This window comes from Pongo abelii, chromosome 19 (genome assembly GCF_028885655.2).
Source record: "Pongo abelii isolate AG06213 chromosome 19, NHGRI_mPonAbe1-v2.0_pri, whole genome shotgun sequence".
Lineage (NCBI taxonomy): Eukaryota > Metazoa > Chordata > Mammalia > Primates > Hominidae > Pongo > Pongo abelii.
Window position 1 is genome coordinate 96,686,859 of NC_072004.2, and position 126,579 is coordinate 96,813,437.

Below are 126,579 nucleotides of genomic sequence, written 5' to 3' on the forward strand. Positions count from 1 at the left end.
TGGGCGAGTGGAGCGAGGCAGATGTGGGCGGGGCAAGGCAGGTGTAGGCGGGGCACGCAGGGCCTAGGGAGGAGACACCAGGGAGGGCGCGAGGAGCACGGGGCCTCGGCTCCGCTCTCCGACACCCCCAGGCCGCCGCACTCCCGCGGCCCCGGGCTCCCCCGCTGTCCTAGGCCGCTCTGTGCCCACCCGCGTGCGCGCCTCCCCTCGTTACTCAGTACGACTGCGAGGGCGTGTGGGCGCCTTGCTAACCTCCCTGACCTCCTTCCCTTCGCGCTGCTTTGTTGTTTTTTTTCCTTCTCCAAAGTTTTAACGCTGCGCCCAGTACGTAGCCGCTTTGTGACTCCCCCTCTCTCCAGGAGCCCTGGGGATCCCGCCCAGGTCCCCTCCAGGGAAGCCATCATTCCCCTAAAAGTCACTGCACACTGGTCTCCCCTCCCCGCTTTTCAAAAAATCCAGTGCTCTGTGAAATAAAAGGTTTGGTTTATATACAGTAAAATCCACATTTTTTGGTGTGCAGTGGAGTTGTGTAACTTTAGTTACAGAACATTCTCCCTCCGGATCCCGCACCTGCTGACTGCTGGTGGCGGCTGCTCAGTTCTGTCTGTTCTCCATCCCTAGAGGCGGCCTTTTCCAGAATGTCACACAAAAGGGATGTGGCGCAGCGCGTAGCCTGTGGATCTGGCTTCTACCACTTCGCATTTTGAGATTCATGCTGGTTCCTCTTTATTGCTGAGTGGTATCCTGTAACCGGCGTGAACCACATTTGCTTATTTTATTCATCAAATGAAGGACGCAGAGATTGTTCCTGGTGCTTGGTAATTATGAATGACGCTGCCATAAACATTCACTCACCGGCTTCTGTGTGGACACAACTTTTCATTTCTCCTGTGTAAATATCCAGGAGTGGGGTTGCTGGATCATATGATTGTTTATAAGAAACTGCCGGCCGGGCGCGGTGGGTCACGCCTGTAATTTTAGAACTTTGGGACGCCGAGGTGGGCGGATCACCTGAGGTCAGGAGTTCGAGACCAGCCTGGCCAACATGGCAAAACCCCGTCTCTAGTAAAAATACAAAAAAAATTACCCGTGCCTGGTGGCGTCCGCCTGTAATCCCAGCTACTCAGGAGGCTGAGTCAGGAGAATCGCTTGAACCCGGGAGGCAGAGATTGCGGTGAGCGGAGATCACCACTGCACTCCAGCCTGAGCAACAGAGCAAGACTCCGTATCAAAAAAAAGAAAAAGAAAAAAAAATAAAGGAAACTGCCAAGCTATTTTCTTTTTTTTGTTTTGTTTTGTTTTGTTTTCCGAGATGGAGTCTCCCTCTGTCGCCCAGGCTGGAGTGCAATGGCATGATCTTGGCTCACTGCAACCTCCACTTCCTGGGCTCAAGCGATTCTCCCGCCTCAGCCTCCTGAGTAGCTGGTATTACAGGCACATGTCACCACGCCAGGCTAATTTTTGTATTTTTAGTAGAGACAGGGTTTCATCATATTGGCCAGACTGGTCTTGAACTGCTGACTTCAGGTGATCCACCCACCTCGGCCTCCCAAAGTGCTGGGATTACAGGCGTGGGCCACCACACCGGCCTACTAAGCTATTTTCCAATGAAGTTGTACAGCTCTACGCTCCCACCAGCGCCACAGGTGTTGCAGTTGCTCCCCATCCTCCTCAGCTCTTGGTATTGTCAGGGTTTGGTTTTATTTGTTTACTTATTTATTTATTTTTTTGTTTCATTATTATTATTTTTTTGAGACCGAGTCTCGCATTTTCGCCCAGGCTGGAGCACAGTGGCACGATCTTGGCTCACTGCAAGCTCCGCCTCCCGGGTTCACGCCATTCTCCTACCTCAGCCTCCTGAGTAGCTGGGACTACAGGCGCCCGCCACCACGCCCAGCTAATTTTTTGTATTTTTAGTAGAGATGGGGTTTCACTGTGTTAGCCAGGATGGTCTCGATCTCCTGACCTCATGATCCACCTGCCTCGGCCTCCCAGAGTGCTAGGATTACAGACATGAGCCACTGCACCTGGCCTGGTTTTATTTTTTTAAGTCATATTAATAGGTGTGTAATGGGATCCCATATGTTATAAATTGCATTTCCCTGAAGACTGACGATGTTGAGAATCTATCTATTCATGTACTTCTGTGTCGGGTATTCATATATCTTCTTCAGTGAAGTATCTGTTCAAATCATTTGCCTTCTTTGAAATTTGGGGTGGTTGGCCGGGCGCGGTGGCTCACGCCTGTAATCCCAGCACTTTGGGAGGCCGAGGCGGGCGGATCACAAGGTCAGGAGATCGAGACCATCCTGGAAAACATGGTGAAACCCCATGTCTACTAAATATACAAAAAATTAGCCGGGTGAGGTGGCGGGCACCTGTAGTCCCAGCTACCCAGGAGGCTGAGGCAGGAGAATGGCGTGAACCCAGGAGGTGGACCTTGCAGTGAGACGAGATTGTGCCACTACACTCCAGCCTGGGCGACAGAGCAAGACTCCGTCTCAAAAAAAAAAAAAAAAATTGGGGGTGGTTTATTTTTTAGTTTTCAGTGTTCTTTAAATGGTCTTTGTATGTCTTTCATGAGATGTGTGATTTGCAAATCTATTCCCCCAGTCTGTGTCTTGTCTTTCCATTTTCTTAACTGTGTCATTCAAAGAGAAGTTTGTTTTATTTTGTTTTGTTTTTGAGATGGAGTCTCCCTCTGTTGCCCAGGCTGGAGTGCAGTGGCACGATCTTGGCTCACTGCAACCTCTGCCTCCTGGGTTCAATCGACTCTCTTGCCTCAGCCTCTGAAGTAGAGGGGACTACAGGCTTGCACCACCACACTCGGCTAATTTTTGTATTTTTAGTAGAGACAGGGTTTTGCCATGTTGGCCAGGCTGGTCTTGAATTCTTTCTTTTTTTTTTTTTTTTTGAGATGGAGTCTCTCTCTGTCGCCCAGGCTGGAGTGCAACGGCATGATCTCGGCTCACTGCAAGCTCCGTCTCCCGGGTTCACACCATTCTCCTGCCTCAGCCTCCCGAGTAGCTGGAACTACCGGCGCCCACCACCACGCCTGGCTAATTTTTTGTATTTTTAGTAGAGACGGGGTTTCACCGTGTTAGCCAGGATGGTCTCGATCTCCTAACCTCGTGATCTGCCAGCCTCGGCCTCCCAAAGTGCTGGGATTACAGGCGTGAGCCACCGCGCCCGGCCTACCACACTGTCTTGATTAGTGCTTTTGTTGTTGTTGTTGTTGTTGTTGTTGTTGTTGCAGAGATGGGGGTCTCACATGTTGCCCAGGCTAGTCTCAAATTCCTAGGCTCAAGCAATTCTCCCACGTTCACCTCCCAAAGTGCTGGGATTACAGGCACGAGCCACTGCACCTGGCCTAGAGTCAATCCTGAAATCAGGTTTTGAGTCCTTTGTTCTTCTTTTTCCAAATTACCTTGGCTATTCAAATTCTTTTGACTTTTCCTATAAATTTGAGTTTCAGCTTGTCACTATCTTAAAAAAAAATCCAGCTGTGATTTTGATGGGGATTACATTGTCTGTAGACCTGTAATCTGGGAAGAATTGACACCATAATTTATGAACATGGTATATCTCTCCACTTATTTAGATCTTCACTGATTTCTTTCATCAGTATTTTGAAGTTTTCAGCATACACATCCTATGTATATCTTTCTAATTTATACCTAATCATTTCATTGTTGGAGTGCCATTACAGATGGTAGTTTTTTATGCTTTAATTTCCAATTGTTTATTGCTATTACAAAAGTGTGACTGATGTTAGTATATTTACCCTGGAGCCTGTGTCTTTGCTAAACTCACTTCTTAGTCTTAGGAAGGTTTTGGAAGATTTCACGGGATTTTCTACAATCCTGTTTTCTGTGAATAGTATGTTTTATTTCTTCCTTTGTAATGTGTCTGGTTTTCTAGTTTTTTCTTGCTTTATCGAACTGGCCAGGGCTTCAGTATAATGCTGAACAGAAATGGTTAGCGTGCACACCATGGGCTTCTTTCCAGTTGTAGGGGAAAGCATTCAGTCCTTCAGCATTAAGTGTGATGTCAGCTGAGGGGTTTTTGCAGCAACCCCTTGCCACCCAAAAGATCTCTTTCATTTCTAGTTTGTCAAATTTGGGAGGGTTTTTGGGTCATGAGTGAATGCTGAATTTATTTTGTTTGTTTTTTTCTGCATAAAATGATCGTTTGATTTTTGTTTACTGTTAATATGATGGATTGAATTACACTGATTTTCATAGGTTGAAACAGCCTTGCATTCCTGGGATATATTCCACTTACAGTGATGTATTACACTTTTTATATATTATATATTATTGGATTCATTTTGTTGTTTTCTTGAGGAATTTTGCATCTATATTCCAGAAGGATATTGATCTCTAGTTTTCTAGACCAAGTGTACATGGAACATCCACGAAGATAAACTATATTCTTGGCCATAAAACAAACTTTAACGAAAGTTTGAAATCCTTAACAAAAGTGTGAGGCCAGGCACAGCAGCTCATGCCTGTCATTCTACTACTTTGGGAGACTGAGGTGGGAGAATTGCATGAGGCCAGGAGTTGGAGACCAGCATGGGCAACATAGCAAGAGCCCCATCTCTACCAAAAAAATAAAAGGCCACGTGTGGTGACTGAGGCATGAGGATTGCTTAGGATTGCTTGAACTCAGGAGGTTGAGACTGCAGTGAGCTGTGACTGCACCACCGCACTAGGTGACAGAGCTAGAGTGCAGTGGCACAATCATGGCTCACTGCAGCCTTGACCTCTGGAGTTCAAGCAATCCTCCTGCCTCAGCCACCTGGGTAGCTGAGACCATGCCTGGCTAATTTAAATTTTTTTTTTTTTTTTTGTAGAAACAGGGTCTTGCTATGTTGCCTGGGCTTGAAATCTTTAAACAATATAACAGAAATCAAACAAAGTATGTTCTCTGACTATATCAGAATTAAATCATAACATAATATGCTTTAAAATAACCCATCAGACAAAAAGGAAGTCTCAAGATAAATTTGAAAATATTTTGAGCTCAATAAAAATGTAAATGTACCAAAATTCATAGGATGCAGCCAAAGCAGTGTTCATAGGAATATTTATAGCATTACAAGGCTCACATTAGAAAATAAAGGTCACGATGCATTACAAGGCTCACATTAGAAAATAAAGATCACGATATATTACAAGACTCACATTAGAAAATAAAGATCACGATAAATAATCTAAGCTTCCACCTTAAGAAACTGAAAAAGGCTGGGCACTGTGGCTCATGCCTGTAATCCCAGCACTTTGGGAGGCCAAGGAGGGTGGATCACGAGGTCAGGAGATCGAGACCATCCTGGCTAACATGGTGAAACCCAATCTCTATCAAAATACAAAAAATTAGCCGGGCGTGGTGGCATGAGCCTGTAATCCCAGCTACTCAGGAGGCTGAGGCAGGAGAATCACTTGAACCCAGGAGGCAGAGGTTGCACTGAGCCCATATTGCGCCACTGCACTCCAGCCTGGGCGACAGAGTGAGACTCTGTCTCAAAAAAAAAAAAGAAGAAATAAACTGAAAAAATAAAAATAAGCCCAAAGCAGAGGAAAGGAAATAATAAACAACAGAAATTAGTGAACTAGGAAACTGAAAAACATAAATTAGTGAAGTACAAAAAAATAAAACCAAAAGTTTGTTCTTTGAAGTAACTAATAACATTAATAAACTGCCTGACCAAGGAAAAGGGAAAACAAGTGACCAATATTAGGCATGAGAGGAAGAGTGTGATAGTGTGACTACAGCCCCACAGGCATGAGCGGAGGAGGAGTGTGATAGTGTGACTACAGCCCCACAGGCATGAACGGAAGAATAAAGGAATACTACAAAAAATGGAATAAAAAATTCAGCAGCTGATATAAAATGGACCAATCCCCTGAAGACACAAACTGCTGAAATTAGAAATAGATAACCCAAATAGTCTATTATTTATTGAAGAAACTGAATTTCATAGTTTAAAACCTTGCCAGTCAGAAGGTTAACTGCAAGGATAGTGCCACTGGGGAGTTCTACCAAACGTTTTAGGAAGAAATAACACCTGTCCCTCCTTTGAGGAAAGCAGTCCTCTGTGTGTGCCCCTTATTGATGGTATTTTTATTAAAATGCACATACACAAAAGAAGAAAAATAAGCGGGCCAGCTTCATGTCAACAGTAGTGTTTATTCAGAAAGCATAAACCCCAGCGCTCTCGGAAGGTTTTTCTGAGATGGACCAGAGGCTCCAATCAGAGGCTTCGTGTGTAGGAAGCAATTACAGCATAGAGGAGCAGGCGAGAGCCAGGGAAGGATCACGTGGGGATCTGAAACTTGAAACGGCCTCAGGCCAGACAGCACAAGGCAGCCCGGACAAGACACCCTCAACCCATGTGCACCAAACCCAGCCTCAGCACGTAGCCCACCCTGATGGGACGGTGAGGCAGTGGCTTGTTGCTGCTCATGACCTCCTGGGGAAGGAGGGAGCTGAGATCAAAATGAAATAAAGAACCTGGTAGTCACTTCTGCATTCACACAAGAAACCTCATGTCTGAGGGCAAGACAGGCAGGGGCTGCCCCCTGGGAGCCCTGAGATCAACATTTCTGAAGCCCTGCCACCTGCCTATCCCTTGTAGGGATTCAAGTCCAAATAGCCAGAGCCTCTGGCAGAGGACATGGGGGAAACTGAGGTAGCCCTAGGGTCCTCCTCTCAAGTCAAGTTGCCTGGAGACTGCAGCAGCTACGGTTGAGGCTGCACAGGAAGCACAGACCGCCCCAGGCAGCAGCTGAAGCTGAAGACTCCAGGGCCAGGCCATCGGGTCAGGCGTTCAGGAACGCGAAAGCTGACGGCTCTGAGCCAGGAGGCTCTTTGGCTGCTGTCCTCTGGGACGATGTTCGGGGGGCACGGGGAGCATCGGGACAGGACTCTCCTGCAGGAGCCCCAGCCCCCACCAGGCGGGGACAGGCCACCAGCTCCATGCCAGCAAACAAGGAGTCGCGGCTCCACGCACAGCTGCTGGGGCCTCTCTTTGGGCTGTCCGTGCCCCCTGGGACCCGTTCAGGTCTCCACCCCCTGCTTTCTGCCAGTCTGGCCTCGGCCTCGCTGGGGTCTCCAGGGGCTGGAATAGGGGAGGCATCTGGGGGTGGGGTGGGCACAGGGCTGGACGGCATCCCAGATGAGGGAGCAGGGCTCCGGGGCGAGACTGTGGTTGAACTCAGAGGCTGGAGGAAGACCTGGCTCCCAGCAAGAGGCACAGCGTCGGTCAGCAGGTCAGATGGGCCTGGGAGGGCAGCTGTGGGGCCAGGCTCGGCTGAGGTGCCCCAGGCAGGGGACAGCTGCCCACAGGAGGCCTCGAAGTGCCTCAGGATCTGAAAGAGGAAGGAGGAACCAGGAAGGTTCCTATGCAACCCTGGGAAATGTGGGGACCAGGGCCCGCCTCTCCCTAGGACCTCCTCAGTCCCTCCACCCAGAGGGCAGGGCCACCTCTGGGCAGGACACCGGCTGCTGGGAGGGGGCTGGGGCAGTGCACCCAGTTGTCATCCCATCAAGAGCAGCTGCTGGGCTGGTGCTGGCGACACGGGGCAGGTGTCACATACACACCTTGAATCTTGCTCCTTCACTCACTACTATACAAATGAACACCCTCCCCGTCATAACCTGCCAGGCACTGCTGGAGGGAGTGAACACGTGGCCTGGCACATCTGGGCATTTCCAACTGTTGGAAGCAGGGTTCTTCCAGCATGCCCGTTTTAGAAACCCCACTACGAGGTTCGCCTGTGGTGGTGCGAACCCCAGGCTCACTCGTCGCTCTGACTGAAAGGTGAGCTAGCAGATGGCCAATGACAGATAAGGATGACTTGGGGATGGGTGACTGAGGACCTGTGTTTCCAGCAGCCAGGGAGAAAATAGGAAGAAAGAAGCTGGGGGTGCCCATAGGCAGAGGGAAGGTGCCAGGGCCTGGTGGCTGGGAGAGGCCTCCCACTGTGATTCTAGTGGCCTCCAGGCAGTTCAGAGCATTCAAGTGCACAGAGATGAATGGAACCATTTCTGCCCTCCGGAGCTTGGGAGCTGAGCATGAGTTGTGTCATAGGTGGCAAACTGCATGTGCAGTCAGGGAGGGCTTCCTGGAAGAGGTAAGTGTGAGCCAAGACACAAGGGCAGGAACATTAAGGCAGAGGAGTTTGGGGGCTTCCAGGAACAGGTAGAGGCCAGTGTACTGTGAGTGCTGCAGAGTTGGGGTGGAAGGCAGGAAGGCAGTGGGGAGGTGAGGACCCTGACTTGCTGCTGCTCCCTCTGCCAGTGGGACAGGGACTCGAGAGGGGGGTCCAGGAAGGGCTGACCAAGCACCGGGCAGGGACAGGATGGCCGTGGACTGCAGTGTATCTCCTGCTGTACCCTTGGACCCCAGTGTGCGTGTGGCCTCCGCAGCTGCCCACCTTGGTGGCTTTGTTGGTCACAGGTCCCGGGCTGCCCATGCTGAGCTCCTGCAGCCACGGTCGGGTGCGGAGGAGGATGTGCTCTTGGGGAAGGAGGTCGGTGCTCCCCAGGGAGGCGATGGCACACAGCGCCCTCTGCGGGTGAAGGGAGGGGACATCAGCACCCATAGGGGCAGCAGGTCCACGCCAGGGAGGCCTATCTGGCCATCTCTCTCCCTCTTCTTCCTCCTCATCAATGACCGGGGTGCCAGGAGGCCCCAGGGACAGCTCCACCAGAGCCCCGTCATCACCACCTCACACCCCAGCTCCCGGACACCAGAGCCCCATCCTCATTGCCTTACACCCCGGCTCCCAGACACCAGAGCCCTGTCCTCACCGCCTCACACCCCGGCTCCCAGACACCAGAGCCCTGTCCTCATCGCCTCACACCCCAGCTCCCGGACACCAGAGCCCTGTCCTCATCACCTTATACCCCGGCTCCCAGACACCAGAGCCCTGTCCTCCCCGGCTCCTGGACAGACCCCAGCAAGAAGCACGTGACCTGCTGCCCCGACTGCCTTACCTTCATTCCTCCGCACGCCCCCCGACATATGCACACGCATGTCCATGCTTTCATGTGCATGCACACACATACAGACACATACATACACAACCACACACATGCAGTCATGTACACACACACACACTGTGTGCACACCACACACATGCACAAGTGTGTACACACACAGACATACACACCCAGGCATACACACCCACACGCACACACACAGGCACACACACACACACAGGCATGCACACACACACAGCCACACAGAGGAATGTTCACATACAGGTGTGCACACACAGGCACACACACGCACACACAGGAATGTCCGCACACAGGCACATGCACACAGTCACACCCTCCTGCCCGCGTGTGCAGCTCACCAGCTGCGTGCATTCACTGGTCCCACGCAGGTGGCAGGTCAGCAGCTGCAGCACGGCCTCACAGTTGAGCAGTCCACACCTGCACAGAGGGGACACCTAGGTGGCGGGTGCGGCCCGTCCCCACCTCCCTCGCCCAGGGTTGGGGCTGAGGCAGAGCCAGGCGGGTCCAGGCACACTCACGCTTTGATGAAGTGCTGTGCCTCCTCGCGGCTCAGGAAGGCGCGTGGTCCCCGAGTCACAGTCCTCACCAAGCTCAACTCCTGCTGACAGTCACTCAGGGCCACCAGCTCGACCCTGCCAGGGGGAATGGCCGGGTCAAGGGTGAGTGGAGGCCGTGCCCCCACTCCCGCCTCGTGTGGGGGAGAACCTGGAGAGCAGGAGCCGCGCTGGGAGGGGGACCGTGTGGTGGCTCCGAGACCTCTTCCGCATATCCGGCAGCTCCCGCTCACCTTTCTGCCAGGTCACCTGGCTCCCGGCTGGCCCCTGAATGGCTGTCGCTGCCGGAATGACTGCCTGAGTCCGAGACCCTGCTCAGGTCGCTGCTCTGGGAGGAATTCTGAGAGCTGGGGCCGCTGTCCAGCTCATCCCAGCCCCCTCCGGCCTGCCCAGGCTGATGCCTCACAGCTGGAGGAAACAGGACAGCCGGTGAGATCTCTGGGGCTTCAGGCCAGCCCCATGCCCACCTCCCAGGGCCCTGGACCAGGAGGCCTCAGGGGCTGAGTCCTGAGCTGAGGATGGGTGGCCACCTTGGCTCCAGCTTCAGCAAACACCAGCCCCCATGGGCATCTGCTTCCGCCTCGGGTCCCACCCCCTCCTGCTGTGTGGGAGGCCCTTGGATCTGCCTCCAGGGCCGCAAAGCCCTGGCGCTGACAGGAAGGAGGGACCAGACCCCAAGGGGAGGAGCCCTCGCTTCGATACCTCGGGGACCTGGAATGGCCCCGGGGAGTAGGTTCCCCAGGGTTGGGGGACCGTGGTTGGCTGAAGGCATCATGGCAGGCTGGTAGGTGTCACCCCGCGGCAGGAGCCTCTGGGTACTGGGACTCTCGGGCCCGGGGCGCATGGCGCTGGCCACCACCTCTGCGGCCTTCTGGATGGTGGAGAGGAAGGCTTCGCCTGCCGAGCCTGCACCCGAGGAGAGGGAGATGGGACGGCCGCCCAGTGCGGCCCCCACCCTCGTTCTCTGGGAGCAGGGTGCCCGCATTGGCTCCCTGCTCAAGCTTGGGGAGGTCGGGGTACACGCTGCAGGTAGGGAGGCCTCCTGGTGGGCCCCAGGCCCTCTGGAAGCTCCCAGTGGACTCCGCTTTGGCATTCCCACTCCCAGTGGGCCTGGACACCCCAGCTCACTGCAGTTATGCCTCCGTCCCTCTGTCCTCTGGGGGTGAAGGTGTCCTAAGGGGCTTGGGTTTGGCCTTGGCTCAGGGAGGGTGTGTCCAGGGCTCGGGGAGGGGCCGGTCTTTCCCCTGTGAGCTCCCTGTAGAAGTTGTCCCGACATCGAAGTGTCGGCAGGAGCCCCGGGCTGCGCGCAGGACGGTGTGACACAGTCTAACGGTGAGCGGCTAGACACCACCCAGGGCCCGGCAGCAGGGCACAGCTGGGCCGGGGGCTGGGTCCCAGCAGCAGGCAGTGGTGCCACCTGTGGCTCTCCTGGCGCTGATGAGCAGTTGTCCACTGGTACTGCCCCATCTCATAACAGCTCCACACAGGACTGCCTGAGTCACTCGCACCACAGCCAGGGGCCCAGCCCTCGGTCCCTCTCAGAGTGGGACTCACCCCTGCCACCGGGCCCAGCCCTGACTTCTTGCTCGGCCTGGTTTCTCTCGTCTGTCCATAAAGCGGCCCTGGCCACACCTGCACCACCCCCACATCGGCAGCCAGAGCGAGACAGCAGGGACAGCCCCAGGAAGGGCTGAGGCCATGCAGGGGAGGGGACGGGGGACAGCAGCTACCAGATGGGGTGGCATGGTCCGGCCCCCACCACCTCCTCATCCCCGCACCGAGATGCCGGGGCCCATGCAGGCCCTCCCCACTCACCCGTGCGGCCGTGTTCCTTGCTGTAGCCGAAACCCTGGAGGGTGCTGTGCGGCCTGGCCTGGGAGCCCATGCCTGCAGAGGGTCCTCCGTCAGCGGCAAGCCGGCCCCCACCCTAGGCCCTGCCCACCGATGGCACAGACGCCCAGGACCCTCAGGGAGGCAGAAACCACGTGCCAGAGCTGGACACGGTCCCCTCAGTCACTTACCTGTGGCAGGCGGGGTCCCCAGAGGCTGGGAGGGAGCCAGTGGCAACACGGTGTCCGAGAACAGGGTGCTCCCCAAGTCCTACATGGGGAGGCAGAGGCCCTCAGCGTCCTCACACCGGGGCCTGCTGTACTCACCCTGCCACCCATATCAGCTCCGTTCTGTCCCCTGGACACTTCTCCTGAGCCACTCAGCTGGACACAGGCTCTGTGTCCACTGGCAAGGAGCAGAGGCAGGGGTCCCGGGCGGGAGAACTGCAAACCCCCCAGCTGACATCCTGGCCCCAGTCCTGCCCCTCTACAGAAGGACGGGCACCCGCAGAGCGACACTGCTCCTGGGCTCACCTGCGCGGCCGCCCGAACCTTCTGGTACAAACTGTTCCCATGCAGAGGATCTGGGGGCCCCGCAAAAGCTGCAGAACAGAAAAGGCAAGTGGGGGGCAGGGCTGAGCCTGACACCGCTGCTCCCTGTGGAGCACAGTGCACTGGGTCCACTCCAGGGTGGCAAGTTCCTGTCACCAGGGCCCTTCTGTCACAGCCAATGGGATGCCCTCCTCCAGGACCCTGCAGAGGCCACACCTGAGCAGACCCTCGGCTTCCCCTCACCCATGCCCCACAGAGGTGAGACTCTCTCCACAGCAACCACCTTGTCTCCCCCAGGGTCGGCAACCCCTAGTGCCTGAGCGGGTGCGGCCTCCCCGAAGCCCACTCTCCCTGCCCCAGGTGCACCAGAGACCCCTCAGAGGCTTCCGGGGCCTGGAGGGAGAAACCAGCGTTCTTATCACAGGCTGAAAGCTCCACCTGGCCCCACCCAACCCCAGTCTCAGCCACCTCGGGCTCCCCTGCTCTGAGAGTTCCTGTCATGATAAACTGGGGCTTCTTTCCTTAAATCTTCCGGGCCCAGGGACCCCTGAGCCTGCACCTGGGGCCGTGGCATCCTTTCAGGGCTCATGCTGAGAGCCGTGCCTCTGAGAACCCCTCGAGAGCCTCTGTCACAGGCGAATCCACTCGCACCCCTTGGCAGTCTATGTCCACCCTGGCAGGCTGGTCTCGTGATTCGGAGGCGATGCTCCAGCTATCCCTGGGCCCAGGTTGGCCACAAGCTGAGTCAGTGGCTGGATGAACTGACACCCTGCGGCTGCCATCTTCCCTGCAGGAGCTCAGGGCACCCGCCTGCCACCCCACGCTGCCCCTGCTCTGTGACAGAGCAGGAGCATCACCATCTTGGACAAGCCCCTCATTCTAAAGTTCACCTTAACCAAAAACTGCCTCAATCCATAGGGCATCAGCCTAATGGCTAAGGTCAGCACAACCATAAACCACAAATAACATCTCCAACCAGAAACATTCCAAACTCCTCCCCAACCAGAAACGTGCTAGCCCCAAGATAACCCTCCTCCAGCCAGGAAGATGCCAGCTTCGAGAAAACCCACCTCCAGGCTGGAAAGATGTCTGCCCCAAGATAACCTCCCCTCCTTCCAACCCTGCCATAAACTTCTCCACGCACATAAACATTCCGAGCTTCTGATAAGCTCTCTCACCCTAAAACCAATGTATACTCTCAGTCTGTAAGACTCCTGACCACAATCGGCTGGGGGCGCCTCTCAGGTTTTAACTAAAAAAATCTGTCTTTAACTGCCAGCCGCGTTTTGTTTCTTTCCTCTTTCTGATGCTCTGCACGCGTGGGGCGGGCCATCCTCACTGCACACCCGCCGCCTGGAGCAGGGTGTCCCGTCTCTCACGTGCGGCATCTGGCACCCACTTTTCTCACAGGGCCTGTCCTGACACCTCCCACAGCCTGCGTGTCACCCAGGGCCAGTGCCCAGGCACGGCAGGCGACAGCCATCATCCACAGCTGCCTCCGCACGGGAGAGACTCTGGTGCCGACAAGAACCCAGGGTCTGAAGAAGGGCCTTTCCCATCCTCGGGGCCCGCTGTGCCCCATCTCCCCACCTGCTGCAGCCCCCACCCCAGGGCGTGTCCCCGAGACCACTGAGGCCACGACGTACATGCACCAATCACGGCCACAGGAGTGGCCTGGGAGACCGGGGCCCTCTGGCCAGCTGAATGGTGAGGATAAATGGCTGGTGCTGCCTTGGCCCCAAAGCTGTGAGGAGCTCTGTTAGGATGGCGAGAGCACCCCCGCACTGCCGTCCCCTCAGGGGCATCGACCGCCTAAGTCATGTGTCACAACTGTCTATGGTGGCCCAGGGCACTGACCCCTGCGGGACACCTAGAGCTGCATGCCCACTTGCCATAAAGTGGGACGACACTGGTTTCGACACCGGTTTTGGGGTGAGCCCAGTGGATGCAACACGCTGAGGTCTCCACAAGCAAGCAGAGGCACGAGAGAGACTCAGTCTCCCTCCCCAGAATTCCCCTCTCAGGTGCTGGGGTGGGGTCCAGACATGGTGCGCCCAGTGACCACCTGGAGCCAGGCCTCCCTGTACCCCATGGAAGATCTCAGGCCAAGCCCCAACAAGTCCTCATTAGGCAGAGGCACACGGGACTGCCCCCAAGACTGCGGGGACGGCTCCCCAAGACCCACCGTCTGCCTGGACAGACCGACTGGCCGGGGCCCCGCCTCTCCTGCCTCCCTCTGTCTTCGGCTCTGAGGAGCAGCCCCAGAACGGGAACCCATGGCCTGGGAAGGATGTACGAACAGGCACTGAGTCTGCTATGTGTGGGCACTGGGATGGAGGGGCAAGACCCATGGGGCACACAGAGAAACAAACTGGCACCCAGGGCAGCAAGCACAGGGACAGACGCAGCCGAAGGCCCAGGGACGCATGGGAGGCACGGAGGACACAGCGGAGGGAGGAGGCAGGGCGCATCGGGGGAGGCCGAGCCGGCCAGCTGGGGTGAGCATGGGCAGCAGGTGGAGAGGCCAGGGATGGGCCAGAATCAGCAAGGCAGGGCTTTGATCGGGACCTGGCCCAGGTGAGGGCTCTGGCGGAAGTCTTCCTTCTCAAGCCCGGGGGATTCGCCACCCTCCCCCATTGTCCGAAGCCCTGGCTCTTCCTGAGCGCGTGCGCGGCCCCTGTACCTGCAGCTTCCTGGATGAAGGCAGAGTTGCGTTTGAGGAGGAGCAGGAACGAGGAGGAGCCGTGGCTGCACAGATAGAGCAGGATCTTCAGCACCTGGGGAGTGGGGTGGGCAGCAGTGCTGGGCAGGCCAGACACGGGACACCCAGGGCAGGGCCCGGGGGCACCCCAAGGGCACAGAGCTGCCTGCCACCCTGGGCCGCTGGTCTGCTCCTCCAGCCTCACCACCGTGGGCCGGGCCTCGGGCCTGACCCTTGACCACCCAGGGGCTCACCTTGAGCTTCCCGTGGCCAGAGCTGCTATGCAGGCGACTCAGGAGGTACTCCAGCAGGCACTGGCTGCTGCCCGGAGACTCGTGGGAGATTTCTGCGGCACGCTCGGGTTAGGGAAGGGCGAGATGATGAAGGCTGTGCCGGGCCGCAGGGAGACCGGGCCATGAGGCCTCTCAGTTCACGTTCCCTGGAGGCGCCTACTGTAGGCTCCGCCATCAGGAGCGCCGGGGCTTCTAGGGTCCCCTGTGTCATCAGTATTGCAGCCTTCAGACCCCACCCACGCCTGGTTACAATGATAAAGGAGCCGTGGATCCCCCTAGGGACAGCAGGATCCCCAGGAACCCTTCGCACCACTCTGGGACCCTGCCATCCGCTCTTTCCACTACACGGGGACGTCGAGGAAGGATACTAGCAATCTCTTCAAACAGGTAGCCCGGACACGGAACATCATCATCCGATGTCCCCTTCAGGAGAATCGGGAGCTGAAAGGGAACAAGCGCCCCCGCCGTGATGAGATGCCGTTTCCCATAGGGATGAATCCGCAGCCCCCCAAAGGGGATGGAAACGACCCACCTCTCACTGTTGACATGGCCGGAGAGAGGACTGGGAAGGGATGAAAACTGTGCTACTGGCCACATGGAGGCTGCAGCAGGGTCCTCTCTCAACAGTCAGGGATGAATAGCCTCGGAGAAGAGGCAAATCAATGGTGGTTCTCCAAGGAGGAGCTGCGCCACTTGGGTTAAGAAGGGACACAGGACCCAGCATCCCTGCACTTACCAGCACATAAGGCTATTTGAAGGTACCTCTCCTGTACCTACCTACTGACTAGCAAAGCCAAACAAGGCCCAGGCAAGCCCCTTTCCACGCAGGGGACTATGAATGGTTCCACCTCCCCAGAGCCCGGACTGGCAGAGTGACAGCCGCTCAGCCTGACTGGCTCCATCACTCCCCGAGAACCGACTGATGTCGTGTGTTTTACGTTCGCTTAGCGCAGACGTACTTATTTGTTTCATGCTTACTTACTGGCACAAAGATGTACGGTTTATAGGGATGAAAACTGGAACCACCCATTCTTGCATTATTCAGTATCAGGACAGAATAGAGTTCAAGAGTATTTAAGAGGACAAGCATGGGACCGACCGCGCGAGGTGCCGAAGCCTTTCAGTTGGAAGGGCCGAAATCTAGTGACAACATACGAAAACGTGGACCTGAAGTGTTTCCCGAGGCTGTGGACACACATCACTGACACTATTTGCCCACCAAGCCCTAAGGGGAGCTAGTGAGGTTTGCAGGTGACAGCTGACAACTGCAGAACGCAGCACAGAACGACTCTGTCCAAACCTTGCACTGAGAGCCTTGACCAACCCTAGCGTGGCTTCTGGCAGCCCAGGGTCACGCCCTGGGACCACCCAGCCCCCTCTGAAGTCCAGCCTAGAAAAGCTCAGGGCTGACAAAAGAGGGCCGTTTGCTCAGGACGACACCTGGGAACTCGCCCTGGCCTCTACTTCTCAGAGAGTTTACTAAGAGGGGCTTACAATGGTGCGTCCTTCTCTGTCCCTTCGAGATGTCTGTGTTCTCTGCAACCCAGAGGTGCCTCTCCAGGACCGGAGTCCTCTGAAATGACACCGTCAGGGAGGACAGCGGGCTGCCAGCCCACCTGGGCGCCAGCAGCACGGACACAGCGGCTCCACGTCCACCGGGTCCGCCGCTCCTTCCCTCCCGTCGGAGGCCACTGAATGCTGGCCAAGGCCTGTTCGTTCCCCCAGGGTCTGGCTGTGCCCATCGCCCTTGCGCTCGGCGGGCCCGGCTTGGAAGGCCCCGGGACGGCGGGGCGGGCGGGCAGCTCAGGGGCGTCGGCGCGGGCTAAGGGGCCAGGAGCAGCTACCCGGCACGGAGACGCAAGGTCAACGGCTCCGGCCCGGGGCGAGTCCGGGGACTGCGGCGCTCGAGAGGAGCCGTGGGACCGGGGCCCGGGCGGACCGCCCTCACTCACCCGGTGTAGAAAGCTCAGGCGGTCCCGTAGCGGCGGCGCGGCAGCCATGATCCAGGTCCCCTCCCGGTCTGCCCCGCTTCCGCCAGGCCCGGGCCCTCCAATCACTGCGCGGGTCTGGGTCCGCCGGCCAATCCCTCACGGTGGGGCGGGCCCTGAGGTTGGCTTCGTAAACAATTTGAGCCTAGACCAATCCGAAGTCCCAGGGCACAGACAGACTAGGACAAGAGCCAATTGCAGGGGCTCGAGGCCAGGCGAAGCCTGGCCAATTAAGAACTCAGGAACGGTTATGGGCGGATGCGCCGACCTATCAAGCTGTTTGACACCGGAAGAGGACGGACCTAAGATGGCGGCCTCTGGGGGCGCTGGGAATAGCTGCTCATGTCGGCCAACGGAGCGGTGTGGGGCCGCGTGCGAAGCCGCCTCCGCGCCTTCCCCGAGCGGCTGGCCGTCTGCGGGGCCGAGGTGAGGAGCCGCGGGCGGGCCAGTGCTGCGGGGCAGGAGGAGCCGCGAGGGGAGGTGACTGGGAGGGAGGGCGGTGACGGGGTCAGGGGACCCCACGACCCACGCCCTTCCCTTCCGCAGGCCGCGGCGTACGGCAGGTGCGTGCAGGCCTCCACGGCCCCGGGCGGCCGCCTGAGTAAGGACTTCTGCGCGCGGGAGTTCGAGGCCCTGCGAAGCTGCTTTGCCGCCGCGGTAGGTGGGCGCGGGCCCCTCCCAGCCCTTCTCCTCCAAGAGCCAGCGGGCCCCGGCTTTCCTTTGCTTTCCCGTTGGTTCAAGGTTTAATCGCCTGCCGCGTGCTTTAGACGCCGGCTGACAAAACCACCGAGCCACCGACGAGCCCGCGAAACCTCGGCCGTCCTGGGCTTGTCCCTGCATGTTTGTAAAGCGGGACTGGCACCAACCTCAGAAAGGATGGGAGATGTGTGCAAAAAAGCGCCCTGTAAAACCCATAAGCTTTCGTGTTAGCACTGCCGCCGAGGGGTGTCATGCCAGGATCGACCCAACACAGGACTCCCGGAAAGTGCCCATCACCTTCCGGGTCTTCACCTCCCCGGCACTTGCAGCCCCTGCGCAGCTGCAGTGGTGGATTCCTTCAGCACGTGTCCTGCCGGGCACCCCTAGCCACCCTCACAACTGGCACGATAGGGCTTCTTGCCCGTGGGGCTTTAAGTCATTCTGAGGCTGGTTCCCTAAGTGTCAGCCTCACCGGGTACCACCTCAGTGTATTTGGGTAGGCCGTGATGCCAGTGCTGACTCTGTTTACTGGGAGCTGTTAATCTGGAGATTTGGACCAGAGAAAGGGTATTTGAACAAGAGTCCACGATCTTCATCCCTACCCGGCCCCAGCAGCCTTGGATCCAGGGGTGGGTGACTCATCAGAAGTTGCACTTTTTGCCGGGGATGGTGAAGCGTGCCTGTAATCCTACCACTTTGGGAGGCTGAGGCGGGTGGATTGCTTAGGCCTAGAAGTTTGAGACCAGCCTGGGCAACGTATGGAGACCCCGTCTCTACAAAAAAAAAAAAAAAAAAGAAAGAAAGAAATTAGCCAGGCATGGTGGTGTAGTCCCAGTTACTTGGGAGGCTGAGGTGGGAAGATCACTTGAACCTTGGAGGTGGAGGTTGCAGTGAGCCGAGATCAGGCCACTGTACTCCAGCGTGGGCGACAAAGTGAGACTGCATCTCAAAAAAAAAAAAAAAAAAAAAGGTTGGGGGGCTTCTGCTTTCCCTTTATGAGAGCTTGGGACCAAATGTGGCATCTGGTGGGGGCTCAGAGGAGGGGGCAGCAGTGAGTTCTGTGACGGTGTCATGAGGCCCTTGTCCCGTGGACAAGTGACCCAGAGAACCTGCCCATGGGGCCCCAGGCTCCGACCAGTCGAGCGCCCACCACATGCCAGTACCCAAGTTCTCTGCAAGGTATTTGGTAGAACACAATATGTGGTGTGGTAGCTTGCTTTTGAGGCATAGCTAACTTGGAAGCAAAAGCCATTCAGACAAAACACTTTATCTTGCAGGCCAAGAAGACGCTGGAGGGAGGCTGTTAGGAGGGACGCTGAGCTTCACACCTGTCTGCTGCCGTGGGTGCAGAGCCCTAGTCCTGATGGCCCCTGGTGGCACACATTGAATGCCTAGGGCAGAAAGGAAGTGGGAATGGCGAAGATGTGACGTTCCTCGGTGTTAGATCCTGTTTCTTCTTAAGTTGAGGCGTGGATAGAGCAGGAATTGGTTTTCCAACATTGTGTCCGTAAACCTGAGTTAGAATAAGATGTAACTGAAGCCATGATAAAGATTCCATCAAATCCTGCAGCCTGGGGCTTACTGTGTGCAGACTGCAACATGTGGGTCTTGGCCTCTCTGAGATGGAATGGGGCCCAGAGCCTTTCCCCCAAAACTGGCAGGGCTGGGACTTGGGGACACCCTGCCTCAAGGTCCCCGTTTTAAAACATTCTCACTAAGGTATTTAATGTGAATCTGGTGAAGCCTGCAGACCTTGCTGTGGGTATACAGCACACACCAAAGACAAGGACGTCAGCACCACGAGGTGACACTCCATGGGGCAGGGTCCTCGCAGGTAGCTTTCCTGGACACGGGGCAGGGCGGGGGCTCTTCACAAAAGGGCCTGAGTCTCCGAGAGGGGCCTGTGTAGAGCACCAGCAGCGAGTGCCCCTCTTGTGTGGGGTTGGCCGCCCCCTCGGCAGCCCAGGTGCTTCACTGATGGCACCTGCCCTCTCGTTCCCCCTCCCTATCACATCACTTGACCTAAAACTAAGGTGAGAAGGGCCACATCCTGATGCCGCCCGGGGAACTTGTTGATAGTGAGACCCCAGAGTCCATGGGGCCTGAGCGCCACCTGCAGGGTGTGGCAGGGAGTGCTTTGAGAGCCCCCCTGCCCCGGGGTACGGAGGCTGCACTGTCCTGGGGCTGCAGCCTGCACCTGCCCCCAGGCCTGTGCTAGCGGCTGACCCCGTGGGCTGAGGTCTGTTCCTCCATGTTTCCTCCTCCAGATGCTACCCCAGAATTAACCTGGTTTCCCCTAAGGGTCTCATCTGGGTGGTGGGTCTGCAGGAGCCAGGCCAGAGCGCTGGATTTTGTCCCAAGGGCTGGGATAGTGTCACATCTTGGGAAACACGGAAATCCAGACCAGACTCCTGGGGTTAAGCCACCGAAGTCCATCCCTGCGCATGCCAGAGACTCAGATGCTCTCCGCTGGCACGACCCACCCGACCCGCCTCCCCAGCGTGCAGGGTCGGCTGCCCCCCACCCTTGCCTTACTCCTACTTGTGCCCAGCACTCGTCCATGAGTGAGCCTCACTGCACAGACGTCCTTTTCTTAGCCCTGTCACGCCCTCTCCTCCATTCTCTGGCAGCTCATTGGCAGAGCTTCCTGCATCTTCTCCCTCCAAATCCAGCCTCCCGTCCCACCCTGATAGACCTGTCTTGCCGGCACTCCCCCTCGCTGTCCTTCACCCTGTGTGTGAGGTGGTAACAGACAGACCTGCCACTTCCTGTGGCCCACACCTCCAAACAGCTCTCAGGCCTCCTCGGGACACTCTCTTTTCTGCCACCCCAAATTTCCTTCCAAACCTCCCTCCACCTTTGCTCTGCCCTTCCTCCCTGAGTGGATTTCAGCACCGCGTCGATTGACAGCTCAGGAAGCTGGCGGGGGGTGGAAGGGGAAGGGAGGGGGGTGGGGGTTCTGCTGTTTTCGCACCGCAGGGACAGTGCGGAGCTCTAACTGCTTCGGGTGTACTTGGGCCGTCCCTGCTGCCCTAACAAAGCACCCGAGACCGGGTGATTTACAAAGAACGGCCTGATTTTTCACAGCTCTGCAGGCTGCGAAGCCGGAGATCCAGGCATTGGTACTGGTGTCTGGGGAGGGCCTTTGTGCCGTGTCCTCACGCTGCAGAAGGTGGAGGGGCAAGAGAGCAAATGACCTGCATGCTGCCTGCATCCTCTTTTATAAGGCTCTTAATTGTACAAGCGAGGAAGGAACCCTCGGCCTAGTCACCTCTTGATACTATCACTTAGGCAACTCCTGAATTTTGGAGAACACATCAAACCACAGCAAATGCCTTGGCTCTCAGGAGAAACTCGAAGTTCTTTGAGGGCTGAGCTCCGCTCAATCCGTCCCTGGGTCAGCGTGCTGTGCAAGTCCATTCCTGCACAGAAGTACACACAGGTGACGGGACAGCGCTATCCCTGGGCCCCTGCTCTGGAACTGAGCCCCCAGAGGCAGGCTCCACAGCCCAGTGACCTGCACAAGGACTGACCAGACAGGAGCAGCCTGTTGTTGGTCAGAAAGCGCAGCCTGGCCCCAGGGCCCCTCTGTAATGTTCTGAGAAGCCCCACCCAGGGGTCTGCGAGGCTTCTGGGGAAAGAAGTTTCTCTTTCCTTCCCTGAGGGGCTGCCACCTGGGCTAGGGGGTGGGGGTGGGAAGGAATAAGGAAGTGTGCATGGGAGCGGGTGACCCTGTCTGTGGCTGGGGGTGCAGGGACTCCGGGGTGCAGCGGGGTGGGCGACAGCAGAGGCACGGCCGTCACGGATGCCTCTCCAACAACAGCAGCCATCTCAACAGAAAGGGGGGAGGGTGGAATAACCTCCAGAGAAGGAAAAGAAAACTGGGTCATGGTAAGATATTTGGGGAAATCCAGCCGGAATGAAAATCCCACTCTGAGCAATTTAACAAATGGAGTTCCAATCCGAGGGGAACGTCCAGAAGGTGTTTTACCACTGAGCAGAGGTTCATTTGGAACTGTTTTTAATTGAGAATGAAGGACAGAAATGACCAGGACTGACTGAACCCCCTTGGCGGGGCACCTCCCAACTGCTGAGCAGTGCCCCTGGCCCCGCAGCCCCCTCCCAGCCTCCTCCTGGCCCCCTCCCAGCCCCCGGCCCCGCAACCCCCTCCCAGCCCCCAGGGCTCGGCAGGAGTCACCACTCAGCCTTCGGAAACTTCCCTCTAGTTAATTTCCAGTCTTCAGGCCAGGCGCAGTGGCTCAAGTCTGTAATCCTAGCACTTTGGGAGGCTGAGGCGGGTGGATCACAAGGTCAGGAGTTCGAGACCAGCCTGACCAACATGGTGAAACCCAGTCTCTACTAAAAATACGAAAAAAAAAATTAGTTGGGTGTGGTGGTATATCCCTGTAGTCCCAGCTACTAGGGAGCTTGAGGCAGGAGAATGGTGTGAACCCAGGAGGCGGAGCTTGCAGTGAGCCAAGATCGCGCCACTGCACTCCAGCCTGGGTGACAGAGTGAGACTCCGTCTCAAAAGGAAAAAAAATTTCCAGTCTTCAGGCTGCCCAGTGACATCCTTCAAGGGAAGAAACTATAATAAAAAGCCAAAAGGATATCAAAAGGTGCAGGAAGACACCGCCAGAGGCCAAGGCCGGGCCCTCCGTGCAGGGACCCTTCCACCAACGTGGGCCTCCCCCAGACCCAGGCCCTGGCCTTCTGCCCTTTGTGGCAGGGTTGGGGCACAAGCTCCCCAGAGGACGAGCCAAAGCAGACTCGGATGCAGTGCCCGTCCACACGTGCTGTGGACACAGCGGCACCTCCTCTCTCCCGCCAGGTGAAAGGGCTGTGGAGCTTGTCCTGGTCACGGGGCAGCACGCCCGTCAGCCTGGCACTGGGGGCTGGACCACCTCCTGGCACCAGGAGGCTCTGCCTGCTCACAGGGTCTCTCTGGGGCTGTGCTACGTCTAGTGTCCAGTCACCGCGACGCTCAGGTCATGGCGCCGTTCCCTCATAACCTCCGGCCTCTGCTTTACACATCTGGAAATCTGAGCCGGCCTCAGGCTTTCCTTCCAGTCACTCCCCCAGGACCAACTTCACTAATCAGGTATCAGTGGTGTGTTTTACTTTTTAAAAAAAGCCACAACTGGATTTTGAAAAACACAGATGATGGAGGGCCGGGCCAACCATGAGGAGTGCAGAGGGTGGCACCAGCCAGCGCCCCTGGACACCCGGCTTGTGAGTCCAGTCCCTGCTCCCTGTGCTTCCAGGACAGCAAACAGCATCCACCAAAGCTGGGCGAAGGCAAAAGTGTTTATTCAAGACTTTCTACCACACTGTGGGAAGCATCAATAAACAGTTATAATAAACAGTTATCATTCTGAGTCACTGCAAGCTTGGGATTGGATGCTGGCTCTCACGGTAGCCTGTGTTGGAACCATGAGCAGCCATGTGCACCTCCACGCACGGCCGAGCTCAACCTGAAGACCACGCGTGCTCCCTGGCAGGAGCAGGAGGCCTGACCGCAGACGCAGCAGCTCCCCAGCCTGAGCCTGGGAGTGCACCAGCCAGCTCGCAGCGGAGGCCGTTTCTCCTCACAGGCTGGAGTGAGCTCAGAGTCTAGAGGTTAGAGGACCTCAGACTAAGAGCTGCAACAGAACAACAGCAAGAACATTCTGGAAACGATACCACAGTGAATCTTTTCTACTTTCACTCACACTTGGTGAGGACCTCAGACATGAAACGCTGGGGAGAGATGAGTGTGGCCGCCAGAGTTTGGCTGGGATGCGGCTGAGAAAGACCTGCTGCTGGCGGAGGAGGACAGTGGCTGGCGTGGCCCTCATGGCCAGCAGGTGCTAGGACTCCTCCGGAGCCCCGGGCGCCTGTCTGAGCTGCCGGCTGTGGACCACCTGCAGAGCTCCCCCCGCAGCCTGGCGGAGCTGGGCATCCAGGGCACCACGGAGGTCGTTCACCTGGACGTCAGGCAGGGGGTTAAGGCCAATGATGACCCTGTCCCTCGGGGCCAGCTCACCCTCTGCATGAGGGCCAAGGTCCCGCCGTCGCCTCCGGAGGTCAGAGCCAGCCTGCAGTTTCAGGTCCCGGTTGGGCTTGGCATTGTCCGGCCTCTGGCCCCCCGGGACAGCTTGTTTGAGCCCCAGCTCTGGCTCTGGCCTCTGCCTGGGCTCCGGGACAGCAGCGTCCTCCTCGCCTCCCAGCTGCTCGTGGGACACAGGCATATGGTCCCCGCCGCGGGCCTCCTTTCTCATCTCCAGGTGACCGCCATGGTCCAGCCGGTGGCCCTGCTGTCCACCCTGCTCGCCATCAGAGATGACCCGCAGTTCCGGCTGGCGTAACACAGCCTGGGGCTGTGCGGCTGCTCCTTCTGCCCCGCCGGGCAGGTCCACTGCAAGGCCCAGGTCTCGGCTCATTTGCTTGGGCTTCATGTGAGGGTCCCCCATCTCTGCTCCCGGCCCTGCCACGAGCCAGTTGGCTTCCTTCAGAATGCCGGTGCCAGTGGCTGCCACCTCCTTCCCAGGTTTCTTCCTGTCTTGGGAACCACCGCCAGTAACATCCTGACTTTGCCCGGGGAATTCCTCTGCAAGACGTTCCTCTGGGCCCCCGGCTTCCCTGGCAGGGTCTGGCACAGGCACCTGCTCCAGGCCCTTGAGGAGCTCCTTCACCGTGCCAGCTGCCCCGGGGGCAGCATCCTTCTGGCCGTCTCTCGGCTTGGCCTGGGCTGCCCGAGGCTCTGTGTCAGGGCCGCCGTCAGGAGGGCCAGCAGGGTCTCTGCCCACAGGCCTCTCGGGGTGCTCCAGGGAGCGCTGGTTAAGGTCCTGGGATGGAGCAGGGCGGCCCCCAGGAGCTCTGAGGACAGGGTCCAAAGGCAGGGGAGGCAGATTCTCCATCGTCTCCCTGGCCTTGCCTTCGGGGGCCTCCTGGCCTCTGGGCACCGCTGCCCCGGGCTCTGGATGCACCTCCACTGCAAATGAAGTCGGTCATCAATTTAGCCACAGCACTGAACATAGGCTGCTAGTGGAGGGGCTCAAAAGAACAAGCAACAACTGAGCATTGGGAACCAAAACCAGACTCACCCTCAGGACTTGAGGACACCGAGCCTCAGACCCAGCCGCATGAGGACAGCAGGAGACCCCCTGCCTGGCCCCACCCCACTCCATCCGCCAGCCCGGCCTACCCTGCCTGGGCTTGTCCTCCTCGTCCTCCTGCCTCTGCTGGTGGATCTCCTTGTGCTGCTCCTCGATCACCGCCAGCAGCTTCTCCTGCTGGTCCAGCAAGCGCTTTTGCTGCACCTGCTGTTCTTTGATCACCTGAAGCAGGACGGCGTGGTCCAGCATCTCCGCCCTGCCAGCTTCTGGGTTTGGAAAGCACACAGTCAGAGGGTGCTGGGGCTGCTCATGCACCTTGCTGGGCCAGGGATCGCGCGGCCCACAGCAAGGCAACGCACAGGTCACCTGCAGGGAGTGTGCCTGAACGCTGGCCACTGGTGACACCCGTCACGACCGTGAAGCCCGGACAGCTCAGTGAGGCACTCAGGCCCAAGGGCCCGGGAGAGGCTGTGCCCTGACTGCCCCTGGAAGCCCACCCGGGATGGCCTCTCCTGCACAGCCAGCCACTCTGCCACATCAGTTCTCCCACTGGCTGTGCCGCAGGCGCACCCGGCAGGACCCCAGGAAGCCTGCTTGTTGCCCATGAAAATGAGTGTCCAGAGAAACACAGAGTCAAAAGGACTGTGCCAGAATGTCAGAGATGGTTATCTTGGCTGGGTGGGTTTTTGTTTTTGTCTTTTCCACTTTACACATTCAGTTGTTCTAGGACAAACAGGTAAGAAAATAAGCCTGGGCGCGGCGGCTCACGCCTGTAATCCCAGCAATTTGGGAGGCGGAGGCAGGCAGATCGCTTGAGCCCAGGAGTTAGAGACCAGCCTGGGAAACATAGCAAGACCCCCATCTCCACGAAAAAAAACATAAAAATAAAAATTATCAGGGTGTGGTGACAGGCGTCTGTACTCCCAGCTACTCAGGGGGCAGAGGCCAGAGGATCACTTGAGCCCAGGAGGTTGAGGCTGCAGTGAGCCGAGATCACACCACTGCACTCCAGCCTGGGCAACAGAGCGAGACCCTGTCTCAAAAAAGAAAAAAGAAAAGAAAAACTGTAAGCTATGTTTTGAAAAGAATATTGGTACTTTTAGAAAGTTTCCTCCGAGATGATAATTTTAAAAACAAACAAAAGCTGTCTTCTTTTTCTTTTTTTTTTTTTTTTGAGATGGAGTCTTGCTCTGTCGCCCAGGCTGGAGTGCAGTGGCGCAATCTTGGCTCACTGCAAGCTCTGCCTCCCGGGTTCACGCCATTCTCCTGCCTCAGCCTCCCGAGTAGCTGGGACTACAGGCGCCTGCCACCACGCCTGGCTAATGTTTTGTATTTTTAGTAGAGACGGGGTTTCACCGTGTTAGCCGGGATGGTCTTGATCTCCTGACCTCGTGATTCACCTGCCTCAGCCTCGCAAAGTGCTGGGATTACAGGCGTGAGCCACCGCGCCCAGGCAAAAGCTGTCTTCTTTTAAGGGGAGCATGGGAGCTGGAGCGTCAGTGAGGCCCCAGCCAGCCATCCTGAGCACTGCTCCTGAACACCATCCGCTGTGGAAATTCTGGGCAGGTCCTGCATGATGGGGAGCCCCAGTGCACCTAGTGTTAAGAGCTGGTGCCGGCAGCAAGGGCCAGAGGACAGGCCTGCCCGGGTTACAGCTGGCGCACACTTGGTGCAGGAGCACCCGGTCTGACTCGCTTCAACACTGGTGAGTTATTTGTTGCAAGCAGCCGTGGCTTATGTAATTTTTACAACACGTTTTCAAATTATTATAGGAAGCTTTGAAAAATGATGGGTTAGGGCTGTGAGGCATAAAAGTTCAATCCAGGAGCAAGAAAGATGTTTTGCCAGTGGTGAGAGCAAATATCTAAGGGAGGGCCCTGCACGCCAGGCATAGACTGATGTGCCGGCCCAGCCTCCCCAGTGGTGACACCATGACCAGCCAGAGAAGTGCAGGGTCAGCATTCTCCCAGGAACGCAGCCCTGGGCCTCGCCCAGACCCCTGGATGTGGGGGACAGGGCCGGCTCCAAGGAGATCAGGGCCGTAGGGCCGGCCCTTGAGCAGCAGCCCCTGCTCCCTGCTAGCACCCCGGGCCAGACGCCTGCCTGCAGGGAAAGGCCATGACAGGCAGAGCAGGTCTCCTGCACACCTCCTTTCACAGGAAGAAGTGCAGGCGGCAGACAAGCCACCTCGGCCATGGGCCATGCTCTCGCCCTGGGTGCTGCGGGGCTCAACCACGGAATGGTCCATGGTACAAGGACGAGATCCCATGTGCTGGCGACACCTCCCCATCCTCCAGGGCAGGGTTCCGAAAGAGCAGGCACCATGGCCTCACTTGCTCCTCAAAGGACTAGCCCTGGGCCTGGTGCTGGGAAGAGTAGGAAAGAGGAGGAGACAGAAGGGGGGAGGGGGAGGGGGAGGAGGAAGGAGGGAAGAGGAGGAGGAAAGAGGGAAGAGGAGGAGGAAGGAGGGAAGAAGAGAAGGAAGGAGGGAAGAGGAGAGGAGGGAAGAGGAGGAGGAAGGAGGGAAGAGGAGGAAGGAGGGAAGAGGAAGAGAGAAGGGAAGAGGAGGAAGGAGGGAAGAGGAGGAAGGACGGAAGAGGAGAGGAGGGAAGAGGAGGAGGAAGGAGGGAGGGAAGAGGAGGAGGAAGGAGGGAGGGAGAAGGAGGGAGGGAAGAGGAGGGAGAAGAAGGGAGGGAGAAGGAAGGAGGGAAGAGGAGGGAGTAGGAAGGAGGGAAGAGGAGGGAAGAGGGAGGGAAGAGGAGGGAGAAGGAGGGAGGGAAGAGGAGGCAGAAGGAAGGAGGAGGGAAGAGGAGGGAGGAGAGAAGAGGAAGAGGAGGAAAAAAGAGGGGGAGGGGGAGGGAGGAAGGAGCCGTGCCATGTCCAGCCAGAAGCCACGTGGGACACATGTGAAGCACCGTGGAGGAGACAGGCTGTTCCTACAGCCAGAGCCCACCAAGACCATGGGGACTGGGCTGCAGAAGGCATGAAGCCACCCACCTGTTGAGACCCATGCAGATCTGTCAAGGTGGCCCATGAGGCAGCAGTGCAGGCAGCGCCCCCCTCGGCTGATGCCCTAAGCAGCCTGCGCTTAGACGCTTGCAGAGACCAGCTGCCCTCTGATGACAGGCACAGCCACAGCAGGGCTGGGAAGGACCACGGCCTTTATAACAAGGGAGCGGAGTGGGCACCGGAACCCCGCCTGAGGGGCTGTGGCTGAGCCTGGGTGCGTGCGCCGGTCTGGGGCCTGACACGTGTCCCCATGCAGGGCTGTCCCTGGGGCAGGTGTGCCGCCGAGGGGCTGCACTCAGGTCTGTGGCCCGCCAGACAGGCTCTTGACTTCAGCACACTCCTCTGGGTTCGTACCTGCTACTATCTTTTTAATTTCAGCTGCTCGTCCCGTTGAGAGGCATACGGAAGAAAGGCAGAATAGGAAACCGTGAAAAGTCTTTTTCAGAAAGAAGAAAATCAAAAGAATCAAACAGGTTCAGGTAACAGAGCACAGGAATTGGAACCAACAAATATGGCCAGACTAAAACCGGAGACAAAACCCCACATGCGCGAACTTCTGAAGCAGCTCAGAGCTCCGGGAGCCCAGGGGGTGCCTTTGGGCTCTGCCTTCCACACTGCAGGTGCGAGGAGGGCGAGCTGCACCTGGAGAAGCCAGGCCGCAGCGGCTGGGACGTGGCTGCTGCAACCGCCCTCCCTCGGACTGGCTGTCCTGAGGCCATAGGGCAAGATGCGCGGGCAGGAAGCGCGTGTCTTACGAACATCCTGGGAGGTGCCCGCGCCATGGCTGGCCCAGAGCTCCCACACCTGCTCCCAGGGGCTTGGCACAGAAGGCCGGAGCGGCTGTGCCCTGCGACCCCCACACAGATCCCTGGAACAGACCCTCTCAATGCTGAGGCACACGTGGACCCCGCATGGGGCAGGGTTGACCATCTTGAGAGAAGGCTTGGACGCTGCCACCAAATGCACGAGACTTTTGGTGAGCGGGGGCTCAGCCACACACCCTCAAGAGGGCGGGTGGACTCCTAGCCTGGGAGAGGACATGGCACAGAAGCCTGTCCCCAGCAGGCCCACAGGCGGGGCTGCTGCTACCCAACTGCGTGAGGCCACAAGGAAGGGTCTCAAAAAGCCAACAGCTGGGACCCAAGGGGCGGGAAGTTTGGAGGAGGATTCAGAGCAAGTTTTATTCTCAGGAGAGCAAAGGCATAAGGAGCTTTCCTGGAAGGACAGGTGATAGATCCCTGTAGATGAACACAGCCGAGCTCCGACGGCCAAGCGTGTGGGAGCAGTGCTCTGGGCCAGGGCTCTGCTAGGACCAGGGCGGGCACAGCCACCCCCAAGCCGGGTCCCCTCGGGGCACAGCCTTTAAATAAACCTCCACATCTGGGTGCAGACACGCCCACACCTGGCTGGCTTTAAATACTGCTTGAGTGTTAGAACTGTTAACAAACCTGCTTTCAAGTAAGACAAAATGGTAATCACAAGCCATGTAACAATGCCGCAGGTGTTTTAGAGGGGAGTAAGGGAGATAAAAGGTTCCCAGAAAGCAAGCTGCTGATGGGAAGGGAGCAGGAAGCTATACAAGGGGTCTGCTCAGCAGACGGCTGGAAAGAGAAGGGGGGCCTGGCAGGGCGCCCTAGGATGACCTGGGCATCACCCCAGGGCTGGGGGAAGGGGCTGCCGCTCTCTGGGCCTGAGGTGGGCGGCTGTGGGGCCAAGGCCTTACCCTCCAGCTGGCTGGCTGCCTGGTCTCCACCCGCTCGCTCCACGTCCCTCTGCTCTCGAGGCTCGGGCGGCAGCCCAGCCCCCGGAGCCGGCTTCTCCTCTGGGAGGGGAGGCTTCCCACCTGCACACACGGTGAAGACTCAGAAGGTTTTGCAGGAAAGTCAAGGGAGGATTTGGGGGGTGGGGGGACAGAAGGCAAGGGCGGGACAAAAGGAAGTGGCAGATGTTTCTAAAGTGACACCCCCGTCAGCACAGTTTATATTCAACCTGATGATTACTAGCGAAGCAATAAAAAAATATTTAACAACCTCATAGACTTGTGGCAATGAGCCAATGTTAACTGCCTTCGCAATTAAAATGCAAGAACCGTCCTAAGCAGCTCTTAGACGGGCATTTAACAATGTGTTACCTGTCAGGCGCCCCCCGCGCCGCCCCCCGTGTGCGCCCACACGAGCACAGCGCGGCACCTGACATTTAGTGGTCTGGCAAACAACTGTGTGACAGATATTACAGTAGCTGTCAGCCACCAGCCTCTTCCTGTCCCCACCAGCTGCCCGGGCCCGCTCCATTTGCATGCTAATCTGGTGCAGGGAGAGAGACCGGGGACTGAGGGAGGAACCATCGATTCTGCTGCCCCTGCCCAGCCTCCGCAGCCCGAGAGGGAAGTGTCTTCTGACATGAGCCCAGGCTGACACCCACCGTGGTCGCTGTCCTCTGCGGGCTGCCCTGTGTCCCCGGCGGCGTTGCCTGGTGGCGGTACCCCCTCGGCCTTTTCCCCTTCATCCACTGCCAGGCCATTCTGCTGCTCAGACAGCACTGCCTGGGGCCGAGGATGCAGGCCCCTGTCTCCTGGCTCCAGGTCCTCCTTTGCAGGCTGGACAGCTGGCTGACCATCTGCTTCTGGAACTTTCTGGGGATCTTCAGGAAGATCACCCGCTTCCTCCAAGGCCTGGGCCTGTCCAGGCCTCTTCCCAACCTCTCCCTGCTCCGGCTCCCGTTTCTCTCTTTCTGAGTCGGGTAGAGGCGGCGCCATCTGGCCCTGGACCCCTGGAGCCTTTCCGCCCGCGTGTCTGGATGGAGGTTTGTTCTCTTCTGGCACCTCTTGGTCTTGGCCTTCATCTACCACCACCTTGTCATGAGGAACAGGAGGCTCGTGGCGGTGGGCCTCGCCCACAGGCACAGCAATCCCTGCAAGGGCATGGGGGACAGATGGGGTCAGGCTGAGGCCCCTCCTTCCCTTCCCAGGGAATCAGAACTGGGTTCTTCCCTGGGTTCTGGCTCCCAACAGTGTGACAGGCCAACAGATACCACCTCCCCGGCTGGCCTCCCTGCTGCCTGGCCAAGCACAGCTGACGCTAAAGTTCAACAGGGGCAGCTGCAAACAAGTTGCTCTGGGAGGGGCAGGACATTCATCTGAATTGAAAAAGAAACCAAAAAAGACCAGAACTTAGGCTGGGCTGAAGGGAAAAAGATACACATAGCCCTGAGAGCCACGCTGCAGGGTGTCCAGCCTGCAAAAGAGGACCCGGGGCCCCCCTTCCCCGTCCGCACCCCCCGGCCAGTGCCCAGCACCTTGCCCAGGGCGATCAAGCTGCGCCTCCTCCTGTGCCTCCTTGCCATCTTCCCGTCCGGGCACATCCACGGGCCCCTTGATCTGGGCCTGCTCCAGCTCCTCTCTCTCCTTCGGCAGCTTCGGCTTCTCCCGGCCATCCTCAGCCACGGCCACAACCGGATCCTGGGCTGGGAGCAGGGCACAGTTAGGGAACCGCACTGCCAGGCAGCTCCAGGAGCAGGGTAGCTCTCTCTGGACTGTTACCATATTTTCCAGCCAAATGGCAGAGCCAAAGCAGTTTTTTTTCCCTGTTCGATCATTAGCAGCTAAGTAGCACAGAAAACTGTCATTTTTCATGTGTATTCACAACAAAAATATGTCAAAATGTGATTTACACCTAACTGGGCGCAGGGAGAACTGGACTCCATGTAATACTCAGTCATTACCACCAGATGGCGGCACGAGCCCACCAACCGACTCTCCCACAGTCCCCTCCATTACTGCCATCACCTCCATCACCACCGTCATCACTGTCACCTCCACCACCACCACCACCATCACCGCTATCACCACCATCATCTCCATCCCTACCACCATCACCATCATCATCACCATCACCACTACCATCACCACCATCACTGCCAACCCTACCATCACTGCCATCACCTCCATCATCATCACCACCACCATCTCCATCCCTACCACCATCACTGCCATCCCCACCACCATCGCTGCATCATTGCCACCACCTCCATAATCATCACCTATATCACCGTCACCGCCATCACCACCACCATCACTGCCATCACCTCCATCATCGTCATCACCGCCATCACCACCACCACCGCCGCCATCACCTCCATCATCGTCATCACCGCCATCACCACCACCACCGCCGCCATCACCACCATCATCGTCATCACCGCCATCACCACCACCACCGCCGCCATCACCACCATCATCGTCATCACCTCCATCACCACCACCACCGCCGCCATCACCTCCATCATCGTCATCACCTCCATCACCACCACCACCGCCACCATCACCTCCATCATCGTCATCACCTCCATCACCACCACCACCGCCACCATCACCACCTCCCTGTCCCAGCAAGGCCGTATGTCCACTGAGACAGGCGCTGCAGCCGAGGGGGACTCAGGTGAAGCTGTCTGAGGAAGAATTCACACAGAGTCCAGTTCAGAGCAGCAGATGGGGCCTCACCAGCTCCCAAAGGAGAAGAAAATGGGGACAATTAGTTTAGCTTTACACCAACCCTTCTAAGAGCAGCCTGATGTGTTAGTCTAGGGAAACAGACAGTTACACTATTGTCAATTTGGAGTTGAGAGTCCTAGACAAGCTGTAGAGGGAAGGTACCACCCTACTGGGTAATAAACTAGTTAACAGAAAGCAGACGCTGGGCTCTACAGTTCAGCTAAAGTAACAAATTCAACTTTTTTCTCTTTTTAAGATGGGCTCCTGCTGTGTCGCCCAGGCTGGAGTGCAGTGGCACAATCTCGTCACTGCAACCTCTGCCTCCCAGGTTCAAGCAATTTTCGTGCCTCAGCCTCCTGTAGCTGGGATTACAGGCACCTGCCACAACGCCTGGCTGATTTTTGTATCTTTAGTAGAGACAGGGTTTCACCACGTTGGCCAGGCTGGTCTCAAACTCCTGACCTCAAGTGATCCACCTGCCTCATTCTCCCAAAGTGCTGGGATTACATGCGTGAGCCACCGCGCCTGGCCCAAGTGACCAATCCTATAAGTGTATGGCCACCCGCCCGAGCAGGTGAAAACATACTGGTCTCCATCACACGATTAAGCCTCGGCAGAGGCCCCATGCAGAAACAAGCCATAACTGTCAATCAAGAGGGCCTGTCCAATGGATTACTAAGTGAAGAAAGGGAGGCTGGGGAGGGGAAGGGAAAATATAGCAAAACAAAGGAAATCTCCGTTGTCATAGGACAAGATGCCTCAGAGCAGTCATTTTCTCAGCAGGAGCAAAATTCAGTTCCTCAGGCCATGAATGACCAGTCTGGGGCTCCAGGGGAAGCTCTGTGTGGGTGCAGGAGCCGCGGGACGGGAAGTGAGCACGGTGAGCCAGGAGCTGCCCCAGAGGTCCCTTTGGAGAACCTCCCGGGAACGCCACGCCTCTCAGCGTTCTGCAAGTGTTGCTGGATTGCACCAGCCCCTGCAGGAAGGCTGTGCGAGCGTCCTGGCTCCCCGCTGCCAGCAGCAGCTGACAAGCCAAGGGCTGCACACACAGCCTTCACGCCCGGCGCTCTGCAGCTGTCCGCGGGCAATGCACACAGCCTTTTCCACATCGGAGCCGATCTTTGCGTCGGGGACAGTTTGCCGGCAGTGCCTCTTGGCTGCAGTAAAACTAACACAAAACTTCAAAATCAGCAACTGAAAAACGTCCGAGTGCTGCCAGCCGCTTCCACTCTCAACATGAACACAGGTTGCGCAAAGACAGAAAGGGGCCCTATGTGGGGAGTGCCCCCGTCAGCTCACGACTGAGCTCCTCGGGAGGGAGGAGATCTCTGGCATCCAAATTTCTTCTCCTAGGAGGCCAGCAATACACCCAGCTAAGCCACAGCAGAGGCGGCCACGGCCAAGGGGGACGGCTCCACGCACGCCCCCAGGAACACCCAGCGGAGGGTGCTGCCGCAGGGCAACCATCCTCCCTCATTTGGCTTCAAAAATCGCCTCCAGGCCAGGCATGATGGCTCACTCCAGTAATCCCAGCACTTTCAGAGGCCGAGGCAGGAGGATCACTTGAGGTCAGGAGTTTAACACCATCCTGGCAAAACCCTGTCTCAACAAAAATACAAAATTAGCCAGGTGTGGTGGGCGCCTGTACTCTCGGCTACTCAGAGGCTGAGGTGGGAGAATTGCTTGAACTTGGGAGGTGGAGGCTGTAGTGAGCCAGTATCGTGCCACTGCACTCCAGCCTGGGCGACAGAGTGAGATTCCGTCTCAAAAAAAAAAAAAAAAAAAAATCATCTCCAGTCACAAAAAACCACGACCCGTGACCATCATTGGCACGTGGTCCCAAGAATGCTGTGTTTATGCTCGTCCCAGCGGCTCCTCACTGCCAGGTGCTGACGCAGGTTCCCAGCTCCTGGCACCAACAAAAACACACACCTTCCTAACAAGTGACAGAGGCCACAACTCAGCCACGGCGGAGGCGGATCCCTCAGACTTTCCTCCTTGCTGTCTAGTCGGGCATGGAGGCCCCTAGGCTGCCAAGGCCACAGCTCAGGGCTCGGTCTTTGGAGTCAGACACGCTCGGGGACTTGGAGGTGGTGACCTGGAGGGGAAGGGGCAACATCTAATGCATCCCCAACCCCACATTCAAGGCTGGCGTCCACCCCAGACCGGAGGCCAGCACGGATGGGCGGGGAGGCCAGTGACGCTGCCGTCCGGACCCCAAGAGTTGGCAAGGTGGCTCTGCGGGCTGCCGGCTTGGACCCGCCGTGGCTCCCTCTGTGCACCTTGTGATCAGTAAAGATGGAGACAGTCACATCAGACGGCCCCCAGATGAAGTGACTTTTAAACACGGTCCCGGCATCCCATGGACGGAGTTCCTCATCCACTCAAGTGCCGCCCCAAGTTCAGGAGGAGGCTCGGGATCCCAGGGCGCCACACTCGCAAGAGGTGAGAACAATGGCCGCTGACGTGACTTTTAAAAGCTAGTCCCTGCTTTTAGGCAACTTTTCTAATAGCTGATTTCTGACTTTCCCTTGATGCTGCCGTGAGAAAGTATTACTCATTAAGGGCTTGGCTTTACAGCCCAATCTTCCACACATAGCTGACCGATGACCTCATGGTCTGATCTTTGCGAATGTGAGGGGGAATCCCAGGCCATCTGGCTCCTGGTACCCGGGTGTCTGGGCTGGCAACACAGCCAGGCCCTGGTACAGCCTCCGGCAGGCGGAACCTCCTCACCACTGCTTTTGCCTCCGCCGCGGCTGGTACCGCTGGCTGTCTCTTGGGAGGCGGGAGAGGCTCCCAGTTCCTTCCACAGAGCACTGAATGGTCCGTGAGAAACAGGGCCACATGCTTCTCCCTCCTCTCCTCTGACTGCGGGAACAACGCCACCCTACTGGAGCTCTCCTGCATGCCCTACTGCGAAAGTTTTTTTTTAAGACAGGGTCCCACTCTGTCACCCAGGCTGAAGTGCAGTGGTGCCATCTCGGCTCACTGCAGCCCCAACCTTCCAGGCTCAAGCGATCCTCCCACCTCAGCATCCAGCCACCACACCCAGCTAATTTCTGTATTTTTAGTAGAGACAGGGTTTCACCATGTTGGCTGGGCTGATCTCAAACTCCTGACCTCAGATGATCCTCCTGCCCTGGCCTCCCACAGTGCTGAGATTCCAGGTGTGAGCTGCTGTGCCGGCCCGGAGAAGGCTTCTGATAGCTCCTTTGCTGTGTCCCGCATGCCTGTCCTCCTGTTATAATTTTGTGTCATGTTTCTGCTGCTGTCCTGAGCTGGCAGGGAGCTGATTCAATTGTCTGAGATAACCCTGCCAGCCGTGCAGGACCTGGCCGGATTCCGAAGGGCCCTGCCTCCTGCAGCCTCTGGCCTGTGTTGAGCCATGTGACCTGGCTCCACGCATGGCGGCCGTGTGTCCCCGCTTGGGCCTGAGCACACAGAACTGTGGCCATCTCTGCCCCTGCACCAACACACACGACCCGTCAACACCCAGCAGACGCTCATTCTGTCCCATATCACCGCATTCTGGGTCCCTTCTCAGCCAGGCCCCTGCCTCATTTTCCCACTGAGCGGAAGTGCAGCTGTGCCTGCCCCACTGGGGGAGTGGGGACGAGGGTGCCTGAGGGGTGCGGGCCCTGCTGTGCTGCCCCATGCAGGCACCAGGAGGGACAGGGGACCTGCAGCTCCAAGAAAGGAACAGATGTCACAAAACCCGAACCCACCCGTAGCCTTCAGGGTGCTAAAGAGAGCAGGTATGAACGGCCCGACTCCCAGCTTTCAAGGTAACCGTCTTCATGAGCCTTTGCAGGGACTCAGCCATGCTCACGAAGGCCTGTGAGGCCATGCACGGGGCCCCGCTGTGCGCATCTAACCACGACATCTGCATGAGGATGGGATTCACAGCCACAGCCCAGGGCCACGCAGGACTCTCACCCAGTCAGCACGTACCATTTTTGGCCTCTGCAGCATCAAAGAGACCAATAAAACTCCGCTCAGCCGTCTGACAGGGAGCGCGCATCAGTGCAGGACCCTCGACCCCAGCTCAGCCTCAGCCAGGCAGCCCATCCATCACGGGGGAGCCGGGGGCTGGAAAATCGGAGACACGCTAAAAACAAGCAGCATGTGGTTCTGAGAGGGGCCATGTGTTTTGTTACAGCCTCATGGAAGAAATAGAAACCAGATGTGGCCTCGGAGGGCACCAGGTGAGCCAGAGGCCCGCGGCCCGCACAAGCCTCATGACAGGATACAGCTGCTTGCACCGGCCGCAGGCAGAGGCGGCGCAGTGCTAAGGGGACAGGGAGCCTCCTGCTGGCTGGCACCGAGAAGTTCACTCCCCGGCAGCCTGCTGGATGAGGGCAACACCCCTCACTGCCCAGGGCCAGGGTCTCAGCACACTGGACTCTAGCTCCCAGGCTACCACAATCCCACCGAGAGCTCCCATGTCAGCGCCCAGTCTAGCCCACAGGCCTGGACAGCAGTAAGTGGCCCTGCTCAGGCAGGACCGAGCCTGGGGCACCAGCTGAGGTGGGTGCAAAACACCCACCTCCCTCTCCAGGTAGACTTTTTTCCAGTCCGAATTACCAAATCCAATGCAAGGCAGCTCTACCGGCTGCTTCGGAACACTCCCATTTTCTTCTGGTGACCCCTACTGTCCCCAAGCACAGCCCCACCGGCTGCAGGGAACCCAGAAGGCAGGGCTCCCCTGCCCACCTTTGCCATCCAGGAACAGTCATCCTTGGCAAATCTGAGCACAGCGAGTCCAGGGAGACCCTCGGAGGGTGTCCCTTGGGGCAGTTTGTATGAGGTGACGACGCTGGGAAGGAGCTTTTGAAGCACAGGAGTGCGGAGCTCAGAACAAGCCCCAGGGTCACGGCTGAGACGGCGCCCCCACGCGCTCAGCCGACGCCAGGGGCTCCCTTCGACAGACCTCTCCTCCTGTCCGTTACAGAAGCGGAGGCCCCTCCCGGAGGCAGAAGTCACTGGCCAGCACCTCCACAGCGGCCTGAGACCCCCAGCCACAGCCGGCACTGCTCAGCGGGGCTCCTCGGGTGGTGTGCAGATGATGCCCAGCGAATCTGACTGAGCCGGGGCCTCTGCAGAGGGGTGTATTGGATGTGGTGGGCACACAGGCAGTGTGGATGCATAAACCCAGCTGTCGTCAGGGGCAGAAGACCCCAGCGTGAAGGTCATCATGGACAGCACCTACCTGCCCACCCCTGCCTGGTGCCACTCAGAGCTGGTGGGAGGGCTGGGCCTGGGGAGGTCTGCTGCCTGCAGGGCCGCCTTCTGTGGCACTCCCTCTCTAGACCTGGGAGGGTCAGGGAAGCAGCAGCCACCCAGGCCACGGAGCTGCAGCTGCACCTGGAAAGCCACACTCAGGAAACACGCATCTCTGCACCCCCGGGCTGTGCCACAGACGGAGGCATTAGGGTTACGGGGTGCCGCGGCCGGGACTCTGCCACAGACGGAGGCGTTAGGGTTACGGGGTGCCGCGGCCGGGACTCTGCCACAGACGGAGGCGTTAGGGTTACGGGGTGCCGCGGCTGGGACTCTGCCACAGATGGAGGGTTGAGGTTACAGGGCACCGCGCGGCTCCTCCCAAAGCGGCCTGCAGCTAGCTGCCTGAGGGCTCATGGTCCTAACTCCACCTACGGTCCTGGTGAACAAATAATAAACAACCTGAAGCAGCAAACCAAACTGAGGCCTGATCGCCGATCCTGTCCAGGAGAAAACTGGAGAAACTTACATCCTCAAATGAATAGCATGTGCTAAATGAACAGCATACGAGCAACACTCAGAAACGTACACCCCACCTAGCCCACCGAGTGGCAGGCATCCAGGCCAGTGGCCACTCCTGTCCCACGTTCCCTGCATACAGGCGGCCACGCCACGGCCAGCCATGGTGCACAGAGCATCTTCACGGGGGAGGCTGGTGGCCCCACCCTGCTGGCTGCACCCACACAGGACAGAGGCCACTGAGCAGGTAAGCACAATCCCTGGACCAGACCCAGGAGACGCCCAGTGGGCACTTGCCCTGAGAAGGCTCAGAGAGCCAGGGTGGGCATACCTGAGAGCCGTGCTGCCTCCACCTTCATCAAACCCTCGGCCTCTCCAAGCCGGCCGCCAGGGGCTTCCTCTGCCAAGTCCTCGGGGACGTCCTCGCTCACAGACAGTGTGGTGACAGTGCTCACCACCAGGATGCCCAGGCCGACCCACAGCACCACCTAAGGAGACAAAGACCCCAGAGGCGGGAGTCATAGCTGGCCCCTGGCCCTGCCCAGGGTATAAAACTGGCTTGGCAGAGAGGCTCAGGGACGGGGTGAGGCACGAGGAGAGTGGACACGACAAAGTCCCCCGAGGGCGGGACAGGCGTGCAGTTTGCCCTGCCTGAGGACGGCGTCCACTCCCAGGGAGACGGGCCCGCCTGCCCGCGAAGCTCCTGACCACTAGGAGAGGGCTGAGCCCTGATGCACCGCTGTCAGAGCATGGCAGGACTCCTGGCATCCAGCCTGTGGCTGATGTGCTCTCCACGCCAGCTGGGGTCATGGGCCAACTCTGTCAGAGCTATGCCAGCCGTTCAGGATGGAGCGGGAGGGACAGCGGCTTCCAGAAGCTGCAGGTACATGACGAGCCTTAGGGGAGCAGAGGCTGAGCACTGCCCAACCTGCCTGGGAGAGGAACAGGAACCTCCAGGCAGACTTGAGCGTCCCCATCCATGTTGTCTGCAAAGCGAGTGCTCCTGCACAACCCACAAGGCTGGCCCTGTGCAGCAGACACAGGCCCGTGGGCATGAAGGACTTGCCCCAAAGTCATCACAGCTGGCACCATGCATGGGCACGGGGGACAGAAATGGCCTTCGCCCCTCCTTAGCTGTGGTGTGGTGCCCACTGGGGTCACCCTGTGAGCTGACCTCCAGGCACTCTTTTTGCCGAAGGCTCTCCCCGTGTGACCTAGTCCTCCCTCCTTCCCCCGCTCCCCGGCCAATCATAAGCATCACACGTGCTGCCTCGGTGACTCTGACAAATTCTACACTGCGTGGCCCAGCTCCTGCCACCCCAGTTCCCACCACCCCGGCTCCCGCCACCCCTGCTATGTTAGTGAACACACTGGGCCCGCTTCTCCCCAGTCATTCACGGGGCCACGGCAGCAGGTGCTGGTTTCTGCCTGGCCTGGCCCAGCGCAAGCTGCTCTCCCCAGGGAAGCGCTAGCTCCTGGTTGGGCAGAGCCTGGGTGCGCTGGCAAGGCAGACTTCTGTAAAGCCAAGGGGCTACACCATTCCCTCTGTGGTCTCAGAGCCAGAACTCAAAATCCTTTTCTGAAAGGTATGTTGATTCTTAAAGAAAATCAGTTCACAAGAACTGGTGAGACCTCCCTGGTCCAACACAATTAGAGAAGAGGTCTCCCCAGAGGGAAGGACCCGCGCTCTCCGAAGCTGGTGGCGGCTGAAAAAGACAACCTAGCAGAGAGCCTGCTTCCTCTACTTCCTTCTCTGCCACCCGGAAACACTGGGCTGGTGTTGGCATCTCCGGACACCAGTGCTGCTGAGGCTCTGGGGTCAGTGGGCTCCGCTGAAGGGAGTCCGGCGCAGTGTGCCTCGGGGCTTGTAGGATGCCCAGGGAGCCCGAGGCCCCTCTGGCAGTAACCACAGCTGGCCGGAGCAAGTGGCGACGGCAGGCCTGCCCCAGGTGCATGTGGGGACACTGTCTGATGTATGTTCCGGAGGTCCGGGTGGGGCCTGCAGGCTCGACGGCCCACAGAGCTCTGCCCCGCCCTGGCCCCGAATGTTCTTCTCCATTTGTAGATGCCCCTTCAGCCACGTTACATCTTCCTTGCAGTAAAGGGAAGAGTCCCAGGGCAGTGGTGGTGTCCAGAAGGTGACCAAAGCAGTCTTAAGATAATAAAAAGAGGAAGAAACCTGAAATCTCCCGAGGCTGCCCGATCTGTGTAGGGAGCAGGTATGGAACGGCCTGCCCAGTCAGTGGGTGTCATGGATGGCCGTGGCTTAGAGGCCTGATGCCAGAAGGAAAGGCCATCAGAGACAGGCCTTGGGGACCTGTTACAGCCCTTGTGACCCCTCCTACACCAGAGCTGCCCCTGGACCTCCATCTTCAGGGCCCTGCCCTCCCATCGAGGCCTCTGCCAGCCAGCACAGGGCAGAGACCAGGCTCGGGCCACCTGGGGTAAAGGGTCCAGATGGATATTTAACCCAACCCACCAGGAAAGTGCCTGGACAGGAGACTGTGTTGTCTGGAAGCCCTGGGAAGCTCCTCTCAGTGTGGGAACCCTGCCCCGCAAGGCAGCACACCCTCGCCTCATCCCGGGTGGATTTCTCTAACTGGGCACGTGCTGAGTGCATCTCACATTTCTCCAGCTGAGGGTGGACAGAAATGACCTTGCAGAGAAGCTACAAAAAAAAATTTATCTCCTTACTTGGACTTCCCATAACACCAACACAGTAATTACGGGATCTTGGTGAGAGTACCTAAATGGGAAGGGAAAGCACCTTTGCCACCGGCTGGTCAGGACAGAAGACTCCCCAGGTGGGAATCCCAGGAGCCCAGAGTTTGCCATCCGCCAGGGAGCACAGCAAGACCCGGCTCCTCCAGGCCTCAAACGCTTTAGACCCAAAGATAAAGACATTGGTTGGTCATTTTACGTCAGGTTATTTTTAACGGGGACCTCATCTAAAACATCCATGGAGATTGATGGGCCAAAGAAACATCTCCATGACTATAATGATTTATTTCAACCCCCAACTTTCTGAGCTTAAAAATCACATGCAAAATCAAAACCATGAACTCGCTCCATGCTGGGAGACAGCAAGCTTTCCAGGAAGACCCAGGACCGATGAGCCTTGGAAAAGACACAAGTGCAGGGAGGAGAACACGCTCGACCAAGGCCCTGCGGAGCGCCCTGAATGCGAAGCTGATCAGCAGGGGAGGGGGGCTCCCGAACAGCCGCACGGGGACCCCCACCACCTGCCACCTCCCAGGGCAGCACCTGGGGACCGAACTCAGCCCCAAGTCCAAGAACATCTCGAAACACAGTAGAGAAGTGGAGGCTTGAGGTCACCATACACAGGGAGCCTGCATGGAGTCTTCGGGCTGGGAGAAGGGCGGGACAATTCCAGATACGCGGGTCCAGGAAGCAGACCCAGCCCTGCCCGCTGCCACGTACACACCTGCTGCCACCTCCCACCCCAAGGTGTCCCCATCAGGAGAGCCATCCCTGGGCCCCCACAATGCACCAGGCAGCACATCACTGCTGGCAAAACGCCACTCGGGACAAGCCCCCCGCATGAGGGCAGCAGAGCAGCCCTGAACGCTGAGATGGTGATGCCCCGGGCGCACCCCTGCTGGATGGAAGGCTCCATCCCCTCTTTGCTGAGACCCCTCGTCCTGGCTCGCTGACTTTCAGGCTGTCAGGCTCTGCGGGGCACTTGCCGGTGACCACTGCCTTGAGCACGAGCAGCCGCTGGCCCGGCCGACAATGCCACAGTCCACATGCCCAGCCTTTCCTCTAAGACACACCCTGGCAGAGACACCAGCACTGCCCAGCTTGAGGGGACCCGTGGGAACGAGGAGGCCGCATGGGCACTTGTGATAGTGCCTTGGGTCCATGCCTCATCCATGAGGGGGCAGCGCATGCAGTGACCAAATCTCAGTCTGTGGCTGCCACGTGCCAGGAGTGTGTGTGAGCGCCTTTCACTTCTGTGCCAGAGCCAGGGCGGGAACACAGCTCCAGCAGCAGCATCGGGTGCTGCAGGTGGGCTGGGCATTTGGAAGCAGCACAAGCTTCACTGACGTCCCCAAGGCAGCTGTGAGGACTCTGCTGGGGACTGGGCCACAGACACAACGGAGTTGGCGCCGCAGTCCCCGAGGACAGGGTGGGTGCCAGGCTCCCCCGTGCTTGTCCTGCCACTGGAGTGTGGGAATCCAACCACGGGACGTGTGACGTAGACAAGGGAATGGTCAGTAGTTCCCTCGGAATCCCGAATAAGGGCATAAGTGGAGTTCTGCACAGACGGGACGGCTGGGAACTTGGGGGGCCTGTGGGGAGCACAGCGGCTGCCCAGCCTCAGTGGCGGGGAAAGCCCACGGAGCCCCAGCCCAGCCTCCAGCCCTGTACCTTCCAGCACAGCTTCCTGCACAGCCCAAGAACTTCCTTTGAGGATGCGGTCATTCAACGGACCAGCATGCCAGACACCTGGTTTCAGAGCACCCTGTGACTTTCATTTCGGCAGCCATCAGATCAACACAGCTGCAGAGCCGGCCAGCAGGAGGAATGCAAGCCCACTCCAGACGTCTCACCCAAGCTTGGAAAATCCAGGGGCCACGCACTGCCCGGATCGTAGCACCCTCCCCTGGAGAAGTGATCAGGGCCTCCAGACACGCAAGGCATCGCTGACTCAAATGCAGAGAGAAGCACCAGGGGCAGGCGAGAAAACACTCACTTTCACTCCACACATGTAGAAAGTGCACAAGTCCACACTCTGCACTTCAGTCATAAAAAGCACAGCTGGAGGTGGGGGCTCTGGCTGCTCTGCACCACGCACCTGGATTTGGGTCTCAGGGCAGCCCAGTTAGCATCCAGGCACCACCCAGCAAGGCCCCGAGCCTCAGCAGGCCTTGGGGGTCCTCTCTGGTTACAGGCAGATGCCCCACTGGTGGCTCGTGTCTGAGAGTTGCAGTGTGCATTTCATTACATCTTCCAAGAGCAGGGACCGGCTTTCGGGCCCTTCAGGGACTACTGCCCTCTGGGTGCACCCGTGAGGCAGCCTCCCGCCCTCCAGGGATCTGTCCTCTGAGTGGCCCTCGGGCACCTTCTAAGTCACCTGCTGCTCCACTCCCTCATGGTTCCAGGGCAGCAGGACCAAAGCCCCAGCCTCACTCAGAACTGGAGAGACCCTCAACTTTCTGACTTTCAAAATAAGGAACCAAACAGGGCGGGCGTGGTGGCTCACACCTATAATCCCAGCACTTTGGGAGGCCGAGGCGAGTGGATCACCTGAGGTCAGGAGTGTTCAAGACCAGCCTGGCCAACATGGTGAAATCCTGTCTCTACCAAAAATACAAAAATTAGCCGGGTGTGGTGGCGCACGCCTGTAATCCCAGCTACTCGGGAGGCTGAGGCTGGAGAATCACTTGAACCCGGGAGGCGGAGCTTGCAGTGAACTGAGATCACACCACTGCACTCCAGCCAGCGCAAGAGAGCAAGACTCTGTCTCAAAAAATAAAAAAAGAACAAAACACGTGGTGGCAGATGTATCTTTTTGATTCCCTCAGGGCCGACCTATTTTCCTGTCCCCTGGTTGATCTTCTGAGGACGAGCTGGAACATTCCTTCTTTTTCACGTCTGTCTCCAGCACAGCCTTGATTCACCCAGCACACAGGTGTCCCCACTTCCCTGTCCACCCCAGCATATCAGCAGTTGTGGCTCTTCCTGAGGTCCCTGGGCTGGGTACAGGCACCACATCGCCGAGAGTACTCAGACGGGCCAAGGCGCAGACCCAGGCCTGTGCCCCTCCGTGGGCGCGGCCAGAGCCCCTGGGACAGTGGCCACGCCGAGATGTTGCGCCACAGGCCCAGGGTACGGCCTTGTGGTGCTCACATCTCCATACCTAAGGAAACAGGGCATGCTGAGCGGATGGCACACGGTGGTCTGCTGGCCCCACGACCTACTGCAGAGCCGCAACAGCGCTGGGGACAGGACGCACCAGACCCAAGTCAGAGGGAGAAAGAAACCTCTCCGTCTCCTCCACGCACAGCCAAACTGCGGTGAATGTGATTCAGTGCACTTTCTAGCTTCTAAAAGACATGGCAAAGCAGGCACAAAGAGATGCTTCTTTCACCGGATTCTGTGTGTGTCTACACATGTCTTCACATCAAGTCAAAAGCCGACACTGGGCTAACGGGTAAACACTAGAAGCCATCCCAGAGTCAGTGATGCACCAGCCACTCACACCAGCAGCGCCGTGGCCACAGGTGTGTGATGCCACACACGGGCAAGAGAGGAGGAAGCGCTGCAGCAATTGGAAAGAGGGAGGCGACATCATCATTAGCTGCAGGTGAAAAGCCAAGAGATCCAGCAGGAGTACAGTAAGGTGAACGGGTGAAAATGTCACCTATGAAATCTCTAGCTTCCTTTTACACAAACAGCCACTTAGAAAATCCAGCGGGAAAAGAGATCCCTGGATAGCATGCAGTGCAGCCAACAGCGGCCTGGGAAACAGACGGGGACGAAGGACCTACAGTGAGGTCTGGAGAAGCCGAATGCAGTGCCCTCCTGCTGAGCAGGAGCTTTCGCAAGGACATCTGCATATCAGCTACAGTGTAAAGACGGCAATTCCCAAGTTAATCTATAGTTTCAATAAGCCCAGTTAGACCAAAAAATAAAAAGCAGGACTAATTTTTTGTTAGAGTCAGATGGGCTGATTCCAACATTCATACAGAAAATAAAACAAAGCAGAAAATGTATTATTAACAGCCAAGAGGCGAGATGAGAATTAAAGTGTTTCAAGAGCGACAAGTCACGACTCGGTGAGTGTTACCAGGGTGTGGCAACTAACACGCAACTAACACACAACTAACATACACAACTAACACATAACTAACACAGTGTGGAAGGGCAGACCAGCCAATAACGTAAAACACAGGTCCCAAGTTAGGCCCGAATACATATAAGAATTTAATCTACAATAGCACTAACATTTCCCATCAGTGATGGATTATTCAATAAATCATGTCTGACGAGTAGGGAACCATCTAGAAATAAATTGAGGATACATACTTTGTTTCTTACACCAAAATAAAATACAGGTGGATCAAAGATTTAAATTAAAAAAATGAAGTCATTAAAGTACTAGAAAAAATGAGGGAGGAATTATTTTAAAATAATACTGGAGTGGGGAAATTCTAACTATGGCCCTCCCCCTCCTTCTTCTTTTAAAATAGTACTGGAGTGTGGAAATTCTAACTGTGACTCTTTCTTTCCTTCCTTCCTTCCTTCTTTCTTTCCTTCTTTCTCCTGCTAACTCACAGAACAGATGTTTTTTTCTAAGGAAGCCCAGTGGGGGGACCTGGCATAGCAGGACATGTGTCATCTGATGGGCAGAGGCTGAGCCTCTCATGCCATCTGAAGCTCCTAAAACTCACCAAGAAACTTCCTCATCAAGGTATGGCATAATAGCTGGTATCAAACTGATCTTCCCATTTAAAACAATGGTAAAAGCTGGATAAAAACAATAAAAACACCCGACCAAAGACACTGGTAAACAACTCTGTCAGCTCAGACTTGAGGGGTCCGGATCCCAGAGGACAGAGAAAAGCCCTTAGTCACAGAGAGGTCAAGCCTGTTGCCCCTGGAGACTCATCAATCATTGGGACTAAGCAGACAGGACAAGAGAGCACAACAGCCTAGAGCCTGGGCACACTCACAGGGCTGGGCACTGAGAAGCAAGAATGAGGGCACTCCAGCAGCCAGAGCTCGAGGGAGAGAAGGAAACCTCGGAGAAGGACGCCACTCCATATTCTGTATGCAAAAATCTCCCCCAAAGCACTTGCAAGCTACCAGCTATGCAGAGAGGAGCCAGCAAGAAGATGAACGCCAAGCAGAAGATTCACCATCTGAGGGTGTCACTGCCCAGCTGAGACCCCAGAAGGGCTGTACCCTAGGAACAAGGCCAACCGGAAACACATCTGAATCAATGGGACACAGGCCTTCTGCCTATCCCTTGTATGATGGATGAATGACAATGTCACCCAGAACTTCTATGATTTCTCAAACACAACATCTGCAAAATACCAGGCACACTAGAAAACAAGACCCCATGACAAAAAAACAAGAAGCCACAAAGAATCAATATCAATACTTTTTTCTTTTTCTTTTTTTTTGAGATGGACTCTCTTGCTCTGTTGCCCAGGCTGGCGTGCAGTGGTGCTATCTCGGCTCACTGCAACCTCCACCTCCTGGGTTCAGGTGATTCTCCTGCCTCAGCCTCCCAAAGTGCTGGGATTACAGGCGTGAGCCACCATGCCTGGCCCAATAATTACTATTTGAAACAACAATAACAATGTCTTGTGGAGTTTTAAATAAGGGTTGATATCAACTGCCTAGTATAATCGTTAGAAGAATAGAAATGTACCAACAAGCTAAAAGAAGAGTAAATATTTAAAATGTTTGATTGATCCAAAGAAAGTAAAAGCAAAAACAGAAAAAGGACATATGAGACAAATCATAGGACATAAGTTGAAAGTTTTCCCCCAAAAATCAGTTATTAACCATAAATAGTCTTAAATACTCCCATTCACAGACTGAATAACAAGACAAAAGTCAACTGTGTGCTGTTATGAGACATACCATGAATATAATGGACTAGAGAAATCAAAAGAAAAGGGATGAAACAAGCTATCCTGTGCAAATACAAACCCAAAGCAGAATTAAGTTAGCTACAAAGCCAACTTTAAGGAGAAAAGTATTTCCAATGATAAAAAGGAGTATTTAACAAGATAAAAGACAATTCAACAGGGAGATATAACCAACTTAAATCTGTCTGCTCCTAATAATATGGCTTCAAACTAAAAAGCAAAAAGTGATAGAACTAAAAGGAAAAATTAACAAATCTGCAGTTACAGTAGGAATTATCATACCTTTCTCACAACTCATTAACAAAATGATTAAAAAATCAATAAGGGGCTGGGCGCAGTGGCTCACGTCTGTAATCCCAGCACTTTGGGAGGCTGAGGCAGGTGGATTATTTGAGGTCAGCATTTGAGAGCAGCCTGGCCAACATGGTAAAACCCCGTCTCTACTAAAAGTACAAAAATTAGCTGGATGTGGTGGCGCACACCTGGAATCCCAGCTACTCAGGAGGCTGAGGCAGGAGAATTGCTTGAACCCAGGAGGCAGAAGTTGCAGTGAGCCGAGATGCTGAAGAAGTGGCTGACACAACGTGGACGTGTATTCTAACGTACACTGTAACAATCTATTTACTGCAACTTGAAGACAGGCAAGATCATTCTAGAATGCTGGAGGACCTTTGGGGTGGGGGTGAACGACAGTGAGGCATCCATGGTGAGCTCTGGGGTGCTGGGATGTCCTATGTCTGCTCTGGATGGTGGTTCCATGTGGTTCACTTTGTAAAAACTTATCAGGTTGAGGCCAGGTGCATTGGCTCACACCTGTAATCCCAGCACTTTGGGAGGTCGAGGCGGGTGGATCACCTGAGTTCAAAAGTTCAAGACCAGCGTGACCAACATGGAGAAACCCCGTCTCACTAAAAATACAAAATTAGCCAGGCGTGGTGGCGCATGCCTGTAATCCCAGCTACTCGGGAGGCTGAGGCAGGAGAATCACTTGAACCTGGGAAGCGGAGGTTGCAGTAAGCCGAGATTGCGCCACTGCACTCCAGCTTGGGCAACAAGAATGAAACTCTGTCTCAAAAGAAAAAAAAAATTATCAATATATACCAGTAAGAAAAAGCTCAACAACTCCATAAAAAGTGAGAAAAGAACACAGGCAGTTCACAGACAAAGAAACGCAAGTGGCTTCTAAACCCATGAAAAGACACTCAAGTTCCAGCCAGAGAGGCCAAGAATGATGAAGCCTGGAAGGTCCTGGGTGCAGAGACAGAGGCCTTGAGCCTGGCTGGGAGTGACGCTGCAGGCACTTTGGGTAGACCCACCACATTTACAAATGCTCACACCCCGACACAGGATTCCATTTCTAGAAGGCTTCCTACAGATGCGTGCTCAAATACGTCAACATGCTCTGAACACAGATATTCATCGCGATTCTGTCTGCAATAGCAAGACTGGAGAGGTGAGTCCTTCGGAGACGGGGATTATGGAATTTTCCTACCACGGAACCCATGAAACGGCTAAAAATAGCCAGGCAGCTCTGTGCCCATGGCTGTGGAGCAACCTGACCTGCACAGGATTTTGAGCAAAAGCAGCAGGAAGCTGTGTTACAATGGAAGAAAAACCCACACGCACGCACGTCTCCACACGAGGGACACACCAGGAACAACGGTGGGTGGTGGCCTCAGGGGTGGGCGGCTGGGGAGGGGACTCAGAGTTGGCAGCAGGTCCATGGGCGATCAGTCACCGCAGAAACACCATGGGGAAAGCGCTTACGACTCAGCTAAGTCGGCTCTCAGGAAAACCCGATGCACAGCTTGAGCAGCTTAGTGTGGCCCTGCTGGGCAAAGACCATGCGTCCTGGTGAACCCAGGGTTCCCCAGGCTGACTGGACCAAGTCCCTTTTGTGGGTTTTAAGTTTCTTGACAGAACCCATCTGAAAACGCTGAAACAGGGGCTTCCTTCCGCCTCCACCTCTCCCCAGCCCAGACCAATCAGCCCTCGTCCAGGCCACCCCACGAGCGGCACGCACCTGGGAGGAAAGTGCGTTCTTGTGGATTTTCTTGTAGATCAGCGCCGGGCAGATGAAGCAGATGAGGCTTCCCATGGTCGCTCCTGTGAGGCCCAGGATGGTCTCCACTAGGATGGAGAAGGGACAGGAAGGGATGAGTGGGGAAGGGCTCTGGCCAGGAGGGGACCTGAGCTTTTGCCCTGCACATGGGTGAGCAAGCCAGCATTGAAGGAAAGGCCGTCTAGGCGTGAGCCGGGAGCAGAGACGCCCTCTGTGCCCAGAAAGCCTGACAGCTGCGGCTGATTCCTCCAACAGTACATTTAGGCCCCAGGGTGAATTCTCTGATGGTTCATCTTTAAAGAGTCAGACACTAGGGACCTCCTGCCGAAACCAGATGCTGGCTCCGCACAGCACGGCTCCTGCGCCACCTCTCCTGCCTGCTGCTCCGTGAGTGGCCCTAGGCAGGCAGGACCTATCCTAGGGCAGGTGTAGAAGCCAGGGCCTAGCAGGTGCTGCCAGGCTGCAGCCCCTGCCAGGAGCCCAGACAGATCACCTCTAGGGCTGTCCCCTGGGGAGAGTGCGTGCAAGTTCCCCTGTGGATCTGATGATAATGAGCTCTGTCTTGTCTGCTAGGGAGTAGGTGCATTTGGGTAACATAAATACATTCAGAGCCTTCAACGCTTCCCCCTTGGTAATGCGTCATCAAAATCAGAAGTCAAAAGCATCAACAGGACAGCATGTGCTATTCTAGAATAGTTGGTTCTACAAATCGAGCCTGTGTCCCAGCACTGCAGTCTCTCTCTGCCCAGGTGTCAATGGGTGCCTGCTGTTCCATCAAGCTGCCAGATTTTTTTTTTTTTTTTTTTTTTTTTCTGGAGTGCAGTGGAGCGATCTCAGCTCACTGCAAGCTTCGCCTCCCAGGTTCACGCCATTCTCCTGCCTCAGCCTCCCAAGTAGCTGGGACTACAGGCACCTGCCACCATGCCTGGCTAATTTTTTTGTATTTTTAGTAGAGACGGGGTTTCACCATGTTAGCCAGGATGGTCTCGATCTCCTGACCTCATGATCTGCCCGCCTCGGCCTCCCAAAGTGCTGGGATTACAGGCGTGAGCCACCGCGCCCGGCAAGCTGCCAGATTTTTTTTATTTTTTTTTTTGAGACAGAGTTTCTCTCTTGTTGCCCAGCCTGGAGTGCAATGGCGCAATCTTGGCTCACTGCAACCTCCTCCTCCCAGGTTCAAGTGATTCTTTTGCCTCAGCCTCCCGAGTAGCTGGGATTACAGGCATGCACCACGACGCCCTGCTAATTTTGTATTTTTAGTAGAGACGGGGTTTCTCCACGTTGGTCAGGCTGGTCTTGAACTCCCAACCTCAGGTGATCCACCCACCTCAACCTCCCAAAGTGCTGGGATTACAGGTGTGAGCCACCGCACCTGGCTCAAGTTGCCAGATTTTATCCCCTGCCTTTCTCTGTGGGCCAAAGAAAAACTGACGAAGTCTCTAGACTTTTTTAAGAGACCAGAGAAGACGGCTCGTAACTGTGCAGGTCTTGGTTGATGCCGAAGCCCCCGGGTCCCACTCCCTGGCACTAGGGCAGCCCTCCCGCCTTACCGTTGGGGATAAGGATGCCACCAACCATGGTTCCAAACACCACAGAGAGGGTAAGTGCTTTAAACCGGAGAGGAGGCATGTAGCCCCCTGCTGCAAAGGTGCCATCTTTTTGCTGTACAAAAGAAAAACAAAACGGTTTTGAAATGACTGATTTCCTCCACCACTCTCCTAGAAAGCAAAGCCTGAAAGTGCTCTGCCAAGCACACCAGGCACATCTCCACGTGAGCCGGCCGCGCACTCACCTGGCAGGTGAGCCTGACCAGCACAATCAGATCTGGCTGAGCAACTTGAACGGGAACCTGCAACATGCCAGGAAGGCACGAGGGCTTCTCACCCCAGGCACAGACCATACATTTTAAAACCTCCTTTTGAAATGCGAGTATCGAGTCCTTCCGTTTTCCTTTTTGCTTTTAGAGCAACAGCACGAGAGAGTTTAAGTGCCAGAAGTATGGAGAGCAGAATACAAGCTGCACAGCGCCGCTCCTGCCAAATGCCCCAGGCCTCTCCTGGCCCACAGGTTTCAGGGTGCAGGCAGAACCCCCCCACACACACACGCACATACTCACGCACACATGTGGCCGTGTTATCATCTCCAGGGTGCAGGCAGAAACCCCCCCCACATGTACACACTCACACACACACGTACACACGCACACACGTGGCCGTGTTATCTCCAGGGTGCAGGCAGAACCACCCCACACACGCACACACACTCATGCACACACTCACGCACACATGTAGCCATGTTATCATCTCCAGGTTGCAGGCAGAACCCCCACACTCACGCACACACACACACACGTACACACTCACGCACACACACATATACACACTCATGCACCCACACACATGTGAGGCCATCTTAGCTCCAGGGTGCAAGCAGAACCCCCCCACACACACACACACAAACATGCACACACGTGGCCGTGTTATCTCCAGGGTACAGGCAGAACCCACACACACACACACACACTCACACATGCACACGAGGCCGTGTTATCTCCAGGGTGCAGGCAGAACCCACACACACACAAGCGCACACACATGCACACATGCACACATGTGGCCATGTTATCATCTCCAGGGGGCAGGCAGAACCCACACACACATATGCGCACACACACGCATACACTCACGCACACACATGGCCGTGTTATCTCCAGGGTGCAGGCAGAACCCCCCCACACACATACGCACACACACATGCACACACACACACACAGTGAGGCCGTGATTATCTCCAGGGTGCAGGCAGAACCCCCCACACACACACACACTTACGCACACATGAGGCCGTGTTATCATATCCAGGGTGCAGGCAGAACCCCCACACACACAAGCGCCCACACACACAAGCGCACACCCACACATACACTCATGCACACACGTGGCCGTGTTATCTCCAGGGTGCAGGCAGAACCCCCCCCACACACAGACACACACTCGCGCACACATGTGGCTGTGTTATCTCCAGCAGATGTGCAACAAGCAGTGAGCAATTTCAAAGTCCAGGAAGAAGAAGAGAGAAGGGCAAGATGAGGCCCTGATTGCAAGTGCCTGTTTTGGCCCCAGGGTGCAGCCAGGCCTCTACTGATCTGCACCGGGATGCCAGGGCCATTCATTCCAGAGGAGGCGGCAGAGCCAAGGACAGATGGCCTCAGACCCCACCTTCCCCAGGGCCCCCAGCTGTGGTCTCTAGTACAGGACACAGGAGCCAGACCACCTGGCTCAAATCCTTGCTCTGTCATTCACCAGCCCCAGCTGTGTGCCCCTAGGCAAGTGACTTAATCTCGGTGCCTCAGTTTCCCCATCTGTCAACAGAAGCATCTCCTCATCCAGCCGTGGTAAGGACCAAATAAGTTAAGACACAGGACGGACTGGCCGTGATGACCATCCCTGGGCTAGGAAACAACCGCAGAACTTTCTAGAACTAGTTTTGAAGCATCCCATTTTCAGAATGGACTTTTACATAGGATGGATTGTGGAAATGGAGTCAGAATTGCCTATCGGCCTCAGGGCGGTAATTTGTATACAGGCCATGGAGGTGGGGAGTTAGGTCCATCACACAAGAGTCCCGGTCCTAGAAATTTACCTATGACATAGACCTAGAGAAGGGGAGAGGGGACTTTAGCACGAAGACTGTCATAAGATGGTTAGCCATGAAAGGTCAAGGGTGAAGGAGCAGTGCACCCAGGCCCCTGCAACACGTGGAGAAGCAAGGAAGCAGAGCCCCTGCAGGCTTGTAGGGACCGCGGAGAAACGCTCACGGCACATGGGCCGAAGACAAGAAAGCAGGTGGCATGGCCGCGGCCCCACCTCCAGGAAAGGAGAAGCCACGGGCGCTGATGGAGGAAACACAGCCAGGTCCTCCTTGGGATGAAGGGGGGAGCGTGAGCTTTCCTACTTGAGTCACAATACCTTTAACGCCACTGTCAATTTTTTAACAAGATAAAAATGGGTCATGTAGAGAAATACAGATGCTGCTCAGGTACAAAACAACAATCAGTGAAAGTTGGCCTGGCCGGATGCACAGGGGGACCCCACGGCCATATGACAGGCTCTGGCCTTGACTCCTAGATCCTGCCTCACCCGTGCCCAGGTGCCTGAACTCTGCAGAAGAGAGGAGCATCAGCACGTGGGGGAGGCACCCAGTCCTTGGTGCTTGGCCTCTGCTGCGAAGCCAGAGGCACGTGGCTGGTGGAAGTCTGCAGGAGGCAGATGACTGCCACCAGGCTGTGGTGACCGCACACCTGGCCACATGGACAGTGAGCTCATGCTATTGTTCCCGAGGCCCAGGGAGACCCACCACCCCCAATGTGACTGCTGAACTCTCCCCCGGATTCTCTGAGACCACTCAACCTGCCTTGGCTGAAACAGTTCAAGAGGAATGTGTGCCTCTAGCCACCAGGAGTCCCAGCTGACGGGACATACCAGGCTCACAGATCTCAGGCTGCGGGACAGAAGACAGATGGGCCACCGGGCGGAGCTCCCAAGGGGAGGCAGGAGGGGAACCTGGACGGGGCAGGGCTCCTCCAACACTGCAGAGTGGCGTCTGCACCCCCACGCTCAGGGCACAAGACAGCACAGCGGGCGTTTCATGGTTCACTCTGCCACAAGGAGAGAACCAGGACAGCCCTCTGGTTTCAACTCCTACAGCTGAAAGTTTCTTAGAAAGAACTAAGTAGCTGCCTGGCCTACATATGTTACAGTGAAAAAACCCAGCCTCACTTTTTATTTTTCTTTCTTTCTTTTTTAGAGACAGGGTCAGGGCTGGAGTATGGTGGAGCGGTCATGACCCAATGCAGCCTTGAACTCTCGGTTCAAGTGATCCTCCTGCCTCAGCCTCCCGAGTCACTGGGACTACAGGCATGCGCTGCCATGCGTGGCTAATTTTTGCTAATTTTTTGTAAAGATGGAGTCAAGCGATGTTGTCCAGGCTGGTTTCAAACTCCTGGGCTTAAGCAATCCTCCCGCCTCGCCCTCCCAAAGTGCTGGGATTACAGGTGTGAGCCACCATATCCAGCCTAGTTTTAAAATGTATTTAAAGACAGGGTCTTGCTCTGTTGCCCCAGCTGGAGTGTAGTGATGCAATCACACTCAGCCTCAACCTCCTGGACTCACGCAACCTCGCCTCAGCCCCCTAAGGAGCTGGGACCACAGGCACCACCACTATGGCCTGCATCAAACTCAGCCTCTCTTACGGTTCAAAAATCTGCTATATTGTTAAAATTTTTCAAAGTTACACAAAAATAAAGAGAACTGTGCAGTGAACACCATGTGCCCATCTCCAGACTCTGGCCATTATCAACTCCTGCCCATCAATCTGGTTCCTCTAGGCTCCCCCAACTTCTGCCCTCCCAGGACTCCTCTGATGCAAATCCCCACTTTCCTACTATATCTCTGGTTCGGGACAGCTGGGCTTATGGGAAGCAAGCCTGTCCTCCGCTATTACGATCTGGAGAGCGCCCCGAGGGTCTTACCTGCTGCTCACACAGCAGCGTGCTCAGGGCCTGCCTGCATGGCAGGATCATCATGGGGAAGCCCACAGCCACCGACATCATGAAGCCCACACGGAGCATCTCCGTCACCAGGTTGGAGGGAAAGTGCATCAGCACGTTGCCGGCCGTGGCCTCGGTGAAGCTGACGTAGCCGAAAAACCCCACCTGTTGGAGAATGAGAAACAGCAACATGGCAGACAGACATCCTGGTCGAGTGGCACCTGTCACAGTGGGCAGGGCATGGGGGGGACCTGTGCCCTGCCCCCTAGAATGGCCTTCAATCCACTTCATAATGAAGCTTCTGCAAGAGATGGCCTTCCACGGGCAAGGCACCATTTGGCCTCCTCCTTCTTAAAATCTCTAGTTTCTGTAAGAACATGCTCATTTCTTTCTTTTTTTTTTTTTTTTTTTGACATGGGGTCTCCCTCTGTAGACCAGGCTGGAGAGCAGTGGTGCGATCTCGGCCTCAGCGTACCTCCGCCTCCCTGATCCTGGTTCAAGCAATTCTCCTGCCTCAGCCTCCCGAGTAGCTGGGTTTACATGCACGCGCCACCATGCCCAGCTAATTTTTGTATTTTTAGTGGAGACGGGGTTTCACCATGTTGGCCAGGCTGGTCTTGAACTCCTGACCTCATGATCTGCCCGCCTCGGCCTCCCAAAGTGCTGGGATTACAGGTGTGAGCAACTGCGCCCGGCCAGAACATGCCCGTTTCTAGAGAGAATTAACAGAGGTCTTGGAGAGAGAGTAAGAGTGGCTCAGATAAAGGGTTCTGGGAGCAGCCCTGGTGCCCAGCTCCTCAGGTCAGGAGAGCTTCCTGGCCCAGGGTGGATCCAGGCTCACAGGGCTGGTCCTGGAATGATGGAAGCTGATGGAGCTGCCCCAGGTCCCCGCACAGCCTCCAGACACTGGGATGGGAACAGAGAGAAAAAGCCAGCAGCACACAGGGCCAGGGCCATGCCTGTGGCAGTCCCACGGGGCACTGCGGCACGTCATGCTGGCATGACACAGGTATGGAGAGGGCGTGGCAAGGCTCTTACCATGACGTAGAAGGTGGTGACCACATTGAGGGAGGAGGCAAATATGGAGCTCATGGTTTTCACTGACGGCTCATCCAGGCTGTCGTAGGTAGGCAGCACCTGGCTGTATAGAAACAGGCCATTTCACAGCGGACCCGAGAGAGGCACACCCTCCCCAGCGGCGCCACTTCCAGGACTTCTCTGCAGCCCAGCGAGAGTCTCTGACCTTCCTTTATGCAACATTCTCCGCACACTGGAAGTCCCAGCGCTGAGGCCAGGATTTCGTGATGCTGAGGACAGCAGCATTGCAGTAGCCCCCACTCAGGACACCCCCCAGAGCGTGCACCATGCGAACATTCCCCAAGGCTACGGAACGACAGGCTGCTGCTCCACGCCAGGGAGTGGGTGCTGAGAGTCAAAGCAGCCAGTTTACAGGGCAAGCAGCCGGAGGAGGCTGCTCAGAGAATCGCTGTCAAGAGGAGGGAAAGTTAAACAAACACACCCTGGCCTGGGCGGCCGGCCCATCTCAGCGCCTCCATCTCAGCGCCTCTACACAGGCATGATCAGAGTCGGCACAGACAAGGAGACGGCCTGGGGCGCGATTCCCCACTGCAGCTCACTGTGTGATGAGAAAACTGGCTTCGGTCCCACAGCCTGGTGCCAGGAGTGTGGTGCTGCTAGGGGTGGGAGGGACCCAAGCCACTGGCCAGGCAAGGACATGACAGCCCTGCACAGGCAGCAGACGCATCCGAGGGATGTGCACAGGGACCTGGGCCCTTGGAGAGGGGTGGGCGAGACGGGAAGGGAGAGGCTGGGGCCATGGAGCATCTGCGTGCAGCCGGGGAGAAGGGAGCTGGGCCAGGCACATGCCAGAGCACAGGTGAGAGCCACTCTGCCATGGGGCTGAAAGAGGACTCTGGAGTGGGAGTCCAGGGGGGTGCTCCTAGGGTGTCCAGGTGGCCATGGCCATGGCTGTCCCACGGCAGGGGCTCAAGGGCACAAAGGAAGCTGGGTGGGCCAGGGGGAGGACGGGATGCAGAAAGCCAGCAGCCAGTAAATGGACCAGCACAGTGGCCAGCGGAGCCAAATCCCAAACCACCTTGAAGAAAGTGAAAGAAAAAACAGGACATCCTGACTTCATTAAAAAGCAAACCAGGCCAGGCACAGTGGCTGACACCCGAATACCAGCACTTTGGGAGGCCGAGGCAGGAGGATCACTGGAGCCTGGGAGGTCGAGGCTGCAGTGAGCTGTGATCGCATCACTGCACTCCAGCTTGGGTGACACAGCAAGACCCCATCTCCAAAAAAAAGAAAAGAAAACCCAGCAGACTGACAAGTGAGAAGGCCCTGCCAGCAGCTGCTGGTATCCCATTGCCCAGGTCCTAGCACACCATCCCATCAGGCTGCCCTCAGCATGGAGTGCCATCAGCAGCAGTCAGGGGTCTCCGCAGGACATGAGCCTTCCCCTCGGCCCAGGCTAGAAGGGAGCCAAGTGGCCAACACCTGTGCACACAGCCCCAGGAGGCTGGCAGAGAAACAGGAGAAACACGCAAGAGGTCTCCACGGCCCTAGACCCACAGCTTCAGAAGAAGACCATGTTGCGGCATGAACTTCCCAGTGCTAAACTGTCCTCTCCCCAGAGCTGAGTCCACACCAGGGAGTCTCGGCTTGAGGGGACCAGCGTTGGTGCCCCATGACACGTGCTTACCCCCAGCCCCCAATACACACTGTGGGGAGTGACCCCCAAGGAAGCCACGGACACTGTGGGAAGGGGTGTCCCATGCACACGGGGGTGGCCAGGGTGGACGGCCAAGCCCCAGGCTCCTCTCCAATCCTGACCACCTACCCCAGGGACCCCCGGGATCATCCCTGGAAAGAAACAAGGTAGGAGCCACAAAACCTCCTGGCCACCTGCAAAGGAGCTCCACAGATGGGGGACATGCTGAGTGCTGGCCCACAGCCCCAGACAGAGCATCACTGGCCCGCCCACCTCGCAAGGCAGCCTCTGAGGCTCAGGGCCTACTGGAGTCAAATGGAGCCGTCCACATGCAGCTCTTGGGTGTGTGCCCCTCTGCCCCACTGTGAGGATGGGGACCCCGGTGTCCAGATAGACCCTGCCCTCCAGGGCCTCCTGGGCTCAGTGCTGCCCAGCTGCTTCTCTGGGCCTAGGACAACCGTTCCGCATAAGCAGGTATGCATTTACCAAAAACGGCCAGATAGTGAAGGCACAAGGGAGGCCTGGCCCCAGCTGGCATTCAGGCCAATCACACAGGCAGGGGGCGCGGCCCGCCACCCAGCAGGGACAGGCACTCTGGTGCAGTGACGCTGTGGGAGGGAAGAGACGTCTCTGTTCTCAGCAAACATTCCTGGGTTCAGAGGTGGGGAGGTCAGCACGGCAGCCCGCACAGGGGTAGGGAGGTCAGTGTGGCGGCCAGCACAGGGAGGGATGTCCCTGCTCGGGAGAATGTCAGGTCAATCTGTGGGCCCGCACGTCCTCGGGGAGGGGCAGAAGGAAAGCTGCACTTGTTGAGCTGCACGCTCCAGCGCTTCAGAACCCAGCCCGACTCCGGAACCAGACCCAAACGAGGTGCACCAGCTGCTACGTGGCCACCACCAAAAAGCCCCAGCTGCAGATTTATTTCTAAATACGCAAACACGCAGACACAAAGGACAACTGGTAACTAGGTATGTGGCGGAAGAATGTGGCTTCTGTCACCGATCATAATGGGATATTAAACAGCAAGACTGGGGCGCGTTCTGGTGGAGACGGAGCTGCCAAGAGAGACGCTAAGTGGGAAATGACGATTTGGATCTCGCATGTGGGTGTAAACACAGCGGTATGAACAAATTTCATCTGTCACATTAGTTTACGATTGGCTCAATGCATGCCCACTAACGCTACAGGGGCCGCTCTGCCAGCCCCCCGCACACCGATGGTCTTTTCCCGTCCGCGCCGGATTTACGCCTCTCTTTTCAGCCGGTTACCATGTTCCAACCGGGCATGAATCACTCGCTCTTGTCATTTTGGTGGAGAAGGTAATGCTGCTGGAATTATGGAAGAGCCCGATCCGCATTTACAGAGCCCTGCGTGCCAGAGAGAAAGCAGGCCCGCGCACAGGCAGGCCTCCAAATGCATCCAGCAGCCGTCTGAAGTCAATGTTTGTGCCATTTCCTTTTAAATATTCTCAGAACAGCTAAATTCTGGCGAAGCGCTCGACTCTGTGCAGTCAGATGGCTGGGTTGCTGCTGCATCCTCCACAGCCAACGCTCTGCTTGTGGGGATCTGGCAAACCAGGGACTCTCACCAGCTAGTCCCAAACATGTCCCAGGAATGAAGCCGATTTACCTCCTGATTAAAATATAACTATCTCCCTCAACCTGGGGCGGGAAAGGTCATCACTGAACAAGACATCACTCTTCAGCAGCCAGCAAAGAGCGATCACAGTAAACAAGAAAGAGGGTCCCGTCTCCCAGTAGCTCGCCCTCCCCGTCACAGAACTCTACCACAGGCCACAGCAGGACACTTACGACTGGCAGGCGAAGGACATGCCGAAGATCGGGATGCAGCGGAAGACGCCCTCCCAGCGGACATAGCTGACCCGCCGCAGCCACTGCCCACTGAAGAGGCCATGCTTGAGAGAGGAGAGCACGATCTGCAGAGGGAGCGGGGAGAGAGCACGGGGCAGGTCAGGACGCAGGTGGGACTCAGCATCCCGGCCCATGCACCGCTGGGAAGGAGTGGCAGGAGAGTGCAGCTCTTCCCACCCACATCCCAGCCCCCCACCACCCTGTGCCGCCAGCTGGAGGCAGGGAGACCCCGCATCTTTCTAGATTCCCAACCCCAACCCTGCCTCAGAGCACCCTGGTTCATCCCGCAGGCACCAGAGCAGCTGCTCTTGCAAGGGGGCTGCTTGGCGCAGACGGGAGGAGACCACTAAGCATGCACAGCCCCAGTTTCTGTCAGTTACACAGGCTGGTTTCCCACGTGGGCAGGTCCCTCCCCATCCTGTACTGTGCTAGACACGGACATCTTCCAAAAGACTGGCCCAACAGGACGCAGCTATCTCAAGAGTAAAGAGGTAGCTGCCACTGGGCTGGCCCTCACTCGGAGACTCTGGCTTCAATGACCACCTGCCCTCGTCCTGGTGCAAACCCGCTGTGAGACACCCAGGTTCCAGCCACTCAGGAAGGGTCATTTCTGACCTTGCCAGGGAATGGGCAGGTCCCAGGGGCTCGGGTCCTGGGGCTCCCATGGGCGGGGGCCTGGCAGAGAATGGAGGGTGTGCTGGAGGCTCTGGGTGGTATCTGTGTTCTCAGTGCCAACTCCACAGCTGGCCCCTAGTCCATCCTGTTATAAATTCTCATTTAGAAAAATAATAGCAGCCAGGCGCAGTGGCTCACGCCTGTAAACCCAGCACTTTGGGAGACCGAGGCGGGTAGGTAACAAGGTCAGGAGTTCAAGACCAGCCTGGCCAAGATGGTGAAACCCCTTCTCTATTAAAAATAAAAAAAATTAGCCAGGCGTGGTGGCAGGCACCTGTAATCCCCGCTACTTGGGAGGCTGAGGCAGGAGAATCACTCGAACCTGGGAGATGGAGGTTGCAGTGAGCCGAGAGGTCAAAAAACAAACAAACAAACAAACAAAAACAATAGCTTGCCACCTTGTGTCAAAACACTGGCACCGTGAGCCGTGGTCACAAACCCTACATAAGACATCTTTGCATAAAGCAAGTGGACTTGGCGTTTTCTTTGCCTTGCCTGGAGGACATGAAACCAGCCTCAGAGCCACCCCTGCCCTGAGCCCCAGCCTCTCCTGCCAGCCAACCGCACCTGGGTCCAGCCAGCCCCGTCTGCCCCGTGGTGCCCAGGGACTGTGAAATGAATGGCATTTCCTGGTACATCCTGCTACTTCCAACACATTCCCAGGAGGCAGCAGGTGGCCTGCTGTGGCCACAGGAAAGAATGGGCCAGGAGCAGCCTTTCAGCGGGTGCCCGCGCACGCTGCAGACTCACCACGAACATGAACACAGTGTAGAAGAGGAGGGCCATGGCGCTGAAGGACTGGATGGAGGCCATCATGTTCCGCTGCAGGCTGAGCGGGAGCACGATGCACAGCGACACGGCGAACAGCAGGAACATGCGGAAGGTGCCGCCCACCTGCGGGGAGCCGGCAGGGGGTCTTGGCCAAAACCCCGGGCCTGCTCACCACCGGGCTCTCTGCACTGCCAGGGAGTGGGAGCGCCCTGAGCCCGAAAGCCGATGGCATCCAGGTGAACGACGCCGGCGGGTCTGAGGCTGGCACACTCGCCTGGAAGCCGCTCTCACAGCCGCTGTGCTGTATGCAGCCTCGGACACTGGGTATTTCCCTTCCCTGGAGCCCAGCCCCACAGTGAGACCAGCCAGAATGGGACAGCAGCCCCCCTAACACGAGAGGCAACACAGCGGCTGCGGGTCAGACTCAGCTGCCCTGGGTGAGGGGCGGGAAAGGTACAGACACTACCCTGTGGGCAGGACGGGCCCAAAGCTCTATCTACAAAGGTCACTACGAAGCACAGAAAACGGAAGGTCGAATGGGGAGACAGAGTAGAGGGCCTAGCTCCCCGGACGCTCCTTGGAACTGTCTCTGACAAGGAGCAAATCTGGTACATTCCACTCCTAGAGAGGACACCCCCGCCTCAGCTGTGGCCTTTGAAAGCCTTCCTACGCTGCTAGCACCCTAACGTGCCTTGATGCCTGCCCTGCCCAGTGAGGGGCTCTGCTCCCTGGCAGCGAGGGAAAGGTGTGTGGGCCCGTCAGGTGGGCCTCTCCGTGGTGGGGGGCAAGCACGGAGGAGGCTACCCCAAGGTCCCTGCAAGAAGTGCTGAGTCCACAGCCCCAGCAGCTCTGGGTGACCACGGAGGCCGGGGATGCCCGAGGGCCTGGCCACCTCTGCCCTCCAATGGGCAGCCCGGGCTGGCAGAGACTTGCTCTGCACTGTGCCCGGGTCTGAGGCTCCCCCACCCGCCCCTCATCTACATGGTGTCGGACTCTGCCTGGCTTGCTTCCTCCCGTGTACCTCTCACAGACGTGACCCAGCAAAGCCCCCGCACTCCATCAAGCCCCTGGAATGACAGCAAGCTCGACAGAAGCTTCTCCCAACCAGCACCCAGGTCTCGGTCCTCGGGAGGATCCCACAGAGGGCCTCAGAGCGGCCGTCAGCATCTGAACAACCCAGAACCCTGAACACGTCCTTACCTGAAACCCGAACAGCCGGGCGAAGAAGTTGGACCCCAAGTCGCCGATCACGACATAGAAGGCAATGCAGGTGCCCAGCATCAGCCCGATCATGCTGCATGGGGACGGGGTGGGGGAAATGCCATCAGGGCGAGCTGGCACAGCACCTGGGCTGCCGCCGGGGACCACCCCAAGGCTGGGCTGAATGACAGATGTGATTTCTTTTTTTTTTTTTTTGAGACGGAGTCTCGCTCTGTCGCCCAGGCTGGAGTGCAGTGGCGCGATCTCGGCTCACTGCAAGCCCCGCCTCCCAGGTTCACGCCATTCTCCTGCCTCAGCCTCCCGAGTAGCTGGGACTACAGGTGCCCGCCACCACGCCTGGCTAATTGTTTGTATTTTTAGTAGAGATGGGGTTTCACTGTGTTAGCCAGAATGGTCTTGATCTTCTGACCTCGTGATCCGCCTGCCTTGGCCTCTCAAAGTGCTGGGATTACAGGTGTGAGCCACTGTGCCTGGCCAACAGATGTGATTTCAAACGCGCCCCAGTTCACAAGGCGTGGGCAGGTTCTGTGGCGCTCTCTGTGTCACTTGGCATGCACACTGCACACTGAACGACACTCAGCTTTTCTCAGCGTGGTATTATACTCGCCCCTCCGTGGAGGCTCTAAAAGTTACAAAAATCTCCATGATGGGCCTGGCACGGTGGCTCACGCTTGTAATCTCAGGACTTTGGGAGGCCGAGGCAGGCGGATCATCTGAGATCAGAAGTTCAAAACCAGCCTGGCCAACATGGCAAAACCCTGTCTCTACTAAAAATACAAAAATTAGCTGGGCCTGGTGGTGCGCGCCTGTAATCTCAGCTACCTGGGAGGCTGAGGCAGGAGAATTGCTTGAACCCGGGAGGTGGCAGTGAGCTGAGATCGCAGCATTGCACTCTAGCCTGGGTGACAGAGCAAAACTCCATCTCAAAAAATAAAAAAATAAAAAAAGCCCCACGATGTTAGTCAAGTTAAGAGAACAATCAACTGCTTTCAAAAAAGGCTGTTCGTTTGAGTTTACAATTCCCTAATTTAGAAGCCTAGAAGTGCAATCTCCTAGCAATTTTTTCATCTCATAAATTTTTTCATCTCGTGAAATTTTATTCCAAAGGAAGAAAAATATGACATTTGCAATGTAATGCCACCTTTATGCAGCAGTGTTTGAGGGGTGGGTGCGGTGTTAAGGAATGGTGTTGAGAGATTACAACTGAGGGAGGACCGTTTAACAAGTTCTTGGAGTTTTCCATACATAAATTTTTCTTACAACACTGAAGGGTACAAGTAATTGGACTTTCATGTATTTAGTGACTCTTCAGAAACCTAAGTTACAGGTGACTCTGGGGATGAAACTGCCGCTCCCGCCGGCAAGGTCCCCAGTGTCTGGGTGCGGGGGTGGGAGGCAAGCGCAGTGGCAGGGCGGGGCTTACCTGGTCTCTACCAGCATCTTGCCCGCCTTCCCGTAGGCGTGGAATGCTAGTGCAAAAGAAAAAGGAACACTCAATCCAACAGCGTGAGAAGCACATCCAGAACAAAGGTACTGAGCAAAGCTGTCAAGGGCAATTTCACAGAAACCCGTGGGTGCAGATTCTCCGGGGCACGAGGGGTATTTCAAATTCTGGCCGCCAGGTTATTTTTGGATCTACTGTCTGCAAATGGAACTACAAGAAACAAAGACAGAGCAAGGGAAGGACAGGAGGCAGGTTCTTCCTTCACTCGATCGGATTTTTTAAAAGACAAAGAGACAAGTCCCTGCGATGCAGCCCTCCCACCATGGCCACCGGGGGCCGGCTGGAAACAGCATCCCGCAGCCCGGCACGGCCGAACCCCGTGCTGTTGGCCAGAGCTTGCAGGTCCCCAGAGGGCTTAGTGCCAGCCCCAGGTGCCCGAGCGCCACAGCCTGCACCAGAGGGACTCTGAGGGAGGGCTTTCATTTTCACCCTTTGGTTGAGATTTACAGAAACAAATGGAGACCCCTTTCGAGCATGGTGCTTCAGTAAGGGAGGGGACGAGAGCCCCGGGCTTGTGGTGTCCACCTGGACAGCTAATGAGGAGCCTTGCCGACGAGGAGCATGTGTCCCCGACGGGGCGGCCGAATACGGGAGGCGCCGCCATTCTCTCCGCCCTGACAGCGGGATTCTCTGCAGCAGATGAGAAACGGCTGACTCAGCAGGGTCCCTCCCAGGCCCCGTGCGGTCATCTGGTGAGCCCCGCACTTCCCCCACGGTCCAGCCGGAGGACGGCAAAGGGAAGTCCCGGCTCCAAGGCGCACCCAGAGATGGGGTGCATGTGGCAGGATGGCCCAGCCCCGTCGGCAGCCCCGGCTTCCTGCCCCCGGTTTCCTCCCTCCCACGGGCTACAGGCCTCTGATGAGCTTTGGAAAGCAGGAAACACACAGGCCAGTAAGTATGAATGGGCCCAAAAAACACTCCTTATTACTTTAAACTACTTAGGAAGAAGCACGGCATTGCCGAACGCCACAGCCCGGGAGCATCAAAGACCCCGCCTCCAGGGCTCACCCTGGCCTTTCCTGGACCTGCCTGTGGGCTCGTTGAAGGAGCCTGGCACCCCTTGAGTTCATCCCACAACACGGAAACCCGAGCCAGGCCCCAGAAGCTGACCTGAGGCTGCAGAGAATTTCAAACACTAAGAACTCCAGAAGCCCCCTCAGCAGCCCACAGCCCAGGGCCCTGCTGTCACTAAGGAACGCCCTCCACACCCCTCGGTGACCGCACAGCCCGGATGCAATAAAACACCGCGCTCCAAACATGGAGGTGCTCCTGGCCATAACGTGCCTTTTTATTCTCCAAACATGGAGGTGCTCCTGGCCATAACGTGCCTTTTTATTCTCCAAAAGGAAGCTGGGTCTCTATAGCATATTCCAAACACAAGCACACCTTGCCCAAGAAGGTTCCAGAATATGCCTGCCGCTGGCAAAGGAAAATGGAAGGCCGTCTAGGAAATCAGGGCAGCACTCTCTGCTAGTTCCCAGGACAACGTCCTGAGAGCCCACCATGCTGAGACACGGCCCCACGCGCCTTCTTTTCCCCACCTGGGCCAAACCCTCACCCGCCATTCCCAGTGTCAATCCCTCGGCAACTTCTCCTCCCCAGGTTCAAACACCAGCCCCAGTTGGACCGACCCCACTCCTTCACATCCTGCCTGGACTGGCACAGAGAAAGGGAGGAAGAGGCTGAAGTGCCCAGCAAGGTCCCGGGGACCCAGCCCTCCCCCGAGTGTGGACTCCCAGTGCGGGCCCAGTCCCTGCCAGGGTGGAGGTGTCTGTGAGCGGCGAGCTCTGAGGGCACGGCCTCCATGCAGGGTGTACCCTGCCCCGGGTCTAGTCGGATCTCCCCCAGAGCCGGCACAGGAGCCACAGAAGCCCGGACCACCCAACGACAGGATGCGGGCAGCACTCCTGACACCGCTGCTCACAACCGAGAACTCAGAGGCCGTGTGGGGGCCAAACAGTTGCTGCTGCTGGGGGAGGCGGTTTCTAGCCCAGACCATGCATGCCGGGGTTCAGGCACAACTCTCAACAGCGCAGGGTCTGGGGCTCAGAACAGCTTCACGAGAAGCCACAACAGCTGAAGGAGGCGAATGACTGATGTATCTGTGTGTCTTCTGAAGAGGGGATTTAGAAAAGTCCATGTCTGAGCAAGACACAGGGCAAGGAAGCAGCAAGTGAGAAGGCGACGAAAACGACAAAAACCACCCGCAACCTGCAACAGCAAATAGGACAGGGAAATATACAAACACCAACAAAAAACGACATCTCTCCAGGCTGGCACATGGCACTGGAGGACAGTGGGGAGGGTAAAGTGATCAGTGGCCACCTCCCTAGGCTAACCAACCCGAGGAAACATCACACTGCAAACCTGTGCCTCGGTGGAGGCAGATGCCATTCGGAGGAAACCACCTAGCTGTCCCAGGGAAAGTAAGTCTGTATGCAAGGACGGGACCCAGCCCGGCGCCTCCTGAAGACTGGAGTGTGGAGCTGCTGTCCACTCTGCACGAGGGCCTCGCCTCAGCTCCAGGAGAGTCTCATCTTACCCTCCCCAGGGACGCCTCTCCCAGCACGGGTCTCCCCACTTCTAAGATGAGCCAGGGCAGACTGCAGCTGACGCGGAGCAGCTGGGTCCAGGGACCTCTGTCCGGAGCTCACGCAGTGGAACCATCGTGTTTGGTGTCAAAGGCATAACCTGAGACACACTTGGTGTTTTGGAATCTTTTTTGTTTCTGGCAGGCAGAAGTGGACTGCGGTCACCCCATGCAGTTAAAGGTTGGAAGCTCAGGTAGGAGTTCCAGGCAGCACAGAAGAGCACCCACCCGGCAATTTTCTTCCAATCTGTCACATGTAGCCAAACTGGTTTGACTCTTCGGGGACTTTCAATGAATAGCCAGCTATCAGAAATGGGGGCCTCCCCAGCCCTGGGTCACCGGTCTTCTTCCAGGACACAGCCAAGGACTTGAGTTGGGGCCTCTGCTACAGAAACCCTACACAGAGACCTCAGTGAGGAGAAAAGGGTCACCCTGCAGGTCACGGCTCTGCAGACCCAGGAAGGGGCCGCCCAGGCACTGTGCCTCCTGGCCTCCGGTAGGCATGTTTCAGCCCAAGTTGAATTAGGCCATCTCACTGTGGATCAAATTTAACGATGAACTTCACTTCCTCAAATAACGACAAGAAAAGACTCTGACAGCGCCATTCTCATTAGGAAGGGAGGAGAAGGAATGCATCCCCTCCGGCTCCGAGGGCCAAAACGAACGCAGGACTCTCTGTGGCAACATGAAGGGGACCGGGAGGAAGTGGAGGCTGGGAGGCCAGGACCCATGGGTGGACCGTGCAGGTGTTTTTATTTTGTTTGCCCCCCCACCAACACCATTTCCTCTCCCGCCACCTCCTCGCTCTGCCGTGGGAGCTGTGAGCCAGCGGGGGGGACCTTCTGCAGGGAGGACCCGACATCCCAGCCACACACTGGCTGGAAGGTCCAGAGCCTTCATCACAAGGCCAGAATTTTCACCAAAACCCACAGGGCCAACTCCTGAGAAGATGCTGGAATTTCAACACCCTTGCTGGATGCCCCCAGAATGGAAGGTGGAGCCGAGAGGTGCCGAGCCTGTGGCAGGCAGGGAGACAGCGCGGGCCACACAGCCTGTGGGCAGACAGGAAGGTGAGGGATGGCGCCCTCGAAGACAAACAACATAGAAAATATTCCACACTGAAATGAAGCAGAAAGCGCAGCCTTCTCTCCTGGCTGAAACAGCATTAAAGCAAGAAAGAACAAAGGGAAACAAAACTGCAACCAACAGCATCAGGGGAAAGACACAGCCACTGGGAGAGGAGCCACTGAACTCCAGCAACAGCCTGGGCCTGAGGAACTTCCTCCATGGAATTCCGAGTTGGGGAGAACAGCAAGGTTCTCTGCAGGCAGCTCCGCAGGAAGGCATCTGGTGTCCAGGAGAGACACAGAGGGAGCAGGTCTGCACCAGCACTGTAAGGACGGCTGTCTCGGCCTGAGTTTAGAAGAGGAAGCTTGTGTGGACCTGCATGGAGCAGGCAGGAGCGCACGGTGACAGGGAGGCCTGGCGCCTCATACCCTTCTGTGTCATTCCAATTTTGAAGCATGTGATTATAACAGGTTTTTCTTTTTTTTTCCAGACAGAGTCTCACTCTGTCACCAAGGCCCGAGTGCAATGGCGTGATCTCAGCTCACTGCAGCCTCCACCTCTCGGGTTCAAGAGATTCTCCAGCCTCAGCCTCCCGAATAGCTAGGATTACAGATGCCTGCCACCATGTCTGGCTAATTTTTTGTATTTCTGGTAGAGATGGGGTTTCACCATGTTGTCCAGGCTCATCTCGAACTCCTGACCTCAAATAATCCGCCTGCCTCCGCCTGCCAAAGTGCTGGGATTACAGGCATGAGCCACCACGCCCGGTGGGTTTTTTTCTTTAACTGCATTTTTTTTTAAATTTAATTTTTAATTCTTTTGAGATAGGGTCTCGCTCTGTCACCCAGGCTGGAGTACAGTGGCGTGATCACAGCTCGCTGCCACCTCACACTCCTAGGCTCAGGTGATCCTCCCACCTCAGCCTCCCAAATAGTAGCTGGGACGACAGGCACGTGCAACCATGCCCGGCTCATTTTTTTGCAGCATTACATTTTAAAATAAAGAAAAAAAAAAACTTGCTATCCAAGGAACTCTTGAAGAATAAAGTAGAGTAAATAAATAAATAAATAAATAAATGGAATAAGGCCCCCGCCCCAGGTCCAGAGCCACCTTATGGAGAGGGCGCCTCACCCAGGCCGGCGTAGGTCCTCCGCTTGCTCAGGCTGGCCGACTTCACCAAGAACATGCACGACTGGTGCGTCATCCAGGAACAGAAGACCAAGAGCAGCGCCCCCAGGACAATGCCGCACTGCACGGTGGAGACAGGAACACATGTTCACAGCAGCAGGTGCTCCCCAGAGGCCCTCACCCCACACACGCGGCTCATGAGGACCCTCTTCATCCCCAGGCCCCACTCCATCCCAGTCTCCTGCCGAACACGACACTTCCTAGCACTGAAAGGGCCATTTCCTTGCTGTGGTGGCCGCGTGCCTCGTCCAGGGATGAAGCTGCATGTGCAGAGCACAGGGGCGCCATCTCCTTCCCAGTCCCCGCCTCAAGTCTTCATGGACAGCTGGGTGCTGCCAACTAATACCCCCTTGTTCTCTGCACACACCCTACATGCACCATCTTTGGCCACTTGAGTCCACAGCTACGAGTAATGAACACGTTCTGGAAGAAAGAGATTAAAAATGCCATTTTCCCCATTCTCATAAGTAGACACTTACTGTGTGACCTGGGGATTAACTGCACCCCTAGGTATTCACTTACCCAAGGGGAATGAAAACGTGTTCGTGAAAAACCTGTATGCCAATGTTTACAGCAGGTTTATCCACAACCCAGAAATGGAAAACAACGCAAATGTCCTCAACAAGCGAACGGATACAAACTGTGGTCCATTCGAACAAGGGAATATTAGTCAGCAGGAAAAAGGGATGACTACTGACACCCACTGTGACTTGGATGGGACTCGAACGCACCGTGCTGAGCGGAGGAAGCTAGACTCTGAATGCTACGAACAGTGTCATTCTGTTTACAGGAAACTCAGAACAGGCAAACTTTTAGGCCAGGGAAGAGCTCAGTGTTGCCAGGGGCTGGGGATGCAGAGATTGGCTGATGACAAAGGGGCACGTGGGGACCCTCTGGGGGATGGAGCTGTGTGTTCTATGTTTGACTGTGGTGGTTACACAGCAAGCCCGTGACGTGCACCCTAAAGAGAGTCAATCAGCCGGGCGCGGTGGCTCACACCTGTAATCCCAGCACTTTGGGAGGCCGAGGCGGGCAGATCACGAGGTCAGGAGATCAAAACCCTCCTGGCCAACATGGTGAAATCCCATCTCTACTAAAAATACAAAAATTAGCTGAGCATGGTGGTGCGTGCCTGTAATCCCAGCTACTTGGGAAGCTGAGGCAGGAGAATCACTTGATCCAGGGAGTCAGAGGTTGCAGTTGAGCCGAGATTGTGCCACTGCACTCCAGCCTGGCGACAGAGCAAGACTCCGCCTCAAGAAAAAAAAAAAAAAGAGAGAGTGAATCTTCCTGCATGTCCACTACCTCCAACGAGGTGACACTTAAAACACGAGGACCGCCACACTAGTGCGAGACGCCAGTCACGTGAATCTAGCAGGATGGTGAGGGGCGGAGGCGCTGCACTTTCTAGTCTGTTGTTCTGTAGACTTAAAACTGCTCAAACACATAAGTCCGGCTGGGCGCACTGGCTCACGCCTGTCATCCCAGCACTTTGGGAGACTGAGGCAGGTGGATCATTTGAGGTCAGGAGTTTGAGACCAGCCTGGCCAACATGGTGAGACCCCCACCTCTACTGAAAACACACACAAAAAATTAGCCAGGCTTGGTGATGGGCGCCTGTAATCCCAGTTACTTGGGAGGCTGAGGCAGGAGACTTGCTTGAATCTGAGAGATGGAGGTTGCAGTGAGCTGAGATTGAACCATTGCACTCCAGCCTGGGTGACAGAGTAAGACTCCATCTCAAAAAAAAAAAAAAAAAAAAAAGTCTATTAATACCCAAAACTCATGAGATATCACCAAGCACTCATCAGAATGGCTCCAGCGGAAAAGACATGATACCCAATGTTACCGGGGACGCAGGCCGGCCTGTGCACCACTGCATCCACATGGCAGCTCCAGAGCGGAGCACACGCACCCTGGGGCCCAGCCACTCCACACAGGCACGCACCCAGCAGAAACGCACTCCCTGCCAACGCCTGGCCAACTCCTCAGGGCATCACAAGAGCTCCCAATAGCTGACACCATAAATGCCTCGCAGGGGTGAACTACACACAGACACACACGGTGGTGCAGCGAACACCAGAACGCAAGCCAGACACTAGCACTAGACACCTGCACAACAGGATCTACCCGCCTCAGTTCAAACCAGGCAGCACCACCGTGGCGCACTAGGGGTCAGCAGTGTGCCCCGGGTAGGCCGCCACGGCCAGAGTGCGCTCCTTAATTTGGGAGCTAGTCACGCGGGTTTGTTCGTCATATGAAAATTCATCAACAGCACATCTAAAGAAGTGTGTACACATTTTTGTATGTCAAACTTCAATGTTTATTTTATATATATATATATATATATATATATATATATTTTTTTTTTTTTTTGAGACAGAGTCTCACTCTGTTGCCCAGGCTGGAGTGGAGTGCAGTGGCGCGATCTTGGCTCACTGTCAGCTCCACTCCCCAGGTTCAAGCGATTCTCTTGCCTCAGACTCCCTAGTAGCTGGGACTACAGGCACCTGACATCGCACCCAGCTAATTTCTGTATTTTTAGTAGAGATGGGGTTTTATCATCTTGGCCAGGCTGGTCTTGAACTCCTGACCCCGTGATCCACCCACCTCAGCCTCCAAAAGTGCTGGGATTACACACGTGAGCCAATGAGCCCAGCTATGTATACGTATAAATATATCAAAACTACTAAAACAAACAAAAAAAACACTAATCCAAAGTTTTTCAATGACAAGGCTGCCAAACACTAAACACACACATCCCCAAATCGCCTGCTGGCCTCTCCCTGCGCCCCGGTCCAAGGAGGCTGCCGTGGAGGAGACGCTGCGGCCAGATCAGAGCAACTGGGCCTCCCTCTCAGCAGCCCTCAGGACTCAGAGGGACGTCTCTAGTCCTTCACTTCCTGACAGGTCTGTGCAGATGCCTGGCTAATCAGCACATGCTCTGGCAGGGGCCTAGTGTCCACCACATGGCAGGTGGTCCAAGGCTGGAGACAGCTGGACATCTGGGCCCTAAGATGTACTTTCACAGGTGTCTAAACCAGAGCCCCTTCCACGGTGGCACTTCACCGACAGGTGTCAAAGATGACAGCATTTGGGGCCAGGTGTGGTGGCTCACACCTGTAATCCCAGCACTTTGGGAGGCCGAGGTGGGTGGATCACCTGAGATCAGGAGTTTGAGACCAGCCTGACCAACATGGTGAAACCCTGTCTCTACTAAATACAAATAAATAAATAAATAAATAAATAAATTAGCTGGCATGGTGGCACATGCCTGTAATCCCAGCTACTTGGGAGACTGAGGCAGGAGAATCTCTTGAACCCTGGAGGCGGAGGTTGCAGTGAGCCGAGATTGTACCATTGCACTCCAGCCTGGGTGACAGAGCGAGGCTCCATCTTGAAAAAACAAAGATAACAGTCTTTGAGTTGCAGGAGGAGGACCAGCCACCGCTCCACATCCCAGAATGCAGTTCTGCTGCCAGGCAAGTCACAGTGGACACTGGGACATGGAGTCCTTCCAGATACACCCAGAGGTGGCTGGCAGAAAGCTGGGATTCTCCACGCCCAGACCAGATGCTGCCCGGGGGGCTCTGGAGGCATGTAGCCCTGTCTTCCCCCGACAGGCTCACCAACCATATCAGGCAAACAACTCAGACACAACAGCCTGGAGGGCTGCACGGGAGGGTTTGAAAATTCCTTGATCGAGAAAAAGTTGTTGTTTTTTTTTTTAGAGATGGGGTACTGTTGTGTTGCCCAGGCTGGAGTGCAGTGGTGCAATCATAGCTCAATGTAATCTCAAACTCCTGGGCTCAAGTGATCCTCCTGCCTCAGCCTCCCAAGTAGCTGAGACTACAGGTATGCACCACCATGCCCAGCTAACTTTTAATTTTTTTTGTAGAGATGGGGTCTTACTATGTTGCCCAGGCTGAAAAAATTTTTTGGATATTTTTATCCCAAAGATAATGAATATGAAAAACACCGTGTTTGCTAATCTAAAATTAAACTACTGGTGCCATTTTGTTTCAAAATATACATCTTGTTTTCATTTTTCTACCTACTTGGTAACGTTTCAGTCAGCCTTTCTTTTCCAAAGCACTAAATGCTTGTTTATTGTAGATTAAACAGACGACACTTAGAAATGGCCATTTTCTTTCATGTGTTCTTCAATGCTGGAATGACGCTAAACTTTTTGTACATGAGATTTTTTCCAGCTGTGGTAACGTCTGCACACATTAGATCAAACGTGCAGTTTTTTGTTTTTGAGACGGAGTCTCGCTCTGTCGCCCAGGCTGGAGTGCAATGGCGTGATCTCGGCTCACTGCAACCTTCGGCTCATTGAAACCTCCGCCTCCCAGGTTCAAGCTATTCTCCTGTCTCAGCCTCCCAAGTATCTGGGATTACAGGCATGTGCCACCACCCCCGGCTAATTTTTATATTTTCAGTAGAGACGGGGTTTCACCATGTTGGTCAGGCTGTTCTCGAACTCCTGACCTCAGGTGATCCACCCGCCTCGGCCTCCCAAAGTGCTGGGATTACAGGTGTGAGCCACCACGCCCGGCCAAATGTGCAGTTTTTGTGAAACGCAGATCTTAGGTGTATAACCTGGTGGATGTCTTTAATCACCTTGCAAGGTCCCTATCTAGTCTCGAAGCCTGGGAGGGGTGAGTTGTGTGCTTCTGAAGACAGGTGCAGTTGAGTCAGAGTTTTTAAAAACACGATAAAATGTAAAAACACGGAGTCCTGCAGTTCCCTTCCGATTCTGGAGGATCATTTTGCTTTGTTACACTTTGCTTCGGTATCGAGTTTTTGACTGTGGGGAACTTTCCGGCCTGGGCTGACAGGGGCTGCCAGGGCCAACGCCGTGCGCTTCTCATCCACGGATTCTCTGCGGGAACTGCGCCGGGACCCAGAGGGTCGCCCCGCCCGCGGCCGCCTGCACCCGCCCAGCGAAGCCCTGCCCCGGCGGGAACTTTAACCAGGACGACCCGGCCAGACGCCCCCTCTGCGGGGCAGGCGAGGGCGGTGATCTCCGGGCCCACCGGACTCACCTGTTTGAAGCAGAAGGGCATGGTGAGGACACTGACCCCTACGATGCTGTTCACGATGTTCGTGATCAGCCCCCAGTTGGAGGCGGCGGCCGCGGTCATAGTGAGAGATCTAGGGGCCCGGGGCGAGAGGCCTCGGGGGTCGCCGGGCTGCGGCCGGCTTTGGAAGCCCAGCCCGAGGCCACGGTCACAGGTCCCAACGTCCGGGACGCCGGTGGGGAGGGGATGGGCAGGGACACGGGAGCCTGAGCAGGCGCGGGCGCGGGCCCCGGAGGCTGCCTGGAGGAGGCAGCCTCGAAGGCCGGCTGCGGGGGTGAGGTCAACCTCTGGACCCCGCCAAGCCCTGCGGCCGCCTCAGGGCCATGCGTCCCTCGCTCGGTCTCGCGGGCCGCCTGTGAATCTCCGAGCCCAGACCCGGAGGAGCCGCGGAGCCAGCTAGAGACACCTCAGCCCAACTCAGCTGCCGCCGCGGCGCTCACACTTCCGCCTTCCACGGGCTCCGTTGCCCGGAAGTGACGACCAGGGGGTAGGGTTTGGTGGGACGCGAGCCAATGAGAGGCGGGCCCGGAGGGGCGGGCGGAAACTGGGCTGGTGGGCACCGGAGGGTCGCGCAGCAGTCCGGTTCGCCGAGCTGGTCCAGCCGACCTGTGTCCGGGGTCCCAGTTCAACGAGCTGGAGAACAAGGGACTCGCCCCGCGAGGCCTCGGTTTGGATGGGCAGTCGCGGGCTGGAGAGAAGGGGAGGCGCTGTGCCCTCCGGGGAGGAGCGGGTTTAAGGGTTCCTTTTAGACCTTTATTCCCAGGACCGATTTTGGGGCGAGTGCTTGGCGCCAGGGCACGGGGGCGGGGGCCCTGACTGCCTGAGCCGAAAAATAGCCTGTTCTGAGGAATTAGCGCCTACGAGGTAGGAATGAAACGCTGGGCACAGAGAGGCTCGGCCACTCCGCTAAGGCCACACAGCTCTAAGGGGAGGCGGTGCCCTTCAGAACTGCGCCCAGAGCAGTGGCAATGTTGAACTTCACCTTTTCACACGAAAAGAGCAAGGGACATTCCTGGAGGAGACAGGAGAGGTGGAGGCTTACATGACCAGGGAAACCCGGGAGGGTTTCCAGAAGGAGGTGGCTTCTAGGCTGGAGCTTGAAGGACAAATGAGAATTCCTCGGGTAGAAATGGAGACCGGGGAGAGGAGAGAACAGAGAAGGGTCCTGATAGATCTGTGGATTCCTGGCACCTAGCTGCTCACTCTGAGTCTGCTGAATGAGCGCCTAGACCGAATGGCTGGGAAGCAGCAAGTGATTCCAGGCTGCTGGGGGAGGACGGCGGAGGAAAGGAGGCCGTGTCTGCAGCACCTGCAGGACCAGGTGTCTTAGAACAGAGGCCCGTTCCTCAGGCACTGGTAGTGCAGCCACCAGGTAAGGCTGTGCCCCACCTTCAGGAGAAGAACAGGAGGAAATGCCTGGGTAAAGACTAATTAAATACGCAGGCAAAATAACAAATGCCTGCGTTCTTTTTTTTTTTTTTTTTTTTTTCAGTCAGAGTCTTGCTCTGTCGCCCAGGCTGTATAGTGGTATAGTGCGGTGATGTGATCTCGGCTCACTGCAACCTCCACCTCCCAGGTTCAAGCTATTCTCCTGCCTCAGCCTCCCAAGTAGCTGGAATTACAGGCTCCCGCCACCACACCCGGCTCATTTTTGTATTTTTAGTAGAGACTGGGTTTCACCATGGTGGCCAGGCTGGTCTCAAACTCCCGACCTCAGATGATCCGCCCACCTCGGCCTCCCAAAGTGCTGGGATTACAGGCGTGAGCCACTGCACCCAGCCCATTTACTTTTACATAAATGAAATGGCATACACATTCCATAACCTCCTTTTTATTATGTAATTTTCATAAAATGTGATGCGTGCAAGGTAGGCTGGGAAACTTAAATGTATGTTTTCACAAATAACAAATACCATGGACCCGCTATTGAGCTTTAAGAACAAAATATTACCAAAGACTTAGATCCTCCCTTTCAGTTCCTCCCCAGTTCCAGGACCTTCTTCCCCTCTTCCCTGCTATCCTGAGACATCACGATCCAGATTTTATCAGTTCACTACTTTTCTTTAAAGGTTTACCATATATGGATATATCCCTAAACAATTATGGGGAAGACTATTTGTCTCTTTTTTTTTTTTTTTTTTTTTTAAGACAGAGTCTCACTGTCACCCAGTCTGGAGTGCAGTGGCACAATCTCAGCTTACTTCAGCCTTTCCCTCCTGGGCTAAAGTGATCCTCCCACTTCAGGCCCTCAGTAGCTGAAACTACAGGTGTGTGCCACCATGCCCAGCTAATTTTCACTTTTTTTGTAGAGATGGGATTTTGTCGTGTTGCCCAGGCTGGTCTCAAACTCCTGGGCTCAAGTGATCTGCTCACCTCGGCCTCCCAAAGTGCTGGGATTACAGGCGTGAGCCACTGCACCCAGCTGACTATCTGTCTCTTAATATTCGTTTATTCCATTTTCCAAATTAATAGGAATTGGCCTGCACGTATGACTGCCTAGGATAAAGAATACACTTCTGGCCGAGCATGGTGGCTCACACCTGTAATCCCAGCACTTTGAGAGGCCGAGGCAGGCAGATCATGAGGTCAGGAATTTGAGGCCAGCCTGGCCAACATGGTGAAACCCCATCTCTACTAAAGATACAAAAAATTAGCCAGGCGTGGTGGCACACACCTGTAATCCCAGGTTCTCGGGAGGCTGAGCCAGGAGAATCGCTTGAACCTGGGAGGCAGAGGTTGCCGTGAGCCGAGATCGTGCCATTTTACTCCAGCCTGGGCAACAGGGCAAGACTTTGTCTCAAAAAAAAAAAAAAAAAAAAGGCTGGGCACGGTGGCTCACGCCTGTAATCCCATCACTTTGGGAGGCCAAGGCGGGTGGATCACGAGGTCAGGAGATCAAGACCATCCTGGCCAATATGGTGAAACTCTGTCTCTACTAAAAATAAAAAAATTAGCCAGGCGTGGTGGTGTGTGCCTGTAATCCCAGCCACTCAGGAGGCTGAGGCAGGAGAATCGCTTGAACCAGGGAGTCGGAGGTTGCAGTGAGCCGAGATCACGTCACAGCACTCCAGCCTGGTGACAGAGTAAGACTCTGTCTCAAAAAAAAAAGAATACACTTGCCAGTGTCCCTTGCAGGTAGGGCTGGCTATGTGACCAAGTTCTAGACAATAAGAAGCAGAAATGACAGGAGAAACTTCTAGGTCATTTCTTAGGAGGGGGTCTGCTGCTCCTTCATCATGCTGTTTGGAACCTAGACACGATGATAGGAAGCCGTCTCGGACAGTGCAGACAAGGGTGATACCGTGGCAGAGCGGAGCACGAAGCTAGAAGGATCCTGGATCCCTGGACAACTCGTGGAGCCAAGCCGCCATGCCCATCCACGACTACCTCCTCCCAGCTGCTCCGGGAGGGAGAGACAAACCTGCTCCTTGCGCTCACCATGATTTTGGACTCTGTTTCATGAACCCAAAGCTGTAGCCTAACTAGTTCAGTAGTGTATTGGGATGGGGCACCTCTGCATTTTGGACTATTTTAAGAATTGAATTACATATATGTGCTCTTCTGCAACTTTCTTTTTCATTCAACTTTGTCACACTTAAATTTGTTTTTTTGGTTTTTTTTTTTTTCCTTTTTGTGTCTCGCTGTATTGCCCAGGCAGGTCTCGAACTCCTGGGCTCAAGCTGTCGTCCTGCCTCTGCCTCCCTGAGAGCTGGGATTACAGGCATGAGCCACCGCGCCCGGCCAATTCAACTTTGTTCACAAGAATTGCCATCATGTTGCATGTGTTCTGAGTCTCATTCTTGCTGCTCTGTGGAACTCCGTTACTTAAATAGCCCAGATCCGCATCCATTCTCCTGCCGAGGGCACCTGAGTTGTGTCCAGTCACTTGCCTTAGAGACAGTGACGCAGTGAACAGATTTGTCTCCTGAATGTGTGTTTGTTCGAGTCTCTCTAGGGTAAATACCCACAAGTGGAGCTGCAGAGTATGCGTATGCAAACCTAAATGGCTTGACTAGATCTTGCCAAATTGCTCTTCAAAGTAGCTATAAGAGCTCTTCCTGGTTTACAGCAAAGGTTGGCACACTTTCTATTAAGAGTCAGATAGTAAATATTTTTTGCTTTGCGGGCCTAATGGTCTCTCGCAAATATTCAGTTGTGTCGTTAGTCTCTCGTAGTGCCAAATGGTCTCACAAATACTCAGTTCTGCCATTGCAGATCAGAAGCAGCCAGAGAGAATATGTAAACAAGTGGGCATCTCTGTGTTCCAATAAAACTTTATTTACAAAAACAGCAGCTGGCCCAGTGCGTCCTCAGGGCTTAGGTTGTGGGCCTCTGCTCCAACATTTGGTTATTGTCAGTTTGGCCAGTCCAGTGAATGAAATGGAATCTCTTTGTGGCTCTAATTTGTTCTTATTACAAATTAGGTGAATTATTTATTCATATTTTTATTGTCCATTTTTCTTCTATGGAATGCTTACTCATTTTTGCTCGTTTTCCTATTTAGCTGTTTGTTCTGAGGAATTTCGGTGCTCGATAATAACCAACCCTGTGTCCTTCGATGCGGGTTTGATGTCTCCTCATGGCTGTAGTTTTTCATTAAACAAATTACCACAAACTAAGCAGCTTCAACAACACAAATTCGTTACGCCTGGGCTCTGGAGGTCAGAAGTCCAGCACAGATCGAGGTGTCGGCAGGCTGCCTGCCTTCTAGAAGCTCCGGGAGACAGCTGGCTTCCTGCTCTTTGGTTGTTGGCTGAGTCCAGCTCCTTAGGGTCGCAAGACCAAGTTTCCTGTTTTCTTGCCGGCTGCCCCCTGAAGCTGTCCCCAGCTTCTGAAGGCCTCCTGTTCCCTGGCTCACAGCCCCTTTCCTAACTTCTCCATGGAGAGGAGCCAGTCCTCCTGTCCCATCTCCGGCCCAGCTGAGGAAGGTTTTCCATCCCTAAGGTTTCGTGTGATTAGATGGAGCCCATCTGGATAATCTGGGATCATCTCCCATCTCAAGGTCTAACCTTAATCACATCTTCAAAGTCCCGTTTGCCGAGTGAGGTCACATATTCACGGGTTCCGGGATGAGGAGTGCACACCTTAGGGGGCTGCAATGCTGCCAGCCACCCTCACGCTGAGATTCAGGCCATGTGTCCCTGTCACAGAAGTGAGGCCTTTTGGACACTGCATCCCACCTGTGGTGCACAGTGGCCGTGGGGCCCAGGGCTCCTGAGCTTCCCGTCGCCTGCTGGGCTGGGCTTCGCCGCTGCAGCCACCCCTTCTGTGGACCTGGTGAGTGCTTTGTGGGGATGGGAGTGTCTTCCACACTGAGTATCCTGGGCCTTAGTGAGCTTTCGGTCAGCCTCCAGCAGTATGGGCTCAGGGTTCCTATCTTATTCTGTGGGTCAGGACCCCTGACTCACTACTGAGATGCTCAGGGTGTCCCAGGCTCAGCCTTGTGGGAGCCCTGTCGGCTGGCCCCTGGGTCCTTCCGTGTGTCCCTGATGTGATCCCAGCTTTCTTGCTTCCTGGCTCTGTGGGATGTTCTTGTGCTTTTCCTGCCCAGGCTGGGCTCGCCATTTCCCCAGGAGCCCTGGAGAGGGAACCTCCTGAGGGGAAGGGGAGTTAGCGGCCGAGATCTGGGTGCTGGGTGTGCTTGTGGCGCCTGGGTTCCCTCTGGACAGAGCAAGAAGAGATGTTGTGGGTGTGTGTGTATGATGTGTGTGTGGTATGTGTGGGGTGTGTTATGTCTATGGTGTGCATATGATTGTGTGGTATGTGTGGGGTGTGTTATGTCTGTGGTGTGCGTATGATTGTGTGGTATGTGTGGGGTGTGTTATGTCTATGGTGTGTGTATGATTGTGTGGTATGTGTGGGGTGTGTTATGTCTATGGTGTGTGTATGATTGGTATGTGTGGGGTGTGTTATGTCTGTGGTGTGTGCATGATTGTGTGGTATGTGTGGGGTGTGTTATGTCTATGGTGTGTGTATGATTGGTATATGTGGGGTGTGTTATGTCTGTGGTGTGTGTGTATGGTGCATGTGTCTGTGGTTGTGTGCATGTGTGTGTGGCATTTGTGGGGTGTGTATGTATAATGTGTGTGTCTATGTATAGTGTGTGTGGTGTGTATGGCCATGTATGATTGTGTGGTGTGTGTGTGTGTTTTTGTGTGCATGGTGCCTGTGTGTGTGGTGCGTGTGTGGGTGGATGGTGTGTTGCACGCGTGTGTGTGGTGCATGTGGGTGGATGGTGTGTTGCACACGTGTGTGGCACGTGTGTGGCTGGGTGGTGTTTGCACGTGTGTGTGGTGCATGTGTGGGTGGATGGTGTGTTGCACGCGTGTGTGTGGTGCATATGTGGGTGGGTGGTGTGTTGCACGCATGTGTGTGGTGTGGGTGGATGGTCTGTTGCACGTGTGTGTGGTGCGTGTGTGGGTGGGTGGTGTGTTGCACGCATGTGTGAGTGGGTGGTGTGTTGCATGTGTGGGGTGCATGTGTGTGGCTGGGTGGTGTGTTGCACGTGTGTATGGTACATGTGTGGGTGGATGGTGTGTTGGACGCATGTGTGTGTGCACCACACGTCCACCTCTAGTTCTCTAACTCTGCATCTGGCTACGTGCACTGAGGCTTCGCACCAACACCTCCAAATACCTGTAGAGGTCCCAGCACGGGGCTCCTCCTGGTGCTCCCCCTTCCTGGTTTGTAACTCCCTCGCTCCCACCTCCTTCGGGCTTCTGCACCCCACCCTGGGCTGCCCCCAACCCTGCCCAGCCTAAATGCTTTGGGATGAAGTGTGAGCAGGAGGAGGGGAGGAGAAAGGAAGCGCCGTGGCCGTCTTCCAGCCAGCACCTTCCAGCCTTAATGCCCACACGCAAGTGTGATCGCCAGAACTGATGGGATATCACCGTCCCATGGGAGCCGTGCGTGGCTTCCTGAGCACCAAGACTGTGTCACCCAGGCATGCTACGGAACCTTTCTGAGCCCGCTCCGGGGCTCCCACCGCCGACGTGGCTGCTGCAAGGGCAGCAACTTTCCATTAGGTCACAGGGGATGACAGCCCTGGGCACCGTCTGGGAAGAGGGGTGGAGGGCTAGTCTGGACTTCTGCGGTCTCTGGGAACCTCAGTATCCAAGAGCAAGGGTCTGCTGCACCCGCTGCGCGTCTGCGGTGAGGCTCCTCCTCCCACACCGGACACGCAAGCACCCTCTGCCCCACAACTCCCACCAACGAAATGCGGGGCCCCAGCTGCGGTGGAATCCCCTACAAGCCCTGGCCTGCTTCAGGAAGGAATGCCTGAGGAAGGTGGGCGGGCTCAGGAACGCCGCGGTGGGCGGAGCTTGGCCCACGGAGCCTCATGGCCCAGGTGCCCTCCACAGCTGAAGCCTGGTTTTTTGTTTTAGTTTTTGGTTTGTTTGTTTGTTTGTTTGAGATGGAGTCTCAATCTGTGTCTCAGGCTGGAGTGCAATGGCACGATCTCAGCTCACTGCAACCTCTGCCTTCCGGGTTCAAGCAATTCTCCTGCCTCAGCCTCCCGAGTAGCTGGGATCACAGGCACCAGCCACCACACCTGGCTAATTTTGTGGGGTTTTTTAGTAGAGACGGGGTTTCACCATGTTGGCCCGGCTGGTCTTGAACTCCTCACCTCAAGTGATCCGCCCACCTTGGCCTCCCAAAGTGCTGGGATTACGGGCATGAGCCACCTCGCCGGCTGGAAGCCTGTTTAACCGTGGTGTCTGCCGTGCAGTTTCTGGGAGGTCCTGTGTAGGAGCCCCAGTGAGGACTGGCCCCCTCCCTCTTGAGCGCTGCTTACTGGGCAGTCCTACGCTCTCCCACCTGGGTCTCCAACTTCTAAGCTGGGGGCATGAGCAAAGGCCAGGACGGCCCCTCGGAATCCAAATTGGGGCCCCAGTGGGCTTGGGGAGCTGGGGGAGCCTCAGGTGGGGCCTGGGCTTTCACCACCCCAGCAGGCAGGAGTTAAAAGTTCACCTGGGCTCGGGTGCCGAATTGTCTAGGAACTCTGGTTCCCATCTCCCTTTCTCAGAGGATTCCCCACCTTTAGAATCACCCAGGGTGGTATCCCATGGAGGGAGGGGAGGGCCCCACCTGGTGGCCTCTCGTCCAGCCCACCCTGCCTCCTGGGTGTCTCTTCCCCCTGTTTCTATAACTCCAGAGCCATAAAACTGACAACAGGTCCAGCAGAGAGACTGGATTTTATTTAGATCCACAGCCCTTCTTAACGCCGCAGCTGGGGCACAGCCTGCAGCTGGGGCGCCACCATGTCACCTGACACAGGGGAATCCACCAGCGCCCGCCCATGTCTGATGGCCACACTGGGGCCATCTGGGCTCCCACAGAGGGCTGTGTTGGAGGGGCAGCTGAGGCTCCAGGAGGAGGGACAGACTTCACAAGGGGCTTTGAGCTGTTCCCACACCCTGCCCCTGGCCTGGTGCTCTGGGCCGGGCAGGGGTGTGCTTCGGAGCCCATCCGTGGCCAGAGCTCCAGAAGCCGCTGCTCCAGGGCTTTTCTCCTCGATCTGCCGCATCTGCTCCCTGGCACCAGCCTGGCTCAGACACCCTCCAGCCCGTGTGTGTGTTCCCGTGGTAGCTCCCATGCTGGGCCAAGGCTTGGGTGGGGCTGAGGCCCAGGGTGTGCTGAGCAGGCCGGGCACCCAGGCATTGCCTGTCATGACTGAAGAGGGCCTGGAGGAACCATGGGGGGCCGGTGGAGTCTGTGCGGGGTGGGGATGGGGGAGCCTTTGAGGCTTTCCCGGTAGGTTACCCCTTGCCTCCAGAGGCCTCTACCTGGAGCCAGGCAGCCAAAAGACCGTTGTTGGAAACACCACCGGCTGCAGCCCCAGCTCCACAGACTGACGGTCCAGTCCCCTGGCGCCCACCACTCGGGTTTGGGGACTGGGGAGACGGCGCAGCTGAGAATCCTGGGAGGCCTGGAGACCACCCCACCGGGCCGTGCATCAGGCTGGGGGACACCTGGCAAAGCCCAGCTGTTCTGTGCCAGCCCTGAGAGACCTGCAGCCGGCTGGCCAAGGTCGGGGGTTGAGCCTCCCCTCCCCAGGTGGTTCCGGGACCCAAGGAGAGAGCCCAGGAGGGCCAGCTCCGCCCACCCTCCCCCTTTCCTGGGAGGTGGAGAACAAGAACAAGGGGCTGGGTTGGGCCACCCGCATCTGCTCCCCGGCACCAGCCTGGCTCAGACACCCTCCAGCCCATCGCTCACTCCAGGATGAGGAGGGCCACAGGGTATTTTCCATGAGGAATTTAGAACTAGCTGTTGGCAGAACCTCGGTAGGCAGGCTCCCTGTACCCAGGACCCTCACACCCACGTCCCAATTGCCCCACCAAGGGGGCCTGCGACTTCCCAAGGGACTTCCCACTGAGGGCTCCACGCCCACCTTCTCTCTCTGCATGCCAGGGTAGAGTTGTGGCCCCCAAAATTCACATGTTGAAGTCCAGGACCTCAGAATGGGACCTTATTGGAAATACGGTCACTGCCGACTATACTTAGTTACGATGAGGCCGTGTTGGTGTGGTGGGCCCTATCCTCGACGACAGTTGCCCCACAGTAGAAAGGGCAGATCCAGACACCAACGTGCACACAGGGAGGACCCATGTGGACATGAGGGGCAGAGGTTGGGTGAAGTGGCCACAGGCCAACAGACGCCAAGGATGGCCTCAGCCTGTGGAAGAGGGGGCGGCCCAGGACAGTCCTGGCTCACGGCCTCAGGGAGCCACCCCGATGGGCTCTGGCCTCGGGAACTGCGCGGCGGTTTCTGTTGTGTGAAGCTGCCCAGTCTGTGGACCTTTTTCTTGCAGCCCGGGAAACTCACACTGCACATCCCGGCGCCGCCGCCCGGGTTTGAGGCCTCGCCACTCCCTCGCTGCCCCCAGCCACCCCTGGGTGCCTGAGCCGCCTGCACACTCTCACGGAGACCGGCTCACGACACCCATGTAATGTGCGACACTTGTCGAGAACCACAGGAATGTCCTTGATTAAAGCGTGCGCAGGGAGAAGCGTGGCCTAGTTCCCACAGATGCCCACCAGGGTCCCTTACCTGCTCGCCCTTGGCGCTGGCCTTGGCCTCTTCCTGCCTGCCCCACCAGGCGGCCGCTCTGGTCCAGGGGCCCGGGCTTGGTCCCTTTCTTGGGCACTTGCAGGCAGGCACCTCGCTTTTCCTGGCCTGTCTGCCCTCTGCCTTCCCCTACAGCATCCCCCAGCCCCAAGGGCGGTGGTCCCATGGCCAGAGGGGATTCCTGTTGGGCTCCCGAGCTCTGGAAATGCGGCCACTGCTCTGCAAACGTGCCTTCTCTGGGCCCTTCCACCCTTCGAGTCCATCTCCCTCCCTGGCCTCCACAGTAGGTCCAGGTGAGCAGGGTCCCCTATGGCCCCCACAGTCCCCTTGCATCACCAGGCACCGTCTGTCTCAGCCTCATTTCTGGAGCTGCTGACATCTGGGCCGGCCACAGTGCCTTAGAAGGCCTGGTTGGTCTCCGTGGCGTGGCCCCATCCTGCAGCTGAGGGCCTTCCCTGACGGCTGTGCCCTCCACCAGCCAGGACCCAGGCGGAGCCCCTGAGGCAGGGTGTACATCCCTGGAGGCTTCGGTTGGGGAGGTGGTTGGATGAGCTGCCCTGTACCGTGGCTGCGTGTGGGAAACAGCAGGAGGTCGGGGGAGCAGTGAACAGAGCCGGGCCGGCTTCAGGGATCTCGGTCTAGGGCGGCGGGGGTGGAATAAAGGAACAGAACCAAATTCGTCAGGGGGTGTGAGAGCTGCAAAGGGCTGGTCGGGCAGGGAAAGGGGTTCTGGAGGGGAGGGTTTCTTTGTAGTGGGTGGAATGGTGGCCTCCAATATGTGATGTCCAACCAGAATCTCCAAATCTCAGAATTGGAGCAAGGGTCTTTGCAGCTGTCATGGAGAGGTTATCTGGAGATGAGGTCATCCTGGATCATCCCAGGGGGCCCTAAGCCCAACAACCCTCATCCTTATAAGGGATGGAAGAGGAGGAGAAACTCACATGAGATGAAGGCAGAGGCCAGAGTGATGGGGCCACAAGCCGAGGAGCACGGGAACCAGGGGGAGCTGGAAAGGCGGAAGGGCTCTGCCCAGAGCCTCTGGGGGCAACAGGGCCCTGTGGACACCTTGGTTTCAGGCTCCCGGCCCTGGGAGCTGTAGGAGGACGCCTGTGCTGTTGTGAGCCTGCCACCCTGGGGTCCTCCGTGTGGCAGCCCAGGACCCCGATGTTCTTTGTTCAGTGGTTCTGGGGTCTCCGAGGTGCTGGGAAGCACAAGTGTGGGGGACCTCAAGACAGGTGGGGCTTTCCCAAAGGAGCAGAGGAAGCACCTGCAGAGGGGCCCAGAGAGCACACCCGGGTTCAGCAGATGGTGTAGAGGGCGCCCGGGCAGAGGATGCACGGGCAAAGGCCCCAGGTTGTGCAGGGCGTTTATAGACGTGCATGGAGTCAGGGAGAGGAGGGCCGGCCCTGGGGGCCACCTGGGCAGGGCTCCTGCCTGCAGACCAGACCCAGAGCTGGCCAGTCCACTCTGGGAGAGTCAGGGTCGGGAGAGCAGGAGGGGGATCAGGAAGCTAGAAGGGTCTCGGGGCTGGCCAGGCTGAGGCTGCGCAGCCTGTGATGAAGGGGGTCATGAGGGGCTCTCTTCTCCTGAGAGAATTCTAGAACCAGTGGGTGCCTCAGGCCCTGAGACTGGGCATACTGGGGTGTGTCCATCTGGGACCCAACATGGCAGCCTCCCAGGCCTCAGGAGCTCTCTGGCCTGTGCCACGTGTCCCCAGTGCCCTGGTGGGCTCTGTCCTTACACAGCAGCTTCTTGGGTGGTGGGTGGGCTGCAAAGGGATGTCTGAGTTGGGGGTCAGGGGCTGCAGCGACTTGAGCTCAGCCCAGGTGCATGGTGTGAAGAAGCTGTCCCTCTAGATGGCTCAGGGCCCTGAGCTCAGTGCTCCAGGCCTGCCCCCATGGTCCCTAGAGGGAGGCGAGTGGTCAGGACATGCCTGGACAGGACAGAGCCTGGGCTGGCAAACACTTGGAGAGGGCTGGGGCTCCCGCCTGCCTCTCCCCAGCACCATCTCAGCACAGGCCAGCAGAGAAACCAGACCCTCCCCCTCAGACTATTGGAGGGCAGAAGTGAACACCCCTGTCCCCCAAATCCCTGTCATGCTTTTTTGAGCCCCAGGAGTGGACATGGCCTTGTCCTGGAGTCACAGCATTGGCCTGACCCTGACTCGCATTTGATGATGGTGGGCCCGTGGGCAGGTCACGCTCCTCCCTGGGCAGGTCACGCTCCTCCCTGGGCCTCAGGAGCCGCCCCGTGCCAGAGCCGGGGGCACAGCATGGCAAATGTCATTCCCAGCCTGCCTGGCTGCCTGGCAGCTCTCGAGAGAAGCCCACAGCCCGGCTCCTGTCTCCCTGCTTCCTTTGAGTGAGGCCCGGCCTGGCCCTCTGCCGTGTTCAGGGCACCAGCACCAGCTGCACAGCCAGCACCCACCAGAGTTGACTCCTTGGGCCTCTGAGCACCTTCTCACTGCCTGGAGTGGCCGGCTGACCAGCGTCCATGCGCTGCCTTCCCCACCCGGAGGCATCTCTCTGTCATTGTTGAGTGCACAGTTCCCAGCTAGCAATCACCTCCCCATCCTCACGTGCGCCAGGCATGGTCCTGTGACTACAACCTGAGCAATATAAGCAGAAGGGCGGGGCCGACTTCATGGCTTGCTAAAAGCCCCTCCCCCCTCCCCCTCCTCCTTCCCTTTCTCCTCCCCCCTCCCCCTCCTCCTTCCCTTTCTCCTCCCCCTTCCTCTTCCCTTTCTCCTCCCCCTTCCCCTTCCTCTTCCCTTTCTCCTCCCCCTTCCCCTTCCCCTCCCCCTTCCCCTCCCCTTCCCCTTCCCCTGCCCCTTCTCCTTCCCCTCCCCTTCCCCTTCCCTCCCCCTTCTCCTTCCCCTTCCCCCCCTTCTCCTTCCCCTTCCCCTCCCCCTTCCCCTCCCCCTTCCCCTTCCCCTCCCCCTTCTCCTTCCCCTTCCCCTCCCCCTTCCCCTTCCCCTCCCCCTTCCCCTTCCCCTCCCCCTTCTCCTTCCCCTCCCCCTTCCCCTCCCCTTCCCCTCCCACTTCCACTCTGCCTTCCCCTCCCCTTCCACTCCTCTTCCCCTCCTCTTCCCTTCCCTTTCCCCTCCCCTTTCCCCTTCCTCTTCCCCTTCTCCTTCCCTTTCTCATCCCCCTTCCCCTTCCCCTTCCCCTCCGCCTTCCCCTCCCCTTCCCCTCCCCTTCCATTCCTCTCTCCCTTCCCCTTCCCTTCCCCTCCCCCTCCCCTTCCCCTCCCCCTTCCCTTTCCCTTCCCCTCCCCCTCCCCCTTCTCCTTCCCCTCTCCCTTCTCCTTCCCCTTCCCCTCCCCCTTCCCCTTCCCCTCCCCCTTCCACTCCGCCTTCCACTCCACCTTCCCCTCCCCTTCCACTCCTCTTCCCCTCCTCTTCCCCTCCCTTTCCCCTCCCCTTTCCCCTCCCCTTTCCGCTTCCCCTTCCCCTTCCCCTTCTCTTTCTCCTCCCCCTTCCCCTTCCCCTCTGCCTTCCCCGCCCCTTCCCCTCCACCTTCCCCTCCCCTTCCACTCCTCTCTCCCTTCCCCTCCCCTTCCCTTCCCCTTCCCCTCCCCTTCCCCTCCCCTTCCCCTCCCCTTCCCCTTCCCTTCCCCTCCCCCTTCCCCTTCTCCTTCCCCTTCCCTTCCTCTTTCCCCTCCCCCTTCCCCTTCCCCTCCCCCTTCCCCTTCCCCTTCACCTCCCCCTTCCCCTTCCCCTCCCCCTTCTCTGAATCAGGGTCTCACTCTGTCACCCAGGCTGAGGTACAGTGGTGAGCTCATACCTGGGACCACAGGTGCACATGGCTAATTTTTGTATTTTTTGTAGAGACAGGATTTCGCCATGTTGGCCAGGCTGGTCTCAGACTCCTGGGCTCAAGTGATCCACCAGCCTTGGCTTCCCAAAGTGTTGGGATTACAGGTGTGAGCCACCATGCCCAGCCCCAGCTGAAAGCTTTTCAATAGTCTTTTACCTTCCCTCCTTTCTCCTTCCTGCTGCCTGGAATGCAGATGCAATGGCTGGAGCTCCTGCCGCTGCTACGGAACCATCCTTGACATCTCCCTTTCAGTCACACCCCTCATCTAATCTGTCAGGAAATGCTGTTGAGTCCATGTTCAGATAGCCACAGCTTGGACCACTTCTCCCCACTTCCTGTGTCTCCACCGCGATGCGGGTTATCTCACCTGTCTCTGGGATTGTAATGTTCTCCTCACTTCCGCCCTGGCCTGTTCCCACCCAGCAGCCAGAGGGTGAGACCATGTCAGCCTCTGCTCAAACCCACCCTCAGCCCAGGTCCTCACAGGCACCCTGCAGGATGCGCTCTACCTCCCCTCGGGCTCTCCCAGCACCCCCTAGCTCACTGCCTGGCAGCCCCACTCCTGCTGGTGGGCCTACAAAAGCTCTGTAGCATTTGCTGAGGAACAAATGAAACCTGGACCCCAAGGATGGAGGCCGTGGTGGGGGGGCATCATGGAGAGGGGGAGGCACCATAGAGGTGGGGGCACCATGGAGAGGGGGAGGCACCATCCCAGCCCGGCTGCCTGCCCACCACCCATTAAGCAAGCCTCTGGTATTTAAGCCACTGTTTAGTTTAGGGCCCAATGAATGAAGCCAGCCAATAGCAATCTCTCACATTACCCTCTCCATTTTATAGATGGAGAAACCGAGGCTCAGAGAGGCAACGCACTGTGCTCAAGGCCACAAGACTTCTAGGTGTGGGCCTGGGCTGCATGCAGGGTGAAGGTTATCATGACCCCCAAGCTCAGGACACCCCAGGGATGAAGCTCTGACCCCTGCCCTGAGGATGGGACACCCCAACTCTTTCTCTTTTTTTTTTTTTTTTGAGACAGAGTCTCGCTTTGTTACCCAGGCTGGAATGCAATGGTGAGATCTCGGCTCACTGCAACCTCCGCCACCTGGGTTCAAGTGATTCTCCTGCTTCAGCCTCCCAAGTAGCTGGGATTACCGGCACCCACCACCACACCCAGCTAATGTTTGTATTTTTAGTAGAGATGGGGTTTCACCGTGTTGATCAGGCGGGTCTCCAACTCCTGACCTCAGGTGATCCACCCACCTCAGCCTCCCGAAGTGCTGGGATTACAGACGTGAGCCACCGCGCCCGGCCAAACACCCCAACTCTTTCTGCTGCATCGAGTCCAGCACTGTGCCCTGGGGGACTGGCCCCGGGGACATTTTCAGCCACTTTAGGGAAAAGAGGATGTAATGCTCACACTAACCACTCCACACCCGACTCTAGGCTGGCCTGGCGCAATGCCCTGGGGGTCTCCAAGAGAGGCAAGGCTGGTCCCCACCCACCACCACCCCTCACCTTGGTCTTGGTGTGTGGAGCCCTTGGCCACGTCCCAGGCAGTGGTGGGTAACACTGCAGATGTGTGTTCCCCAGGGCGGGGCCCCTGAGAGCTGGGGTGGTTCGGGCCCCTGAGAGCTGGCGTGGTTCAGACCCCTTCCCCACTCCGGGAGCAACGTCAGGGCGGGGCGGGGCTGGACAGACAATGTGACCTTGGCGATGTCCCCGAACAAGATCTGCAGATGATAATCACGGCCACCAGGAGGAAACTTCCTTTGAATCTTCCACTACCATGGTGTAGCTAGTGAGGGTGTTAGAGCATTCAACGAGATAAAAAGTCTGCTTTCTCGTCTACATTTTTTCCCTTTTCTAAAAATTCCAGACACAAGGGGAGAGCTGCCCAAACACAGAGGTGGAGAGGAGCCTGTCTGGACACAGGGACACAGGCAGCTCCGGCAGTGACCACCTGGGCCCCAGAGAAACTCACAGGTGGCCACCCCTCCTGTTTGGAGCTGGAGGCAGATCATCTGGGAAGCCTTGGGGTAGGGAGGGGCCGGTGGGCAGCACCCCCTACTTCTTCCCCAGCCCTCCGGGGGAGCTGCCATTCCGCAGCTGGTCCACCCAGCCCCAGGAAGGGGGAGTCTCCCCAGGACAGTAGCCCAAAGAGGGTCTCCCCGAGAAGATGCACCCCAGGCAGGGCTTGTCCAGATACCACTAGGCTGGGGGCCCTGCTCCAGGGGGTTGGGGTGGCTGGAACCTCAGATGGTCCCTTCCTGTGGGGGGCTTCCTGGGCCGCTTTGCTGCTCCCAACTGTGGAAGGTTCTCTCTTGACTTCCCTTCCCTGCTGTTAGAAGCACCCGAGCCCCTCCAGGCAGCCCCCAGGGCCCGAGTGATGAATCACTGACTTCTTGCCAGGCTCCAGTAGTGATGCAGCGCGGCAGAGGGATGTGGGCAACGCAGCTGGGAGTCCCGGGGCACAGCCGGGCTCTCTCCAGACTCCCCATCCAGCAGCTGCGCATTCCCACACACACACACTGGGCTCCCTGCACCCGGAAGCTGCCCGCAACTGGCAGAGCAGGTCGGTGGGCCCCGGGGAGGAATGCAGGAATGCTGCGTGCCCAGGCGAGGGGCCCTGCGCCCGCCCAAGAGGCTCTCCAGCTGCGCAGGGGCCGGGGCGGATGGAGCCGGGGTAATTAAAGCTGGTGACAGCTGAGGAGGGATAGAGACAGGAACACAGGTGGGGTCCCAGGCCCCTCCGCTTGCTCCCCAGGCAGAGGGCTGGAGTGGCCCCCAGGAGAGTGCCACCTTCGTGGGAGCAGGAAGAGAAGGCTGCAGGGGCACTGGGCGTCAGTGGACAGCGAGGTCTAGGAGAGGCCAGCTTTCAGCTGCAAAGGGCAGGCAGAGTCACCATGTGCCGGGCCTGGCCGGGCCCTCCCAGTTCCCACCCAGACACCCAGACGCTGGTCTCGTCCAGGCCATCACGTGGTCAGGAGTGGTGTCTGCCTTTGATAGGTGAGGACCCGGGTGCTGTAGGATCTGCTGCTCTAAATGAAGGCAGGGAGGACAGCAGCTCCAGGCCTGACAAGGCTCTAGGCCTCAGCTTCCTCATCTCTCCCGAGCCCAGGTTGACATCCCTTCCCCACCTTCCACAGCCAGAGGACTGGACAAGTGTCTTCACCAGAGCCTCGTTTCCTCATCTGAAACATAGCGCTAACCACCCCTCCCTCCCGTGGCTGTGGTAATAAATTAAATGAAGCCCACGAAGGACCTAGCATACAGTAGGCGCTTAATCAATACAGAACCCCTCCCCCAGCACTGCCCGCCCTTCTCCTGGAAGCAGCCACGCTTACCTCCACCACCTCCTCTCCATGGTCATCATAACACTCGTAACAGGCCGGCCTCCCCCTGCTGAGACACTGAGAGGTCCAGGCCTCTGCTCCTCGTCCCCGTCTCTGCCACGCCTGGTGTCATGAGGGTGAAACAGGCCCTGCAGGGGCAGCAGACACGTTCGGAGTGGCTTCCTGCGATGGCCGCCAGCGTTAGTAGCATTTTACTGCTGCCTGGACACACACAGACGCCTCACAGAGCGAGGCGACATGTGGGTGAAGTTTTCAGATAAAATCGGAGATTTAATAGAATTCCTATGGGGTGCTGAGCTCCAAACCCAGGCCACACATGGCACACGCAGGGCCTGTCAGGGCTGGGGCTGATGACCAGGGTCAAGGGGATCCCAGCGCCCTCCAGCTCTCCCCCAGCCTCCTGATGTGGAGGGGAGGGAACTCCTGCTCACCCCCAGAGAGAAGGGAGTCCACACACTGCACCTGAGCTGGCGGTGGGCAGGGTACCCACCTCGGTGAGCAGCCTGGGGTGGGCCTGGGGTCAGGCCAAGGTCCCAGTGACAAAGGTTGGGGAGGTGGATGCAGACAGCCTCTACTTTCACTGTGGTCTCCTTCCTCTGAGGCCAGGTCTGGGATGCTTCTGCCCGCTGGCTCCGGCCCACCTGCCAGGCCTGTCCGTGCTTGGATGAGGGCAGGGAGAGGTGGGGTGGCCACTGGCAAGTAGAGGCTTCAAAAGTGCACGGTGGTCCTTCCACGCCCTTTGCTTCTTAGCCCCCAACCCTCTGCCAGGCTTTCTCCCTTTCCCACACCCCGCACAGACAAGTATCCTGCTCTCAGCATCTCACAGGGGTGGGTTGCAGCCAGGAGCAGCAGCAGATGCCTGTGGGGAGATGAGACGCCCTCAGCTCCCAGGCCCTGCTCCTGGGGAAAAACAGGGCCCCAGGAAGCTGCCCCAACCTTTCCTGGGGGCCCCAGCCCCGAACAGGGGGTCTTGAAAGGGACCTCTTGTGTGGTGAGTGCCCCCTGAGGGCTGAGCCACAAGGTCACCTTGATTTCTCAGCGGATGGAGGCTGAGCTGGCTAGGGTTCCAGGCTGGGTGTGGGAGGGTCACCCCAACCGGCGATGCCCAAGAGGTGTCCAGGCCTGGCTTTCACGAGGAAGAACCAGTCCCCTGTGCCATCTGCAGGGCCTGCCACACAGTCTGGGGATCCAAGGCAGGAGGAGAATTCCTGGCCACTTGTTTAGAAGGAAGGAAAAGGGCCGGGCCTGGTGACTCACGCCTGTAATCCCAGCACTTTGGGAGGCCGAGGTGGGTGGATCACTTGAGGTCAGGAGTTCTAGACCGGCCCAAACAACATGGAGAAACCCGGTCTCTATTAAAAATCCAAAAAAAAAAAAAAAAAAAATTAGCCGGGTGTGGTGGTGCACTCCTGTAGTCCCAGCTACTCGGGAGGCTGAGGCAGGCGAATCACTGGAGCCCAGATCGTGCCATTGCACTCCAGCCTGGGCAACGAGAGCGGAACAGGGCAGGAAAAGGCTCCGTGAAGGTGCCGGCAGGGGAGGCGCTTCCTTTTCTTTCATGGCCACACGATTTGCCAGGGTGTTTATTTGCTATTAAATGTCCTTCTAAAATAAAGAAAAATGTTAAATTTTAAATTGCCGGTGCGGTGGTTCACATCTGTCATCCCAGTGCTTTCAGAGGCCGAGGTGGGTGGATCAGGAGTTTGAAATCAGCCTGGCCAACATGGTGAAACCCCATCTCTACTAAAAATACAAAAATTAGCCAGGTGTAGTGGTGCACTCCTGTAGTCCCAGCTACTCGGGAGGCTGAGGCAGGAGAATCGCTTGAACCTGGGAGTCGGAAGTTGCAGTGAGCCGAGATCGCGCCACTGCACTCCAGCCTGGGTGACAGAGTGAGACTCTGCCTCAAAAAACAACAACAACAAAAACCCACAAGTTCAGAGGTAAAATGATTAAGAATTTCAGGACAGCCTTAGCCACAGGCCCCTCTGATTCCAGGCCCTGGGCAACTGCCCTCCTCACCACCCATGCAGCCGGTCGGTTTCTCAGTAAAGACTTTTCTAGAAGTGTCAGCTATGGGTCAAGGCTTGGGAGAGGGGCCAAGAGAAGACCTAGGGGATGGCAGGAAGAGGCACCTGCTGAGCTTTGGGAAGTTCCCTTAGGGCTGATGTGGGGGCTTCCCTGCTGGGCGGCAGAGACCACACAGCTGTGCAGGTCTTTCTTCAGCCAAGAATCATGCATGGCTCCTGCCGCTGTGTGGGATGGAACCCCGTGACCAGGAGTGGGGTCTTCTGGCAGGCAGCACACCCCACGATGCCCCCCAGGAAGCCAAGTTTGTAACTCCTCCCGTCAACGTAGCCCTGTGGTCAGGGCCAGGACCCTCCCTCTTCTTGAAGATGCCAGCAGAACCCTGGCTTGCAAGAACTTGATGTGTGCGTTTGCCTGACCAGGAGTCAGGCGACTGGTGTGTCCTGGACACCTGCGAACCAGGCAGAAGCTTCTTCACCGGGAGCTCCGGCCCCGGTGGGGCTGGGGCTGGGGCTGGGGCTGGGCCTGGCCTCCCACCTGTTTGGTAGCGGTAGCATCATCTCAGCCAGCACTCAAGTACCTGACAAAGTCGTGCAGAGCTGGCAGGGGAGGCACAGGAAGACCCTATGGTCCCAGGTTCCCAGAATTCTGTTTGGGGGATATGGGGTCGCTCCTGGCATACGTTGGAGGCATGGGAAGCTGAGCTGTTTTCCCTCGAATGTCTGCTGAAAATTTTCTGAACACTTCCATACCTCGTTATAAGATCAGAGCTTATCAGCTGAAAACGAAGGACATTCACTATTTCAGGAGGTGGCCGGGGTGGCTGCTGAGGCCTCCGACCTCCCTCCTGCAGAGGCCACAGGCTGAGTGGGTTCCCACACTGGCCCTGTCTGGCCCTGTCTGCACCCGTGGTCAGGAGGGAACTCTGAGTCCAAGAAACCAAAGTTGACTTAAGAGGTGAAAAACACAATGAGGAGGAAGAGACGGCAGTCACCTCCTTCTAATCCCTGCACCCCGGCCCCACAGCCCCTTCATCCTCACCACCCCGCAGGCTGCCGGCGAGAGGGAGGAGGGAGCCAGGTGCAGCCCCTCTGCGAGAAAGCCAGACTGCCCCCGGCAGGCCCTTCACGTCTTCACCTTCTTATCTTCATCTCACAGAGGCAGCTGGGCTCAGCACAGTCCCCCCAAGGAGGCCGAGGTGGGGCCCCCTGGGGAGATGTCGTCGGGCCCTGCAGCAGGGTGGGGGGCCGGAGCCAGGCTGTGAACAAAGACCAGGTAAGGAGATAAATCAGCCGCCTGACCACATTTCCTGCCCTGAAAGCTCCTGTAAAACATGAGAGAAAATTGACCTGTCAGGGGGATAGATGGGCCCAGATAGTGGCCGCCCGCCCCGGGCCAGCTTCCCTCCACCCATCCCACCTGCACAGAGCGCCCCTGCCCGGCCTGGGCAACCCCAGCGGGAACCCAGGCCCGGGGAGAGGTGGCCCCCATCCAGGCCTCCTGCGGGGGCTCTGCTCCCTGCCCCCGCCCTTTGCACACCCCTGACAGACGAGGCCCGGCTGCTCAAGCCCGTCAGGCTATAAAATGGATGGAGAACAGGGGCGGTGTCGGCAGACAGCTTGAGTACCTTTTAAAAAATGTAATCTCTTTTTATTTCCCTCCCCTCTTCCTGCGCAGCCATGACCTTGATGCACAGACCTTGGTGTGGGGCGGCCGGAGGCTTCAAGGACGCCCTCCTCACCTTGAGAAGCGTCGGGCTCAACCAAGCCAGCCTGTGGGGGCAGGGAAAGAGGAAAGCAGAGCTGATGTGGACAGGCTGTACCCTCTCCAAGCTGACCCCACCACCTGCAACTCCCCCAGCACCGGGGTGGCCTGGGAATGCCAGACGGGGCCCCTGCCTGAGGAACAGGATGGGAGGCCTCTGCAGCCAGCTCCTCCAGATGACGGAGGGGCACCTCTGGCCTCCCGGGGCTGCGCAGAGCCAGGCTGGCCTCCGGCTCAAATGTTCTTCACCCAATCCCGCCGCAGAGCCTCCGCTCTCTCTCAGCCCATCTTATGGCTGAGGCCAGGGAGGCCGGCAGGCTTGGGAGACTACCTGGTGTCCTGTTAGTGGACACCATGCAGGGCCTGGGACCCCAGCTCTGCCTGGTCCCCACGCCCAGGCCCTGCCAGCCCCCACAGCACCGCGTTAGAGCCCCGGCCTGCAGGGGCCATGCTGTGTCGGCGGGTCCTCAAGCACAGGGCTCCCAGCCGCTGCCAGCCAGAAGCATCAGGCTGCCTCAGGGAAGTCCCTTCTCCAGTGCCTCTTTGGCCACACAGGGAGCCCCATGTGTCCCCCGCCCCCCAGGGTCTCTGCTGGCCAAGAGGTTGCAGCAGCCGACTGGGGCAAAATGCATCTTCTTCAGCCTCCCTCAGGCTCAGCTGGGAAGGAAGGTGCTGAGAGGAGGGGAGGTGGCCTCTGAGTTCACTCAGGCCTCCCCAGCCACCCAACACTGCCTCCAGGTGCCATGGGCTGCCCAGCTGGCCCCAGGGGACAGCCGAGTCCATCCACTGGCACACGCTGGAGTCTGACCGGTACCCAGGCCTGACCAGCCGGCCCTTCCCCTCCATCCCCTCCTGAACAATGGCTCTTTCAGCACATGGGCAAGAGGCCACTGGCCAGCAGGAGCAGGCAGATGACTGACAGGGCCAGAGGGAGCAGAAAAGAGGCTGGAGCTCTAGCCCAGGGGTGGTGGGCAGCCAGGGAGGGCAGCCACGTGCCGTCCTTAGGGCTGGGGGCCGAGAGAGGGTCCCTGAGGGTTGGGAGAGTAGGGAGGACCCGGGGCCTGGGGTGGTGACAAGGCACGGGTTGAGGAGCGTTGCGCAGGCAGGGCTGGGTTGCACCCACACTCTCCCCAGCACCTGGCAGCTCCCCCAGGCTGAGGCCTCTGGGGCCCCAGAGCTGCCCAGGTCTCCTCGGCTTCCCGGCCTCAGCCTCCCCTCACCCTGCCCTGCTCCGGGCATCACTCCCTCTCCTGGGACCTCCCAGACCTTCCTCTGGGCCCCATACGTGGCACCGACTCTCCTGCCCCAGGATCCTCCCCAGGCGTTGCCTGGAGTGAGAACTGTTCTAAGCAGCCTCGCCATCCACCTGGGAGCACAGGCTGGGGTCCGGAGCCTCCCCTGAGGGTCTGGTGCGGGGGACAGTAAGAGTTGAGAGTATATCCTTGTCTCTTACGTGTGTGTGTACACATGTACACACACATACTCACGTGCACACATCATGCACGTGGTCTTTTCCCACCTGCCCCCATCAGTCTGCTGTCCCAGACCCTCACACTGGGGCTAAGGGTGTGCTTGGCTTCGAGGGGAAGGGGGGACTGTCTGGCAGCTGCATGGGCTCTGCCAGTCTGGGGCGCTGTGCGAGGGATGGAGGCTACAGGGACTGGAGGACAGGCAAGTGGCAATGTGGAGCCATAGCCCTGCAGGAGCCGGCCGGAGGGGGTCCCTCTGCCTCGGCTGCCTTCTCCGTCCTCCCTCACTGCTGCTCCTACAGCCCCTGGCAGGGCCGGCGGCCTAGGGACCCTGAAGGGCAGCCCTGCAGGACTGGTCTGCACACTCTGCCCGGGGCAGCCCCACCCCCTGAGTCCTGTCCTGTGCAGGTCCTCTTGCCTCGTGGGTGAGACGTCCCGGAAGGCAGAATGGGGCAGATTTGCTTTCTTCTGTTTTGTGGTTTAAGCTTTGTCATGCCAGCCCCGGCTCCCTGGCCCTGAGCCCTGGAGGGGCCCTGGCTCCTGCCTCAGGGTCCCCCCGACCCCACTGCTCAGCCCAATTCTGTACCCTCTGTTTGTCCATCGCCGTTGGGTTTACAGTCTCTGCCCGCTGACTCTGGCCAGGTGGCCCTTGGCATTCTGCCCAGGACACCTGTCTGAGGGTCCCCTCCACACCCCAGCCCTTCCTCCACCTCCATTCTGCCTGAAATCCATGATATTAACTGCTCAGTCCTGTGCAACCCAGGTGCAGACTTATGTAGGGCAGGCCTGGGCTCCCCAGGGCCTGGCTGACGGGGAAAAGCAGGTTACAGTCACCATGCCTCGGGCTGGGCACATTTATAGAAGCAGCCAGGAGCTGTGCATGGACTCTGGGATTTCAAGGCCTCCCCGACATGGGCAGGGTGATCCGCGCTTGAATAAGTGAGTCATGCCCAGTGTCACTTCAAAGCCCCGAGTTCCAGGGACTCACTCTATGCCTGCAAAGGGTGATATGAAGAATAGGCATCAGGCCGGGCGCGGTGGCTCACGCCTGTAATCCCAGCACTTTGGGAGGCTGAGGCAGGTGGATCACCTGAGGTCAAGAGTTCGAGACCAGCCTGGCCAACATGGTGAAACCCTGTCTCTACTAAAAATACAAAAAATTAGCCAGGCATGGTGGTGGGCGCCTGTAATCCCAGCTACTTGGGAGGCACGAGAATGGTTTGAACCCAGGAGGCAGAGGTTGCAGTGAGCCGAAATTGGGCTACTGCACTCCAGCCTGGGTGAGTGAGTGAGACTCCATCTCAAAAAAAAAAAGAAAAAAAAAAAGGATAGGCTTCAAACATACCCCTAGGTAGTCCCCCATTCTGATGTGTTTTCATACAACTTTATTTTTCCATATCTCCAAAAAATTAAGTTTTCTAACTCTAATGGAACAAAGAGAAACTCATGAAGCCAGCAAGGTTAGGTGCCCACATGTGGACTGGCATATTCGGGGCCACCCGTCTGGGGGTGTGGATAGAGTAGGGAACCATCTGGAGATAAACACGTCATGGGGACTTAGGAGCTTGGGAACAAACCAAGTCCCTTGCTGTCCCTGGCTGGGCCCTGGTCTTGCCACACCTGGGAGATCCCATGGCTCCTCTTCCTCTCACCCCTCAGGACTGGCTTGCCGGAGCCTGCACCCTGGACAGGCCCTGGTGGGAGCTCCCTGCCTGCTTACCCCTGACCCCCATCTTCGCAGTGGAGCCGGACAGGGCTGCCTGCAGCTCTGTCTTCCGAAACACACCTCTCTCTCCCACAAAATAATTTAATGCAATTTAATGCCTTGAAGTTGATGTAAAAATTACAGGCGTGTGCGGGTGGGGTGGGGTGGGGGCCTCGTAAGAAATCCTTTTGAAAATATAATTGAGTTAATGGAGCCATAACTATGTCTCATTTTGGGGGTAATTGGCCTGCTTTTTGTCACCCTGTCCATTTACATACTCCTGTTTTCTTTTTGCTATTGATTTTTTCTTTATAAAGTGGGCCACTTTACTGCAATTTTTAAAGCCCCAGTGATGAATAAAACCTCATCTTCCCACTCATTAAGACACAAGAATTAGCCGGGCTCAGGGCCCAGCCAGTCAATTTGTTTAACAATCCCAGGCTGGCCGTGTTTTGGTGGAGACCAGAGGCTGCCTGCCGCAAGAGGGGCTAGAGCCGCTGCCAGAAGGTGGCCCCAGGCGAGGGGTCCCCCTCAGGGGAGGAGTCTGCTGTCTCCGCCTGCCCCAGGACCTTGACCTTGGGACACCCCTCCCTCTCCCCATCTCCCTCCCTTGCTAAAGGCTTCAGCAGCCTTGGACCCCTCACAGTCGGCCTTACTGCGGCTGTGATCCAGAGGCCCCACTCACCTGCGTTTCAATGCAGATCAATGTCACACTTCCTATAGGAAATATTTTTTTAATTATAAAATCCATGCACACACAAAGTAAATGAAGCCAATGGCACAATGAGATTTAAATCAAAAAGTAGCAAACCCCTCCCACCGCAGGCTCCAGAGAGACGTGTGTGAATGGCTGGCTCCTTGTTCCCCTCCCAGGCACTGTGCATGCGGAGAGGTCCATTCTACACGCATCAAATCCTCACACGATTCGAATCCTGCCACACCTGCCACTCGCAACTTGGCGTTCAGTTTAATTTCATTTACTGTCACATGGACGTCTTCCATAGTAGTACCGAGACCCACATGCCATTTTTCATGATTTTGTAATATTTATCTGCCTGTCCACACTGTAGTGTATTTGGAGCCACCAGCTGCCTGAGGGCTCTAGGGGATTAAAGAGTTTCCCGGTGCCGGCCAGGCACGGTGGTGGGCACCTGTAGTCCCAGCTACTTGGGAGGCTGAGGTGGGAGAATGGCGTGAACCCGGGAGGCAGAGCTTGCAGTGAGCCGAGATCGCACCACTGCACTTCAGCCTGGGCGACAGAGCAAGATTCCGTTTAAAAAAAAAAAAAAAAAAGAGTTTCTTAGGGCCTGGGGTTTTCAGTACTGATACCGGGATCGCCCCAGGCAAACTGGGATGGTTGACAGCTTGTATGTATTTGGCCAGTTGTACTGTTGGACATTTAGGTTGCTTCTAATTTTTCAACATAACAAAATGTCACTGCAAAGCACATCTCTGTCCATGTAGCTTTGTGACCTTATGCAAGTATATCTGGATGATAAAATTCCTAGAAGAACAAATTACCAGGAGAAAGCTACGCAGATTTCAAATTGTGATTGATATTGCCAAATGGCCCAGCAAATGTGTGCCAATGTGCACATCCCTCCTGCCCGGGGATGAGAAACCTGCCTGTTTCCCTGCGTCTATGGCAAAGCAGGATATTGTCAGTCATTTTGATCCTTGTCATCTGATAGGTGACAAATAGAATCTTGGATTTTAATTTTAATCAGCTTTATTGAGATATACTTTATTGTTTAATTTTTAAATTTATTTTTATTTTTATTTTTTGACACAGAGTCTCACTCTGTCACCCAGGCTGGAGTGCAATGGCGCAACCTCGGCTCACTGCAACCTCTGCCTCCAGGGTTCAAGCAATTCTCCCTGCCTCAGCCTCCTGAGTAGCTGGGATTACCAGTGCCCACCACCATGCCCAGCTAATTTTTTGTATTTTTAGTAGAGGGGTTTTGCCATGTTGGCCAGGCTGATCTCCAACTCCTGACCTCAGGTGATCCACCCACCCCAGGCTCCGAAAGTGCTAGATGACAGGCGTGAGCCACTGTGCCCAGCCAAGATGACACTTTAGATACAAGAAAATGCGTCCATTTTAAGTGTACAGTTGGATGAGTTTTGACGAATGTTTACGTTTGTAGAACCACCACCACAATCAAGACACAGAACACTAGCTACCTGGGAGGCTGAGCAGGGAGAATCACTTGAGACCAGGAGTTTGAGGCTGCAGTGAGCCACGATCGCACCATTGCACTCCAGCCTGGGTGACGGCGCAAGATCCCACCTCTAAAAAAAAAAAAAAAAAAAGACACAGAACATACCCAGCACCTCAGAAACTCAGAAAATTCCTCCAGGCTCCTTTTCAATCTCCCACCTAGTTTCAGTCCCAGGCAACCATGGGTCTACTTTCTGTCAGGCAGCACGCTCTGGCTTCATTGGCTCAGCACGGCGATTTGAGATTCATCCGTGCTGTTTCATGCACCAACAGTTCTACCTCCCAGCTGCCAAGCAGCCCCCACGGTCTGGGTGCCCCGCGTGTGGCAGCCCCCACGGTCTGGGTGCCCCACGTGTGGCAGCCCCCACGGTCTGGGTGCCCCGCGTGTGGCAGCCCCCGCGGTCTGGGTGCCCCGCGTGTGGCAGCCCCCGCGGTCTGGGTGCCCCGCGTGTGGCAGCCCCCGCGGTCTGGGTGCCCCACATGTGTACCCCTCACCTGCTGGTGGGCATTTGGCTTGTTTCTTCCAGTTCATAACATACAGCTGTTATGAACACTTGTGTATAAGGCCTTGTGTGAATCGTGTTTTCACTTTGGGGTAAACACCTAGGAGTGGAGTGGCTGGGTCACATGGTGGGTGGATGTTTAATTTTTCCTCTCACTGCCAAACTGCCTTCCAAACCGGTTGCACCATTTACACTCCCACCACAGTATGAGAGTTCTAGTTCCTCCACATCCTCACTAACACCTGACAGTGTCTGCCCTACTGATGTTAGTTACACTGGAAGGGGTGTGGTGGTATCTCACTGTGATTCTAATTTGCATTTCCCTGATCAGTGTGTTGTGTTTTGACATTTGCTAAGAGTGATCTCTTTTGGCAGGGTGCGGTGGCTCACACCTGTAATTCCAGCTCTTTGGGACTAACACTCGACTAACACTACAAAAAAGTTAGCTGGGCGTGGTGGCATGCACCTGTAATCCCAGCTACTCAGGAGGCTGAGGCAGGAGAATCCATTGAACCCGGGAGGTGGAAGTTGCTGTGAGCCGAGATCACGCTATTGCACTCCAGCCTGGGCGACAGAGCAAGACTCTGTCTCAAAAAATAAAATAAAATAAAGGATGATGTCTTTATCATGCAGAAATGTCAAACATTTTGTGTAATACATTTATTTCTGGTTATGGCTTTTGGGTTTCATCACAGTTTCCTTTAGTACCCCAGTGACGGACAAGTGCGGTGGCTCACGCCTGTAATCCCAGCACTTTGGGAGGCCGAGGCGGGCGGATCACAAGGTCAGGAGATTGAGACCATCCTGGCTAACACGGTGAAACCTTGTCTCTACTAAAAATAAAAATAAAAAATTAGCCGGACGTGCTGGCGGGCGTCTGTAGTCCCTGCTACTCGGGAGGCTGAGGCAGGAGAATGGCGTGAACCCAGGGGGCGGAGCTTGCAGTGAGCCGAGATCGTGCCACTGCACTCCAGCCTGGGCGACTGAGTGAGACTCCGTCTCAAAAAAAAAAAAAAAAAAAAAATACCCCAGTGACAATGGCTTAAGTCCCCCATTTACTTTTAGGAGTTTCCAATGTGATGGAGCCTGTCCCCAGGCTCACAACCCCCACCCCAGCTTTCTTCACTCTGGCCACATGGCTTGTCTTCAGAGCTTTGTGGAAAGCTGTGCAGACAGACACCTCTGTCCACCTGGGGCACTGATGCCATGCCAGGGCCTGTCCTGCAGCTACTGGGGTCACAGCCCTCCAGGAGTCTGGGCAGAAGACCGTGTTTACGCTGCACCTGAAACCGCTTTGCCTGTTTCTCACTCACAAAGCTCCCCTCCAGTCAAAAGCTCTGGAACCCAAGGCACGAGCCCACATGCAAGAAGCTAGGGCCCAAAGGGGAGACAGCTGGCTGCGGGGAGAGGCCAATGCCGCCCAGCGGGGGAGACAGAGCGACGTCTCACCCTGACCAGTGAGCCCAAGCTACCAGTCCTACCGGGGCTCAGGCAACCCCATTCATTCCCCTTTCTCCTGGGCGCAGGCTGTGCAGGCCAGCACCCCCGTGGCCCGGTGCCTAAGTTACGGACAGCGGACTGCAAACCAGTGTGGTGGGAAAGGGGACCAGAGCAGCCATCTTGGAGGCTGCTTGAGCGCCCGGCCAGCCTGGACCCCCAGGAACTGACAAAGGTGAGGGAAGGGCACCAGCAAAGCCAGGACACCATGGGCTTCTTGGAAATGATTTGATATTTGATGGTTCCAAACAGCACCAAAGTAATCAATGTGGGAGCAGCTCAGACCTGTGCCGAGGGGGTGGGCACCAGTGGGCACTCCCCACCACCCTTGCTGGGACCTCTCCCCGCAGCCTGGCTCCCGGGGCCCACCCGCCTTCTGGAGGCCCCAGTCCCACCTCGCTTCTGCCCATCGCTCTCACCACAACCTTCCCCGCCCCGGTGTCTCACTCATGCTCACACCTGCACTCTCCAGTGGGGCACACCTTAGAGGATCTCACGTGGGAAGCCCCATGGCGGGCCCAGCCCGGGTTCCGCACGTGGGCCTCCTGGGAGCCGCCCCACACCTGCGCTTCTCAGGGGCGCCCGCTGTGGGTCTGCAGACCACACTTTGAGAGCGGGCTCCCTGGGTGGTGGGTGACGCCTGTCATCTGTGGCCCCGCTTAACCCACCCTTCACCGGCACTGAGTCCCCCCGCACAGACCCCGGGATAGAACACCCACTACGCGGAAAGGGAAGCTACACTTGGGGTGACAGGAGCAGGTCAGGGGCCCTGCACCAGCTGCTGCCACTGGCCCCTCCACCTCATCCTAGCTGCCCATGGAGGGACCTCCCGGAATCCGGCCCTGACCCATTCCCAGACCCCCATCCTCACCCCCATCCCCACTGGATGCCCCAAAGACCACAGCGCCCTCTGCTGACACCGGAGTCCCACTGCTGAGAAGGCTGATTGGCCCAGCTCTGTCAAACCCAGTCACGTGATCAGAGCAGGGTGTCCTCTGATTGGCCATCCTGGGGGCACTGTGAGTGGCAGCCTGCCGGGCCTTGCTTTTGGGTGGGAACCGGGTTCCTTCAGCCCCTGCACGCCAGGTGCTAGCCCCGACTCCCGCTGCAGGGGATTCTGGGTGGCGCTGGCGCCCGGGCCTCCGGGGAGCCCTGGACCGAGCCCTCAGTGGTTGAGCTGGGCCCAGAACACCTGGCCTTGGCTGTCCCCTCTCACTCTGGGGTCACCGGGTCAGGCTCTCCCTCCTACAGGATACAGTGGACGCAGAGGGGGCTGTTGGCTTAGGAGGGGGTATTTAAGGGACTCTTCCTTGGGGGTAGAGACAGAGACGTGCTGAGACTGTCTTGGGGGTCGTCCATCCTCAAAATCCCACATGGGCCCCCCAGGTCGCCCCCTCCCCACCTGCCCTGGGAAATCTCCCAGCAGCTGTTTTCTGGAACAACTGACGGCTCAGGTCAGCTGGAGGTCAGAAGGAGGGTTTGGAGCCCGGGTGGGGGTGAGGATGGGGAGGCCCCAGGAGGGGTGGGGGTGGCCCGGCCAGCCGGGAGCCACAAAGGGCAGAGACAGTGCAGCGCTGCGGCCAGCCGCCAACGGGGCCGCCAGCAATGTGGTTTCAATCTAATTGTCCCAAAATATTGTTACAACACAAACCACGTGCCATCCACTCACCTGCAACTAATCAGCGGCAAAGCTACCGAATAAATCGGTTCCACACCCTGGGGCCGGGCAGCCCAGCACGTGAACCCAGGTGCCCGGGCTCGGACGGAGGCCAGGCGGCTTGCTGCCGGGGCCTGTTTCCTGTTGGGGCAAGAATTGTCAGGACAAGTGTGGGTATGACAGGGGGCTCCTCCTCTCTTTGTGACGCTCCACTTCACACTGGGGGCAGAGCCAGGAGGAACAGTCCCTCATGTCACAGCTGGCCCAGGCCCGAGAGGGTCAGCCAGGGAGTGGCGGGCCGCGCTGGGGGTCCGTCCAGGGTCTGACAGCCCAGGGAGTCCTCAGTGTCCTCTCTCCACCCTGATCATTCTGTCCTGAGAAGGTGACCCTGAGGGTCTTCACCTGTGCAGGAACATTTGCACGTTCACCCGCAGTGACAGTAAGACAGGCTTCACGGCCACCGAAGCCTTTGGTGACTATGATTTGAGTGATTCCTCCAATACTCAGAAGAGCTAAGGAGGAAATGGAAGCTGACTGAAGGCCCTGGAGCCTGGACCCCAGGCCTGGTGCTGGCAGGTGGGACCTCCCACGCTTGGGTCTCTGCCTGGCAGCCTGCACACCGAAGCCCAGCTGGGTTGGAAACAGGCCCTCCTCAGGGAGCCGGCAGCCGGGCCCAGGCCTCCGGGGACAGCAGACATTCCACCAGGAAGTGTGGGGGCAGCAGGCAGCCCTGACTTCTCCCGGAGCCTGGGGGCCCCCGTGGCTGACTTTCAGCTTGGCCTTGTGGGTAAATGGGGTGCCCACGGGCAGGAAAGATGGCATAACGCTGGTTCCGCACCCACATGGGCTTCACATATGATCACAAATAAATTCCTTGTGAGTTTGAGGATGGCCCAGCATCTCCCAGCATCCCCCAGAAGGAAGGGGCCTTGTCAGCTGAGGTTGCAAGGGTGTGCTGGTGCCTACCACCTCAGCACAGTCGGGGGCGCGGGTGTCGGTGGCCGCTGCTGTGGAGGGGAAGCCAGTCCCAGACTTTGGAGGGTGCACAGGCCCCTGCCGCCCTTCCCTACCTGGTGCCCGGGCCACCTGCTCAGTGAGTCTCTCTGAAGCCCCAGCACCCACTGGCCACTCAGCAGTGATGACTCGAGTTCCCACACCTGTGCCTGGAGTTCTCGCACCTGTGCCTGGTCCTGCAGCAGTGGTGCAGAGAGTGATCTGTGAGTGCCCTGGGGCTGCCATGACAAGTGGCCACCAACCCAGTAGCTTCAAGCAGCAGACCTTTATTGCCTCACAGGGCCACAGGCAGAAGCCCACAGTCAGGATGGCACACAGCTGGTTCCTTCTGGAGGCTCAGAGGGAGATCTGCTCCCGACTGTCTCAGCTCCTGGGGGCGGCTGGTAGTTCTTGGTGATCACTGGCTTGCGGCGGCGTCACTCAGATCTCTGCTGTCCTCGAGAGACCTTCCTCCCTGATGTCTCTCCCCTCTCTTCTAAGGACACATGTCATTGGATTTAGGGCCCACAGTAATCCAGGATGATCTCAACTCGAGATCCTTAAGTGAGGATCAGAGATGTGAAGCAGCCCGCCCGAGGAGGCTTAGCTGGGAAACAGCTGAAGAGTAAAACCTGAAAGGCCACAACAGGTGCCTCATGATAGCGGTCAGATGCCTTGTGGCATGGCCAGGGACCTGTGCTCCAACCAGGAGCCGCCGCAGTCTGAGACTCCCCTCTACAGCAGCCGGCCATGCTGCCCACCCGACTGCGCAGAGGTGCTAGGCACCAGGCACACCCCTGCAACCTCGGCTGATAAGGCCCCTGCCTTCTGGGGGACTCTGAGATGCTGGGGAGATGCTGAGCCATCCCCAAACCACTGCTGTCACTTGAGGCTGAGCATTGCAATGCCTGGGCATCCCCAAGTGCCACCGTGAGCCTGTGTGTCTCGTGACACGTGTGCAGATGTTATTCCCGGCACAGATACTGAAGGGCGATGCGTGCACTCGGCAGCCAGGAGGGTTGCAGGGCCAGTGGTGAGAGGACCAGGTTCTGGCTCAGGCTCACACTCTGAGGCCCCCAAAACCCAAACCACGAACCAGGAGAGGCTTCAGCCTCAGCCACAGGGAAGGCCACGCCCACCAGCACCTGCCCGAGGCCGGGGTCCACCTCCAACAGGTTTCTGGCGGTGGGAAAAAGTGGAAGATGCAGGCCAGAGGAAGGATGCTGCCTGACCGACCACAGCCAGCTCTGCTTAGCAGCCCCGAGAGCAGGCAGAGGAGGGAGCAGGAAAAGACCACAGCTGATCCCAGCCTTCTTCGACCTGACGATTTCACCTTCCCCATCCAACCTTTGAATGAGAAGCAAAGTAGGCCAGGCACCATGGCTCATGCCTGTAATCCCAGCACTTTGGGAGGCTGAGGTGGGCAGATTGCTTGAGCCCAGAAGTTTGAGACCAGCCTGGGCAACACAACAAGACTCCCGTCGCTACTAAAAATAAAAAAATTAGCTATGTGTGGTGACACATGCCTGTGGTCCCAGCTACTTGGGAGGCTGAGATAGGAGGATCACTTGAGCCTGGCAGTTTGAGGCTGCAGTGAGCCACGATTGTGCCACTGCACTCCAGCTTGAGCAACAGAGCAAGAGTCTGTCTTTTAAAAACGAAAAAAGCAAAGTGGAGGCATTGCCTGTTATCCCTGCTGCCAACGGGTCTGGCCCTCAGAAGGGGTGGGCTGCTGGGTGATGCAGGTGGGCCCCTCCTGGCCTTACACAGGGTCCCCCCTCCTTTTTTTTTTTTTTTTTTTTTTTTGAGACGGAGTCTCACTCTGTCACCCAGGCTGGAGTGCAGTGGTGTGATCTCGGCTCACTGCAACCTCTGCCTCCCAGGTTCAAGCGATTCTCCTGCCTCAGCCTCCCGAGTAGCTGGGACTACAGGCATGCACCACCACCCCCGGCTAATTTTTGTATTTTTAGTAGATACAAGCCTCAGGCTTCAGGCCTCTACAGCCACAAGAAAATGAATTTCTGTTGTGTTTTTTTTGTTTTTTTGGAGACGGAGTCTCGTTCTGTCACCCAGGCTGGAGTGCAATGGCACAATCTCGGCTCACCACAACCTCTGCTTCCCAAGTTCAAGCGATTCTCCTGCCTCAGCCTCCTGAGTAGCTGGGATTACAGGCATGCGCCACCAAGCCCAGCTAATTTTTTGTATTTCTAGTAGAGGTCGGGTTTCACCATATTGGTGAAACTGGTCTGGAACTCCTGACCTCAGGTGATCCACCTGCCTCAGCCTCCCAAAATGCTGGAATTATAGGCGTGAACCACTGCGCCCGGCCCCAACGGAACCATCTTCAAGTGTATGATTCAATGGCATCAAGTCCATTCACGATGTTGTGCAACTGTCACCTCTATTAATAGTTCCAGAACATTTCATCATCCCAAACAGAAACTCTGTACTCATTAAGCAATATCCCTCCCACCGTCCACCCCCCGCCAGTCCTTGGTGACCCCGAATCTACTGTCTGTCTTTGTGAATGGCCTGTTCTAGACGTTGCACAGAAGTGGAACCACACACCATGTCCCTTTCTGTCTGGAATTCCTCACTTAGCATAACGTCCCCGAGGTCCATCCACACAGTAGCGGATGTCAGATTTCCTTCCTTTTCCAGGCTGAACCCTGTTCCGCATGTGGCTGGACCACGACTTGTGTGTCTGTCCACTCATGGGTCGATGGCACTTGGGTGCTTCCACCTCCTGGTGGCCGTGACCAGGGCTGCTGTGGACTCTGGCGCTCTCGTGTCTGCACCAGCCGCCGCCTTCAGTTCTCTGGGGTCTGTAGCCGGAGTGGCATCGTTGAGTCATGTGGGAATCCTGTGCTCTGCTTTTTTTCTTTTCTTCTTTTTTTGAGACAGAGTCTTGCTCTCTCGCCCAGGCTGGAGTGCAGTGGCATGATCTTGGCTCACTGCAACCTCCACCTCCCGGGTTCAAGCGACTCTCCTGCCTCAGCCTCCCAAGTAGCTGGGACTACAGGCGTGCACCAACACGCCCGGCTAACTTTTGTCTTTTTAGTAGAGATGGGGTTTCACCATGTTGGCCAGGCTGGTCTCAAGCTTCTGACCTCAGGTGATGCACCCACCTTGACCTCCCAAAGTGCTGGCGTTACAGGCGTGAGCCACCGCGCCCAGCCTATGCTCCACTTTTTGAGAGGCCATCAAACCGCACTTGCTTTTTCAATCCAGATTTTAACCTTTGGGGGAAAAGAAAGATTTTTGTATCTATTCCTGGGCCAGAGTAGGGGGGCTGTTGGGTGAGGAACACCCAGGAACGGCTCAGGTGGGAAGGGTGGCCTCCAAGACCACATGGCCTGGGCACAGCCTGGCGGGCAGACCGAAGCAGCCATGGCTGCCTGGAGGGCCTCAGTTCTGCTCCTCCCCAGCTGCAGGATCTGAGCAGGAGGCCTCCTCACTCTGCACTTCAGTTTCCTCATCTTTATCTGGGGACGGAGCAGCCTCTACCTCTCAGAGCTAGTTGCGATCATGGCTGCAGCTAAGGCCCAGCACTGGTATGCAGTGAGGGTTCAATCGAGCCAGCCCCCACTCACCACAGGCTTGCCTGGGGAAGACAGGTGCAGATCAGCCCCCAGGTCCATTTCGCAGCAGGGCTGATCCCAGCCCACCCTCACCCGCCCAGGAGCGTCCACCCTTCACCCCATGCATCTTCTCCCCTGAATCACCCCCAGGGTCTCTAGGGCAGGGGCAGGGCTGGCAAGGGCAGGGCTCACAGCCCCATAGGGAGGACGCAGTGCCCGCAAGAGGGACTGGGCAAGAGGTGGACAGGCAGGGGGTAGGGACATTCTGTGTGCCCCAGAGCCTGAGTTCGCAGGCTCTCAGCAGACCGCGCTGGGCAGCAGTGTGGGCATCTCTCCCGCAGGGCACCCTCTGCACTTTCCTGCAGGCCTGCAGCAGCCCTTTCCTGATGGACACTTGGCTCCGGGCCCGAGGTGGGGGCGGGGCCTCGCGTGTCTCCCTTGATTTGTAAGAGTCAAGGGCTGTCGGGCACAGCCACACTGAGCACCCCTGGGAGCCAAGGCAGCTTAAGGACAAGCTGTGTATGAGGACGGCGAGGCCCAGGGAGGAGAGGCTAGCCCAGGGCTACCCGGGTCCACGGAGTAGGGGCAGGGGACTTGAAGATGAGCCCCCAGGGGCTCTGATGGGGGCAATTCCAGGAGAGGCGTGGGCAGGTGTGGGGCTGGAGAGAGGCCTGTCCTTGTTCCCTTGCCCTGCACACTGTCTCCAGGGTGGCGGACCCAGGCTGCCTGGCGAGGCTGCTTCTGGAGGCCTGAGGAGGGCTGGGCTGGGGACTCCACCTCTTCTCAAAGCCACAGCCTCCCTGCTCTGGGGCTGCACCTCGGGAAAATCCCTGCCTGGGTTATCCCAGCTGGGGACTCAGGCTCTCTTTGGACCCTACAGGAAGGGCTGGCCAGCCCCCAGGCCAGAAGGGCCGGCCATGACCCACAGATGGCCCCAACACACTGTAAAACACGCGTGATTTATTTTAGTGTGTGTTAGAAAAATAAAGCCAACACATCAAGCCTGCAATTTCGCAGATACTAACACTTCGGACCAGGAAAAAAGAAGGCGATGACATGGCAGAGCGCTGTGGAGCGAGTGAGGTCTGGGATGCGTAGGCCTGGACGGCTGAGGCTTGGAAACCCCTCCCCTCCTCAACCTTTCCCACCATGCAGGGGCCCAGCAGGCCCTCAGCCCACTCACCGGGCCAGAGGAGGGAGGAGGGTCCGGGCCAGGTGGGAGCTAATCCCCGGAGGCCTGAGGCAGCTTCCCTCCTCTCCCAGGAAGGGGCTGGCCGAGGCCCAGCTAGGATGCTCCCAGCCCAGCTCCTATCCGGCCGGTCTTTCCCGTTTGTCAGGCAGGCCAGCAGGCTGGGCTGGTGACTCATGGCTGGCTGGGCCATCTGCCCTGCACCCCTGCCCTGGGCGAAGTGAGAAACCTGACCGGGCTCCAGCACAGACAGGAAACCCCACCCCAGGGCCTGCAGTGGGACAGGTGTGGCCGCCCTCCACCCCCACACAGGCCTCGGGGAGGGTGTCTGAGGCCGGCCTGGCCCTCTCTGCAGCACTGAAACACCAGCTGCCTCTCCCCAGCCCGGAACTGGGGATCCAGTGTCCTCCACGCTGACCCCAGGCTCTGCTCTCCCTGTGAAGCACCCACTTTGACAGTGGGGCCAAGGACTGGGGTTCCCACCCTCCTCTGCCAAGTGGCCTTTGTGGCCCCAGGCAGGTGGCATCAGCTCTCTGGGCCTAAGCTTCTCATCTCTGCAGGGTTCATCAGCTCAACAAGCATTTGTGGGTTCCTGAGACCTGGAGGCTCCACTCCCCTACCTAAGCACACAACAGCCCAGGCACCACCCGCATCTCCCTCTTACCTGAAGCAGAGAGGCGGGTGTTCGGAGCCTTGGGGCCCAGGGTCAGTCACACTGGAGGGGGCCAGGAACGCTCCCAGGAGTGAGGCAGTCCCTTCCTAGGGGGCCCCTCCTGGAGCAGCTGCCTTGAGAGCCCAGCCTGCAGCAGAGCCTGGTGGGGTGGCTGGGCCACTGCTATCTGGCTTCACTGCTTTCTTCGGCCATTCCTCCCAGGCTACCCAGGAGGACGGGAGGGGCAGGGTACTGGCCGCAGCAAGAGAGAACCTGCCCTGGAGGGCCCAGCACGGGAACTCCAGCCTCCAGAGCCAGCAGAGGCCTCACAGAGGAGGTGCTGTTGGAGGGCCAGGAGCAAACTCCCAGCAGAACAAAATGCAGAGGTGACCAGCCCGGGGCACACCAGCCACTGAAAAACCCAACACTGGGGGCTGCCGTGGGGATCCAGGGTTGGGGGACTCTCAGACGGCCCCCCAGGCTCGTCCCCATGCATTCTTTGAGCTGATGGGGACGCAGTATTCACAGTCCTGACAGGAGGCAGTCGTGACCCCGGCCAGGGAGTGGACTTGGCCCTCTCCACACCCCCAGGTCAGAAAGCCCTGTTCAGAAGTACGAGGCAGCAGGCATAGGCCAGCATCCAAATTTGTAAGAAGCCTCTGGGACTCCGCATGACGCAGGTCTGAGAATCAATCCCAGGTTCCAGCCCACCATCATTTTCAGAGAATACGGGCCCTGTCCCAAGCCGCCAGCCATTGCCAATGAGTGCCCGGAGAAAGGGAGGAAGGGGTGCCCCCAGCTTGTGGAACCAACAAGGGCTTGGTGCTGCTGGTGGGGCGTGCCCAGGGGCAGACGCTAAGGAAGGAGAGGAGGGGGCGGGGGCCCCGGCCAGGGAAGCCGTGTCCTCTGCACCAGGCAGAACAGGGGGCTGGGCAGCCCTCAGCCTGGATCTGGCCGGGGCTGGGATGTGAGCTCCGGGAACAGGGCCCAGCCCTCACCTGCTTGGCCTGCCTCTTGCCAGCGGAAGGGGCTCAGGAAGGTTTCTGAGCTGCCCCACGCCCTTGCCTGGAGTTCCTGACCCTCGGGGGAAGCTGAGGCTACAGAGAGCATCAAGTGCAAAGGGCCTGGTGGCTGGACCCAGAGGCCCTGTCCCCGGGTCCCCGCTCCTCCCCACCACCCTGTCCCGGCTCTCTCACCCTCCCACGAGGCAATATCATCTGCTCCTGCTGAGTTCCCCTTCATGCATTTGAAAAGCAAATTACAGGAGGGAGAAGGCAAACCCGGGGTGAACGGGGGCCTCCTGGGCCTCCTTGGACCCCCGGGAGAGCCTGGGAGGGCTTCTATGGGCCGACTGGGATCTCAGGGGCAGAATAGGGGCCCCTAGCCCACAGCTGAGGGCGACTCTAATCAGCAGAGATTGCCCAGCATGCCTTATCCTCAGCGGCACAGGGCCACCTGTGGAGCAGGGGGAGGGGGCCTGGCCGGCTCAGTCGGCCACCCCCGGCAAAGCCAGGGGACGTCAGGAGCAGGGCTGTGTGGTGCAGAGCAGCCGTGTCCCGGGGGAGGGGGGTCTGGCTCTGCTCCTCCCAGCTACAGGCCCTGGGCAGCTGCAACCTCTCGGAGCCTGCCTGCCCCTCTCCTGAGGTCTGGGTTTTGCCAGCACAGAGCAGGGACGTCAGCAAGATGCCCAGCCTGGCGCAGGCCCAGGGCAGGCCCTCTATCTGCAGGGCATCCTCTGGCTCTGGTCTGTAAGTTCTGTGACGACGTGGCTGGCACCAGGGTCTGAGGGCTTTGATGCCGGGGAGCGTCCTTGCGCCTCTGCAGTAGATGTGAAAGTCTGTGGAGCCCGGGGACCTGGAGCAGGTGGCCTGGGTGGGGCTGCTGCCTTCTGGGCCAGGACCAGATTCCACTCCCTGGCTGGACAGCCCTGGGCACAGCGTTTAAACACCCAACACTTCAACTCTGCTCTGTGAAACGGGAATGATTCTAACAGTGCTAGATCACGGCATGGTTGGGAGGCTTGGGTGAGGTCATGTGTTCCATGATCCCGTCCACATGAAGGTCATGTAGCCTTGGGGGGCACTGGAGCGGCAGGTGTGGTTTTGGGGACCTGCCACGGGCCACAGCCCTGGACCAAGCCAGGCCATCGGGGCTCTTTTCCTAGAATTTGAACGCTGAGCCGAGGGACCCTGGGCTTGTGCTGGGGCCACTCCCGAGCCACTGCTGTTGGGGCCTGAACAGCGCCTTCCCCCTGTCCTCCCTGCTGCAAGCCCCAACCAAATACCTGCTCCCGGCTTCAGTTAGTCAGAGTCCACTTCTGGCGCCTGCAGTCAAGTTGATTGATTGATTGATTTGAGAGAGTCTTGCTCTGTTGCCCAGGCTGTAGGGCAGTGGTGAGAATAAGGTTCACTGCAGCTTCGACCTCCTGGACTCAAGCGATCCTCGGCCTCCCAAGTAGCTGGGTCTACAGGCACACACCACCACACCTGGCTAATTTTTGTGTTTTTTGCAGAGATGGGGGTCTCACTATATTGTCCAGCCTGGGCTTGAGCAATCCTCCTGCCTTGGCTTCCCAAAGTGCTAGAATTACAGGCGTGAACCACCATGCCAGCCAAAAGTGTCTTTGCGCATCTGCACAAATAAAATGTATTTGTGTACGTACACTGATTTTCTACCCAGAAGCCCTTTTAAAAAATATTGTGTTACATTGGCTTCCTCTCTCACTTCTTGCTCCCCCTTTATGTAAAACTGCTGAATCTTTTGAGTGTCAGTTGCAGACACCTTGACACTTCACCCTAAATACTTTAGCATCAAATGTCTAAGAACACCCGCCTGCCTCCAGCAGCACGCCTGGGAAAACGCAGTGCCACACAGAACGACGCACAGCCCCGTGGCCCCGCCTGCTGTGTGTAAACTTCCCGGTCAGCTCCATGGCCCACCAGAGCAGTCCCACCCCAAGCCCCGTTCAGGATCCTATCCAGGGTCTCCCATTAGCCTCCTCTCATCTATAACACGCACCGCACCCTTTTGCCTTTTTTAAAACATTGCCCTGTTCTGAGCATCCAGAGTGGCGATTCCGAGAATGCCTCCGGATCTGACTCCCCTGTGCTCAGTGCAGGTCAAGCATCCCAGGCAGGAGCGTCACTCAGGGACTGCTGAGCCACCCGAGGGAAGGCAATCCTGGGAGAGGCAGTCCCGCAGCCGTTGTCATGCCACTCGGGGGACTCTAATGGCCTCTTCCCTGGTGCCGTCTCCCACCCCAGAGCTGGACAGCAGGCCTGGGGAGTGGCCTCTCAGATCTGTCCCTTTGGTGGTCTTGGGGCTCCTACAGGGGCACCTGCCTCTTGTTTCTCCCCTAAGCAGGCAGGGGGTGACTGGCGGAGAGCCAGAGGGGACCCCTGACGGCTGGAAGCGAGGGGGCAGTGCAGAGAGAGCACAGCTTGAGATGGGGAACTCTCACTGGGCTTCTGGCCACTGCCTGACCCTCAAACCAAGGGGAGTGTCCGAGAGTCAGGCAGGAGGGCCAGGTGCAGAGGCAGGCCAGGGAGGCATCTGGATGGGAACCGGCCCACCTTCTCCTGAGAAAAGGCTCACAGAGATGGCAAGCGTCCCAGCCGAGGCCCCTTGGGGCATGGGGCAGCCCTGTGGTCCAGTTGGGTACAGGAGGAAGGTGGGACTGGCCCTCAATCCCCCCCCGGCAGCCAGGGGTGATGGGAGACAGAGGGGGAGGCATCACCGAATCCCAGGGTGGACTCCCATTAGGGTGGGTGGAGGAGAGGGAACCCTTCCTCTGGCAGGGCCCTCTCATCTCTGTCTTGGAGCCGCCGCGTCGGTGCGGGATTGCCACTTCGCAGCGGGCTCTGGCCATCAGGCGGTCCGTGGTTTGGAGCTGTCAGGGCCTGAGGAGGTGCCCCAGCATGTGGCAACAGCAGGGGGCCGTCACCTTCTCAGGCAGAGGGTGAGGAGAGAAGGTGCTGCTGGAACTGGCGAGAGGGGCCTTGAGCATGGGGACCCAAGGTGAACGAGGCGAGCACGCCCTCCTCCCTCCCCTCTGCCCTCAGGCTTCCCTCTAGCCCCAGTGCCCAGAAGCCACCATTAGGCACAGGCACAGGGTCAGCCTCCAGGGTCTGAGCAGGGTGGGGACCCGGGCCATAGCCCCTGCCTCTCCAGCCCAGCAGCCACTCCAGCCTGGCCCCTTCACTCAGATCAATAAACAAGTGTAGGAATGAATTCCATTTCGGTGAAAGCATCAATGAAGAGCAGATTCCCAAGCCCCAGGATTGGGTCCACGGCCAACTCTGCAGAGCTGAGGGCCCCCAGTGGGCCGGCTCTGGCACCTGTTAGGACCCGCCCAGGGGGAAGGGGAGGAGCTGTGGGCCTCCTGCTGTCCACCCTGGCTCCCAGGTCACCCTGCAAGGCCAGCACCGCCCTTCTGATCCCCCCAGTGCTGTGGCCTGGGAATAGCCAATGCCAGCCTGGGACGGAGCAGGTAAGGCCCGGGAGGAGGGGACCGCTGAGCTTCCACAGGAGTTTGGGAACTGCTCACGGCTTGTCTCAGTTCTCCAGCCGGCTGTGGACCTAGGATGGACGAGAACAAGGAGGGAGCCAGCCAGGGGTCAGGGAGGCTGGGGACAGGGTGGAGCAGGGGCCCAGTGTGACACGAGAGACCTGGAGCTGGAGAAGCAGTGCCAGCGGCAGGGTCAGCAGGACTTGCTGAACCCCAAGGGTGGGGTGCGGACAGGGAGGCCACCCCGCTCGGGAGACAGCAGCCCCCCTCTGCCGTCCACGCCCTCACTCCATATCCCACGGGACCCCTGCTGGGATGGCTGTCTCTGCAAAATGCCCGTGAGTCCACAGAAACCGCCAAAGCTTTCCTGAGACCGGGGACATTATCTGCAGCAATGGGGACCACATCTGGTGTACCGAGGTCTCCAGTGCTCGACGGGGGAGGCGCGTGAAAGCAGAGGGGATGGGAGCCCTAAGTTCCTGAGCTAGTGCTACAAAGTCAGCATTGGACTAGCACATCAGGTGGATCTAACCAGGCCCCAGCGAGGCTCTGCAGAATGTGGAAGGGGTCAGAACTCACTCTTCCCAGCAATGTCCTAGAGGCAGTGGCCCTGCTGCCCTGGCCTGATGCGGGCTCCAGAGCTGTGGGATGCAGTGTGTGCCCTTGGCCCTGAGAAGCTGCTCTCCCCAGTCTGCCTCGTCTGGGAAGCCAGGTCAGCTACCTGGCTGAGGGCCATGGGCACTATCCCGGGCAGGAGGAGGGATCTGCCATGTGCCCTGCCGGGATGATGATTTTCATTAATCTGCAAATAAGGGTAGGCTTCTTAGTCAGACAAACCTAGTTCCAATCCTGCTGTGTGGCCTTGGGTAAATTACTGACCCTCTCTGTTCCTCATCTTTAATATGATTTCCATGGCAGGGCAGTCATGGGGACCCCAAGTGCTAATGCTATAAATGGACCAAGTACAAGTGCTGGCCTGTGCCAACTTTCTCTTCCTTCTCCTCTCCCTTCCTACCCCTTGTCCCTGTGGCCAAGGGACAAGGCGGTTGGCAGTCTCCATGAAGTGCCTGGGGCTGGTGCTCTTGGCCAGCATAAGCCCACCAGGCTCTGGGAACGGTCAGCCCTGCTCAGAATGGGCAGATGGGAGGGCATGGCCGAGGGCCTGAGGTGGTCACAGGTAAGCTGCCGGCAGCAAAGGGCAGCCTCTCACCTGGCCTTTGGGCAGAGGAGAAGCCCTGCTCAGCCGTGGCAGTGAGCTGGGAGCGCACCTGTGGCCCTGCCCTGCTCTTTCCCCTAATGTGAGCTTCGCCCCTGCCCTCCCTGAGCATACCCAGCTCCTCCAGACTCACGCAGTCACATTTTACCAGTACAGGAATGCTGGGGGGGCCGGGGCCGGGCTGGGCTGCACCCAGGGCCACCCACGTGCTCCCACCCATGAGAAGCAGCAGGAAGTCCCCTCCACCTCCTCCACCCCTGTCTGTTCCCCTTCAGGGTTTGGCTCTGATCTCTGGCTCTCCAGGGGAAATTTCCTTGTGGAGTTAGTGGAGTCAACTTTGCTGGCAACAGACAGTGGGGCCTAGAATGGGTTAAGGATATTATCTCTGCACCTAGAAAACCCCCACCATTCACTAGTTATTCATCCATCCACCCACCCACCCATCTATTCACTCCCCAACGCACCCATCTATCCACCCATCCACCCACCTATCCACCCACCCATCTATCCACCCACCCACCCACCCTTCTATCCACCCCCACCCACCCATCCATTCACCCTTCCACCCACCAATTCACCCATCCATTCATCCACCCACCCACCTACCCATCTATCCACCCCATCCACCCACCCATTCACCCCACCCATCCACCCACTCATCCACCCACCCATCTATCCACCCACTCATCCATCCATCCACCCGTCCACCCATTCACCCCACACATCCATCCACTTACCCATCCACCCATCCACGACATCCACTCATCCATCCACCTGTCCACCTATCCACCCACCCAACCATCCACCCATCCAACCATCCACCCCATCCAACCATCCACCCATCCACCCATCCAACCATCCACCCATCCAACCATCCACCCACCCACCCATCCAATCATCCAACCATCCAGCCATCCAACCATCCACCCATCCACCCATCCACCCATCCAGCCATCCACCCATCCACCCATCCACCCATCCACCCATCCAGCCATCCAGCCATCCAGCCATCCACCCCATCCAACCATCCACCTATCCACCTATCCACCCCATCCATCCTGTCCATCCACCCATCTGTCCTTCCAATCAATAAACGCTTCATTAGAGAAGAGACCCACCCTCCAGAGCTGACCCTGCAGCCCAGCCCAGGTCTTCCGGCACGGTCGTTGGACTGCCTGGGTCAGACCACGTGGGGTCCTGGTGGTCACATCGATACCTCCTAGACTCTACTCTCCAGGGCTGGGCCCCGGCATCTGCATTTTCACCGAGGTCTTCTGAGGACCACATACTGATGCTTTTTTCCACAGGTTCTGAAGGCCTAGCCAAGGAGCTGACAAAGCAATGGACGGCGGCGAGGTTCTGCCAGGGGCCCAGCCATGGCTCTGGGGGTGCAGAGACCTGAGCAGAGGCCTCTAAGCTCCCCCCTTTCCCACCAGACTGACACAAGGCCCGTCAAGACCAGAGTTCTGGAATGTAGGGGATTTGGGACTATACTTCCTTATAGGACAGGGAAGTCCTGGGGACAAGGCCCCCAACACTGTGTACCCTTTGGTGAGCTGGCACTTGTCTCCAAAAGGAGGGCTCCGAAGTCGGGGCAGGTTGCCTGGGTCCCAGCTGGGCCCTGCTCTGGCCTCCTGGCTCTCCTTTCAGGCCCCTTCCCCAAGGGCACATCCCCCGCCCAGCCTGAGCTTCAGTCAGGGCTCACACCCTTCCGTGTCTCACTCATGTGGGCCTTTCCAGGGTCAGTGAGAGACCCGGGGGACCCCATCCAGCCCAGGCCACACGGTAAGAGGGGAACTGCTTGCCTGGGCCTGGGTGTGGGTGTGGGAATGGCTGGAATCCTTCCAAGGTGCCCTTGCCTTCACCCTGTGCCCCCCATGTTCCTGCACCTGGGCACTGGGGCCGCAGAGCTGCTGAATTGCAAGGGGGACCCCTCACCCTTAGATCTTGTTCGTGCTAATGGCTTTTCAGGGGTCCTCTGATGCACCCAGGCCCCCTCCTCCCAGCTGGCCTGATTAGCAATGAGCGCAACTCTGGGAAAATTATTAATTTCTATCCCTCAAGTTTACTTCTGGGAAAGTTTGCCAATTAACTTGGCAAGCTGAGGCTCCCAGAATAAAAGGCAAAGGGAGGGAGAGGCACTGGGATGGTCCTTGGTGGGAGGAGCAGCAGGTGCAGACTCCATCCTCAGGAGCGGGGGTGGGGTGGCCTCGGACAGAGCCGGGGCCACTGGCTGGGAGTGGCCTGAAGTGGAACAAGGAGGTACCCTGCAGCGGCCCTGCCCACCATACCAAGGGTGGCCCCACACAGGGCTGCACTGCATCTGGTTAAAACTCGTGAGGTCTGGGGGTGGGATGCAGGGGCGCCTGGGGGCCCTGGCTCTGACAGTGTCCACATCTGGACGCTGAACACACAGGCTATTGATGGGTCTGAAATAAAAGGGGCTGAGGGCAGCAGGCAGATCCTGGGACCACCACAGCTGGGCATGTTCCCATCCAACAGTCCCCGGCTCTGGTCCTTCTCACTTTCTTCTGTTTTTGTTTGTTTGTTTGTTTTGTTTGTTTTTATTTTTGTGACAAGTTCTTGCTCTGTCTCCCAGGCTGGAGTGCAGTGGCGTGATCACGGCTCACTGCAGCCTCAACTTCCTGGGCTCAAGCAATCCTCCTGCCTCAGCCTCCTGAGTAGCTGAGACCACAGGCATGTGCCACCAAGCCCAGCTAATTTTATTTTATTTTTTGTAGAGATGGGGGTCTCCCTGTGTTGCCCAGGCTGGTCTCAAACTCTGGAACTCAAGTGATCCTCGATCCTTGGCCTCCCAAAGTGCTGGGATTACAGGCATGAGCCACCAGGCCCAGCCCCTTCTTTTGTGCAAAGCCAGGCCCACCCCCACCCCTGATGGTGGGCTCCACACTCCCCCAGAAGGCCCTCCCCCTCTCTGACCATGCATCTGAAGCGGTTTGCTTTGGCTCAGTCACTGGGGGTGAAATGTTGCTGTCACAGTCTCAGCTCCTGCCTTGCCCTGAGGTCTGTGTGTGGGTTGGGGAGGGGGCAGCAGGATGGTGCCCCTTCCCAGCCAAACAGCCTCCACACAGTGGGTGTGCAGCCTCAGGGAGGCAGATGCCAGGTGCAGAAGGAAGCCAAGGAGACCACCTGGAGAGGCTTCTGGGCCCTCAGGCCTTGGCACTGACTACGGGGCCCTGGCTGGGCAGATAGCGCCAGGAGGGACACTGGACCCTCCCAAGGCTAGAAGAAATAACCAATCCCCACACAACGAGGCTGCTTCCTCTGTGGCCAGATCGAAGGCAGGGCTCCTGATGAGGGGGCCAGAGGCACTGGGCCAGCTGCTTTTGGACCCAAGGGACCTGCCCAGATGCCTGTGGGGGTGTGGGGAGTGAGGGGAGCCACCATACCCAAGGTCGCAGCATCCCCGGGAAATGGTCCTGCCCGGCAGGCTTCCGGATGTCTGGTTCAGGAATGTTTCCCCAGGCCCACTCTGTAGTGGCCAGGGACAGAAGGGCAAGGCCACGGCTTTTTAAAAGGCAGCCAGAACATTCGTCTCCTGCCAGAGTAAGGCCATGGCTGTGCCCTCCACGTCCCCGGCACTTCCCGCTACCCCAGGCTCATCTCATCTCCGGTGCCTCCTAATGGAGGCGCTGTGGCCCAGCCCCTCCAGCAATGTCCCAACAGCCCCCATCAAGCCCCAGAAGTACTCAGAAATGTAAATGAAAACAAATTGCATTTAAAAATTACAAATAGGGGCCATTTTATCGTTTTTTATTGCATAACAACCATTAATGAAGTGCAGTCCTTGCACCTTAATTGCCTGGAGACTAAAGTTCAATTCCTGTCCTCCACACCGGGCTGGGGATGCCATTGTCACAGCCACATACCTGGGGTAATACAAGTGTAAATACATTTATGGGCAGGAAGAGGGGCTTAGGAGGAGGGCCCTGCTGCCCACAGGGCAGGGCGGGTCCTGGAGCTCTCCGCTGGGAGGAGCCACTGCCCTCCTCCCAGGATGATGATGGGTTAGGGGATCCTGGGACCAACTGGACATGAAGAGGCTACTCCAACTGGGGTAGAATGAGGTGGGGGCTGAGATCCTCCTGCCTCCCCTTCCTGACCAAGGAGGGCCCATGCAGGAGAAGGAGATGCAGGTGTAGGATTGGCTGTATGGGGGACACACACACACACACACCCTGGACCCCTGTGACAGGGAAGCAGAACAGGAGGCCAAGACCAGCCACACACTGCCGGGCTGCCCAGAGCCCTTCCTGGGTTCAGCCTCTTTCCTGGGCTTCTGGTCCCACTGGAGGAAGGGCCAGGAGGGCAGAGGTCCTTCCTCTTTCCACACTAAGCACCCACAGTCTGCAGGGATTTGTGAGCCAGAAGCTGGGGTCACCCCTGTGCTAAGCAGCCAGGGCTCCCCAATTGCCCTTGCCAGACAGGTGGTACCACCAACTGCTTCCCACCTGAACCCACCCACTGCACAGCCTGCCAAATGGGGGCAGGCTGGAGCGGGGGCAGCAGCACTTGGGGGGATGGGCTGTGTGCAGAGCCCAGCAGCCACTTGGCCGCCAGGGAGCGGCCCAGGAATCGGCACGGCTTGTGCTGGAGCCCCTTCCCCTCCCCCTCCTCAGCCCCCTCTTCTACTCTAGGGCCCAGGCCGGTTAATCTTTAACTGCTTCTGGGCTAGCACTGACCCCAAAAGCAAACACAGCAAGATTCCTGGGGAGGAGACACATCTTCCAAGTACGGCTGGGCAGTGGTGTCTCTTTTTTTTTTTTTTTAGATGGAGTCTCGCTTTGTCGCCCAGGCTTGAGTGCAGTAGTGTGATCTTGGCTCACTGCAACCTCCACCTCCCGGGTTCAAGTCATTCTCTTGCCTCAGCCTCCCCAGCAGCTGGGACTACAGGCGCCCGCCACCACGCCCGGCTAATTTTTTGTATTTTTAGTGGAGACGGGGTTTTACCGTGCTAGCCAGAATGGTCTCGATCTCCTGACCTCGTGATTCGCCCGCCTTGGCCTCCCAAAGTGCTGGGATTACAGGCGTGAGCCACCGCACCCAGCCTGCAGTGGTGTCTTAAAGGAGGCACTGGGTGAGGGTCACCGGGGAGGGCTCCGGGTGGGTGGGGTGTCCAGGCCTCTGCCTCGTGCCCCCCAAGCCTCATTCATGCTGGAGACTATCAGCTTCTCCCCAGTTCAGAGCTGCAACCTTTTCCAGGTGTGACCAGGGGCCAGGGGCAGGGACGGCAAGCAGAAGGGGCCCGCAGGACCCCAAGGCCACGTACTTAGGAGCCTGACATAAGGCTCTGAAGGCCGGGGAGGGGGCAATAGGGCCAGAGCAGGGGAGGAGGTCCCCACTGCAGCTCGAGGGCAGAAGTGTCCCTGGAGAAAGCAGAGGAGGGGGCGCTTCCTCCAGAAACCCGCCAGGCCATTGTTACACTTTCTGAGGCCAGGGAATTTTTCCAAGAGGTTGTGACAACCAAAAATAATAATAACGCCCCTCCCCCAGCAGCAGGGATTCTGGAAAAAACAGCTGCTGCCGTTATCAGGGCCGAGGAAAAAACAAGGTCAGGCACTGCGAAGATTTAATTTCAAGCGCGTCCCCGCAGCCCGCAGGCCACGCACCGCACGCACGTGTCCTCCCCGCGCGGGGTGGCGGCCGGCGGGAGCCACGTGGAGCAGCCGCGGTCCCTCCGGCCACGCCTGGCTCCCGATGTCGCAAAGGGGGTCTTGGGGCAGGCCCCGCTCCCCGAGGCTGTCGCTGCGGCTCCGCCAGCCGGGAGACGACCAGGGGAAGGGGTGGGCCGCGCTGGGCCTTCCGTCCATCCGTCCTTCCCTAGCTCTGCGGGGGCTAAATCCGTCTTCAACAAACCTCGCGAAAAAGCCGAGGGGGAGACGCGCCGTTGCTGAATAGGTCAGAAGTGACAGCAGAATGGGCCGCTGAGACCCCCGTCCCCGCCCCGGTCCTCCGTCGGCCTGGCTGGCGGCGACGTGGGGAGGGCCCGCTCAGAAGCGGGGGTCGCCCGGGCCGGGGAACTTCCTCGCGCCGACGCCCACTCCCCACGGGCCTCACTCGCCAAGGGGCCGAAAGGGGCTCCGGTGGAGGACGCGGTGGGCGCTGGGTCCCGCTCTAGCTGCCGCCGCCGGCGGTGCCCGCGTCTCCGGGAGCGCAGTTGTTTGGCACAAAGTAGCGCCGAAGACCCTGCCGGGTGTCCCGCCGCGGCTGCCGCTGCGCCCGCGCAGGGCCGGCTCGTGAACGCGTGCGGGGGCTTTCGAGGGCGCTTCCTCTACCCTGCGCGCCCGGGGGAGCTGTCCGGTCGCCGCTGGCAGGCAGAGGCTTCGGGCCCCATGGGTGCCCCCGAGACCCCGGATCGTGCGCTGGGAATGTCGACGTTTCAAACGAGCCAGCGGAGCGGGCCGGAGCCTTGGTCGGGAACCAGAGCCGCGTGCGCACTGGCCAGCGAGGCCTCTGCCCGCCGGGGAAGGAGCCCGGAGCGCCTGTCTCCCCGGTAGAAACCAACACACACAAATAATTATCCGTATTTCCCAAACTGGGGGATTGGGAGTAAGGAGCAAGGATAGGGGAGGGGACAGGGTCCAACCCGCTGGTTTTTTACTTTAAAAATTATATATTTTATGTCACGATCGCTTTTCGTTAAGACCACAAACATCCAATTTGGCTTGGCGTAATAAAATCAGCCGGAGCTCCCTTAAACGGAGCCATTCCGGTGAATTAAGTTGTGAAATCTAATCTATTATATCCATAAAGGAGAATGCTTTCATTGTAAATTCAGGTTATAAAGAAACTATACCTGGGCCGCCGGCCTCCCTTTCGGATTTACTACTTGAAGGCTTATCAAATTACTTCAAAATGCTGGGCTACCCCCTCCATATCTCATGGCAACAAAAATTAAACGTGGCAACGTTTCTTTTAATAGTAGGAAAGGTCAAAAACAACCGCCACAACAAGGGGATATAATTTTTAAAAGACATCCTTCCCCACCCCGGGATGTCTTCTCCGCGTTTGGAAGCGCCCTTACTATTTTCCCAATTAATTCGAGTTTTTAAAATATCTAAACGCGCCACGACTTCCTTCAGGTTCTCTCCCGCTCCACGAGGCGTCTGAGGCGCAGCTCCCGGGTGGATCGCACGTGGGTGCGCCCCACCGCGGCCTGCACACCTGGGCCGAGCCGGGGCCGCCTCGGGAGCCCCTCGCTGGCTCCTGGGCGCCCCACTCGGCTCAGCAATGTCCGAGCCAGACAAAGGAGTCGCCAGGGACGGGTTAATCCGCCCCTCACCCTTCTCCGTCCTTCCTGCCGCCCCCTTCTCAGGCGGCGCGGAGGAGGGAAGATGCGGCCCCTAATAATATGTGTTTGGTTTAACCCACCGGGTGTGGGTATTTGCTGCGCTTTCTTGGGTGAGGGTTGGGCCCCTTCCCTTCCACCTTCCTCCACTCCTGTGCATGATAGCCTGGCTGGGGCTGGGGGCGTCCTGCGCTGGCCAGAAGTCGGGGTCACCAGGGACTCTCCGCCCTCGCTCCCGAAGAGGGGAGTTGCGCGGCCGGCAAGGAGGATCGATCCGTTCCTGAGTTCCCAGGGAAGCGAGGCCGCGGCTGTTGTCAGGTCGCGAGGAAGATTTATGAGGCGCGGGCCGAGCATGGCCGGGCCCGGCGGAGGCCGCCCGCGCACCCAGGCTAATCTTTGATTTCCATCTAATTATTTTTTTTTCCTGCCATCTCCAAGTCGGCGTCCGGAAAGGCGAACAAAGGGAGGAAGATGGGGGATGGGGGCGCCAAGCGGTGGCGAGGGCTCGGTCCGGCAACCTTCCTCCTCAGTGGGGGCCCCTGGGCGCCCCAGGCTGGCGCTCAGTGCGGGGCCCAGGAGGGCGCAGTTTGAAAGGTCACCGGGCTGGGCTGTCGGAGACCCGCTCTGCGGGGTGGCCCTTCCAGCCGCTAGGCCCACGGCTAGACTTCTAGGGAGGGGTCCCTGCAAATGCCCTTGGGCGAAGAGAGGACGGAAAGAATATTCTCCCTTAAATTGCAGTTAAGGTGTGCGGGGCGGGGGTGCTGGGAGGTGCTGCGGCAGGCCCAGTTCGCTCAACCGGAGGCAGCAGCTCAGCCCTGGGCCGATAAGGCCGAGGGAAACGGGATTTCTTTGCTTCCCGCACGGAAAAGATCCGTCCAAGCGGGTAAGAGGGAAGCGAAGCTTGCATTTTTTATGTCGGAAAAAAAATTCAAAATGGAAAATCATTTTATTGGTCACCACCCATAAGTAAACTAAAAACAGGGATAATTAGAGTGTGGGGATTTGGAGGGACCATAAATCTGCGGCGCCTTTTCCACTGGAATCGGGAGCCTTTATGGCTTGTTGAGTTTTATTTTGAGAGAAATGAGATCCCCGGCTTTGGTGCAGGCGGGTGTGCGCTCCGAGCGTCTTTTGGCGGGGGTGGGGGGGGGTGGGGGGGGGCAGGAGGGGCGAGGAGACTCGCGCAGCCAGGGAGCCGCGAACCCCGAGTCTCGGTCCTCGAAGGCGGCAGGAGAAACCACGCGCTGTGCCCCGACCTCTCTCGACCCCAACCGCGACTTGGGACGAGCTGGGGGAGGTTCCCCCGGGCTCCGGACGCCCGCGCCGAAAACCGGGCCATGGGTACCAAACCCGACTCTAGGCGGGCATTCACTTTGTCCCCACCCTAACTCTGATGAGCTATTTGGGAGTGCGCGGGGACTGGGAAGTGAGGGATTTTTATAACGTTCTTCTTTCGACTCCGGCTTCCGAGCCCACCGCCCATCTTGCCTCCTTCGCCTCCGCCCTTTGTTCTAAACTGGGGAGGGGGGAGGGGGGAGAGAAAAGGACACAAAATCACCCCCGCCCCGTCAAATCCTTAAATTTCCAATCTTCCGCAAAATGGCCAGGAATCCATTTCACTCCATAGGGGTTCTATCCCCCACCGAGTGGAGGCTAGCTTTCCAATCTCCCACACAAGCAGGATCCTTTCCCACTTCTGAAAGTCTTCAAACCCAGTCACCCCAAATGCAAACATCGTGTGAAACCCCGTTAATCAGGTAAGAAAGTAGGGAGAGCTCTGACTCAGCTGCCTCTAATTTTGGGAGGAGAAAGAGAAAGTGAGTTTCTCTTTCATCAAGTACCCCAAAATTACAGCGCTCCTTCCCTTCAGCCCGCTCCAACCGCAGCCTTGCCTTTGTTGTAAGACCCCTGTCCTTTCTAGGAAGGGGGGCGGGGAGGACAGGCTCACATTCCGAAGAGTTCTGTCCCCAAAACTGTTGGAAGATTCTTTTGTTTGACGTGCACATGGGGGAGGGGAAGGAGCCCGCTCAGGCTACCCGGCCTCCTCGGACCCCCCAGAATACCCGCAAAGCCCATGGGCGTCTCCTAACCGTGTAAGTCCGGGGCTCCGGGGGCTAGGAGGGGCTGCTCCAAGACAAGGGGAGCTGCCCGCCAGATTGAGGCCAATATCGGGTTTTCCCAACCCAAGCTTCCTCCGAAAACAAGCCCCTCAAAACTGAGCATCGCTACTCGAAAAAATCCGGATTTTCCAGGAGGACGGGGTGGGGAGGGCTGCGGCGAACAAAGCCCGGTAGTCCCAGCTCTGAGGCCGAGGCAGGGCGCACCTCCTCCCGGGCGAATTCAATCGGAGCTGCAGAAGAGACAAGCATTTCCAAACTGGCACCCGCTCCGAGCCCACAGTGAGGGTGGAGAAGGGTCCCTGGTGGAAGCTGTAGGAACACCTTGGGCCGGGGTCTACCCCGCGTTCGGCGGCCCCCCGAATCCCGCAGAAAGACACGTTTGCAGCGAAAGGCTCTTACACACCAGCCGGGATTTTATTCGTTCCCTACCGAGAGTGCGCTCTGGGAGCGCGGGAAACAAGGAAAACGCACGTACCTGGCGGCGCTCCGAGGGCGGCCTCGCGGGCCCTCCGCTGGCGAAGGCCCCCAGAAGCCACTCCCCGCCCGGCTGCTCGCCCCACGGCCAGTCCCTCCCTCCCCGGCGACGCACCCCGCCGAGCCAGCTCACAGGAAGCGCCAGGAGCCGGAGACCCGGCTCGCCTTTCCGGCCGCTGCGTCCGTCTTCAACCGCTAGGGCCCGCGTCCTCTCCCCGGCCACGGCCCGCCAGAGGGACCCCGCGGCGGGTCCTGGCTCGGGTGCGTCCTTCTGGGTCCGAGTTCCCGCATTCCCAGGTTCCCGGCCGAGCTGCGGAGACGGACGCGGAGCCCTCGGGGAAGACGAGGCGGCGGCGGCCGCCGTCCGGGCAGGAGCCCTGGGGCGGGAGGGGTGCAGGGCGGAGAAGGCGGGCGGAGGAGCGGGCGGGATCCCAGCGCCCCGCGCCCCGCGGCCGCCGCCCTCCGGGGCGCGCAGCCCCACCCACGTGGAACTGCCCCGCCCCCGCGAGGGAAGGCGCCCAAGCCCCGCCGCATACCCGCGCCTCCCGGTCCCGGGCCCGAAACACCGCGCCCCTCCCCCAGCGCCGCGCTCCCCGCCTCCCCAGCGCGCAGCTACCGCCGGACCCGCGCGCCCGCCCGACCCGCCCCCAACCCCGCCCAATCACCGCCCGCCGCGGCTGCTCCCTTTGTCTGAGCCACCGGCGCAGGCCAATGGGATCACACGGAGGCGCGGGCGGCTTGGCCAATGGGAGGCCCAGGGGGCGTGGCTGGCGGGAGGGGCTGCGGGCAGCCGGGGTCTATGCGCTGAGACCCGAGACTGCGGCGCCGGCGGGTGCGCCCAGGTCGCCCAGCTGTAGCTGGCAGGATCCCGCCGCCGAGTTGTGGGTTTTTGACTCTCCCTCCGCTGTCGGGAGAAGCGCCTGAGTCGGGAGGGAGGTGGGAGGAGGTGACCCAGCGTCGGGGGTGCGGGTAGCGGGACGGCGGCTTGGATGGACACGGTCAGCCCCGGGCAGGAGAGGGTTCGGCTCAGAGCAGCCTGGGTTCAGTTCAGAGCCCTGCTGTGCACGTTTCCGTGAGGATCTACAGAGAGACGTGCAGGCGACGCAGGACCCGGGAAGGAAGGAGGGTGCTTAGGCTCGGACGAGCGATAACGCTGTGTTCTGTGACTCCGTACAAAGGGATCCTGGAGTCCAGGGAAAGCGTCCTAGGCCCCGAGCCCGGGCAGGGTTCGTGGGATTGGCGTCTGCTTCCCCAGGCTTACCCCGAATGGAGGAGTGACCCCTGTCCCCTGAGCTGGGTCGCATTGAGGGGAAATGCCAGGACACCCGCACCAGGGCCCAGGGACTGAGATCTGGAGCAGAGCACAGCCAGGCGGCTTGGCCTGTGCCCCGCGCCCTCCCCAGAGGGGGTCTTCTTCCAGGCTGGAGCGCACATCTCCCCTGGAGCGGGGGGTGAGGGAAGGGCCTCCTGTGCCCTCAGTCAGGCCCAGTACGGCAGCAAAGGTGGAGAATGCCTGGACCTTATCTTG

The 126,579-nt window shown here is 57.5% G+C and overlaps 4 protein-coding genes and 1 long non-coding RNA gene across 12 annotated transcripts; 1 reads left to right on the top strand and 4 right to left on the bottom strand.

Moving 5' to 3' along the window:
* Window positions 1-6,172: 6,172 nt before the first annotated feature.
* On the bottom strand, window positions 6,173-16,996 carry TEPSIN (TEPSIN adaptor related protein complex 4 accessory protein). 4 transcript variants are annotated; one of them, XM_063718997.1, is made up of 14 exons: window positions 16,912-16,996; window positions 15,328-15,400; window positions 14,921-15,012; window positions 14,649-14,742; window positions 14,151-14,246; window positions 11,948-12,015; window positions 11,606-11,684; window positions 11,400-11,471; window positions 10,287-10,490; window positions 9,818-9,992; window positions 9,549-9,662; window positions 9,369-9,447; window positions 8,442-8,576; window positions 6,173-7,373 (listed from the first exon to the last, which is right to left on the bottom strand). In XM_063718997.1, exons 1-14 carry the CDS (start codon window positions 16,957-16,959, stop codon window positions 6,825-6,827), a joined length of 1,878 nt encoding a protein of 625 aa, XP_063575067.1. In that variant the 5' UTR covers window positions 16,960-16,996; the 3' UTR covers window positions 6,173-6,824. The 4 variants fall into 4 exon arrangements, with proteins under 4 accessions (XP_063575067.1, XP_024091368.1, XP_063575068.1 ...); XM_024235600.3 differs by lacking the exon at window positions 14,151-14,246; XM_063718998.1 differs by lacking the exon at window positions 10,287-10,490.
* A 5-nt stretch (window positions 16,997-17,001) lies between these two features.
* On the top strand, window positions 17,002-19,208 carry NDUFAF8 (NADH:ubiquinone oxidoreductase complex assembly factor 8). The gene is made up of 3 exons (XM_002827935.6): window positions 17,002-17,373; window positions 17,494-17,604; window positions 18,924-19,208. Exons 1-3 carry the CDS (start codon window positions 17,290-17,292, stop codon window positions 18,951-18,953), a joined length of 225 nt encoding a protein of 74 aa, XP_002827981.1. The 5' UTR covers window positions 17,002-17,289; the 3' UTR covers window positions 18,954-19,208.
* A 3,727-nt stretch (window positions 19,209-22,935) lies between these two features.
* Window positions 22,936-73,402, bottom strand: SLC38A10 (solute carrier family 38 member 10). Of its 5 annotated transcripts, XM_063717845.1 has the most exons (17): window positions 72,894-73,399; window positions 67,789-67,906; window positions 62,919-62,964; window positions 61,475-61,568; window positions 60,254-60,397; window positions 58,769-58,893; window positions 55,262-55,364; window positions 54,206-54,388; window positions 50,226-50,337; window positions 48,637-48,743; window positions 38,315-38,471; window positions 31,047-31,214; window positions 30,174-30,662; window positions 29,476-29,595; window positions 28,107-28,130; window positions 24,833-25,009; window positions 22,936-24,619 (listed from the first exon to the last, which is right to left on the bottom strand). In XM_063717845.1, exons 1-17 carry the CDS (start codon window positions 72,990-72,992, stop codon window positions 23,496-23,498), a joined length of 3,390 nt encoding a protein of 1,129 aa, XP_063573915.1. In that variant the 5' UTR covers window positions 72,993-73,399; the 3' UTR covers window positions 22,936-23,495.
* Window positions 73,403-81,112: 7,710 nt separating this feature from the next.
* LOC103892916 (putative uncharacterized protein encoded by LINC00482) lies at window positions 81,113-84,650 on the bottom strand. Its single transcript, XM_054535984.2, is given in 4 exon segments — window positions 81,113-83,086; window positions 83,088-83,802; window positions 83,940-84,004; window positions 84,637-84,650. Coding segments are annotated over 4 exon segments (1,017 nt in total). The 3' UTR covers window positions 81,113-82,863.
* A 15,843-nt stretch (window positions 84,651-100,493) lies between these two features.
* Window positions 100,494-107,621, bottom strand: LOC129051136 (uncharacterized). Its single transcript, XR_008515228.2, has 3 exons — window positions 104,081-107,621; window positions 103,023-103,151; window positions 100,494-100,689 (listed from the first exon to the last, which is right to left on the bottom strand). It is a non-coding gene; the product is annotated as an uncharacterized LOC129051136 (long non-coding RNA).
* Window positions 107,622-126,579: the final 18,958 nt, after the last annotated feature.

Excerpts from the sequence above, each read along its gene's own strand:
- TEPSIN (XM_063718997.1), bottom strand. The coding sequence starts at position 16,959 with ATGGCTGCCGCGCCGCCGCTACGGGACCGCCTGAGCTTTCTACACCGG. Across the intron at positions 14,743-14,920 it reads CTGGCCACGGGAAGCTCAAG|GTGCTGAAGATCCTGCTCTA; the intron begins GTGAGCCCCTGG and ends CCCACTCCCCAG. Across the intron at positions 10,491-11,399 it reads CAAGGAACACGGCCGCACGG|GCTCGGCAGGCGAAGCCTTC; the intron begins GTGAGTGGGGAG and ends CCTCGGGTGCAG.
- NDUFAF8 (XM_002827935.6), top strand. The coding sequence starts at position 17,290 with ATGTCGGCCAACGGAGCGGTGTGGGGCCGCGTGCGAAGCCGCCTCCGC. Across the intron at positions 17,374-17,493 it reads TGGCCGTCTGCGGGGCCGAG|GCCGCGGCGTACGGCAGGTG; the intron begins GTGAGGAGCCGC and ends TCCCTTCCGCAG. Across the intron at positions 17,605-18,923 it reads GAAGCTGCTTTGCCGCCGCG|GCCAAGAAGACGCTGGAGGG; the intron begins GTAGGTGGGCGC and ends TTTATCTTGCAG.
- SLC38A10 (XM_063717845.1), bottom strand. The coding sequence starts at position 72,992 with ATGACCGCGGCCGCCGCCTCCAACTGGGGGCTGATCACGAACATCGTG. Across the intron at positions 58,894-60,253 it reads ACACTGTGTTCATGTTCGTG|ATCGTGCTCTCCTCTCTCAA; the intron begins GTGAGTCTGCAG and ends CTCCCTCTGCAG. Across the intron at positions 30,663-31,046 it reads GCTTGATCGCCCTGGGCAAG|GGATTGCTGTGCCTGTGGGC; the intron begins GTGCTGGGCACT and ends ATGCCCTTGCAG.